Raw genomic sequence first — 144,179 nt, 5'->3', positions numbered from 1 at the left:
GATCTAGTCCTAGATAAGGGAGAGATTAGGCCTCAAAAAATCCTAGGAGAATGTGTAGATAGAACTAGAAGATAATAGGCCTACGAAGAGATATGGCCAAAAATGATGGCAAAGCATCACCTAAAGACCATATCAGAAGGAAATAGATGATGAAAACACATGATATACAAGTAATAAAGATAAAAAGAGACTGAAACCATATTAAGGAAGGCTAAAAGGTCTCAAACTAAAGTGCATTCATTTTAAGATGATACAATTGGTTCTTTCAAATCCTATCTTGATTAGTCAAGAGTGTAGTTTCTTATACCATGCTCTTAGTGCTTGTTTCAATCCATATAGTGCCTTGTGCAATTCACAAACCAAATCTTTACCTATTTCAACTTCAAATCCTTCAGGTTGTTCAATGTAAACTTCTCCTTAGATTACTCCATTTAGAAATGTTGACTTAACGTCCATTTGATAAGCTTTGAATCCTTTATACACTTCATAATCCAGTAATATCATGACTCCTAATCTTGCAATAGGTGCAAAAATTTCTCCATAATCAAGTCCGTCTTGTGCATACCCTTTGAAAACTAATCTTGCTTTAATCCTTATTACTTCACCATTTTTATTAAGTGTTTTTCCTAAAAACCCACTCAATACCTATAATGTTCTTATTCTTGGGTTAGGGTACCAATGACCATGTCCTTTTATTCTCAATCTGATCAATTTCTTCTTTGATTACCTAATTCCAATCTTCATTCTTTATTGCATCTTTAACTATTCCCGATTCCATTTTTGATAGAAAACATGGAGTGTCTTTGATTTTTAATTGACTTCTCAATTCTACTCCATCACTCTTGTCTCCAATTATATCTAACAAACTATGATTTATCCTTATGTTTCTTAATGTTGCATGTTCTATAATCTAGATTCATTATTTTCTTTCACTAATTTATCCTTGTTGAGCTAATATTAGTTGTTGTTCTATTATCGATTGTTGTATTGTTATTGGTTGTGCATTATCGATACTTGTGTATGGTTATTTTGCTTCTTTATTTTCAAGTTCAAAGTAAATCAATTTAGTAAAAATTTGTGATCTTCTTGTATTTCTTTCTTCATTCCAGTAAAAGGATTCATCAATCCTCACATTTGCCTTTTTTTCAAACATTTGTAGACCTTACTCTTAGTAGAGTATCTTAAGAATATTCCTTCATCACATTTACCATCAAACTTTCCTTTTCTATCATACTTCTTGATATAGAATTTTCTTCCAAAAATTCTATATAGTAATTAACATTAGGTATTCATCTGTACTAGATTTCATAAGGTATCTTGTTCATTCTTTTTTTGAGTTGTACTTGAGTAAGTGTATATACTATAGTGCTAAAAAATTCTCTCCAAAATTTATGTGCAACTCCCCTTTGACTTAATAGTGTCCTAGTGTAGTATACTATAGATCTATTTATCATTTCTACATTACGATTATGTTGGAAAGTTCTTGGTTTAGTTAAATCACTCTTGATTCCATGTTCTTCATAATATTCATTGAATTCATTTTAAGTAAATTCACCACCTCCATTTGATCGAAGACATTTCAGGGTTCTTTAAGTTTCAGTCTCAACTCTTGCTTTGTACATTTTGAATATATGAAAGGAATATGGTTTAACTCTTAGATAGCTCTATGGTCCAATGGGTCCACTTAAGTTTGTATGTACCATGTCTATAATATTTCATGTAGAGTATTCCTTGTTTTTAAAACTTGAACTAGTCATCTTTCCAAATTGATATTCTTTACATATTATATTATTTAGTTTATTTAATATAGGAATTCCTCTAACATTTTTTCCTACTAAATTTTACTAGAATATAAGAATTCACGTGACATAGTCTCTTCTGCCATAGTCATCTATCTTCAAACTTAGAAAGTAAGCAATGACCAGTAGTAGTGTTTAGCTTGAAGATTACCTTTGGTTTTTTCACTGCTAGAAATCAGTTTTTTATTCTTTACAGATATCTTGCATTTACTAGTTAGTAAATTCAATCTAAAAACTTTGTTATTCAACTAGATACACTTAAAAGTTATACTTCAATCCATCTTCCCAATACACACATTCACAAGTAATATCATTAGTTAAAGAAATTGTTCCTATCTTTGAATACACAGGGAGAACCATTTCAACAAATGACTAAACCTCCATCATAGGGCTCCATGGTTACAAGTTGTCCTTGTCTCTAGTCATATAGTTGTACAACCATTTATTATGATCTAGTCACTATTACCATTCACATTTGAAATCAATATTTTTTCTTTACCAATTTCTATATTGTCAGTAGAGGAGTCTTCTTTTACATAAAAATACACTATTTCTTCATCATTATCATCACCTCCAAAGTTGTATTCATTTTCCTCATCCACAACAATATAATAAAACTTCTTGTTCTTTTGAGAAAAGTCTTATACTTCTTATATTTATCTTCCTTTTCTCCAATGTATTCCTTGTTCAGTTTGTTTAGACATATGTGTGCAAAGTGACCAATCTCTCTATAATTCCAGTAAGTAATATAACTTTTCCATTTTTATATTCTTTTCCTCTGGGAAATCTTTTTAAAATTAAGACTTCAAGTTTCTCTAGTTCTTTTCTTCTCCTGCTAAACCTTCATAATCATTAGATTCACAAACAATAGTTTTTTCTTTCCTTAATGAGCCAACATTAGTTGTGCCTTGGAATGCAATTTCATTAGTAGGTTGACTATTATCATAGTTACTTAGTTCAAATGCAGTGAGTCTACTGATAAGTGAATCAATTGTAATATTACTCTAATCAATTATCCTTAGTTCTTAAATAGAATAAACTCTAGTAGCATACATGTTTGGAAGAGTTCTTTACTTACTACTTCACTTTCTTTGATTTTTTCACTAGTCCCTTTGATTTATTCAATGATATTCTCTATCGTTGTCTCATGCTGCACAATGGTTTCATGCCCATGTAATCTAATGGAATCATATTTCCCTTTTGATCCTTCAATTTTTGCATGTTAAACATGTTCATCTCCTCCATGGGATTCTACTAGCTTATCTCACATCCTCTTATCTAAAGGAAGGTCTTGGTGTCGACATACTTTGAGTTGTGTAGTGCACTTGAAAATTCTATCATCAAAAAGTTATGAATCATATATTATTTTTATTGTACTTCAGAGAGAGTGTTAGAGGGTTGTTTTTATTCATTAGTAAGATAATCCATTGCATTATCTACAATTCCTGATAAGTGCAATTTCATGCTTCTTACCCACATACCAAAATCATCCTCATACTTGTTAAACTCAAGTTTGTCCTTCCTATACTTCTTGAGATCTTTATCCTAAGTGGCTAAGCTTCCAAATCAAGGACCTAAGCTCTTATATCAATTATAGATATAGGAAGATAACCGAGAGGGGAGAGGAGGGGGGTGGTCAATCAATAATCACAAATTTAAACAATAAATCACAAATCAAACCTCTTTCATAGTTTACCAATAGTTATTTGAGTTTATTAATAACAACATTATTGGTTAACTAGTATTTAAGCATCCATTAAACACAATAAAAAATAACACAAATTAAAACCAATATAGGTGAAAACTATAGAGTGAGATTTGGACTCATTAATAGTTGTACTCTTCTAGAATGTGCTCTATTAGGAACTTTCCTAGTTAAGGGTTACAAAAATGTTGTTAGGTATACCCAATTAAGGGACTTTTCTAAGACCTATTAAAGTATTTACTCTATTAGGAGTAACCTAATTAGAGGATTTAGACAATTTACTTTAATAATGACAACCTATTAAAATTGTGTGCATAAAATGTGCCACACTTCTATAAACCAATATACTCAAGAATACCCATGAAAGAGAGAAGCTCAAGAGGTAGCTTATAGATCTCTATCTATGATGTGCAGAGGCTATGAGATGGTGGCTCTCAAATGAACAAAGCTATGCAACCTTTGCACAGTTCACCATAGAATGAGAGATTCAAAGATGAGAGCAAGAGTGCTAGCATCCAAGAATCACAGTGAATGCAATGCAAATGCAAGATCTAAACTAAACAAAATGCAAGAGTGTTCCAAGCCTTTTAAATCTCCAAAGTCACCAAGAAGATCTACAGCATAATGTTAGCGTGAAAATCTAAGATTGACATAATGAGGAGAGAGCCCTCCTTTTAAAGATAATGGATGGTAGGGATTAAGAGGAAAAAGAGGCACAATCAAGGGAGGAGAATGTATCTTGAGTGATCCATGTGTACAAAAAACTCCACCAATCACAATAAATAATTGACTTTTTAGAGGGAAAGAAATATGTGGAGGAGAATTAAAGTTATTTTAATTAAAAATAGAATATTCCTCTTACATAGAAAATTGTGCATTCATGTGTAGACAAAAGTGCCTTTTCCTCTGTTAAAGATTTGATTGAAAAGTTCATTATTGAAGAAGGGAGATTGTTGATAAAGAATGTTTTCAATTATTGTTTTGTCATTGATGTCAAACCTGCTATTTTTTGGCATGAAAATTGCTTATAAGATCCAAGTATTATCTCTTAGTTGATTGATGAAGATGATTTAATCAATAAGATGTAACAAAAGCACCTAAGGGAAAGGTTGAGTTATGGTTTTGTAATAAAGTACAAGGATTAGTTAAGACTATGGTAAAATGATGTATTGATGATACACTTGAAGATACAGAGGTTGGCTACACTTTGAAACTCTAGAAGAATATGTTGTAACAAAGCTGGCTACAAAGCTTGACTAAATTCATTAGTCAGTGCCAAGAAAACTAGTTCATGCCAAGCAGATTATCAGTAAGTGCCAAGAAAATGCAAAATCTAGTGTGTGCCGAGTGAAATAGAAGGTGCCAAGAAAGTTCAAGTGCTAAGCTAGACAAAATGTAATAGGTGTCAAGCATCAGTAAAACTTAGTTGATGCCGAGTGAATCCACATTAGATGCTAAGTAACATAATATGTGCCAAGCATCAAAAAGTTAATAGTGCTGAGCTACTGCATTATTTGAAAAGTCAAAGATTCGCTAGATCTAAGTTGATAAGTTTGTTACTTTGAATTTTGTGAACCAGATGGAAGATAAGGATGTTGAGTTGGTGGTACAAAATTTTAGGTAAACTATTTTTAGGCAAATATAGGTGGATTCCACAAGATGTTTCTAGAAGAAACAAGACTAGGGGAAGATACATTGTATCTTATCTAATCCATTCGAACCCAAAATAAAAGAGGGAATATTGGAGTAGGAAAGGTACTCCAAACTCTTATTTAAGGAGTTACAAGTCAAGAAGCAAGAGAGGTTAGTTGGAGAGAGTGTGTGGTGTCAAGGAGAAGACATTGAGAGGGAAGAATAGAGTACAAAGGCTCTACTTCGATAGGTGACCACAGTAGTGATTGCATTGGCACAACGAGCATAGAGACTCAAGGAGACAACGCTTGAAAGGAGGACAAGTTGTCAGAGTTGAAGAGACTAAAAGCTAGGCAAATTTGTGAACTAATTTGAGATCTAAAATCTGCATGTTACATTGTGAGTTATATGAGATCAAAAGTCCTTATTGTTACTCTCTAGGAATTGTATCAGTTAGGGAAAAATCCTATGGACTCAAGTTGGTTTAAAAACCATTTTGTAAATCCTTCAAAAGGGTGACATTCCAAGTGAATGTTCTAAAGTCCTTTAACCAGGCCCACTTCTAACAAGGTGGTTGAAATCTCTTAACCAAGTCACATTTAACAGTGTGTTTTTGTAGCCTTTAACATAGTAGGCCTTTCACTTCAAAAGAGTGAGAAAGGAGTAGCATGTTACTGGTGGTTTTTTCCAAATTGGGTTTCCACATAAATCACTATTTTATGTGTTGATCTTTCATGTCTTATTCCTGCATATTGATTTATTAGTAATTTGCTAAGAAATATGTTTAGCTTGAATGCATAGATAGTTTAATGGGCTCACTATACTTAGTGAAAATGTTTTATTAGGGCATTTGGACCTTGAATAACTAATTCACCCCCACTCTTAGTTATTCTAAAGAATTTTTAACAATTGGTATCAGAGCCATCTGCTGATTTGGTTTAAAGGTACTAGAAGCACAAAGATCAAGATGTCTAAGAGAGAAGTTCCCAAGCTCAATAGAGATAAATTCGCTACATGGAAAATCCTAATGAAGTTGCACCTTGGATCAATAGGTGATCATGCACAAACCTCAATCAAACTAGAACATGTTGATACAATAGGTGTCCCTACTATAGAAGATATGAAGAAACAGGAGCACAATTAGGCAATGCTGGAGATTGCCTCTGCTCTCAGCTATGCTGAATTTGATGACATCAAGGGATGTACCTCTACATTCAAGATGTGGGAAGCCTTGTTAGATATTTATGGAGGAGATTAGAATGTCCAAAGAGCAAAAAGAGAAAGCCTCAGAGAAAAGTTTGATGACATGAGAATGGAGGAAGGTGAGAACATTGCCCAATATGTCTCTAGAATGAAGGAAGTAGTAAGTGCAATAAGAAGTGTGACTAGCCATTTAGATGATGAAACTATTATTAGCAAAGTCTTAAGAACCTTACTCCCCATCTATGCTATAAGAGTATCATCTATCCAAGAGTTGAGATGCATATCAAGGAACAAACTAACTCTTGAAGGTATAGTGGGAAGACTTACTACATTTGATTTATCCAACTTTGATAACTACAAACCTGAGAATCTTGAATTTGCTTTCAAGGCCAAGTTGTTGTTGAAAGACACTAAAGAGGTGAAACCAAAGAAGAAGAAAAGAAAGATAAAATATGCATCTAGTGACAACAACATAGATGAAGAAGATGTGGAACAATTGGAAGCATTGTTGGCTAGAAGATTTCACAGAGGAAAAGGTAAATTCAAAGGTAAGCTACCTATCATTTGTTTTAATTGCAATGAAGTAAGACATATTGCTATAAGGTGCACATAGAAAAAGAACTATAGAAAAGGCAACAAGCACAAGAACATAAGAGAAGATGATAGTAGGGATTACAAAGACAAAGGAAAAAAGTGCTACATTGTTGAAGAAGAGAATTCTGATGAAAATGATGATGAGGTAATCTATGTAGCTATGAAGGATGAGTCAGATGAAGATGAGGCAACAACACTAGGAACTTGTGTAAACAAGAATGATAGATGGATCATAGACCATGGATGATCACATCACATGGCAGGAGACAAAAGTAAGTTTGTTACCTTAACTTAGTATGATAGAAATAGTATTACATTTGGAAATGATGCTCCATTTCTAATCAAAGGAAAAGGTTCCATGAAGATTACAGAGAAAATTTCATGTAATAATGCATATTATGTTGAAGGATTGAACTACAATCTACTAAGTGTGTCACAGTTAGGCAATGTAGGATGCAAAGTAGAATTTGGAAACAAAACTGCCAAAATCTATGACACTGATGGAAATTTGATAGGAAAAGGAGACCAAACTAGGAGTAATCTATTTTCCCTAGATATGGAGGATGTAACCTGTCTTATTGTAAGATTTGATGATGTGTGGCTCTGGCATAAAAGGCTATGACATGTCAACTTTGATAAATTTGATTAACATAAGAAAAATGAAGAAGGTCAGATGTTTGCCTAAACTGAAAAAGCCTAACAATACAATGTGCAAATAGTGTCAGCTAGGAAAGATGACCAAGTCAAGTTTTGAAAGAAAAACCTATACTTCTAAAGAAGTACTAGAGTTAGTCCATATTGATTTATGTGGCCCAATAGAAGTGCAAATCTACAAAGGAGATAGATACATAATATTGTTTGTTGATGACTACTATATGATGATGATTGCCATGTTCTTAAAGCAAAAATTTGATGCATTTCAAATGTTTAAGTGGTATTTGGAGAGGGTTGAGAAGGAAACAGGAAAGAGTTTGAAGTGCCTAAGATTAGACAGAGGAGGAGAGTTTACATCAAAAGAATTTGAGACATTTTGCAATGATAAAAGAATTAAGAGAGAAACATCAACACCTAGAACTCCCCCATATAATGGAATTGCAGTGAGAAGGAATAGATCAATGATGGACTAGACTAGAACATTAATGATGGAGAAGAATGTTTCTCTAAAGTACTAGAGAGAAGCTATAAGTACAATTGTCTACACCCTAAATTGAGTACAAATCAAGAAAGGTACAAATACAACACCTTTTGAATTATGGTATGTTCACTCACCCAATGTAAAACATTTCAAAGTGTTTGGTTTTAAGTGCTATATTCTTAGAGATTCTAGAAATGGCAAGTTTGATGCAAAGAGTGATGAAGATATATTCCTTGGATACTCCACTAGAAGTAAAGCATATAAGTGTTTGAATACTAACACTAGCAAAATTGTGGAGAGTGAAAATGTAAACTTTGATGAGCATACGAAAGTGCAAATTGATGAATCCAAGAACCCAGAAGAGTACAGATCCTTTGTATGCTAATATGAAAGAATGCCTACTGAAGAAGAATTTGCAAATCAAGTTAGGAATTAGAAACAAGTTTCAGTATCTACCGAGTCACAACTAATGGATGCTGAGTTGCATTCATAAGCTAAGTTGTAGAATGAAGATAGTGCACATTCTGATTCTAAAATTAGTACACATGAAAGAGATGATGAGCTACCTAAAAGAGAGGTGCATAGTGACTCTAAAGATGAAAGACCAAACATAGAAACAAAGAAAGAATCAAGGCTATCCAAGTATGTGAGAAGACATCACCCTATTGAAAAAATCATTGGTGATAAGGAAGCCAAACCAATGACAAGGAACATACTAAGAAATGAATCATGTTTGCTAAGCAAGATTAAACCCAAAATAGTGAAAGATGCACTACAAGATGATAATTGGTGTAAAGCTATGGAAGAGGAGATTGAGAAGATAGAGAAGAAAAAAACTTGGACCTTAGTTCCAAGACTAGTTGATAAGAATGTGATTGGTACCAAGTGGGTATTTAGTAACAAGCTAGATGGGAATGGTGAGATCACAAGAAATAAGGCCAGACTAGGCTACAAAGGTTATGCACAAGAAGAAGGACTAGACTATGGGGAAACATTTGCCCCTGTTGCAAGGATGGAAGAAGTAAGAACTCTACTTGCATATGCCACTTACAAAGGTTTTAAATTCTACCAAATGGATTTGAAGTCTACTTTTTGAATGATATACTGTAAGAGGAAGTCGATATAGAACAACTAGAGGGATTTGTTGATGACAACAACAAGGATATGGTTTGCAAACTGTATAAAGCACTCCATGGTTTGAAACAAGCACCTAGAGCTTGGTATGAGAGACTTCACAAATATCTTGTGAAGATAGGATTTGAGAGAACAAATGACAATAGTAACCTATATATCAAGATAGAAAAAGGTAAAGACATTTTGATATTTGAAATCTTTGTTGATGATATAATATTTTGAGGAAAAGATGCACTATGCAAAGATTTTGCTGATCAGATGAAACATGAGTTTGAGATGTCAATGTTTGGGGAAATCAAATTCTTTATTGGATTGCAAGTACATCAACTAGAACATGGCATATTCATGACTCAATCAAATATATCAAGGAGATACTCAAAACATTTGGTTTAGAAGATTCAAAACTAGTTAGTACACCAATGGTAATAGGACATAAGTTATCCAAGAATGATGAATCAACTAAAGTAAATCAAACAATGTATAGATCAATGATTGAAAAGTTACAATATGTTGTAAATAGTAGACTAGACATTGCATTATCTATTGGAATAGTGGCAAGATTTTTTTGCAAATCCAAAAGAAAAACATCTTATGGTAGTAAAAGGAATAATGAGGTACCTAAAAGGAACAAATGACTTTGGCTTATATTACAAGAGGCCTGAAAAGTTTGAGTTGAATACCTACATTGATGCAGAATGGGGAGCTAATATAGATGATATAAAAATCACCAGTGGAAGAGCACTCTTCTTAGGTGAAAGATTAGTCACTTGGACTAGCAAAAAACAAAGTTGTACCTCATAATCCACAACTGAAGTTGAGTATGATGCTGTTGCCATCAATTGCACCAATATTGTATAAATCAAGTACCTATTGAAAGGTATGAAGGAAGAGATGACTAAACCTGTGATACTCTATTGTGATAACACAATTGCCATCAACATATCAAAAAATCTTGTGATGCATGCTAAAACAAAGTACATTGCAATTAAGTATCACTATGTAAGAGAATTGGTGGAAGACAAATGAGTGAAGATGGAATATGTCAACTCAAAGGAACAAATTGCTGACATCTTCACAAAACCATTACCTAAAGATGCATTTGAGTATCTTAGAAGTAAGTTAGGGTAATACCCCTATCCAAAGCTATTTGAGTAACAGTAAGACTGCCCTGCATCAAATGAATTGATTGCTGAAATGATATAAATTGATGCAGAGGATACTTAATTTAGGTTTTTCTTGAAGTAATTAAAATATTAAAATTTCAAATAAGTCATAGACAAGGTGAAAGAGGGAAAAATTGGAATGCTAAGATGCTAAACTAATATGTCTTTGGCATTGTTTTCAAAGAGGGTGAAATAGTAGAAACTGATCAAATTTATAGGATCAAATGTGTAAAGGGAGAAATAGCATAAAGGAAGGAGAAAGGAAACAATAGCTAATAAAGAAACAACACAAACTGAAATCAATTAGGATGACATGATCAAAGAGGGAGTAGAACAAAAAAGAGAAGACAATGTATCAACAAAAGAGACATCCCTAATACTTTGAAAGAGGGAGTCATAAGAAATTCAAAGTTGCTAATAGAATGAATAATTTTGGATACAACATTTTCTTTTTGGCATTTGATTTACTATTTTAACCTAGTTACCATTTTGATAACTTGGTTGATCAATTTGGTTTGCCATAAATGCCAAAGAGGGAGATTGTTGAAGATCTGATTGAAAAGTTCATTATTGAAGAAGGGAGATTGTTGATAAAGAATGTTTTCAATCATTGTTTTGTCATTGATGTCAAACCTACTATTTTCTAGAATGACAATTGCTTATAAGATCCAAGTACTATCACTTAGTTGATTGATGAAGATGATTTAATCAATAAGATGTAACAAAAGCACCTAAGGGAAAGGTTGAGTTATGGATTTGTAATGAAGTACAAGGATTAGTTAAGACAATGGTAAAATGATTTATTGATAATACACTTGAAGATATAGAGGTTGGTTACACTTTGAAACTCTAGAAGAATAAGTTGTAACAAAGCTGTCTACAAAGCTTGACTAAATTTATTAGTGAGTGCCGAGCAAGCTAGTTCATGCCGAGTAGAATATTAGTAAGTGTCGAGAAAATGCAGAATCTAGTGTGTGCCTAATGAAACAAAAGGTGTCAAGCAAGTTCAAATATTGAGATAGACAAAATTTAATAGGTGTCGAGCAGCAGTAAAACTTAGTTGATGCCAAGTAAATCCACAGTAGATGCCGAGTAACACAATATGTGTTGAGCATCAGAAAGTCAATAGTGCTGAGCTATTGCATTATTTGAAAAGTCAAATATTTGCTAGATATGAGTTGATAAGTTTATTACCTTGAATTTTTTGAACCAGATGGAAGATAAGGATGTTGAGCTGGTGGTACAAAATTCTAGGTAAACCATTTTTAGGTGAATACAGGTGGATTCCACAAGATGTTTCTAAAAGAAACAAGACTAGGGGAAGATACATTGTATCTTATCTAATCTATTCAAACCAAAAATAAAAGTGAGAAGATTAGAGCAGGAAAGGTACTCCAAACTCCTATTTAAGGAGTTACAGGTCAAGAAGCAAGAGAGGTTAGTTGGAGAGAGTGTGTGGTGTCAAGCAGAAGGCATCGAGAGGTGAGAACAAAGTACATAGACTCTGCTTCAATAGGTGACTATAGTGGTGATTACATTGGCACAACGAGCATAGAGACTCAAGGAGACAAAGCTTGAAAGGAGGACAAGCTGTCAGTGCTGTAGAGACTGAAAGCTAGGAAAATTTGTGAACTAAATTGAGATATAAAATTGTGTAAGTTATATTAGATCAAAAGCCCTTATTGTTACTCTTTAGAAATTGTATAAATTAGGGAAAAATCCTATGGACTTAGGTTGGTTTAATATCCATTTTGTAAATTCTTTAATAGGGTGACATTCCAAGTGAATGTTCTAAAGTCCTTTAACTAGGCCCACTTCTAATAGGGTGGTTGAAATCCCTTAACTAGGTCACATTTAATAGTGTGTTTTTGTAGCCTTTAATAGGGCAGGCCTCTCACAGGGCATCACTTTAGAAGAGTGAGAAAGGAGTAGCATGTTACTGGTGGTTTTTCCCAAATTGGGTTTCCACATAAATCATTGTGTTGTGTGTTGATCTTTCATGTCTTATTCCTGCATGTTGATTTATTAGTAATTTGCTAAGAAATATGTTTAGCTTGAATGCATGGATAGTTTAATGGGCTCACTATACTTAGTGAAAAAGTTTTATTAGGACATTTGGACCTTGAATAACTGATTCACCCCCCCTCTTAGTTATTCTAAAGCATTTCTAACAACCTCTTATGTTTAAAATAGGAATAATGCTTTATGTGTGCACACTTATGATAGGTGGGAGGTGGGGATTTTGATTTAATTAAAAGTGAGAAAGTTCTTTTAATTAAATAGGAATATAGGATATTTTGGTTAAACCATAAGTTATAATTGTATAAATAGATTTTTTATGATTCAATCAAAGATAAGCAATGGATAAATTATGCAAAATTTCTAGAAAGGGTTTCATAGTCTAGATGACCATTTTAAATGATTATACTTGCTCCTATTTGACTAATGTGTGATTGATCTAGGAACACATTAAGTCAATGAATGAAGAAGCCAAGAAAATGGCAGAGAGATCTAACTCCGAAGAAAAAAGTATAGAGAGATAGCAGATCCTAAATGCATAATATGTTAGCAAAATTAATAAACACTAAGGGAGAGAGAATGAGTGAGTGAATGTGTGTGTGTGTGTGTGTGTGTGTGTGTGTGTGTGTGTGTGTGTGTGAGAGAGAGAGAGAGAGAGAGAGAGAGAGAGAGAGAGAGAGAGAGAGAGAGAGAGAGAGAGAGAGAGAGCATAAAAATTTGAGAGGAGTACTGATATGTTGAGAAAAGCAAGTAGATAGATCAAGATAAAATGGAAAGGTCAAGCATATGCTCCTGAGAAATAGATAGCCATTGAAGAAAAATAGTTCACAACAATGATAGAATATTCTTGTCCCCTTAGGATTGAAATAGAAATAAGATAGAGGAGATGTAGAAATGAGAAAAATATGGTCAAATTGAGATGAAGTAAGGTCCATGATGACAGATAAGTGATTAAGATCAAAGAGTGACCACCAGATAGTTAATATATGCCCCAATTTGACTAAGTTTTACCAAGAAAGATAAAGCATCAAATTAGGTCAAAGTGAGAATAAAGGTGAAATGAAATGAAATAGAAGAGAATAAATGATGAATATAAGGAGAATTGATGAATGCCCCAATAAGATTTAGGCTCAGAAAGTCAACCAACTACAGAGAAGAAGGACAGATTTTAAAATGTGATTTTGACCAGCAAGATGAACTTGAATTTTTATGTCAATCTTGAAAATGGATCTAGAACATTGAAATTAGGTAGGGGTTGCAATTTTTGTGAAAATCCAAAGAGCTCAAAAATTAGATCAAAAGGAGGTCAAAAGGGGTCCAAAAGGGTAGATACATGTGATGGTGAGATTAATCCTTCTGATGAAAGGAAAATAAAAGAAAGAAGACTATGAGTGAAAGATCAAAACAAACAAAGACATGATTGAAAAATGATGTAGGAGTATCTTGGGTCTTTAAGCAATCTTGCATCAACCAAAGATATTTCTTGTTTTCTTCTCCAATTTGTTGTTCAAAAGGTAGCCTTTGTTGCTATTGTTGTGGTGTTAGGCATGGTTAACATATTGGTAAGGACCTATCCTTGATCCTCCTCCTAAGAGAGAAATATTTGATCATCTGTATTTCTTGAGTTGTGAACCATTCTTTGTGGTCTCTATTTTGGCATGTTTCCTTCTAGCGAGTTGTGTTGTTTCTTTAGGCATGGTTTCTTATGTTAACATGACCTATTGCAAAGTTAGGAGCTAACTCCTTGGACATGTGCGCATCCACCTTCGAGTGTGAAATGCTTTATGTTACATTTAGAATTGGTTTTAAATGCTTGACTAGCTGACTTGTGGCTTAGTTGGCTATATAAGAAGCTTGGTCAGAGAGAGAACAGATAGAAGAGGATGAGATGATATATAGAGAAGCAAGATACGATACGAATTTGGGATTCTAACTTCATAAATTTATTATATATGGCCAAAACTTGGAAGGCCTCACAGTCGGCCATGTTGACATACTTCTTTTAATTATTACATTAGTGTGGCTTCCAATTGCCTAGTTTTATATGTATCTTGTTTCCATTATTTCATGTGATATTTATACTTCTTCGGTGTGTAACTCTAAGCAGGGCCTTTTGTATGTTTAATTTTGTGTGTTTCTTCTTTAATATACCCTGCCCTTGCATTTGGTGGTATTAGAGTGAGTTCTTTTTTGTGGATTGGATCATTGGGAACCTTATTGGATTGGTTGTAGGGTGGAAGATCTGAGATATGACCTATAACTTGCAGAAAGTAATGATCTTTTAGGAACTATTGTCAAGATGGTTCATGGTAGAGGAAATGTTGACAATGCTATAATGGATATGTTGAGGTAGATTATAACTAGACTTGAAGTTTTAGAGAAGACCTAGCAGAGAGAAGTACATCTTGAAGATGTTAGTGGTGAGAAAGAGGCATCACCTAACCCTAATCCTGAACCTAAAATTAAAAAAGATGAAGAAAGCCTTATGAGAATTTTATCTAGAGAAAATGCTAGACTTCTTGTTGAAGTTGCTTGCGATAATGGAAAACTTGAGAGTAATGTGGTATTGGATTGGATCTCTAAAATAGAAAAGTATTTTGAGTATGAAGGTACTCTTGATAATAAGAAGGTTAAGATAGTAGTTATGAAGTTGAAAGGTCATACATCTCTTTGGTAGGATCATTTGCAAGTTGATAAATAGAAGAGAGAGAAGGAAAAGATCAAGACATGGATGAAAATGGTTGGAAAGATGAAAAAGAAGTTTCTCCCTATAGACTACCAAGTTAGTTTTCTAAGGGAGATGCAAAATTTGAGGCAAAAAGACATGAGTGTGAATGAATTAATTGAGGAATTCTACAAATAAAATATCAGATTTGGATGTGAGGATGATGAAGTGGAAATGATGGCTAGATACCTAAATGGCCTAAGAATATCAATTCAAGATAAGATTGATTATGTTAAGATTGATAGGGTGGAGGAAGTATATCAATTTTCTTTAAAGGATGAAGAAATATTGAAAAAGAAACATGATCAAAGACAAAGAGGAAGAGGTGGTAGATAAGATTTCAGAGAGCAAAGGCAGAACATATGGAGAAGGTAGTAGATTTGACAAGATAGTGAAAGATAAAGGATGGAAGGATGAACCTCCTGGTAAAAGAGGTAATTACTCTAGAGGGATTTATATTGGTTACTCTAGGAATAAAAATAATAGAAAAAGGGAAGAAAGATCTTGGTTTAAGGGTACTTGTTACAAATGTGGAGAAGAAGGTCACAGGGCTTTTGAATGTAATAACTCTAGAAAGAAAGCTAGAAGTAATAACATAAATACTTTGGCTTGCAAATAAGTTGATGAAACATCTAATGAACCTGAGAAGGGTAAAAAATTGATGGTATGAATAGTATTATGGAATGAAGAAATTGATGAAGAATGTAATGCCTCACGAGGGGATCCAAAAGAATTAACCTAAAGTTCTACTAAGTTTGCCAAACATTTTTTTATTTTAAAGAAAGAATAACATACACATCAAACACATAGTAGTGGAAGCAATAACATACAATCAACTAAAAGCATACATAACAGGTTACATTCCTTAAGGATCCCATGACATTGAATCACATTTGAATTTAATTAAAACTAAGTCTAATAGCTACCACATCCACATGAAAGAATAATGAAAAGTCCAAAGTCCATAATATACATTTGTTCTATATTCCCCTTGGAAAATTAAATTCAGAATGCTCAATCATCCACTATACCTGTCACAAGGTATGGAAGGCTAAAAGAATATACATATGTAAAAATAGAAATGCATCACCCTCTTCAGATCCATGATACAAAGTACAGTAACAATAAATGAAACCATCCACCATACATGATACATCCATCCATCATAAAAGATATAAACATCCAACATGAAATACAACTATCCATCATAAAACACATCTAAGTGTGTGGTTCCTCCTAACGGTCAATAGCATCATTAGACTATTGTGGGCCCTAGCCATCCCTTGCGCATAACATTCCAAGTCACCAATAAGATTGTCGATACTGTAGCAATAGGGACGTCACTACTAAACATACTACAACATAAGCATAAGTAAATCTAACATGCTAATAATCAATATAAGGAAATGCATTAGAAATAAAATCATCTAAACATGATAAACAAGCATCCCAAGAAGCTCTAGCCACAGTGACTATGGACAAATCTCAATGGTAAGAGTGAAAAAAGCACTACCACCCGACCACGTGAAACCTAAATGGTCCATTCCCACTGCGCTGAGGAGATAGTATCAAGTCCTAAATAGGTATCAAATCACATAACACAAATAATTTCTAAGTCCAAAAAATCCTAAAAGTATACTAACTCAAAGGTTCTAACATAGATCAACATCTAACTCCTAAAGGAACACAAAGACACATAGGAAACCTACTATGTAAGTGGGCAAGTGTCATCACATGAATCATGTAGGAGTTACCTTGGCAGTTAGCTTAAGACTCCAAGGTCCCTAGTGATCCCTATGAGGCCACTAGTATCCTCTCATACTAACGAGGCATACTATGGAATGCAAGGTTGTAACCAAGAATTCTCTCTACTCCCATCCTATTTTGTAGTAGAACTCGAGGCATGAGAACATACAATTATCTTATTAGGCTCATTTTAATGCCCATTTAGTGTAATGTTTTCACTTATTAAAAAAACTTACAATGAGTTCCCCTGGCAACCACTTAGGGCCCCATCCCCGATTGCAAGCCACTTCCTAACACTACATATATATTACCTACCCTAGGCTCATAAATCACAAATCCATAACCATATAAAAATCACCTTAGCCCTATACAAGTGACTGATAAGCATCAAAAGATAATCCAAAATATTCACATTAGTTCTCCACGAGCAATTGGAAAGCACCAAAAGATAATCATAATAATCACAATAGTTCTCAATGAGTAAATGAAAGGCATCAAATGATAAATCAAAATATCCATTGGTTCTCAATGAACAACTAAATAGTATCCCAATAATACTAATAGAAGACTCCAAAATGGTTAAGTCAAAACATGTGACAACATGACATGATCAAGTACAAATCATCCAAAACATCTCATTCCTCTCAAAGCGACTAGAAAGCAAATCAAATATAACTGATCGATGACTCAAAAATGGTTAAGTGAAGTATCTCATAAACATACCCCTTAGCTTCACACAAGAAGACTGGAAAACAATAACAAATAGTAAATACAATCATATCATAGAGCATACCATCATATTACCATGGTTGGGTTGAAAGGATCGAGATCAAATTAGCATAGTATCATAATCACACAACCCTTGAGCCTCTGGTAACAACCTAAAATAGGTCAACAACTAATCAGCCCCAAAACTCAAAAACATAAACAATACATAGAAAACATCATAATCTCACAATTTTGTTTGTTTTGAAAACATATAGTTGAATTAAATGTAAGGTTCCAATTTCCAATTTAATGTATGTTTCAAGTAACTAAGTTTCAACTTACAGTAATGTTTCAGTCTTTGTTTCAATGTATATTGTAAGTAAAAGAGATTCTCAATTTTACCTTACGAGTTAGTCCCCTCAGTTATTCAAATCAAAAGTAGAAGTCACCCCATTATATTTAAGTTGATTTCCCTAAAATATTCCATAGAAAATCATTTATTTAAAATAATTTTTATTGATTTTCATTAAAAGCATTAAGAATTCAATAATTACTATAACTCCATTAACTAATTAATCTTAATTAAAATTATAATTAATTAAGTTAATTATATACTAGTCTTATTAACAAATCTACAATTTTTATTTAACCATTTTCATCATTAAGTAAATTTAATCAAACTAAATTTTAATTAAATTAATTAATGATATTCAACTAAATACTTATATATATATATATTGTTGGCATTACATTATCATTTCCATTAGTGAAAACACTTATCTACATCAGTAAAGCCACCGCGCATTCTAGTGTTAACCGAGCTTCGCAGTTTATACCGAGCATCTACAGTGTATACCAAGCATTTAGTGGTTATCTTGTAGGTTCATCACTTAGCAAGCATTCATGAAGCTACCAGGTGAATGAGTAATCCAGCAGTGTCTACTGAGTTTATAGTGTTCACTGAGCTTCATAGAGTTTATTGAGTGATGAGAGTATAGTGTTTATCGAGTAATGGAAGTATAGTGTTTACAGAGTGAAATCAAGGTAAACGAAGGATCCAATTTTTACTGAGTGACACTATATCTACCGAGTCTCCAATGGTTACCAAGTTCCAAGCTATGTTGTGTGGTTAGTATGGACTGAGCCTCTACTTCTACCGAGTTGATGACGTTGCCGAGTAATGCAGTGGATGCCGAGTATCAGAAGGTCACCAAGTCAGCTTGAAGAACTTGAGTTTTCTACTGTTTGGCCAACTCAATAATGTTTTGTTCACTTGTGTTTTAGCCGACCTTGCAATTTTAATTATTGGAATGGTATATATGTAATGTATTATATCACTTACAAAAGATGCATAAGAATATCAAGAGAAACATGTAATGTTTTGAGAAATGTAAATACGAATCAGCAGAAGAGTAGAGTATTTAGAAAGGTCTACAAGGAGTAGTAAAGATTCATCAGTCACAAGAGATGATCTATCTTTCAAGGATCTAATCAGTAATCAAATTGTAAGTAGATCCACTATTTCATCCTAACAGGTGAATCAGTTTTGTAAATCCTTTAACAGGGTAGACTTAATAGTCTTTTGTATAAATCTCCTAACAGAGTGCATACTTTAGTGTATGTTTTTAAATCCTCTAACAAGGTGGACCTAGTAGTCTTTTGTGCTCCTAATAGGGTAGATCACCAAAAGTGGTCAGTGTAAGCCTTAACAGGCCAACTTCATACTGCAGTAATGAAATTTTGTGGGTATCATCCCCACCCTAATTTTACTTTCTATTTGGAAGGTTTCTAGGTCACCAAATCACTATGTACATGTGTTATAAATATTTGTTCTCTCATATATGTAGTAGATTAGATGAATGAATGGTGAATAGTATATATGATTAAAGTGCTGAATTACTTTAAAGTTTTTGAAGTTTCTGATTCACCCCTCCCCTCTCAATAACCTATCATATCTTGAATATTTCCAATGATTGGTATCAGAGCAGTTTGGTTCTCAGGACAAAGCTTGACAACTTGAGAAAAGATCAAGGATAATGGAGATATTCAGACTTGACAAAGCTATTGAAAATGAAAAGCTAGATTTGGAAATGGCCATGACTCAACTCAAAGAAACTAAGGATCATCTTTCTCAATCCCTAAAGAAAAGGAAGGAACTTGCAAGAAAAACGAATGACTATCAGTATGTTGAAGAAAAGATTGAAGACCTTTTACCATCACGTAGCTCAAATGAAGCTAATGAGGCTATCAAGGAACTCTTAGCAAACAATGGCTCTCTATAGGAAGAGGTAAGAAATTTTAAAAGAGAACAAGAAATGTAATCAATCGGGCTATGTGAAGTTTTGGAATAGAGAAACAAGGCAAATGAAGACTTAGAGGCAAGAAATAATCAATCCCTTTAGCATGAAGATCTTGTAGATCAACTATCTAATGCAAATGAAGAAATTATGAATCTGAGATTTGAGAATGAAAGCCCGAGGAATGATTTAATCACTAAAAGACAAATCAATGAAAGCTTACAAAGTGACTTAAGATCTGAAAGACAAATCAATGAAAGTTTGGAAAATGACCTAAATGCTGAAAAACAAATCAATGAGAGAATGATGAAATCTCAAGTAGACATGACTCAATTAAATCAACAAAGTGAGCATAATCTTCATAGACAAAAAGGTAAACTTGGACTTGGTTATAAGGAAGAAGGTGAAACCTCCAAAAAAGGTGCCCAAAGGAATCAAAAACCTACTTGCAATCACTATGGTAAGTTAGGTCATACATCAAAAAAATGTTTAAGTAATGATAAAGCTAAATTCAATGGTAAATGCTACAATTGCAGTCAGAATGGTCATAAAGCTAATGGATGTAAGGAGAAACCAAAATTTGAAGCCAATTGTCACAAATGCAAGAAGCATGGTCACAAAGCATTCCAATGTAGGTCCAAATCATTCAATCCAGCTGAACAACTTGTTAAAGCGATATTTGGATGGGACTACACTACCTAGTGCAAATGTCATTATTATGGAGAATATGGACATATTGGTATAAACTGTACAAGACATCACCTAAGGAAGAAGGACACTACTGTAAGATGTTATACATGCACTAAACTCGGTCATATAGCTAAAAAATGCATGAACATAGGAAGAGTCAAAGATCAAAAGAAAACTAAAGCTAAAAACATTCGGAAGCAGATGAGGCAATAGTGGATTCCAAAATCTACTGAGCAAGATATTTCAAATGATGACAATGCCACTCAAGAAGTGGGTGACTCCACCACTTCCAATTAGATTTATAAAGGAGAATATTGTAACGCCCTGCTCGGGAACCCAAGAGAATTAAACCTAACATGTTACAATGTTTACTGAACTATTTTTTTATATTTTAAAGTTTAAACAACATCAAGATAACATTAATGCGGAAGCAATATGAACATACACATCAAATACACATATGCAAATATAGATACAGTTTCAATTCCTCGAGAGTTCCTTTACGTTGAGTCACATTTAATAATTTTAAATTAATTAGTTTAAGTTCCAAGTACAATGTCTCAAGATCATAAAGAAATAACAGATACATAATCGCATAAGCAAATGCATAAGTATAAACAATACAATGAAAGTAAATCCAATAAATAACATCCACTGCACATGTCACAGGGTATGTGAAAATAGATACTGTACAATAGAATACATGATAACATATATACATCATCTGAAAAGAAGTCTGTAAGATAAGAAATAAGAATGATAAAGGTACATCTTCTACAACGAATATCCAACAACTGGCAATGTGAAGGGGGAACTCAAATGGTAAGAAGACACTACCTCCCGACCGTGTGGTTATCTAGTCAGACTTCCACTCCCATCGTGCAGGGAAGATAATGAACGATCCACATACGGCTATCAAACATAAAACATTCCTAGGCAAGGTACCCCTAATAGCCAAAACTACCTCAAAGGTAACACATACTACTCAAGAAGATAAAATAAACCAGAAAGAAAGAACACTCAATCCAATACTGACATCACATAACCAAACATCATACACAAACCAAGTATAAACCAAATACCAAGATCACAAGATAAAGTCAACAAAAGATAATCCTCCTCAAGTCAAAAGCCACATGTCAAAAGTACAACATAATGAAACACCAATCATCATCAATGAAAGTAAGTAACCACAATAAACACATCCAACAATAGATACACCACCAGAGGTACACAAAATCTATAGAGGAGACTCAGGCTACATACTAGGGAGTGTCATCACATGGCTGCTTAAGTTACCCTAGACTGATCTCTTAAGAGACCCCAGACCCTCAAGCGTTGAGTTACCCTGGACTAGTTACTATGAACCCTGGACCCTCAACATCACACATATGGAAACTAGAAAGCTCTCTCAAGAAGACGAGGCACTCATCTCATTCCCATCCTTAGTCTATACAAGCACTAAAGGCATGGGTAGATCAAAAATCTCTAACTTATCTTTTTAGTGTGTTTCCCCCCATAAATTTTAATTACTAGATTATCACTTATTACATAACTTGCATTAGGTTACCCTGGTACTGACCACTTTGGGTCCCGGACCCCTATGCATGTCATGTCTCCAATTTTTGGTGACAGTTCGATTTAATTAATTTAATTAATCTGGTTGTCCAAAATAATGAATATTTTAAGGACGACTAATTAATTATTTTAATTAAATAAATAAATATTAAAAGATAACTTTATATTTAATAAAGTGACTTGGATTATAAAATATTTAATAAAGTCACTTGAGGGATAAGATCAAAAATGTTCTAGAAGTCTCTGGAGAGGATGGAGAGAAAAGAATAAATAGGCACCCCAGGGCTCCATTCGAAGCAGGCAGTTGTTTATCTCTCTTTCGATTTTAGATTGTGATTCAATCACGGGTGCATTGTGGAACCTAGGGTTTCTACAATTGTCACAACTAGCCATTGAGAATGATAACTCTCAATTGGTACGCAATTTTGAGGGTGTGAAATATCATCTGAATTATTGCAGATTGGAGATGACATTCAGTCATTTCATCAGGGCGGCTATTTGTGGCTTAGGGCCAAGTTTGGAAGATTGAGTTTTGAGGATCACTTTGAGTATTGAGATTCAAAGATATAATCTATTCACAAGGTTCATAGGATCAGTGGCAGTATTGGACAGAATAGGGAAAAAGGCAAGTTTCCTAGACAATCCTCCCAGCCAGCATTTTCGTATACATGGAAGAATATTTGAAGGTGATTAATAATCCATTTCAGTTGCAGAGCATGTAAGAGCTTTGACATCCGGCAGGGCGGCCTCCCTCATTATAACGCAATCAACATTAAGCCCAACGTGGTACCGCAAGTTTGAAGTTTGGTGGGTGATTGTATTATACCGGGCAGAGGTTAAAGGTGGAACTCGAGCTGGAGTAGAATCACTCTGCCCAAAGACCACCCACATTCATCATGGACTGCCAGAGGATAGCATAGCCAGCACTTCAAGTGACCCGTATTGGCAAATCCACACTGCTTCATCAGTCTGAGTGCTTGAAATTCTGTGGCGATATCAAATAAATCTGGGCGCGAATCAGGGCACGAGATACAACTTGGGCGCACCATCACAGATCGCGATTACCTACAGCATGTTACTGTTCTATCTTTGGTTCCAATCATAATAACACGGGATTACAGTGATAAGAGGTGCTACATCCGGTGGGTTCAACTTTCAACAGCGCGGGCTCCTTAGTAGTGATCGGTTCCAATCACACTTCAGGTTGAGAGACGGCACCACATTTTGTGATAGCTCTGAATCAATCCGATTATCAGACAAGGGAAATGCAAGTTTATGTTCGGAGACCAGTTTTCACAATTGAAGACTCAATATTGTTTCCCACATTGACAGGTCTGCAAATTTGCTGCTATTTCCATCTATTTCTGGATGCTAAATTCTTTGCACATTGGTGTGGGAATTTATCAGCAAATTAGTGATTGTTTAACCACTTCCCTGGACACTTAAAATACTGATCGGTTGGCATTGAGAATTGTTGTTGGGAATCTGTTAAATCTGGTGTTTGGCACGACTTAGGACTGCAAAATCTAGGCACTTGCATTCAGTGTGATTTGTGGCGTTAAATGACTCAGGTTCTGACTGTCAGGTGTGTGGCGTGCAAGGTAGTGACCATCACAGCTGGCAGAATTTTAGAGTGTAGGATTTCCTTGCACATTCCAGGGCATGCTTTCACATGGAAGCCTGGACGAGACCATCTTGGCTACTATTTGCTCACTGCAGTAACATTTTCATGTTCATGTTAATCCAAATGTCACTTTGTTCATATTGCAGCTGTGATTTGAATAAGAATTGCATACTATTCACATTTTGATAATGATATATTACATGAATTGTCCATTTAAGTTTTAGGATTCATTTCATCCTCGTATATTTATGTATTAAAAAATCATTAAGCCCAAAAATTGCAAACGATGATCATATCATTCAATATTTTAAGCTAAAGCCAAGTTAAGCTCATTATAGTGGTTGAGAATTTGCTTGCCAAGTGTTTGACGAAATGTCAAATAGCTGATTAGTGAAACAAATCGGTCTTTGCTTTGAACTATAACTGGTTGGGGTTATTTCAGTGGTATCAGAGCCTGTTTGCAAATTATTTGACGAATTGCCACAGTACAATATTGGGATTTAGTGACCTTTATAGCTAGGGTCATTTCAATGCAAGCCACTCCCAAGTCATGTACCTAGACAACCTCTCCTAAGCACATAAAAATACAACTGTGTCCCATACCACAACACCCATAAAGATCAAACTCGGTTCCTTAACAGGCAACCTGATAACAAATTGGTTCTCCAAACCCAAGTACACATAAAAGCTCCACAAATAAAACTCATAAATATAATCTCCAATATGAATGTCAAAACACATCATGACATCCAATCACATCAATAGTATAAAATAAATCTCACAAAACCTCTAGTGTACACCCTAGACTGGTCGACATCTAAACAACGCCAAAATCTCAAGCATAGGAAGTACAAGTAAAACTATACAGATACTCAGAGTAAGTTTCATGTTTGGCTTAATCGAACTCACATAGTTAAGTTGAACATAAGGTTTCATTTTCAGTTAAACACATGTTCGAGGTAATAAGTTTTCGCAATCATTCCTTTTTAACTAACCCATTTCTATATTTAAATGATTGTTCAATTACCTTATAACTAAGCTAAGGATAATCATTTATTTATTTATGTTATAAAAACAATCCTTAATGATTTTAAATAAACCAAATTCGACTTTATTAAAATCATTAAACCCTCATTAATATCTTCCATTAAATCAATAATCTATTTTTACAATTTTAACAAATAATGTCCATTATTAATTAACTTTAATTAAGCTAATATTAATTAAATTAATCAATAATTGTTCATTTAAATACTTATATTAAAATCTTCATTGATTATCAATTTATTAATATTTAACTAAAAACTAATAATAATTATGAAAACTACATTAAAATATATTAATAATAAAATTATTAAATATTAATAAAGATCATTTAATAAAACATTATTAAATCACATTTATTAAATGCATTTTAAAACACATTAAAATTTATACAAAAAAAAAAAATATAAAAATATATAAATTTCGGCGTGTTTAAAGGCCCGCCTGCCTAGTACCTGCGATAGTAGGTACCCTGCTACGCGCAGCAGCAGCAGTGGTACTGGTTGCCGCGGCAGACTCTGCCGGCAGCAGGTACGGAAGGGGGGGGGGTATGTCCCCACCCTATAAATTTTATATATTAATTTTTTTAAAAAATTTTTAAAATTATAAAATTTCAAACAAACATTTTTTCAGTAATATATAAATATATTAAAATATTTTAAACAATCCAAATACATTATAATAAATTAATATTATTTTTAAATATATTTGTTTTAAAAATAATAACAATTTATATATATAAAATAAAACCTCTTTCTTTATTCTCATTATTTAATTTTTTTATTTTTAAATACTATCTGCAAATATAGTATGGTAGAGAAGACACGACAAATCATTCGAATTTCTAATTTTAAATCTTCTTTTCCTTCAAACCTTACATGATTTAATTAATTTCCTCAATGATTCTTCTATATGAATAATGAGAGACTAATTTTAACCAATCAGATCTTGAAAACAATCGAGATGATAAACAAAATTTCAATCACCCAACAATCGCGAAGCAAACAGATATTTTCAATTAAAATTGCATTCATGAGATTTCAAAACCTACCTCATACTGATGCTAAAACTCTAACAGCTGGATGAAAATTTCTACTGCAAGCAAAATCCCTCAAGCTATGAACAATTCCTTCTTTTCCAAACCCTCTGAATTGCTCTCCAAACCTGTGTGTGTGTTCTCTGAAACCTGTGTCTAAAAAAACTCTCCCCTAAATAATGACCCCATCAAATTTGATAAGGAGTTCTCTTCCTACAATCGGGGCACTAATTGTGCGTTTACCCGAGAGGTCTCTTGATCAATCTTGTTAACTCTAAAATCAACCTTTATTTTCTTATCTTTCATATTTTCATGCATGTTAAATGGATTATTAAATCTCTTTATTTAATTTCCACTCAACTTCTATTTTAATCAATTTATAACTTATAAATCTCATGCGCACTTAATGCGATTAAATATCTTTATTAATTTTCACATGTTTAATCTTTTCAATTAATTTCTTTTATTTTCAACTCATGCATAAATCATGCGAACTATAATCTTTAGGATAATTAAATATCTTTTCACTTTTAATTTCATTTTTAGAAACTTAATTGATAAAAATATTTATTAACTTAAATAACAATAATATTTAACATTTATTTAAAAATGCACTCTAAATATATTATTATTAAATTAAATAAATATAATCACGTTCTAAATTTAAACTTTAACTTTTATTCCAATATTTAATTCTCTCTCATTTAATTAATTCATTCATGCACAATTAATTTCCTTTTTAAATTAAAATATTCTTTTATTATTCCTTCATACACTTTAAGTGAATTGTTAAATTACTTTATTTAACTTTCCACTTTACTTTACTTTAATAAATTTATAACTTTAATCTCATGCACACATTATTAAAATATCTTTATTCAAGTTCACATGTTTTTATATTTTAAATTAATTTCTATATTTTAAACTCATTCATGCGAACTTAAAACATATTCATAATTTAATATCTTTTTACTTTTTTATTTATTTTTGAACGTTTTAATTTGATAAATATTTATTAACTTTTGGTACGAAGGGGTAAACGCTTTGACCTGGAGCTATGAACCAGTGAGGCCACAAACGGGGGACCTCATCCCCATGAGATTTGAACCTTGATGGCAAGGATACCAACATAACAACTTAACCATCACAATAATATTTAGCATTTATTTAAAAATGAACTCTAAATATATTATTATTAAATTAAATAAATATTATCTCGTTCTAAATTTATTCTTAAAACTTTTATCTTCAATTCAATTCTTTATATTTAATTAATTTCTCAATTAATTAAATATAATTAAATATAATTAAATATTCAAAATATCATAATAATTTTCTATTAAATTAAATTATTAATTTAATCTATTAATTAGACTTAATTAATAGAAAATACATCAAAGACTCACAAAACAACATACGCATAAAATACTCACGGGTTTAAAAAGGGTAGACAGTCTGTTACGAGTCCTCCTTGTAGGACAAGTATTATAGGCTTATGGCTAGGATTGGACCTGATCATTATCTTCCCATTCTCACCATTTGAGTATTTGTAATAGGGCACGCTCATCCTGGCAATTCAGGGAAGTCGATGCTCGGTACCTACATCTTGCATAAAAGATGAGCATGTACATGTATATAATATATCTAAACTAAATAGACAATGGCGGGGAGTGGTTCATCGTGTAGATCTCGACTAGCAGGTGACTATGACTCCCTCCCTTAACCACATCAAACACGTCAGACAGAAAGATAAAATAAACACGCGCACCATACACATGCAAGTATGGGGTAAGTATCATCAAATGCGTACATATAATAATGCATCTCTATCAATACAACATAATCATCATTAAAGACATCATGTTAAAATTTTTACAAAAGAAACCACATTTACTAATTAGGAATCATAAAGACATCATTAACGACACATGCATGAAATCAACTAAGCAACAATAACTAATACATTTGTAATCAAAGTCATGAAATAATATCATAATATTACAAATCTAGTATCTCTAAAGCTAATCAAAGCATAAAATCAACCTAAAAGAATTTGACAATGATAACAGAAATGCGATCTAGGGGCAGGCACTACATCCACCCCCCCTAGAATTAGGCTTACTCCTGGAAGCCCATTACAAAGAAACATGAATCAACACAAAACTAAGGTCCACGATCGGGGAAATTGATCGCTCTATGACCATATTGTCCACAAAATTAGCAATCTCCACTAAAGCCTCCCTGAGCTCCAGGTGCACGCGACTGATCACAACTACTAACACTAGCATCCTCACTGAGAGCTCGAGGAACTCGATCCAACCTATTGCGCATACTACACATCCAGTTGCGATAGTTCCCTGACTATGAACCACCATTGTTACCATGGAAGAACTTTCTTCCCAGCTTCTCCTGATTACCTTTAGAGAAGTTAGGAGAATTTCTAGAACTTTCAGCCCCTTGAGACCGGTTATCCCTCAATGCTCCTGAATAAAGTGCCCCTCTAGCCTGAACACCTGGTAGGCCACCTTGGCCTGAAGTCACAGTCACCTCAACCAAAGTAGCTCGCAATATAGCATCCTTAAGGGTTTTAGGTTGGAAAACCTTAACACCCCCAATGATGTTAGCATTAAGTCCTCTAATGAAATTTTGGACCATCAATGGTGAGCTATCACTAACTCCTGCATAAGACATAAGCTTGAAGAACTTACGCTCATACTCCACCACGGTCTTGGTACCCTATCTCAAGTCATGAAACTCATCTGCCCTCTGAAGTTGCCACTGCTCTGATAGAAATCGCTCATGGAAGTGTTCAAGGAACAACTCCCATGTAACAGTCTGCATATTTATCCCAAGTTTCTTCTCCTTCCTATTCCACCAAATCGCTGCAAAGAGCTCTAAATGGGTGATGGCATATCTTGCTTTGACATTGGAGTCAAAGTCTTGCATGGAAAAAAATCTATCTAGAGCAATCAACCAATTCTCAACATCATATCCAATACCTTCTCAATTGAAAGGTTTGATCTTGACCCGTAATAGGTCCTTCATCTGGATGGACTAGCTAGACCGCCTTATGCTCTCTAGGTTCCTCCCTCTAGGACTCATGGACCTATCTCTATCTCCATGCTCTGAATGATGAGCTCTATCCTGCAAGGGTAGTCGTGTTAGGATCTCCTTGACCAAGTCTCTAGTAACCGGTCCTTTTGTCTCAGCATCTTGCTTAACACTAGCATCCTCTCTAGCCTCTTCCTGAATAGGGTCCCCTGAATGGACCAAGGAAGGAATACGGTGACTAACTCTCCCATGACTTCTATAATGACTTGTGCTACGACCCCTAGCAATGGATCTAGAACCAGAAGTCATCTCTCCTACAACACCCACACACAACAACGACATCTAAGAATCCATCATAACCATAGGGTCATAACTTACCGACATAAAGCAATGATCCGAAAAGTTTTATAAGTTTTCTAGTTCCATGTTCAGAATTTGTATCATTTCAAAGTTTGTTGTTCAACAGTTTGGTTTCAAGTTTGATGTCCATATAAGTTTGTCATTTAAATAAGTTGCAAGTTTACTAATTGCTCAAGTGATGGCGCACATAATGCCCAGATAATATTTATTTAATTTAATAATAATATATTTAGAGTTCATTTTTAAATAAATGCTAAATATTATTGTTATTTAAGTTAATAAATATTTATCTCGTTCTAAATTTATTCTTAAGACTTTTATCTTCAATTCAATTCTTTATATAATTATATTATGATATTTTGAATATTTAATTATATTTAATTATATTTAATTAATTGAGAAATTAATTAAATATAAAGAATTGAATTGAAGATAAAAGTTTTAAGAATAAATTTAGAACGAGATAATATTTATTTAATTTAATAATAATATATTTAGAGTTTATTTTTAAATAAATGCTAAATATTATTGTTATTTAAGTTAATAAATATTTATCTCGTTCTAAATTTATTCTTAAAACTTTTATCTTCAATTCAATTCTTTATATTTAATTAATTTCTCAATTAATTAAATATAATTAAATATAATTAAATATTCAAAATATCATAATAATTTTCTATTAAATTAAATTATTAATTTAATCTATTAATTAGACTTAATTAATAGAAAATACATCAAAGACTCACAAAACAACATATGCATAAAATACTCACGAGTATAAAAAGGGTAGACAGTCTGTTACAAGTCCTCCTTGCAGGACAAGTATTATAGGCTTATGGCTAGGATTGGACCTGATCATTATCTTCCCATTCTCACCATTTGAGTATTTGTAATAGGGCACGCTCATCCTGGCAATTCAGGGAAGTCGATGCTCGGTACCTGCATCTTGCATAAAAGACGAGCATGTACATGTATTTAATATATCTAAACTAAACAGACAATGGCGGGGAGTGGTTCATCGTGTAGATCCCGACTAGCAGGTGACTATGACTCCCTCCCTTAACCACATCAAACACGTCAGATAGAAAGATAAAATAAACATGCGCACTATACACATGCAAGTATGGGGTAAGTATCATCAAATGCGTACATATAATAATGCATCTCTATCAATACAACATAATCATCATTAAAGACATCATGTTAACATTTTTACAAAAGAAACCACATTTACTAATTAGGAATCATTAAGACATCATTAACGACACATGAATGAAATCAACTAAGCAACAATAACTGATACATTTGTAATCAAAGTCATCAAATAATATCATAATATTACAAATCTAGTATCTCTAAAGCTAATCAAAGCATAAAATCAACCTAAAAGAATTTGACAATGATAACAGAAATGCGATCTAGGGGCAGGCACTACAAATATGGAACTACATCTTCTAGTGATATCTCAAGTAGTTCCAAAATAAAAGAAAGCAAAATGATCAAATCAGTATTCCAGATACACAAGGATCAAAGAAAGTGTATCTTTTGCCAAGTTGCATCTACCGAGGAAAGTTGATTGAAGACCTTGCTGAGCTAGGTCGGGAGCAACACAAGTTTTATTCAATCATCGAGTTGCAAGCTTCTATCGAGCAAGTGAATGATAGCCTATCAAGCACTATATCATCTCATCTACCTTTGTACCAAGCATTTATGGAAAAAATTTTGTCAAAAGGGTAGAATTTGATTTCATTTTTCACCACGATTATAGAGCTAAGAAATTTCCAGCGATTCCAAGCAAATTCCAAAGCAATTTCAAGCAATTTTTTAAGCAGAGGATTTGTTCAAAATTTTCTTACACCTACTGAGAAGCAATGACATTCAGGAGTAGCAGCAACACCAAGGCAAAATGAGGTTCAAAAATGCTAGTTAAAGATGTGGAGTGGAAGGCGCCAAATTTCAAACTAGTTCCAACAATTGCAGAATCACTCGACCCCAATGGAGCTTAATCACAAACTCCAACAAAGGTACTTCTCATAAATGACATTCGTACTCATTTCAAATATTCTATTTAAGAGATTGGAAACCTAGAGATGGATAATGCCCTAGGAGAAATGAGCGTTGATGGTTCTTTGAAACTCGAGCATAAACATCTGGAGACCAAAGGATTAACCCACATTTCACATTTTCCAAGAAGTTTTCAAACTAAGTGGATTAGATACATACTCAGTCATGTTCACAATGGGCAACTATGGTTAGAGCAGCTAGTGTTAATCACCAAGAAGATGATTCATAAGATTACTGGTCTCCCCATACTCAACAAAGCAAAAACCATCAAAACCCTAGGTCGGGAGGAGTTGTAGAAGAAAACCCTAGCTAAGTGGGATGGGAGAGGTTTAAAGGTTAGCACTATTTCTAATGTTGAATTAAGGTTTGGCATTCATTTCATTTCCCATAAAATCTATAGCTCCAATCATCTAAACAATGTTCCCTATGAGGCTGTGGATTTGGCTTTCAAAATTGTGAAAAAGAACCTTGAATTTGACCTGTTAGAATTATTGTTGAAACAATGGAATAAAAAAATGGATAGCATAAGGACTTCAAAGAATAATCCCTACAAATTTGGTTCCTTATTGACTTGTTTATTTTTCTATGTTCAAAAATTCTTTCCTTCAAAAGGAACTATAGTGTGGAGAAAAGACATTCCTATTCTATATCAGATAAATGAGTTTGTAGCAGAAATGAGTGAAAACTTTGATAGCATCATGGATAATTATTTTGAAGATTTCAAGGAAAGGATGAATAATAGGTTTCAAATTCTACCAAAATTGGTTGAAGACTACAAAGATGATGTATGCTTTATGATTGATTGTGATAAAGTATACATTCAGGCAGTCAGGCCCCAGGTTGCATGGGTGAAACCTCTTCCTTATGAGGTTAATATAGATGAAGCCAGGGATATTATTGAAGCACTGGTGAATGAGCCAATAGAACCAAAGCAACCAATTTTTGGAACATATGATGAGGCAAAGGCCAGAATTGAGCTTGAAAAAAAGCTACCCCAGGCCATAAGGAAAGGAGAGAGGAAGATAGCAAAGTTAAAAACTAAAACCAACCCTCTTATGCTTACCAAAGGAAAAGGTGAAGATAAAGAAGAGGAGTAGGAACCAGAAGATAGAGAGGAAGAAATAGAGAAGGAGGTAGAGCTAGTTAGAAAGAAAGGAAAGGAAATCATTACCAAGCCACCCAAAGTCTCCATAGTTGTTTTCACTAGGCAAAAAAAAGGTAAGAACAAAGGTGAGGTAGTGTTTGAAAAACCCCAACTGACCTTCGAAGAAAGATTGAAAAAATTGGAAGAAGGAGCTGGAATCACAAATTTCAAGGCATTGAAATTTGAAACAAGGACAGATGCAGAGAAAATGTAAATTGAGAAACTGGTACTCAATAAAGTGGGAAAATGGAAATACTCCCCAGACTAGCTTGTCCCTCAAATCTCCAAAGAACTATTGGAGAGATTGCAACCTAGGTGGGAGTCAGCCACCCAAATGGCCAAAGATATATATGAGCAATCCTTAAAGAATCTTCTATCAAGTTTTACTGAACCAGACATCAAGGCAGCAATGAAGAACCATGAAGGTAAAATGATGATTAGATTTCACACATGTTTGATTTTAACTAAGGACATTGAGCATGTTGTAAGTGATCCAACAAACATGTGGAAAAACATCTATCATCTGCACAAGCCCAATAATGACCTTGTTGAAATCAAGGATGATGACAGTAGTGACAATGATGATTCTGATAGCACTCCATCCATCACAGTTATTCCAGGAGAGCTGCATGTACTAATGGAAGAAAAAGAGGAAGAAGACAAGAAGGAAGAAGCACATGAGGAAGAAATAGATGAAGAAGATCCAGTAAAAATTGCAAAAAAAGTTATTGCATCCCTTCCTCGCTCTCCACCAAAGAAAGTTACATCTACTTTGGAGATAGCTTCTGCAAGTGAGAATGTGAGCACAACAGTCACATCAATTTCTCAATCTTCACCAACCTCCTCCCAGCTCCAGGTATCTAAAATAGATGTTCCAAGCACTTCATCTACCGAGCTATCTGTCACTTCTTTAACCACTAAGTCATCCTCCTTTACTCTTTCATCATTAGTAAGTGTAACAGTAAGTTCTACAAATTTGTCTCCATCAATTCCAGTAAGCTCTATAGTTTTGTTTCCGTTAGCATCATCTGTATTCACTTCCACTCCAATCAGTTCAAATACTACTATGGGTACTCTACCCAGTGTGATTCCATTTTTGGGAAGTGTTTCAGTTTTTGATCTGGTTAGTACTTCTATTGGCATTCAATCCTTGAGTCCTATCCCAGTTCCTACTGCTAGCCCTTCTATCTCCACTATTGTGTCTATACCTAAGGTCAAACTAGTAATCATAGAAGTCAAACAAAAGCATCCATTATAAATTTTGATCACTGGAAAGGAAATTGCAGAAGACATTAACTTAGACACAGAGATAGTGATTCCAATGATTGACTATGACAATGCTACCATTGAAGAGATGAGGTTAGCCAGTCAACTCATAGAGATGAAAGCTACACATAAATAATTAAGATTAGAAAGGGACAAGGAATATAGAATAATTAAAAATGCCAAGAATATAATTACAGATGCTATAGGTGTTGAAGTAGATTCTACTCAACACATTTTGATTTAGTTAGATGAGGCAGTACAAAAATTTAATGAAGATTCTTCCGGACAAGAGAAACTTATTGAGAAAGCTGAAAAGAAATTTGATAATAAGGTGCTAGAGCATATTTCTCAAAAGATAGCAATCAAGCAAGTTGAATTGTGAACATTTTTGGAAAATTTTGAAAATTCTTTTAATAATGCAGCATCACTTTTTGCCAAACTTTATAAAGTTTTTGGTTTTACCAAAGAAATAAAGGATAAGTTAAATAAGATTGACATTGATATGCAATCAAGTGCTTCCAAGCTAAAGGTGGACTCCTCCTCAACAACCTCCCATCACACCAAAATTAGATATTTGGCAAATGTACAGGTAGAACTATTAAGAGAGGAAGCAAGGATCTAGTCTACAATCATAGACATCCAAAACATGATCTGTACTATCATGGACACAATGTAGAAACATATTACTCATTTCCAAATATTGGTCCAAGATCAGAACTTCTCAGTGGTTGATCACTTGATCCAATTATCAATAGAAATTCAAATTTCTCTCCCCAACTATCAAATCGTGCAATAGATTTGGGACAATATATTTTCCACCATCCTCAAGGTACATCAAGAATTTCTATCTCACTTTGGTGTAGTCATATAAAGTGTATATATGTAGTCCTTCATCATTATTGTCAAAAAGGGGGAGAGATTCAGGCATAATAAGTGAGGAGAGTTATCACTATGAGTCATAGGGGGAGTTAGCACTCAATAGAGTTAGCATGTGTACATAAGAATCTTTACATATACATTATAAGTCGTCAAGAAGATATATAGAAATGTATATGTAGCAGTTCTACAAAGATCAATTTTGAAAAACCAAAATTCATTGCATCAAGTTATGTACATATGTTTTGGCTTATAAGTGTTTTGTCACTAATGCCAAGGGGGAGATTGTTGGCATTAAGTTATCATTTCCATTAGTGACAACACTTATCTACATCAGTATAACCACCGAGCATTCTAGTGTTAATTGAGCTTCATAGTTTACATCGAGCATCTACAATGTATACCGAGCATTCAGTGGTTATCTTGTAGGTTCATCACTTATCGAGCATTCATGAAGCTATTGAGTGAATGAGAAATCCAGCAGTGTCTACCGAGTTTATAGTGTTCATCGAGCTTCACAACATTTACCAAGTGATGAGAGTACAGTGTTTACTAAGTAACAGAAGCATAGTGTTTATTGAGTGAAATCAAGGTAAACGAAGGATCCAATTTTTACTGAGTGACACAATATCTACCGAGTCTCCAATGGTTACTGAGTTCCAAGCTACATTGTATGGTTAGTATGGACTAAGCCTCTACTTCTACCGAGTGCATGACGATGCCGAGTAATGCAGTGGATGTCAAGTATCAGAGGGTCACCAAGTCAGATTGAAGAACTCGAGTTTTCTACTATTTGGCCGACTCAGTAATGTTTTGTTCACTTGTGTTTTAACTGACCTTGCAATTGTAATTATTGGAATGGTATTATATGTAATATATTATATCATTTGCAAAAGATGCATAAGAATATCAAGAGAAACATGTAATTTTTTGAGAAATGTAAATGCGAATCTACAGAAGAGCAGGGTATTCAGCAAGGTCTACAAGGAGCAATAAAGATTCATCAATCACAAGAGGTGATCTATCTTTCAAGGATCTAATCAGCAATCAAATTGTAAGTAGATCCACTATGTCATCCTAACAGATGAATCAGTTTTGTAAATCCTTTAATAGGGTAGATTGAATAGTCTTTTGTATAAATCTTCTAATAGAGTGCATACTTTAGTGTGTGTTTGTAAATACTCTAACAAGGTGGACCTAGCAGTCCTTTGTGCTCCTAACAGGGCAGATCACCAGAAGTGATCAATGTAAGCCTTAACAGGCCAACTTCATACTGCAATAATGAAGTTTTGTGGGTATCATCCCCACCCCAGTTTTAGTTTCTATTTGGAAGCTTTCTGGGTCACCAAATCACTGTGTACATGTGTTATAAATATTTGTTCTCTCATATATGCTAAAGATTAGATGAATGAATGGTGAATATTATATATGATTAAAGTGCTGAATTACTTTAAATTTTTTGAAGTTACTGATTCACCCCTCCCCTCTCAGTAACCTATCATATCTTGAATATTTCCAACAATATATATATATATATTAATTAACAAAATTAATAATAATAATATATAATTAACTTTACTAATATTTTACTAAATAATAATATCAAATTAAAATTCATTAATATTAAAACTTATTAATATTTAATGTATATTAATGAATATTGAATACATATTAAATAATATACATTAAATTTAATATTATATAGTAAATATGTTAATGCCTATAACATATAACATCAAACTTTAATAAAAAAATAAAAAATGAAAAATAAAAATAACTCGCCTGTGCTTAACTTTAACGTAGAGGTCGTGTGTTGATGGCTATTGTCACAGTTGGCCCTGCGATCGTAGTCACAGGTATGACTACGTACAATAGTCAACCGCCAGTGATAGGTAGGAGGGGGGTGGGGGAGGTAGTGGCCCCTGCCTCCCACTTTATTTTTTTAAAAAATATTTAAAAATAAAAATAAAAACAAGAACCCCCTCGATTTCAATATGTGCAATAATATATTTTTTTCAAAATTTATTTATATAAATTATGTTATAAACATACCCCTCCAGCATTATCAAGAGTTAATAATATATATATATATATATATGATAAATGATTGCAATTTTAGTCTGTTAGGAAAAATAAGTTGAACCATTCAAATTTTCAATCTAGGATTTTCATTTCCAAAATCAAGCCCTTTCCAAATTTAAATTTCTCAATTCCATTTTAATTCAAATCCGAATCGTAATTTAATTCTAATTTACTTCAATTTGTGAATGAGGTTTTCAAAACAATTTTTCAATTTGGATTTACAGATGAAATCATATAACAAATGATTCAGAACGAAGGGTGACAATATTTATGCAACAAGATTTTAGAACACAATTTCTTACAAGCACGAAGTAGACAGAGCATATCGAATTACATAATTCATCTAGTGGTCAAAACACAAGACCCTACCTAAGCCTGATGCTAATGCGCAACCACCCAAAAATTGTGAGAGAATTCACTTCTATCCAAAATCTTCTCTCTAAAAAATTTCCCCAAAAATTCACTTTCAAAATTCGCGTCCAAATTCCTCTCTCAAAAATGAACCATTCCATTGTGATAAAGAGTTGTCTCCTTAAATTGGGGCACTAATTGTGCGTTCACCTAGGAGAACTCCTTGCTCACAACCCTTAACTCAATATTAACTTTTATTAATCTTTCTTTATCTTGTCTTTACCCTTTTCATGCACATTAAATGAATTATTAAATAACTTTATTAAATTTCCACTTGACTTCTTTTTAATTAATTAATTAAGTTTTAAACTCATGCGCACATCATGCAACTAAAATATCTTTATTAATTTCACTTATTTTATCTTTTAATTAATTTCTTATATTTTAGTCTCATGCATGCATCATGCGAACATAAACTTTTTAATAATTTAATATCTTTTCACTTTTTAAATTTATTTTAGAAACTTAATTGATAAAATATTAATTAACTTAATTAACAATAATATTTAGCATTTATTTAAAAATGAACTCTAAATATATTATTATTAAATTAAATAAATATTACCATGTTTTAAAATTAAACTTATAACTTTTATCTTCAAATTCAATTCTTTTTATTTAATTAATTTATCAATTAATTAAATATTAAAATGTCATAATAATTAAATTAAACCATTAATTTAATCATTTAATTAGACTTAATTACTAGAAAATCCACCAAAGACTCATAAAACAACATACGAAAACCCATCATAGAAAAACACATACAAAATCAAACTAAAGGGTTATAATCACGAATTAACATCATCTGACACATTTGGAGGGTACTCAACTTAGATACTTATCCTAATTTTCAATTAGGACAAATGGCTTAAAGGTTTAGGATTTGGACTCAAGAGTTTATCTCCCCTCTCTTACCATTGAGATAATGCAATAGGGTATGCTCATCTAGGCAATTTAGGGAAGTTGATACCCCGTAGTTGCAACTTGCATAAAATCCATGCATATACAAACACAATATTCTAACCTAAATAGGCAATGGTAGGAAGTGGTGCATCTTGTAGATCTTGACTAGTAGGTGACTACAACTCCCTTCCTTAACCACATCAGAAATGCCATACATAAAGAAAACAAACACACACACACACACACACACACACACACACACACACACACACACACACCACACACATGCTGTATGGGGTAAGTATCTATAAGAAAACACATGATAAATAAATCATCTAATTAATTATCATCAATTGAAAATAGTGTAATAATCATCACACATACATGAAATGTAGAGTACCAGGTAATAAAATTGACTGAATCTAAAGCAATATCTAATAATCTTAAAACAATGCCACTAATCATAAGCATAAAACTAGCCTAATAGAGTTCAACAATGATAATAGAAATGTGAACTAGGGGTAGGCACTACAAAGAACCTATTATGAGAAGAAATTTATTCAAGACCAGATGTAAGATAGATGGAAAATGTTGCAAGGTAATTATTGATAATGGAAGTTTTGATAACTTGGCATTTGAAGAGCTAGTTAAAAAATTGAAATCGTAGAGGTTGAGATACCCTAAGCCTTACCATGTTGCTTGAATCTATAAGGAGCATAAAAATTACTTGTAAGTGAACAATGCCTCATCAAATTTAAAATTGGAAATTATCATGATGAAGTCTTGTGTGATATTATGCGTATGGATTGTTATCAAATTATTTTGGGAAGACTTTGGCAATATGATAGACAAGCTTTTCATGATGACAGATTGAATAAATATACTATTTGGGTGAATGGGGTGAAGCAAATATTGCTACCTTTGGTAGAAAAGTTGAGTGAAAGTGGCTGTACTACAATTTGAGTATGTTTAGTTGAGGGTAATAAGTTTGCAAGAGAGATGAAAAAATAGAATGTTTGTTATGCTTTGATTCCAAGAAAGAATGATAAATAAGATGAATTAGAACATGCACCTGAGATTGAACCTTTGCTGATAGAATTTCATGACATCATTTTTAATAATGTACCCAATGGTTTGCCTCTTATGAGAAGTATAAGTCATTGTATGAATTTGATACCTAGAGCTAGTTTTCCTAATAAAGAACCACATAGGTTAACACTTGATGAGAAGATCGAGCCAAATAGACAAGTGTAGGAATTGTTGGAGAGATGACTGATTCAAGAAAGTTTAATGCATGTGCTGTACCTACAATATTGACACCTATGAAAAATGGAGAATGGAAAATGTGCACTGATTCTAGAGCCATAAATAAGATAACAGTGAAATGCAAATTTCCTTTGCCTAGGATGGATGACATAATGGATAGTTTGAGTGGAGAAAAATATTTCACAAAGATTGATTTGAAAAGTGGATATCACCATATTGGAATTAGAGAAGGAGATGGATGGAAGACTAGTTTTAAGACTAATATAGGTTTTTATGAATGGTCGGCTATGCCCTCTGGTGTAACTAACACACCTCATACTTTCATGAGGTTGATGAATGAAGTTTTGAGAATTTTCTTGGGTAAGTTTGTGATTGTATACCTTGATGATATTTTCATATTCAGTAAAAGTAAGAAAGAGCACCTTGAACATATTAGACAAGTCTTGTAGAGATTGAATGAGGAAAATTTGTTCATTAACTTGGAGAAATGTCCATTTATGAAAGAGGAGATTGTATACCTTGGTTTTGTAATTTTAGTTGATGGTTTGAAGATGGACCCTAAAAAGGTGATAGTAGTTCTTGCTTGGCCTACTTGAGAATATTGGAGAGGTAAGATCATTTCATGGATTGACAATTTTTTATATGAAGTTTATCAGAAATTTTAGTTATTTTTGTAATGATATCACTAAGACTATGAGAGGGGACAAAAGGGATATCAAATGGACACATGGAGCACAAAAGAGTTTTGAAACATTGAAGCAAAAGATTTCAGAATTTCCTACACTTGCTTTGCTTAATTTTAGTAAAGTTTTAAAAGTTGAATGTGATTTTAGTGGAAGTGCAATTGGAGCTATTTTGAGTCAAGAAGGAAGATCTATAGCTTTGTTTAGTGAGAAATTGAATGATTCTAAGAGAAAATATTCAGTTTATGATCACAAATTCTATGCTATTGTTCAATCTTTGAAGAAATAGAGACATTATTTGCTTCTTAAGGATTTTTTATTGTACACTGACCATAAAGCTTTTCAATATTGTGAAGTCAGAATAAATTGAATCAAAGACATATAAAGTGGGTTTAGTTCTTATAGAATTTTTTCTTTTCATTGAAGCATAAGAGTGGGCAGTTAAAAAAAGTTTTTGATGCATTGAGCCAAAGAAGAAATTTGCTGATAGAGATGAAAGTTGAAGTGCTTGGCTTTGATGACTTGAAGTGTTTGTATGAGACTGATCTAGATTTCATAGAGCCTTGGAAAGTTTGTACAGAACATATAGTAAATTGATAAGTGGAATGATTATTTCATTCAAGAGGATATGTTGTTTAAAGAAATTTAGTTATGTATACCTAGAGGATCTATGAGAGAGAACATAATAAAAGAGAAACATAGTGGTGGACTTGCTGGACATTTTCAAATAAGACTGTTAAACTAATTTTTGTGAGATACTTTTGGACAAAAATTTATAGGGATGTGCAACAAAGGGTTAGAGGTTGTAGAATTTGTCAAGTAGACAAAGGAACTAGTCAGAATGTGGGATTGTATTCACATTTACCTATACTAGATAGACCTTGGGAAGATATGAGGATGAATTTTGTTCTTGGATTGCCTAGAACTCAGAGAGATGATGATTCTATTTTTATAGTAGTTGACATATTCTCAATGATGACACATTTGATACCTTGTAAGAAGGCTTCTGATGCATTGAATGTAGCTAAGTTATTTTTCAAGAAAGTAGTAAGGTTACATGGTCTTTCTAAGACTATTTTTTCACATAGAGACACTAACTTTACTTATTCTTTGTAGAGAATGCTCTAGAAAAAGATGAATACAGAGTTGAATTTTAGTTCTACATTTCACCCTAAGACAAATGGACAAATTGAAGTAGTGAAAAAAAGTTTGGGTAACTTACTAAGATGTTTATTTGGAACTAATTGGGATTTAATCTTGGCACAAGTAGAGTTTGCATACAATAATTCTATGAATAGAAGTATGAAGAGGACACCTTTTGAGATTGTTACTAAATTTCATCCTAATGGAACAATGAGTTGAGAGATTTTCCCACTAAGACAAGAGGGAGTGTTGAAGCTAGGGACTTTGCAATTTTCATAAAGACTTTACATGAGGAAGTTACAATAAATCTAGATGATAGTATTTAGAAGTATAAATAGAGAGATGATAAAAGGAAGAGACACAAATATTTGGAAGTTGATGGTGTAGTTATGATTCATTAGAAAAAAGAATAAATTTCCAGTTGATACCTATAGTAAGCTAAAAATGAAGAAGTTTGGACCTTTTAAAATTTTGATGAAGTTTGACAATGGAAATTCCTAGGAAGTGGAATTACTAGAAGATATGGATATATCACCTATATTTAACATTATAGATATATTTGAGTATTATGAATCAGATGATGAGAATGATAGTAACTTGGATTATCCTAGAAAGAAAAAGGAAAGCATTGAAAATATTCTGAATTGAAGAGTAAGCAAGAGTACTAGAGGAAAGGATTGTCTAGAATACCTAGTTCAGTGGAAAGACAAACTTGTTGAAGATAGTTCATAGATTACACAAGATGAGTTGGATATTTATGATTCAAGTTAGAATACAAGAAGTGCCTAATGTGGACATCAATTCTTTATTAACCATAAGTGTTTAATGTAGGAGCCTCTTGGGTCTTTGAGAAATCTTGCATTAATCAAAAATATTTCTTATTTTATGTTCCTATCTATTGTTTGAGAGGTAGTCATTGCTACTATAGGTGTCATATTATACATGGTTAACATGTTGATGTGGACCTATCCTTGATCCTCCCCCTAAAAGCATAAGCTTTGATTGTTTTTATTTTTCAAGTTGTGAACCATTCAAGTTGCGATCTCTATTTTGGTATGTTTCCTTCTAGCGATGTGTGTTGTTTTTTTTGGTGTGATTTCTTATGTTAACATGACATGTTTCAAAGTTAGGAGCCAAATCCTTGGACACATGTGGATCTACCTTCAATTGTACAATGCTTTCTATTTCATTTAGCATTGTTTTTAGTTTTATTTTTCCTAGGTTGGGCCTATAATGTGATTAAATACTTGACTATCTAACTTGTGGCTTAGCTGGCTATATAAGAAGCTTTGTCAGAGATGGAAGAGTTAGAAGAGGATGATATGATAAATGGAGAAGAAGGGCAGGATATGAATTTGGAATCCTAAATTCATAAATTCATTGTATATGGCTGAACCCTAGAAGGCCTTACAATCAGGCATGTTGATAGACTTGTTTTAATTATTATATTAGCATGTCTTCCAATTGCCTAGCTTTATATGGATCTTGTTTCCATTGTTGCATGTGATATTTATATTACTTCCTTGTGTAACTCTGAGTAGGGCTTGTTGTATGCTTAAGTTTCATGTGTTTTTTCTTGAATATACCATACCTGTATGCTGGCAAGAAGAACAAAGAAGATGAATGTAGTTAGTTGACATGTCTATGAAAGATAAATAATCCTCTCTCAACATTCAAATGCAAAGGCAAGCTAAAATGAACCCTAAAATGGAAGTTATTATGAAAAAGGTACAATTACAATGGTTACATAGATAGGTCCTAGTTTTTATAATAGAGCCATATTAGGGACACTAGAAGATCATAGAATCATCACTAGTATAAATATGAGGATATGAATATATTGATCTATATCAGATAGAAATTTGGGAACCCAACCTACGCATCAAAGACATAAAGGTCAAGATAACTAGTGTAGTTCGATCCCTAGGTTTGATATAGCAAGATTATGCTTGCATCAAGACATAAAATGTTGAGATGGCCATAAGTATACACTTGCAAAAAAATAGACAAGGATGATACATTGTAGATCCTAAGTGTCAAGTGGGACAATCAAGATTCTCAAGATACCTAAGATTAACAAGGTATAGCCATAGGTAAAAAGAAAAAGAAAAAGTTCGCTATGCCCCCAGTCTTATAGTCCATGACATCCTTAATAGACTATTAGGGATAGAAAAATCATCAAATAAATCATCATATTTATCATAAAAAGTAAATTAGCCAACTAGTGTCAACCAATTTTAGTTTAAGTGCATCTATGGAAGTCACATGATTTTCTCTTTAGGACTCAAGTTTGCTAATGATAAGTATCATGACATCCTAGACTATAGCTAAAGTATCTAATAAGTTTTGAGAAACACTTGATGTCAAGGGGAAGTGCTGAAAAACACTATTAAACAAGGTACCAAAGAAACACCAATGCAACAAGGAGGCCCATGATAAGCTATGTAGTTTGTTCTCCCTAGACCTAGACACAAGATTCAATTCCAAGATAGGAAAGGAAAAATCAACTTGAGATGAATGGTATATGAGTGCAAAGTGAGATAAAATAAACATAAGTGCAAGGGTATCAATTAGCCCATGTTCAAGGTTTTCACCACTTGGAAAGATTTACTAGCTCTCAAGAAAGATCACATTGTTTTGTCCCAATGTCTAGTAAGGTGTAGGGCATTATAGGTTAGCAATATGACAAGTAAGAAAAGAAGGATAGGTTAGGAGTATGAAGCAAGTGAAAGTGATCCTCAAGGAATAGTTCCTCGAGAGTTCCAAAGATAGGGAAAGATAGCCATATGTAGTAGTTTGTGGACAAGTAAAGAAAGCCAAGAAAGGTGATAGCATGTAGGGTAAGAAGTTCAAGCCAATAAGCAGGATAACATATAAGATAAGTTGTGGAAGGAAATGAGTGATATAAAATATAGGATAAGAAGTTGAAGCTAATAAGAATGATAGAATATAGGATTTAAGTAGTGAAAGCCAATAAGAGAGATAACATATAAGATAATCAGTGGAAGCCAATAAGTGAGATAGTAAGAAAGTGTGTAGTCTAAAAGAGTAGGCATGCCAAGAGACTTCTACGAACCATTTTTTTCTTTATGTGATCAAGAGAAAGGGGTGAATTGGATAGGATGGTGATAGGATAGATAAATAAGAATGCAGAGTCAATATGTAGGCTATGATCAAATGAGAAAGAACAAAAGAGAAGCTGATGGATAAGATAGCCAATGCACAAGAATAGCTCAACATTGTCAAGATCAAAGAAAGAAGAGGGAATAGATGGATGATGGAAGAGTCACACATGACACTTATTTTCAAAGTTTTCATCATGGTACCTATCCAAGGTCCAACAAGAAGTGGTTTTTTCCATAGGATGAATTTATTTCTCTTTACTTTTTCTACCAAGGCACATGTTACTAGGTTTTCATGAAGGCACATTTTTTTCTCTCTTTTTTGTTTTTTGTTTTTTGATTTTTTTTTGAAAGAGTCCAAGTTTCTTCAAGTTAGATAATACTCCTATTGGAAGGATAATCCATGATAATCCAAGATCATGGAAAGGTATGCTCAAATATGTTGATAGGGCGATGGAAGGAAGGTGATATAGAAAATAAGGGTATATGGAAAACAATGTTTTAGGATTTGGATGAGATGAATGGGATGGAAGGAAAAAAGGTGATAGGATAGTTTGTGGAAGGATAGTAGATAGGATATTGAAGGGATTGTGCAAGGGTAGAATAAAAAGTGGGCAAGATCAACTTTGACACACCTTGAAGGGTGATGGAATGATGGTAGAATCATGGAAGAAATATCTTGAGGATTAGATGTATGAGGTGGTAGAGTAATCTTGGAGGAAGATGGAGTGGAAGGCTTCAAAATAGGTTTTGGAAGATGTTTGGAATAAGATGCAACAAAAGCATTTGGAAGCTTGAATGTCAACTTTGATTTATTTTCAAGTTTCAAGTCTTTCAAAAAAGACTTGAGAATCCATATAGCTTTATATTTTTATTTTCCGTAGGAATTTTTAGAGCACACCTCTTCAATAATGGATTTCAAAACCCATATTTTATTTTATTTCCCTTTTTGAATAGTGGGCCTTTGTGATCTCTTGAATATTTTTCCTTTCTTAGAATTTACATGTCAGTTAGATGAGACATAGTGATCTTCATTTGTAAATAGATTCTTGTGTTTGTTTTTAAGTTGGTATCCAAATTTCTTCCAAAAGATTTGAGATTTGTGGATGAATAAGGCTGATATGAATGGTTTAGATGAAAAGGTAAAATGTGAAAGGCTCAATGATGAGTATATTTTTTGATCTCGAGGTATAATATGAGAGCTAGGTGATGAGCTAGGAGTAGAGGTAAGAGACAAAGGAAAATAGGGTCCCAATATGTAAGGAAGGTTTGAAGGCTTTAGGTTTGATGGATAACGACCAAGGATGGACTTAGAAGATGCAAATGGATAATGAGTAGGAGTATCAACATCTTTAGTGTGAGTAACATGGCCATGGTCATCAATAAAATCATGAGAAATTTTTTTTATAGGATCATTTGAATCTTGAATATAGTTTTGAAGTGGCTATGAAGAAGTAGAACAAGAAGGTATACTTTTATCTTGACAAGTTTTTTTGGATACCATAGGGATAAAACTTTTCCAATGATTTTCAGTAAGCTCAAGGGAAATAGTGGATGTGGTATCTTCATCATACTTAGGAGGTGGATAAGACATAGGATATGGAAATGTAACATCTTGAAGGAGATGAAAGGGTTATTGATCTTGATCTTTCTTGACATTTATATATTTAGATGTTTAAGAGTCCTCTTAAAATGGAGCCACTTCTAAAGACAAGGGAGAACAAAGAGAGAATAGAGTATTGCTCGGAGTAGGCATACTAGCACATGAAGGTTATGGATATTTAGTATTAGTAGCATGGAAAAGATTTTTAGCCAAGTATAGATCAGCTTGAGTTTCTTTTAGAGGTAGCCCTTGAGGGTAAACATAGTCAATGTAGAAAGCATTAGGTTCTTTTTTTGATTCCAGAGGTTTGTTGAAAAAATTTAAATATTTAGGAAGTTTACGCATGTTGGAAGAAGTGAAGGTGTCAAGAAGACCATCATCGGATATAGCTTCATCAATATAATATTTCTCAAGAGAATTATCCTTATCACATGAGTCATTAGAGTTTTCAATTCCAACTACCTTATCATCGATAAGATCTTGGACTTTATGCTTTAACTCTATGCAATCTTTGGTTTTATAACCTTTTTTTCTATGATAATTGCAAAAGTGATAATCTCTCCACCATGGAGATTTTATTTTAGGTTCATAAGTTCTAGAGTTTTCTAGTAATGTGATGAACTCATTATCAAGAAGTTTTCTCAATATGACATCATAATAATCTTCCAAGGGAGTAAAAGTTATCTCAAGACTATGTCTAGGATCTTCTTGTTATTCATCAAGTGCATAGGATGCATCAATATCCTCATCAAGGATAGGTTTATTATGAAAACTTGGCACATTCTCAAAGGACGTATCACTTTCTTTCTCTCTAAGGAGGTCCTTAGATCTAATAAATGAAGTTAATTGATATCTTGGAGAGACAAAGTAAGTAGAATTAGTAGAAGAGGAAGAATATGATCTTGAAGAGGACGACTCATGTGCATATTAAGAGATTAAGGTAATTGCATGTGATGATTCCATTCATTCATCTAACCTTTTCTCAAATTTAGACTTCATTTCCATCATGTGCCTAATGAAATAAAGGTTAGAAAGATTGTATGTTTCTTCAAGTTATTTATATTGAGTGTATAGATCTTGAAACTCTTTAGTGGTATAGAAGAACTCATGGTCATCTAGACTTGGTTGAGGTTTGGTAGCACAAGGTTGAAGCCCATAGTGGTGGATAGAAAATAAAACATGAAGGATACTAGATGAAGCTAATAAGGTGACACAAGATAACTTTATGTCTAAAATAGAGAGGTAGAGCATTCACTTGTCAAAGAGAGGTAGCAATAAACAAGTGACTTGTTAGGAAAAGTGTCCAAGAAGCTTACAACACTAGTGACTCAAGTTAAGAGCTAGGAAAGAACCACAAATAGAAAAGTAGATAAAGATAGAGAGATGAATAGTGAACAAATTTCCAAATCAAAGAGTGTAGTCAATAGATCAAGGTAACCTTTCAGCAAAAGAGGATCCTAGCAAGTGGACATAGACCAAGAAGGTGGAAATATCCAAGAGTTTTCAAACAAAGAGTCATTTTAAGAAAGTTAAAACACAAGAGATTTAGAAAGAAAAGTTAAATGATGGATCTCCTTCTAATAAGAAATACAAGAAAAATGTTTAGACTTGACATTTTGACTTGGCTGAAAAAGTGTGATGTTCAAAAGTAAGTTTTTTCCAAGAAAGATAGTGACACATGGATTAGTCTTCAAGAAATCAAGCAAGGGACAAAGAAACCTTGCATGATACAAGATTATGTGAGGTCTCAAAAGGAAATCCCTAGAACTACCATACATGTATGTTCAAATTATTTCAACCAATCTAGCACAAATAAATACACATCAAGCACATTCTACCTAAATGAAATGACTCATTACTCAATACCTTGGCCTACAACTTGATGCTTTCTTGCCTCACACAAAGTGGTTGCCCAAAAAAATATTGGCTTTTTCATAGATGGGTTACCCACATATAAAGGTACACATATGGTGAGTCAAATCTTGGAGTGATTCAGGTAGTCCACTAGGATCGATCCTTGCACCAAGATATTGAGTGGAAAAATAGGGCAGCCTCTAATCTTAAGGTCTCTAGTAAGTGTTCTATTCACAAAACCCCCCTTTCTCCTAATATGGGACACCTTATTACATGAGAAGTAATAGACCTTGTAGCCACAAGAGTACCTTAAGAATTCTCATGTAGTTTTTTCCTCATGGTCACAATCCCACAAGTACTTCCACTAGATGAAGACAAGTGTTATGACCCACAAGAATTTGAATTTTGTTAAGGGACTTGTGATTATAGTGGGTAAGATTAGCTTGGTTTTTATTATTCCCACTTTGGATCATTCCTATTTTTATCTTTTCACCAATAGCAAACCCTTTAAAGCTAAGATCTCATTAGTGAGATTAAAAAAATGGGTCCACACCAAGGAGGTCAAGATTTATGATTCACCTTAGTAGATGAAGAGCATACTTTTTTATTCCTTGGTGCTTCCCCCAAACATGCCATGAAGATTAATTAAAACCATTAAAAGTGGAGTATCCCACTCACTTTTGAGATCCAATGAAGGATCAAGATGTAACAACCCACTTAGGAACCCAAGAGAAATAAACCTAATGAGTTACAATGTTTACTAAACTATTTATTTTTTAAAGTTTAAACAATACAAGATAACAATGTGGAAAATACATTTTCCATTCCTAAAGGGTTCATTCACATTGTGTTATACTAAGAAATTATATATTAATTAGTTTAAGTGTCAAGTACAATGTCTCATGATCATAAAGAAATAACAAATACATAATCTCATAAGAAAATGCATAAGTATAACTAATACAATGAAATTACATCCAATAGTTAACACCCACTACACGTGTTACAAGGTATGTGAGAATAACTACAATACATCATAATACATGATACCATATATACACATCAATTGCATAAAAGTCTCTATGATAAGAATGATAAAGGTATAATTGCATCTTCATATGTACAATAGTTAGAAATGTGAGGGGAACCCAAATAGTAAGAGGGCACTACCTCCTAATAGCTTGGTTGCCTAGTCAGGCTTCCACTCCCAGAATGTAGGTAAGATAATGAATGATCCACATATGACTAATCAATCATGAAAAATTCCTAGGAAAGGAATCCTACTAGCCAACACTACCTCGAAGGTAACACAAACTACTCAAGAAGAAAAGATAATCCAAATAGAATGAACATCAATCCAATAACAAAAATGTAATCAAATCAATCATATGTATACCAAGTATAGATCTAAACCAAAAATCACAATATAAATTCCAAAGATATCCACCTCAGGAAAAAAGACACTATCAAAAGTACAATCACTATCAATCAACAATCACCATCAATGAAAGTAAACAACAACATTAAATACATCCAACAATGAGTACACTACCAAAGGTACAAACAAAATCTACATAGGAGAGTAAGGATACATACTAGTGAGTGTCATCAATAGTCAAACTACTTGATTTACCCTTGACCGATCTCTCAATAGACCTTATACCATCAAGCATTGAGTAACCATGGACTAGTTACTTTGAACCCCACATCCTCAATGTGACACATGTAGAACTAGAATACCCTCTCAAGAAGATGATATAAATTAGTCATATTGTCATTCCATTGCCATCCTTAGTTTATATAAGCACTCAAGGCATGGGCAAGGGAACATCTCTAACTTATCTTTGTAGTGTGTTTCCCAAAATATTAATTACTAGATTATCACTTATTACATAACTTATAATAGGTTACCCTAGCATTGACCTCTTTGGGTCCTAGACCTCTACTACAAGCCACTCCCAATGAAATGTACCTAGATAACCTTTCCTAATAACATACAACATAGTTGAGTCCCATACCGAAACACCCATAAAGATAAAACTTGGTTCTTTAACAAGAAACCCAAAAATAGTTGGTTCTCCCAACACAAGTAAACATAAATGCACCACATATAAAAAATCCCAATTTCAACTTTCAAATTTAAAAAAGAAACTCATCATAATATCTAGAATAAAGAAACATCATAAATAAATCATGAAGGTAAATCTCTGGTGTACATGCTAGTTGGCCAACTAAACAATTTATAGGAAAAAATTCACCATGAAAGTATTGGCAATATGACCAATCAGTCAAATAAGGTAAGATATATTGTTGTCTTTTATGGTAACATATGTTTTGTAGTTTAGCTATGATTATTTGTGAAGAAAAATGGTTTAAGTATTGGACAATGTTACAACAACATAACATGATTTGTTGATAGAGGAATATTCCCTTGGAATGTTCTCTTGCACAGTTAACCCTAGATGCATGACATCATCCTGATGATGCGTACTAGTGCAAATGTCTGTACAAGCAACCTAGTTCAAGTTATGGAGGAAATACTGATGTAGTTATCTCGTAGTGCCGAATAAAGCATGTCAAAAAATTGACTTATACAACTCTAAGGATGATATGTGAACCGACTTAGGAAGAATTTATTAATATGTTTGATATAAGTAAAGAACTTCAATTTTGAAGTTAAAGTGTGAATGTGATGAGATACTATGTGATGCAAAGTAATGTTATGTGATGAAAATTGATATATGTGTAGTTACCCCTTGTATGAAGAATTGACTATCAAAGGAATTGTGAAGTACAAGTGATCTAGTATTGTATGTATATCTATTCTCTTGAAGAACTCAATTGTATAGTTACATGTTAGGGCGATGGGCTCTTCTTGCACACATTTGTATATGATCTAAGTTGAAGTAGTTCCTAATAGGGTTGAGGCTTCTAACAAGGCCTAGTCTCCTAATACGGACTCAAGACACTATACATTCTTCATAGACTCCTAACAGGGTCAATATCCTTAACCAGATTCTTTATATAGTGAATCATCTTGTGGGTTTCATCCCCACTAGGGTTTCCTTAGTTAACAAATATGGTGTTATGAGCTCTCTTTATGTATGGTTGTTTTTACTATTCAACATTATTGGTTTATTTTCTTATGCATGTTGCAAAGTAATTAATAATATTCAGTTGTGGGCAAAAAGATTGAAAATACAGATTCAACCAACACCCCCCCCCCTCAATCTTATCTATTTTCAACAATTGGTATTAGAGCTTACTTATTCAAAAGAGGCTTAACAACTTGAATAAGATCCCTATGGATATGGAGCAATTGAATAAGAATCTTGAAGAAGCTCTTGAACAAATTGATCTCCTTACTGATATAAAGATGCAAGGGCTTATATTGGTGAACTAAAGGACAAGATAGATAACCTGAAGCAAAAAGGACCTAGTGAGAAAACCAGTGATGGTGATATTGAAGATCTAAAGAAAGAAAATGAGATCTTGAAACATGAGTTAAAAATAGTTGAACTCAAGCTAAGTCTTAAGAAAAATGGAGAAAAGAATGACTCTGAAATAAAAGCTAAAAATGCAGATTTAATATCCCAGTTAAGAAAAGTAACATTTGAACTGGAATCTATCAAGTTAGAGCATGCGGAATTAGAGAAATGCGAGAGGTGAATTAGTGCAAACCAAACAACAACTTGAGAAATTATATACTGGCAGTGAAAAGATTGAAGAACAAATATCTGTACAAAGACCTAGTTATGATAAGATTGGACTTGGATTCTTCCTTGGACAATCTGCCAAGAAATCTATTGAGAGAAAAGAACTTGATACTCTTGAAGTAAAAAAGGATCTAAACATAAGAAAAATAGATGATACATCTAAAAACAAGGAGAATGTTACTCACTCTAAGAAATCCAAATAATTTGATCAAGAAGAGGATATTAGAAGAAAAGAATCTCATGCCAGGTGTAATGAACTTAGACACACTAGAGATGATTGCAAAGGTAATTCTTTTAAAGCTATTTAAAATCTTTATTGTCATAATTGTCATGGATATGGATATCATGCAGTAGATTGTAAGAAACCTAAATTTGATGATGATAATGCAAATAGTAGAATGTTTAGGAACACTAACCATCCAAACAACAAAAGAAGATCTCACAACAATGAGAGTCAAGAAAGAAGATAAATTGTTTGTTATAGATGCAACAATCTTGGACACATTGCAAGAATTGTAGAATACCTGACAACTAGAATAATGAACAAAGAAGGAATGTGCATGTATGTCAGTTATGTAATAACTTTGGACACACAACAAAATTTTGCAAAATAGATAGAAGAAACCTAAACAAGAATCAGAATTATAGAAGGAACATTAAAAGAAATCATGATAGTCTGAAAGATGAAATAAAGGAACTAACAAAAGAATTTAAGGAAATATTTATAAAAGAAAAAGAAATTGGAAGTTCTCATACAGTTTAGGAAGAAGCACATCCTAATGTACCTGATAAGATAGTAAAGTCACTTATTGTCTATGACCCATCTTACCTACATTAAGCATTCTCAGTAAAATAGAGTTTCCGTTAATAATAATTGATGTTAGAAAGAATATCATAGGTTTCATAGTTAACCGCATATACTAGACATTAAAAGGAGTCTACTGTAAAGTGCCCATTACTTAATATGATTAGTATGAAAATATGTAAGAAGAATAACCTCTCTACTATACAGAGACAATATATTAAACTCTTGGCAGATATGCATTTAATGCAAAGTATAGATTGTGAAAGATTTAAAGGATGTAAATTGATTTACGAACATCATTTTCTAGTGCGAAACCATAAGTGCAAGATTGGAGAGATATTTGAAGTGTTGAATAAGTTTGGAGATACGTGAAATCATTGAAAACCCTAAAATGTGAAATTAAAGTATTTTCCAAACTTGTTGAGTATATTTTCAAAAATGGCAAGTCAAGAAGTGGTTAATATAATAAATAGACCTAGATATAACTTTAAGAACCACCCATTTGTTTGTCTTTTTGATGACCCCATTGGAGCATTTTTGCAAGTACCAAAAAATGTTCTTCATGTCAAGGACATAAGAGGTTATATTCATTATAAAATTGAAAGCATAGGAGATACAAAGATTCATAAGGAATTAGAGAAAATTTGCAACAATGATTTGTCACTAAAACTAGAACATGCATACCTAGAACAACTTAACATAGTTAAGCACATGTTCTATATAGACTTTGATAATCATGAATGGACAAGAATAATTATGAGCAAAGCTCATGATGGCCTTCTATGGTTGGGAGGTTATATTATATGCATAAAAAATGACCTAATTCACAAGGTCATATGTTTAAGCAATTAAGGATGCAATCCCATCAACATAAAGAATGTGTGCAAATTAGTTGTAACCAATCTCAACGCAAGTTTTGATGGCAGAAACATGAAGATCAATAGCATTCAAGATGATGGAGTGAGATTTATTAGTAAAATTTTGGGGTATAAGTTCAACCATGGATCTAGGATAGATTTAGTCCCTATCAGATTTCTTCATGTAGCTTATATGGAAGTAAAGGGTGAAGAGGTTAATCTATGTGACATTATCTGAACACAGTTCTTGGATAACATCTCAAAAATCAAAAAGTCTAGGAGCAAAGTCTTTAGGTTTGCATCCCTACTGACACATATATTCTTTCACTCAACAAAGAAGTTTCCTGGTGTTTCAAATTGGGATGGAAGTGAGTGCGTAATGAAGACTATCACTCATGCATATAGAACTAAAGCAAAAATAGTTAGAGATAATGATATTGACAAAATGATGAAATCTTTCCAAGCTAAAATAAAGAAAAGTTATAGCATACCTCCTATGTTGGTAGAGAAATATAAGGATAAGCTATGTTTCATGGTAGAAATAAATTTCACATGTATGTAGGTAGTATTTCCTCGAGTAAAGTTCATTGAACCTATGGGTTACGAAATGAGTAAGGAATTGATTGAAGGATATGCATAGATAATCCTACACTCTAAAGTTGATTCTGAATGTCTTAGATGGGGAACATATACTGAGAAGATGAGAGAAGTCAAAACAAGTTGGATAATCACAAACTCCAAGAAGAAGGTAGAAAAAGTGACTGATTCTATCTTAAAGGAATCGTGAATGTCAAGAAAGGAATTTGAAGTGGTGAAAGGGATAGCATTGGAAATGAAGGTCAGTGGTCAATATGAACTATTGACCCCTACACCTATTGCAATAGCCTGACCTATTGAAGAGGTCATAGTTGTACAGATAAGTGCACAAACACCTATAGTACCATATGCAATAGTTGCACAATAGCAACCTCTAAGGAATCCAAAGAAAACTAAGGAAGTGCCAACATCAAGGAAGTCTACAAGGCTTGAGAAGGCCAAAACCCCTCCTAAGAAGAGAGTCAAGAAAACTACATGTGGACTGAGCAAGAGGAGAAAAACCTTGAAAATTAGTTCTTCTGAATCTAAAGAAGAGACTGGTGATAGACTAGTAGAGCTAGTAGATCAAGAAGTGAAGACTTCAATAGGAAGAAAAGCATGGAAATCAAACGTAGAAAATCTTAACATACAAATTATTAATGAGAATAATTTTGTGCAATTGAATAAGTACTATGACTTGTATTATAATATGGATAGAAGATAACTAGAGAATGTTGTAGTTAGAAATATGATCCTAAAAGATAAAATGTTTGATTGCATAGGAGGTCAAATATCTGAAGACTTGTACAATAGAATTTTTTTTTAAAAAGTAGAGTAATTGAGGAAGATAAGAAAAAAGGATAAATATGGTGAAAAATTTATGTATTGTAAGTAATGAGGAAGAAATAACAGAAATTTTGAAAGGAATAGCACCATTATTAAGGAATAAGAAGAAATCCATTCTCCTCATGGGAGGAAATTATGAAGAAGTGAATGTGGAAACTCAAAAGGCAATAGTCACATACATGTCTACTATGCTAAAGAAGAATGAGTAGACAAAGGAGACAAGTCCTACTGGAGTAACAGTTAGTCTACCTCATAGTTCTGAGACAACCAAGTGATTCACCACATATTACCATTAGCAGTGAATATATGCAAGTAGATAAAACCAATTTGATAGTGGATACAACCGAGGACCCATTTAAAGATTTTGGTTCCAACATTGTTGGCAATATTGTTGATTACAATAGCTCATCTGATGACGAAAAAGAAAAGGAGCTTAAGGAAGAAGATGCACCTTCTATAAAGAAATTTGAATCTAACACTAAAACAACTACCATAAGTGCACCTACAACTACATAAGCAATATTATCATCTTCACCACCTACACAAGTAGCAGTGGTCACACTAGCAGCAGCCACATAGTTAGATAAAGAAGATGAGGCACAAAATCTCATATCTTCTTTAAGTAAATTTCTTGAAAAGAAGAAATTAGTCAAGTCTATTGAGAATACTTTAACCTAAATTTTGGACAGATTGGAGAAGACAGTAAGTTCTATTGATACACCTACAAACATTCAACAGAGAGTAGCAATTTTGTGCAAAACCTTTGATAATGAGTTTACTACTCTTACCAATGTTACTACAATTCAAGTATAGATTGAGCATGATGGTAAAATTCTTAACAATATGTGTACAAACATAATAAATGATATAGAAAAATTAAATATATGCATTAAGGCATTAAGGCAGATTATGGAGGAAGGGGACAGATATGTGCTAAGTGCAACATGGCATACCTTCACCTTCACAGTTTTGGTGACAAAATAAAAGAGAAGGTAACTGAGCTTCAGATGCTCACTGATAACTTTTTAAAACAAAATTAGAAGTTAGAAACCATTGAGCATACAATGAAAGCACCTCATAGTAGAATTCATGATATACAAGCAAAAAAGGAAAATGTTTTGAAAACATTTACTCTTTAAGGGACCATTTATCCCCACAGATTACATTATTGCAAAATTAGTTGGAGGAATGCTTGGCAACCAAGTCCTCATATGAAAAGTTTGTGGCTACAAATTTCAATGCAACAGAGTTAGCCGCATATGCTCTATGTGCGCTAATCAATGTGTCTAATGCACTAAAAGATAGTTGGAAGAAATACCTTGTGCAGTTGAAGACTAACTTCAATGATCGTTTCTCCAAGTTTTGATGCATCTTTTAGATTTTGACAGGATTTTCCTTTTGTCAACACCTTTTTCATTGATGTCAAAGGGGGAGAAATAAGGAAAATTATAATTGCAATTGCAAATGTAAGTTATATAGTTGTATCTTGAAGTATAGTAGTAAGATTTTCTTTAAGAAAACATTGTAATTAGAGTTATAAGGGATATAATCTTTCTCAAAACATGAATACAATATTTTTACTATGCTATGGTTATTTACTTTGATTGGTATGACAACATGTTTGAGACTTAGCCAATTTTCCCAAAATGTTGCCATCAATGTCAAAGGGGGAGATTGTTGGTAATATGACCAATTAGTTAAATAAGGTAAGATATGTGGTTTTCATTTATGGCAACATATGTTTTGTAGTTTAGTTATGATTATTTGTGAAGGAAAATTTCCTAAGTATTGGACAATGTTATAGTAGCATAACAAGATTCTTTGATAGAAAAATATTCCATTGGAATATTCTCTTGCATTAACCCTAGATGCATGACATCATCTTGATGATGCATACCAATGCACATGTCTGTACAAGCAACCTAGTTCAAGTTGTGGAGGAAATACTGATGCGGTTATCTCACAGTGCAAAATAGAGCATGTCAACAAATTGGCTTATACGACTTGCAGAATTATTTTGATTACTAAATCTTGATGAGCTAACTCTAAGGATGATATGTGAGCCAAATTAGGAAGAATTTATTAATATCTTTGATATAAGTAAAGAACTTCAATTGTGAAGTTAAAATGTGAATGTGACAAGATGCTATGTGATGCAAGATATGATGCAAATTGATATATGCACAGTTACCCCTTGTATGAAGAACTGACTATCAAAGGAATTGTGAAGTATAGCAAGTGATCTAGTATTGTATGTATATCTATTCTCTTGAAGAACTCAATTGTATAGTTGCATGTTAGGGTAGTGGGCTCTTCTTGCATACATTTTTATATGATCTACCAACTCCTAACAGGGTTGTAGCAACTCCTAATAGGGTAGAGGCTTCTAATAAGGCCTAGTCTCCTAACAAGGACTCGAGACATTATACATTCTTCATAGAGTCCTAATAGGGTCAATATCCTTAACCAGATTGTTTATATAGTGAATCATCTTGTGGGTTTCATCCCTACTGGGGTTTTCCCTTGACCAGGGTTTCCCTAGTTAACAAATATGGTGTTATGAGCTCTCTTTATGTATGGTTGTTTTTATTGTTCAACATTGTTGATTTATTTTCTTATGCATATGGCAAAGTAATTAATAATATTCAATTGTGGGCAAAAGGATTGAAAATACTAATTCACACCCCACCTCTCAGTATTATCTATTTCTAATAGAAAGGACATAATATTACAAGTAAATACTAGAAGAAAGAAAAAATAATCAAGTCACATAGTTAAAATCATTTGCTTTGAGAAGTCTAGTTCAGCCAATAGAATGTCTTTTAAGCATCGGGTTATATATGGTCTCAAGCTTACATAATGTCTCTACAAACTTAAATATATAAATACAATCATAGTCACAATCACATGCAAGGTTAAATGTCAAAAGCCCAAAGAGAGCATCATGTTTTAAATGGATGTATAAAATACCAAACTTCATTAGGAAGATAATGACATTTAAATCTTATTATGTTTCTAAGAAAGGAGTATACATTTAGAAAATCATCATTAAACCTAATATAAACAAATTTCTATCTTTAACAAATTCTAATTTAAAATAATTAAAGTATAATCCGAACACCACATAATTACTAAATTGTAGGAGTTGATGAAATCCAACTCTGTAGTCGCCAAGATCACCTACATGCAAATAGCTTGCTGAAGAGAAACCGAAGGAGCAAGAGCTTGAAGCAAACAATGCAAGAGAAAATATTTCACAATAGGAAAAATGAAATTGCTATGTGAATGGATGAATTTACAATGAGAGAGAGAGAGACCGCTTATAAAGGCCTCAAGGAAGCTTGTAGAACAAGCTGTAAGGAGGTAGAGGATAAGGTTGACAACCAAGCATCTACAAAAAAGTGGAACATGCTAGAAGGGAACAAACTCTTGTGTTGTCAACAAGTCATCACTGCATGCATTAAATACTAAATATTAAATAAATGCATTAGTCTAAGTAAGCTTAAGTAAATAGAATAAATAATAAATAAATAATCAATTATTTACTCTAACACCCCCCCTTAAGACAACTTAAGTAAATGAATTTCATTTACCATGTAGGAGTTAATGAAATCCAACTTCGCAGTCACCAAGATCACCTACATGCAAATAGCTTGCTAAAGAGAAACCGAAGGAGCAAGAGCTTGAAGAAAAAAATGCAAGAGAAAATATTTCACAATAGGAAAAATGGAATTTCTATGTGAATGGATGAATTTACAATGAGAGAGAGAGACCGCTTATAAAGGCCTCAAGGAAGCTTGTAGAACAAGCTGGAAGGAGGTAGAAGATAAGGTTGACAACCAAGTATCCACAAAAAAGTGGAACATGCTAGAAGGGAACAAACTCCTGTGTTGTCAACAACTCATCACTACATGCATTAAATACTAAATATTAAATAAATGCATTAGCCTAAGTAAGCATAAGTAAATAGAATAATTAATTATTTACTCTAACATAAATAATATCATATATATATATATATCACAAAATAATTAAAATAATTTAATAAAAATTTAAAATATTTTAATTAATTCTTATAAAAATTAAAGTAATTAATAATAATATAACATTTAATTTAATTAAATTGAAAAAATAATATTAATTTTTTTTTTTTTTTACAACTAATTAAGAGGTGCAACCCTTGTGGCCACGCTACCAAGGTGCAGTCACACTACCAAAGGAAGTCATACATTGCCTTGGTAGTGACAACCTCTCCAAGGACAATCACACACTACCTTGGCAGTGTACCTATCCTTTGGATAGTGCTACCTTGGAAACCATGGGGGTGGGGGATGGGGTCCCTACCTACCCCTAAATTTTTATTTAATTTTTTTATATTTAATATTTTTGAATATATATATATATATATATATATATATATATATATATATATATATATGAATACTTGTAGTTATAGGTCTAGACAATGAATTTTTATAGTAGGGTAATTAACTTTTTTTAAAAATAAATATGAAGATATTTAAATCAAATTGAAAATTCAATCTAATTAAAATTCTAATCAAACCCTACCCTCAAAATTCATTTTCTCTTTAACATTTTCTTTTGTAGAAACAATTGAAAATTCTAATTCCATTCATACAAATCTAGGAAAAATAGTGAAAATGACAAACATGATTCAAACACCTAATATAACATGGAGCAAATAGATACATTCCAACGAAGTATTCAATCTCATATTTTCAAACCCTACCTCACGCTTATGCTAATGGTCTAGCAGGCAGGTGAAATTCCTCTTGCAACCAAATCCTTTGATCCACCAAAATTCCCTTCTTTTCCAAACCCTAGAGTTGCTCTCTAAAACCTTTGTGTGTAATACTGACCCAAAAGCCTATAATATAGAATTATAATTCTCTTTTAGGGTTTTTGTCTCCACAAACCCTAAAATTGTAATTATTTTATTCAATTATTCATTTTATACACAATTAATCCATTTTTAAATTTAAATATTCATTTATTATTATTTATTTATTTGTCAACTTTATTATTTAAAGTAAATTAATTAAATGACATTTATTTATTATTTAATTAATAAAGATAACTTAAGGGCATTATGTAAATGCCACAAAATTATTTTAAATCTTTATTAATCAAATAATAATTCCACACAATATTTAATATATAATTTATAAATCATCTTAATGTAGTTTTCTACATTAGGGCTTTTAATTTAACTAAAACTCCATTTAATCCTAATAATGCAAAATCGTCCTATTTTAATATTTTTCTATTTTTTTAAATTAAATAATATTTAATAAATCAATATCATGACTGATACAAGAATCATAAATAACTAGTCTATCAAGCAAATCACCAAGTGAAATCTCAAGAAATGTATTAGGAAAATCAACAAAAGCAAGAATCAAACCATATACACACAAGACTCATAGGTTTTAAAAAGGGTGGATAGTTTGTTATGAGTCCTCCTTGTAGGACAAGTATTTAGGCTATGTCTAAGATTGGACTTGGTCATTATGTTCCCATTCTCATCATTTGAGTATTATAATATGGCACACTCATCCTATCAATTTAGGGAAGTTGGTGCCTGATACCTGTATCTTGCATAAAAATGAGCATGTATACATACATACATATATCTAAACTAAATAGGTAATGATAGGGAGTGGTACATCATGTAGATCCAACTAGTAGGTGACTATAACTCCTTCCTTTAACCACATAAAATGTGTTAAACAAGAGATAAAATAGACATGTGCACCATACACATGTAAGTATCATAATAAATCACAAGTTAAAACATCAAAGGCTCAGATATAATAATGCATCATAATGAATATAAAATAATCCACATTATCTGACATCATTATGAAAGACATCACATTTATTAACTACAAATCATTTCAAACATCATTAATGCACAACCAATCATAAACATTAATAACATGTGAAATTTGTTGAAAATAGATTGATATAAGTATGAGAATGTGTTTCAATCATTATTTTGTCACTTATGTCAAACCTGCTACTTGTTGGTAAGACAACTATCTAGTTAATTTGAGTACTTTCATTTGTTTGATTGATGAGGAGGTTTTGATCAAATGAGATAACAATAGCACCTAGAGAAAAGATTGAGTTATGGTATGAAAAAAGAGTACAAAGATTAGTTAAGATAGTGATAATATAGTGCATTGATTATCTACTTAAGGTTGCAAAGGTTGGTTACATTCATTAAGTCTAAAAGAAAAAGTAAGAAGAATTGAGTTTGCCAAGCTTGACAGAGTGGACAATAGGTGCCAAGAAAAGTTAGTGCAAGCTGAGTAGAAAATTAGTTGGAGCCAAGAAAAGTCAAAGTTCAATGTATGCCAAGTGATACAGTGTAAGATGAGTAAAGTTTAGTTGATGCTGAGCATTAGTAAACTTTAGTGTTTGTTGAATTATCTAGTGGATGGTGAATGGAAGAACAATATGGAAGCCGAGTGACATCATATTGATGCTAAGTGCTAGTATTCATGTTAAATTGTGGATTTGATGAATCTGAGATGACTATTTTATTTTCTTCAATTTTTTGAAGAATGTGGAAGATAACTATAATGACTTGGTGGCATAGAATTCATGGTAAATCATTTTGAGGTGAATTCAAAGAGGATTAAAGAAGAAGTTTCTAGAAGGGGCTAAAATGAAAAGATGGTTATATTCATTGAATCCTACCTAATGCTACCTAACCATAAAATGGATGATAGAGGATGAACAACAAAATATCTTCATTTTATATTTATAGAAATGGATGGTCATAAGAAAAGGTTGTCATGTGTGAGAATGTAAGGAAGACAAGAGTCTAGGTATTGCTTCATTTAGAGACCAAACATAAGAGACTACTATTGGCAAGAAAAGTAAGAAGGCTTAAGGGTGTGGATACTTGAAGGGTGAACAAGCTATCAGAGATGAAGTGTGTGAAAGCCAAGCAGGATGGAGGACTGAAATAGTGATCTGTAATCTACAAAGTGAGTTGTAAGTTGTTATAAGATCAAACCTTACTATTACTTTCTAATCATTGTACCAGTCTAGGGTAAATCCTTTGGATTAAGGTTGACTTGACAGTCATTTATAAATCCTTTAACCAGGTGACAATCTAAGTGAATAATCTAAAGTCCTCTAACAAGGCTCACTCCTAACAAGGTGATTGAAATCCTCTAACTATGTCACATTTAATAGTGTGCATTATAACCTTTAACAAGGTTGGCCTTTCACAGGGCATCAGTTTAGAAGAGTAAGAATGAGTAGCTTGTTACTACTGGTTTTTTACAAATTGAATTTCCACATAAAATCATTGTGTCAAATGTGTTATTAAATATGTTATCTTTCAGGTTTACATTTCTGCAAAGTTGATTTGATAGTAATCTACAAAGGTTAAGCGATTGTATGATCTAAAGGATGCATGCATGAATATGTTTTATGGATATGGGTTCACTAAGCTATGAAATTTTTTATTTTTACATATGGACCTTGGATAACTAATTCACCCCCACCTTAGTTATACTAAAGAATTCCAATAATTGGTATCATAGCCATCTACTTAAGAGGACTAGTTTGAAGGTACTATAAGAGAAAGATCAAGATGTCAAAAAGAGTGGTACCCAAGCTTAATATGGATAACTTTCTTGCATGGAAAAGATGAAGCTACACCTAGGAGGTCTTGAAGATCATGCACAATCTACCATCGCTAATGAGCACATTGATCCTATTGGATCCCTAATTGCTGAAGATCTGAAAAAGAAGAAAGCACATAATCAGGTAATGTTGTAGATTTCTTCTTCCCTAAGCTATGTTGAGTTTGATGACATCATGGGTTGTGATAGTGCAAAGAAAATGTGGGATTCTCTTCACACCTTCTATGGAGGTGATGTAAATGTTTTGAGAGCCAAATTTAAAAATCTTAAAGGTAAGTTTGATGATATGTGAAAGCAAGAAGGTGAGAACATTTCTCAATATTGCTCTAGGATAAAAGATGTTGTTAATGCTATAAGAGGATCTATTGGTAAGATAGATGATGAGACTAGTATAAGAAATTTTTTGAGAACACTATCTCCCATCTATGCTATTAGATTTTTTGCAATACAAGGATTGAGATGTATATTAGGTTCTAATTGGACTCTTGAAGGTCTGGTAGGTAGGCTCACTTCTTTTGAGCCATCCAATTTTGACAACTTCAAATCTAAAAATTTTGAATCTTCTTTGAAAGCTAAGCTATCATTGGGGGAACCTAATGAGAAGAAGAAGAAAAAGGTAAAATATGTTTCTAGCGACAGTCATACATATGAGGAGGATGTAGAACAACTTGAAACACTACTAGCAAGGAGATTTCACAGAGATAAAGGCATATTCAAAGATAAGTTACCTATCATTTGTTTTAATTGCAATGAGGTTAGTCATATAGTTGTTAGATGTCTAGAGAAGAAGAACTATAGAGGTGGAGACAAGTACAAAAGTAGGAGAGATGAAGACAACAAAGATTACAAAGACAAAGGTGAAAAGTCTTGCTACATTGTAGAAGAAAAAACCAAAGATGGATCTAATGATCATGATGATGAAGTGGTGTATGTTGAAATGAAGGATGATTCTGATGAGGATGAGACAAATACACTAGTGTCTTATGTGAACAAGAATGATAGATGGATCATTGATAGTCACATCACATGATTGGAGACAAAAGTAAGTTTATTACCCTAAATTGTTATGATGGAAATAGTGTAATGTTTGGTAATGATGGACCCTATCTGATAAAAGGAAAAGGTTCTATCAAACTCATAGAAAATAATTTATGTGACAATGTTTATTATGTTGAAGGACTTAACTATAATTTATTGAGTGTGTCACAACTAAATAGTTCAGGTTGCAAGGTTGAGTTTGAGAATAATATTTCTAATATATATGATACTAATGGAAAACTAATGAGAAAAGGTGATCAAACTAGAGGGAATTTATTCTACCTTGATATGGATGATGCTACTTGTCTAGTTGTAGAATTTGATGATGTGTGGTTATGGCACAAAAGGTTATGTCATGTTAATTTTGATAACTTGATTAGTATTAGTAACATGAGAAGAGTTAGAGGTTTGCCTAAGTTGAACCTATCAATATAATTTGCAAACAATGTTAGTTAGGAAAAATGAAAAATCCTAGTTTTAATAGTAAGACTCACACCTCTAAAGGAATTTTGGATATTGTTCATATTGACTTGTGTGGACCAATTGATGTGCAAAGCTACAAAGTTGATAAGTACATTATAATATTTGTTGATTATTATTCTAGGATGATGACAGTTATGTTTCTTAAATAGAAATAGATTTCTTTTAATATGTTTAAGTGATACCTATCAAGATTTGAGATGGAAACATTTAAAGGTCTGAACTGTTTGAGATTTGACAGAGGAGGAGAATTTATATAAAATGAGTTTGAGATGTTTTGTACTAATAGAGGAATCAAAAGATAGACATGAACCCCTAGGACCCCTCCACAAAATGGAATTGCTAAAAGGAGGAATAGATCTGTAATAGACTATGCTAAGACACTCATGATGGAGAAGAATGTTTCTTTGAAATAATGAAGAGAGGCTGTAAGTATAGCTGTCTATACCTTGAACCATGTGCAAGTTAAGAAAGGTACTTGCTCAACACCTTTTAAACTATGGTATGGATACTCACCCAATCTGAAATATTTTAAGGTATTTCGAAGCAAGTATTATGTTCTCAAAGATTTTAGGAATGGTTGTTGAAATATTCAAAAATGGAAAGAATACTTATGAGGGGGGGGGGGGGGGGGGTGAATCAGAAGTATCACACTTTAACCAATAAAATTTTTAACTGAAAGTAAATTGCGTGCATGTAAACACATCAAATAAACATGAAACTAATACATGTATCAACAAAACATAACACTGGAATTTTGTAACCCAGAAACCCTCCAAAAATAAGAAGGTAAAACTAGGGTGGGGATGATACCCACAAAATCACTACAGCAATATTGTTCAACCACTTTTGATGGTCTGCCCTATTAAAGGCTTGCCCTATTAGAGGCTTTACACTATGTCAATAGTGACCTAGTTAAAGGATTTTCAAACACTTAACATGAAGTGTCACCCTGTTAAAGGATTTAATCACCTTTTGATAAGAATCTACAAATAGATGTTAAGCCAACCTATCTACATAGGATTTCCTTTCTAATACAATGGTAAGAGAGTATTAGGTATTATAAACCTAATAGTTTGTAATCCTTGATTGCTGAATGCAGGCACTTGTTCTGGCTCTCTCTTTGATTTTGATCCTCTGAGATCTAATTTTTGTTCATCTCCTTTGCTTTGTTCTGATCAATTGAATATCAAATTCTTGCTCTTGCCCTCTATGTCTCCTTTCACTGAATTCCACTATGTTTTCCGCTTAACACTGTTCTCTCCCTCATCCTTGTTACAACAATACTTTCATCTTCCTTAAAAAGGCTTTGAAGACTTAGGGTTAGGTATGGATCTACGATCCACATTGAATCTCAATTTCTCACTCAATACTTCCCTTTTGCTGATTGGTTGCATGCCTTTCCAATTTTCCAATTGGCTGCATGCAGATTGCATAGGAAATGTAAAAAGATTCATTCTTATCTCTAGATCTTTCGAGATTTACCTTGTGTCAGCTACAAAAATGGTTTACATCATAGTTTGTGCAATTAAAAAATATTCTACTGATATTCTAAGTTACTCAGCTCATGAAGCATTATTGATGCTCAACACATGTTGTTTCCTGGATAGCTTGACACCTAAACAAAACTGTATCACTCGGCACTTGATCATTCTGGATCACTCGGCACTTGATCATTCTGGATCACTCAGCACTTGATATCACTCGACTCCTACTCTTTGTTCGGCATGTATAGTGAAAAATGGTTAAGTGTATTGACACTCATCTGTCAAAATTATTCTTTAAACCAACAATCTCCCCCTTTGACATGAGTGGAAAAAACACTTAACGAAAATCTTGTGATCTTGACATTATTTCATGCATCCTCTTATTTGCTCAAAATTTTTAAGAACAAATAACAATATACCTTATGACTCCCTATGAGTTGATTATGCTTTGTACACTCAGTGACTTCTGTCTTGTTTCTACATTCTGACCAATATGTTATATCAATTTTTTTCAAAATTCTCCCCCTTTCATCATACTTACCATTTCATTTTGTATCTCCTACTTCATTCTGTATCTCCTTCTCAGTTTATATCTCCCCCATACTTAATCTCTACTTAACTCCCCCATACTTAATCTTCCCTTTTTGACACTTATGTCAAGGGTTCGATAGGGAAATGCCATACTTGGCCAAAAATGTACTATTTACTTCAAGGAATACCTTTAGAACTGCATCCCAATTTGCTAGTGCAATATCCAATGACTTATACTGGATGGCAATCTCTACTGCTAGGTGTACAAGTCCATCAGATGTAGAAAGATTGGGGTCTTTCTTGAGGACTATCTCTGCATACATCTGCTCCTTATGAAGTACTTCCAAATGAGGAGTGATTGAGGATTGAATTTGCATCAATTTGGCTTTGGTGGTTGCCTCCTCTACTGTTAAGACAACTAACTCTTTTTGTGTGTGAAGCGATTGGGAAAAATGCTTCTCACTCTGAGCTAGATTTGTAGGGAGTTGCATGGTAGAAATCTTTAGATTTCTCTCCAAGCTCAGTATTCTCTGGCTAGTGTCCTGTGTGAATGTGGAAAAATCACACAACTTGTTGTACAGGGAAAATATGTTTCCAAGGATAGTTTTGACTATTTCAATTTTCTTAGCCAACTCCACTTGTGATAGTGCTATATCACCGAATATTTTCTTATTTACCTTGCCTTGGAACTTTCTTTCTGACCATTCCAGTAATTTGGCATCTGTATCCTGGTCTTCACTAGTCACCTGGTCAACTATATCAGATAGTTACTCTATGATTGGCCTTGACTCATCTAGAGACTTTAAGCTGAAAGCTTCTATGAATATGTCTTTGATTTCATTCAAGGTATGCTTGTGCTTGTGTTCTCTTCTTAGTGCTTCTTGTCTCCTTCTATCCAATGCATTCTAAATTTTATTGATCTCCTCTTTAGTGAGAGTGTTGGATTCATAATGTGGAATCTTTATTTCTTCATCAAGCTCAGGAACTCCATAGTGAAGTTTCTTGACTGCCCTTGATGAGCTCGAGTCTAGTGTCCTGATTTGTAATGGTAACCTATCAGTGCTCGACTGCTGAAGAGTCTATGTTGGAGTACTAGATTTGGGTAATGCAACCAATATTTTTATTGTAGACTCCTCCTTCTTACTTGTCTCATATTTTTCTTCAGCTTGTTTATCCTTTTGGTGATCAATAGGTGGGGTTGAACTTACTGCTGTTCAGATGTTTCTTTGACTTCCCCTACTACTGCACTCAGCATTTGAAGTGTATCAGTGACTACACTTAGTAGAGGTGGTGGAGGAAGGAATAGAATACTAGTAGGTTGTATGGTCAAAGGTGGTTCTTGTGTTTTCACCTTGACTGCCTTTGTTTTAGCTACTGAATTCTCCAATTCATCAACACTGACCAATATAGGACTTGAACACAATTTCACTACTAGTGTTGATTGGTCAAGGATTTTTGCTAAATCCTCTACAGTTAATGGATTGATGTTTGGACCAAAAGTGTCTACAACATCCTTGATTTTGACAATCTCTGTAGGTTTGATGATGGTATGAGGAGGACTAGGAGGTTATAGTTGTGTGTCTTGCACACTTTGATCTTGTTGCTCAGCTGTATCTTTCTCTTCCTCTTTCTCCTCTGTATGTGCCTCTTCATCTTCCTTTTCTTCTTCAACCTTCTTCTCCACTTGTTCCTTTTCTTTTTCTTTAATTCCTAATGCCTTCATCTCTTTTTTTTTGGCACTTGCTTCTACCTTATATTATTCATTGTAGACATCTTCTGTTTTCTTGTAAACTATCTTCCACAATCTTGTGGACTTTGTAACTACATCCTCAATTTTGTTCTGCAAAATGCTAAAAGCTCTATGTTTGGGAGTGAATCTATTGTTATGCCTCTTAACTGCATTTTTTATTTGATCCTTAGTCAAATCAGGCAACAACCTAGCTAATTTTGATTCCCTTATCTCCCTTTCCATTTGCAAACAAAAATGCCATTTATCCTCTACAATTTTGTACAATTCCTTAGGCATTGATTCATCTAACTCTAAAGGTGGGTGCTTATAATTAGCCATCATAGCATACACTGATTCCTGTAATTTATTTTTTTCCTCCTTGGTGAGCTTAGAAAAAATTAGTTTCTTTAAACCTTTCAAATCATCATTCTTAATCTTTGAGCATAATTTATCAATAGCAGTCTGAGGTTTGTGACTTACCGCTTGAAATTGGCTGTTGTCCTCTAACTCAGTCTTCTCTTCATCTGTTTGAGGCTGGGAAACAAATTTTTTTTTCTTCTTTGGCTTGGGAGCAGTCTTCTTTGAAGCTTTCTTCTTCTCTTTTGCCTCCTCTTGGGCTTTTTGTGCTGCAACCCTTGTAGTAGGTCTCTTTGGTGCAGGAGCAGCTACTTTCTTTGCCTTGGGTTGAGGAGTAGGAGGAGTTATGGCCTTTCTTTTTGTGACCTTGGTTCTAACTTGTGCTTCCTCAGCTTCTTCCTCCTCAACATTTCCTCTTTATCTTCTCCTAACCCTTGAGTCAGACCTTGAGGTTCATCTCCCTCATCTTCAATGTCTTCTTCCTCTTCTGCTGTTCCTTCTCCTTCAACACCAAATTTTCTCTTGATTTTCCTTACCAATTTTTCTTTCTTCTATATTGCTGAGGTAGTCTTCAAATCTGTTACCACCCTTGATTTTACAACATCATAAGTTCCAAAGGCTTTTGCATTCTTGTCAACTTCCTCTGCAAGGAGAGTTGTTATTGCTACAGAGGCTTGATCAATATCGAGTTCATAACCTAGTGGCCTAAGCCATCTTACTCTAGGTATGATTGCCTGTATATAAGTATAATCAATATCTTCAAGAAAGCAAATGTCTTTTGAATATTTCTCAGTCAATGAGACTAGAATCCTCATTCTTTATTTCATGGACTGTTTGAAGTCCTCAAAGTAGCTAGTCATTTGGGCATCAAAATTATCACCCATCTATTCAATATATCCATTGACATGTTCAACAATTGTTTTATCTAGATTCCATTTCACCTTACCCACAGAAGGGAATTCTTTCATCAGACAGAAAAACATGCACACCAAAACTGATCCAAATTTGCAGTGAGCTCCCTTTCTCTTCCTTATAGCTCCCAGATTCTCATTAATCTATTGAAACATGAGCTCTGCTAGATCATAGGTATGATCCTTTTTAACCAATTTGTATACAACATCAACTGCTATACAAGACACACTGTTTAACCTACTTGACTGATATAATTTGTGTGAAATGATTCTCATAGCAAAATATAGTAGGGGTTCTGTGATTGTATCAATAGTCATTCCCCTATTGTTCCATTTAGCACCCATGTTTCTCTCTATTACTTCCTTTTTGTCACTACACAGGGTCTTTGGCCGATCCAGGGTTGGAATACCAGTAACCCTATGAATAGTTTTCTTGGTAAATTTCATTGGCCCTGTTTCTAACCAAAAGGCTCCATCATGTATTCTGCTCAAAACTATGCGTACCCATTCAACTTTGAAAACAATTGGAAACTCTACGATTTTGGTCAATCCCTTTCTCTCGATTATTGAGAACTCATCTTTTAGTATTTTTTTCTCACATAGCTTGTCATATGCATTATAAATTTCTAGATCTCCTCTAGCTCCAATTTTGTAGTTATAACATCTATGAACATCTTGGACCATGACAACTTTATTAGAAATAACGGATAATGCACCTGCGGGATCATTCTTGTATGCAACTTCTGGAATGGGCTTGAACTCTGGTTGCTTGACTTCATTACTAACCAACTGTATTTCATGACTCTCTTTGCCCTTATAGGTTCCAGAACCAGATACCATTGTTTTCCAGACTAGGGTTTATAGTTTAAACAAGTTTATAAACACTGCATAGCTCGGCACACAAGTAAAATACCTTAAATCAATGAAACTCATGTTGAATCGCTATGGAAATCCTTGCAAATGGCTTCTAAGTTGCCCTTGATCTTTTGCACTCTTCTCATCTTTGCTTCATGTTTGAGTGGTGAGAAATGATCAAAAATTGACCTATGTACCCTTCAAAATAGAGCAATTAATGCTTAGTGTGCTGACAACTATCTACTCGGCACCCATTGTGTTTTACTTCGCTTGGCTCCCATTGATATTTCACAACTCAGCATGAACTATCAACTCGGTCACTGTTAGCAACTCAGCACCTGAAGACAACTTCGGTAGATTTTGCAAGACTCTCAATTTTGACTTAGCGTCTTTGCTTATGCTGATTTCTTCTTTGTAGTTCTTCTATGTCTTGGAACTGATGTATGATATAACTTAGTATATCAGTCCCACACACCCATTTATGCTTAATTAGATGAAGTGTGATCACTTGACCCATTAGGTGAAGTGATCTCTGCACTTGATGTGCTGCACTCATCTTTCTTCTTCCATGTCTTATTCATCTCACTTCTGATGTGTTCAACATCTATCTTTTCCTTTCCATTGTTGAACTCTGAACTTGGTGCCTTTGACCTAGTTGGGCAATTCCTGCTGATATGACCAGTTTTCAAGCAACTAAAACATGTGGTTTGACTCAACCATCTTTTATAGTTTCCCCTGAAATGTGTTCTTATGCAATTCTAGGGTATGTGTCCATATTCTGGACAATAGTGACAACTGTACCTGGTGTTGTAATCCCAATGATAATGACTTTTATTCTCTTTTGTTTTTGCTGGCTAATTTGATGTCCACATAGGCTTTGATCTGCATTCAAATGCCCTATGTCCATATTTCTTGCAATTATGACAATGTCCATCAAATCTTTGTGTCCTTGTGACATTGGATCTACAATCTTGTGTCATATGTCCTTGCATTTTGCATTTGTGATAGTAACTCTTGCTTTTATGTGTGTTTGGCTGATTGATTCTCCTACTCCTACAAATATCAGCAGTATGCCCCTTCTTATTACAGTAATGACAAGTGGGTTTTGAATCCTTACCTTTGTCACTTCTTTGTTCAACACTCTTTGATGATTCTCCAACTTCAGTGTTGTTGTATCCAAGTCCTGATGTATCATATGTTGATCTTGGGGATTTTAGCAATTGCTCAAAATACTTGATGGCTTCATTAAGTTTGTTGAAGCTCTCTAAAATTTCCTTTTCTCTTCTCAAGTCATTCTACAATTGTTCATTTTGCATCTTCAGTGTAGAGATCTCAATGTCTTTCACATTGAGTTCATGATGAAGGTTCATCATTTGGGCAAGTTTATCCATCTGAATGTTTGAGATCCTTGTTAATTCAGTACTCTTTTCTTCTGGTCTATTTGCAAGATTTCTTTTGTCATCTTTCATCATGACTTTGTCCTCAACTGCTCTTTTCTTTTGTTTAGTGATTTCACATAACATTATGGCCTGTGATTCATGTTCCATCTTGAGAGATCTTATCTCATCTACTTGAACTTTTTTTTCTCCATCAGTTCTGCGATTGCTGCATCAAACTCTTTAGTGTCTCTATTGGAAAATATATTTGTGGTATCAATCTCCTTGTAGTTTATCTCATTTTCAGCTATGGCTATGTCCTTTCTTCTTTTCAAGGATTTTCTCAGTTCCTCCCTTGCTTCCTCTACTTTGTGTAGAGCCAGTTGCACATCAATCACTTGATTGTCAATAATTTTCTGAAGTTTGAATACTTCCATCTTTAGATCTTTTTTTTCAAGTTGTTAGACTTCTTCTTGTGAGAACCTTGATTTCTCTGATACCAATTATTGGAATATTCAAATATGGAAAGAATACTTATGAGAGGGGGGGGGGGGGGGGGGGGGGGGGGTGGTGAATCAGAAGTATCACACTTTAACCAATAAAACTTTTAACTGAAAGTAAATTGCATGCATGTAAACACATCAAATAAACATGAAACTAATACATGCATCAACAACACATAACACTAGAATTTTGTAACCCATAAACCCTCCAGAAATAAGAAGGTAAAACTGGGGTGGGGATGATACCCACAAAATCACTGCAGCAATATTGTTCAACCACTTCTGATGGTCTGCCCTGTTAAAGGCCTACCCTGTTAGAGGCTTTACACTGTGTCAATAGTGACCTAGTTAAAGGATTTTCAAACACTTAACATGAAGTGTCACCCTATTAAAGGATTTAATCACCTTTTGATAAGGATCTACAAATAGCTGTTAAGCCAACCTATCTACATAGGATTTCCTTTCTAATACAATGGTAAGAGAGTATTAGGTATTATAAACCTGATAGTTTGCAATCCTTGATGTCTGAATGCAAGCACTTGTTCTGGCTCTCTCTTTGATTTTGATCCTTTGAGATCTGATTTTTTTTTGTCTCCTTTGCTTTGTTCTGATCAATTGAATATTGAATTCTTGCTCTTGCCCTCTATGTCTCCTTTCACTAAATTCCACTATGTTTTCCCCTTAACATTGTTCTCTCCCTCATCCTTGTTATAGTGAGACTTTCGTCTTCCTTAAAAAGACTTCAAAGACTTAGGGTTAGGTATGGATCTACGATTCACATTGAATCTCAATTCTCACTCAATACTTCCCTTTTGCTGATTGGTTGCATGCCTTTCCAATTTTCCAATTGGCTGCATGCAGATTGCATAGGAAATATAAAAAGATTCATTCTTATCTCTAGATCTTTTGAGATTTACCTTGTGTCGGCTACAAAAATGGTTTACATCATATTTTGTGCAATTACAAACTCTTATGTTGATATTCTGAGTTACTCAGCTCATGAAGCATTACTGATGCTCGACACATGCTGTTTCCTAGATAGCTCGACACCTAAACAAAACTGTATCACTTGGCACCTGATATTACTCGGCACTTTATATCACTCAGAACTTGATCATTCTAGATCACTCGACACTTGATATCACTCAGTACATGATCATTCTGGATCACTTGGCACTTGATATCACTCGACACTTGATATCACTCGGCTCCTACTCTTTGCTCGACATGTATAGTGAAAAATGGTTAAGTGTATTGACACTCAACTCTCAAAATTATTCTTTAAACCAACAATGGTAAATTAGATGAAAAAAGTGAAGAAGGTATATTCCTTAGCTATTCCACAAGAAGTAAAGCTTAATAAGTATTTAAATACTAACACTAACAAAGTTGAGGAAAGTGCAAATGTGAAATTTGATGAATATACAAAAGTACATGAGACTGAACCTATGAAGGAACCAAAGGAATAAAAATCATTTGTATAATTTTATGAAGCTATGCATACTGATGAAGATTCTACAAATCAAATTGCAAATCAATATCAAGTTTCAGTGGTTGCCAAGTCACAAAGAATGAATGTTGAGTCGCATTCAGGAACTAAGCTACAATTGGGTGTTGAGTTATAGAATGAAGTTGAGGCACATTCTAATTCTAATATTAGTGTACATGAAAGAGATGTTGAATTACCTGATAGAGAAGTACATAGTGATTTAGAAGTTGATAAACCAAATGAGGAAGATAGAGTAGAACCAAGATTGTCAAAGTATGTCAAAAGACATCACCCTACTACACAAATTGTTGGAGATAAAGATGCAAGATAAATGACAAGGAAAAAGTTGAGAAATGATACATGTTTTCTCAGCATGCATGAAGCTAAAATAATGAAAGATGCCTTAGAAGATGTGGATTGAAGTAAAGCCATGAAAGAAGAGATTAAACATACTGAAAAGAATAAGACATGGACTCTAGTTCCTAGACTAGAAAATAAAAATGTGATTGACACTAAGTGGATGTATAAAAACAAGTTAGATGAAAATGGTGAAGTCACAAGGAATAAGGCAAGATTAGTTTGTAAGGGGTATGCAAAAGAAGGAATAGACCATGGAGAAACATTCACTCTTGTTGCAAGTTTGGAAGGAGTAAGACCTCTGCTTGCTTACTTAACATACATAAGTTTCAAATTTTATCAAATGGATGTTAAGTCTGCATTTCTAAATGACATATTGGAAGAAAACATCTATAGAGAATAGCTAGAAGGATTTGTTGATGCTAACAAATAAAACATCGCATGTAGACTACACAAATATGGTTTGAAGAAAGCACCAAGAGCATGGTATGAAAAACTTCACAATTATCTTGTGAAAATTGGATTTGAGAGAATTGATGATAATAGAAATCTATACTTGAAGGTAGAAAGAGACAAAGGTATTTTACTATTTGAAATTTTTGTAAATGATATCATATTTGGAGGTCAAGATAATTTATGTAAACATTTTGAAAATGAAATGGAGAAAGAATTTGAGATGTCTATGTTTGGAGAGATCAAGTTCTTTGTGAGTTTGCAAGTACATCAAATAAAATATGGTATATACATCACTCAATCGAAATATGTGTAATAATTTTTCTTAGGGCAAAATTCATCAAAGACCAAGGAAATCAAACACAAGCACAATAGTATACCAAAGAGAGTATTATCAGAATGACAATATATTCATTCAATATTGATTGAAAGTACACTACAAGTGCCTGTATATAAAGGCCTCTAGAATTCTTTTAGAATGCATAGAAGTTAGCAACATGATAAATCATATAACCAGGCAAATGTCCAATAGATATGGGTTATCCTCCATTAAGCATGGGAGTAAGTGCAATGATGAGAGGATAAGCCCACAAAGGTGTAGCATGAAAATTAATATTGTAGACACCATATGCTAAATTAGGAGTGCAAATAACTCTATTGTCTACATGACAACTTAGTTAGAGATGCAAACTCTAGTGTTGTAGACACCATGTGCTGAATTAGAGTTGCTTATTCTAGTGTTGTCAATATGAGAACTCATGAGAGTATGCAAACTCCTAAGTGTCTCACCTAAATAAATAATAAAATAATACAATATAATAAAATAATACATTAACCTTAATAAACTTAAGTAAAGTGTAAATAGTAAATACTTATTTACACCAACACCTCGCTTAAGTGCAACTTAGAGAAATGCACTTAAGCTTACAAAAACTAAGATGAAATGCAAGATGGGTCCCGACTATTAGGCCATGTTAGGTTCCCATGTACATAATGAAATAAATCTCTCATAAAGTGGAGAAAGAGGGAAAACCTCATGGGAAAAACCCTCCCCCAAAAAGAGAGATGAAAAAACTAAATGCATGGATGAATGGAGTAATCAGGACCCCCCCATCACAACATACATCAAGTATATACTATAGAGAAATGTGAAAAGAACACTTTCCTAATAGAGGAAAAGGTCTCCCCCATAAGAGAGAAGAAGAAGAGAGACAAGGTAGTCTCCCCCACCAAATGAAGAGTGCCAATCAGTGATAGCTGCTTTGATGTAGAAGCTGATCTAGGACTGCTGAATAATGTTCCTCCCTTTGGAAGAAACAATACCATAAGTACCAATGAGATGCTTCCGTTGTGTGTGGAAAGAATCCTGATGATCACTAATGTCTTTGAAACTTGTTTAACTATCCCTATCAAGGATGAATGTAGAACCTATCCCAAAGAACATACTATCTTCTCAATCGATAAAGAGACCTCTTGCAATTGCTGTACATAAGTATCCACAATCACATCAACTTGTGACTATTGATCATGCAGAGAATGGACATGAGGGTCAGAGTGAGCCTTCACAACAATTGAAGAAGGATCTACTCCATTAAAGAGAATATGTATATCATCAACAATGTCCCCTAAATCTGCTATGTATGACGCCACAAACAAACTTAAAATATCTGCTATGTAGTCATCCTTTGATGTTGGAGCTAGAAGACTAGGTGTACCCTACTTTGTTGGACCTATCACTATGGAAATATATGCATGTGGACTATAGTGATGACGTGACCTCTCACTGCATCACTTGATAGAACCCCATATATCTAAATCTATTGAAGTTGTAATACCCCGCCAAGGGATCAAAAGAATTAACCTAAAGTTTCATTAAGTTTGGTAGCATTTTTTTTAATTTTAAAATCATGAAAGTAAAACCATTCATAACATAGTAGTGAAAGCAATAACAATATCCAACTGAAAGTAGACATGAACATACATACATAACTGGTTACATTCTTTAAGGATCCCTTAATGTTGAATCACATCTAAATTAACTATTAATGAATCCATCTAATACTACATCCACATCATATAATAATAAAAAAGTCCAACGTTCTTAAATTACATTTTTGATTGCTCAATAGTCCACTATACATGCCACAGGGTATGAAAGGCTTAAAAGAATATACATATGTGGAATAAAGTACATCATCCTATTCTAATCCATGATGCAATAAAGTAAATGAAACCACATGTCATACATGATACATCCTCATAAAAGATATAAACATCCATCATAAAGGTTAACCATTTATCACAAACATAATTAAGTGCACGGTTCCTCCCAATCGTAAATAGCATCATTAGACCATCATGGGCCCTAGAAATCCCTCCGTGCATAGCATTCCAAATCACCAAAGAGATCATCGGTATTAACATAGTGGGAATGTCACTCCTAAATCATACTACCTCATATGCAGAAAATAAATCTATCATGCAAAGTAAAGCATAAGATAACATCATCTAACATATGCAAATCATCAATGTAAGGATACGTGTTCACCATCATAAAGAATGCATCAGCCACAGTGTCTCAAATGGATCTCAAATGATAAGAGTGGAAAAGCACTACCACCTAACCGCGTGGAACCTAAATGGTCCACTCCCACCGTGCTAAGGAGATAATCTCAAGTCCCAAATAGGTTATCAAATCACATAGTACAAATACTCTCTAAGTCCAAGAATCTTAAAAGTATACTAACTCAAAGGTTCCAATCACAAACCCAACATCTAATTCCCAGAGGCACACAAAGACATGTAGGAAACTTACTATGCAAGCGGGAACGTGTCATCGTATAGATCATGCTAGAGTTACCTTGGTAGTCTCTCAATAGACCTCGGCCCCCTAGTGATCCCTATGCAGCCACTAGTATCCTATCGTGCTGACGATGAATACTACGAAATGCAAGGTCGCAACCAAGCATTCTCTCTACTCCCATCCTAGTTTGTACTAGCACTCGAGGCATGGGCGAGAACAAAAAAATTATATTTTTTAGGTTCATTAAGTTAGTATTAGGTGTGAATGTTTTCACTTATTAAGACAACTTACAATGAGTTACCGTGGTAGCCTCTTAGGGCCCCGACCCCCATTGCAAGCCACTTCTCAACACTACAAGTAGATAACCTACCCTAAGCTCATGGAATCATAAAATCACAAATCTATAATCACATAAAATCACCCCAATCTTGAACAAGCGACTGGAAAAATACCAAAAGATAATCCACAATAAGAGCATCAAATCTCCATGAGCAAATGAAAAGCATCCATAGATAATCATGACCACAATAGTTCTCTATTGGCAATTGAAGGTATCACTGATGATCACAATAATCATTGGTTCTCAAAAAGTAACCAAAAAATATCTCAAAGTAATACTGACTGAAGACTCCAAAATGGTTGAGCCAAAACATGTCACAACATGACATCAGATAATAATTCAGTCCCACCAAAGTAATTGGAAAGTAATCCAATACAACTGATTGATAACTCATAAAAAGGTTACATATATCATAGCTTACACAAGAAGACTGAAGACAATATCAATCAGCATGCCATCACATAACCATGGTTGAGTCTATAAAGATCAGAATCAAAAGACATCATCATGACATCACAATCATAACCCCCAAGCCTCTGGTAGACGTCCTATAACTAATCAACAAACTAGTCAACCCAAACCCAAAATAAGAAGCATAAAGAAAACAAAATGCAAGCACATGTTTTGGTTTGCTAAAATTTCATAGTTGAATTAAGTGTGAAGGTCTCAGTTTTTGTTTTCAAATTTAGATATCAAGTGGGAAAATTTATACATTTTACCTAATCCATGTATTTATTTGATAGACAAAAGTATTCTCCCCAAAACCAATTAAATCAATATTTTAAGATGTTTCTAAGAGTATATAATATATACAATATTTGAAAAAGACCCCCATCATGTTCCAATAGGTCTATAGTTTATCCTCTTAATAATCTTTCCCTAAATTTAACACAATTGAGAACTAATTGAATTAAATTCATTATAATACATTTAATTATTATTAGTTATTAGATATATGTTTTTAAAACATAATGTTTAATAATAATTATTAATTAATTTTAAAAAAACTATTATTAAAATCTATATATATATATAATAATAACATATATGTTTCAATAAAACATAATGTTAATCATATATCAATAAAATCTAATAATAAATACCAAATATTATATCTTAAAACAAAATTATACTAATCCCCCTCACATTCAATATATGTACCGTCGACTGCAATGTTCGCAATCCGTACATATTATAATAACTTGTTAATTTTTAAAACTGCGCAAATTATATATTTTAAGGAAAGAACATAGGTCGTTATATTTTTTTTAAACAAAGTTTTTTTAGAGTGATCTTTAATCATTGTCGGCCCCTTTAAAAGGGACTGTACAACCCCATGCCTGATGTCAGAGGCCTGTGACGGCAGTCGGAGGTCTGCGACGACAGTCGCAGTACCTGCAACTGCAAGCATGGTGACGATAGAGTTGTAAGGCGTACAAGGGATGGAAAATTTAGAATATCCGCCCCCCCATGTTTATAATTTTTTTTTTTATAAAACATTTTTTGAAAAATATTGCGATTTGTGTTTTATTATAATGTTTTCCACTGCGATTAATTTTAAATATATATATTTCTTTATTGCATTTTACACACACACACACACACACACACACACACACACACATATATATATGTATATGTATATACTTATATGTATATATATACATACATATACATATATATATATACATATATATATATATATACATATATATACATATATATACATGCATATATATATACATACATATATATATACATACATACACACACACATATATATATATATATATATATATATATATGTATGTATATATATACATACATATACATACATACATACATATATGCAAGTTTTACATATTTAAAAAGAGAACATATATATAACTTGTAAACAAAAAGGAATTTTTCCTTTAAAATAATTGTTCTCTATATTTACCCATTAATCCATCTAATAGGTTTGTCCGTACGCATTTGAAAACCCTAACCCCATAGTTTCCTCAAATCTATGCATATAAAAAAAGAATTTAACTACCCATGACAAAAATGCATACAACCAAGATATGAAAATCCTCAAAAAGCATTCAGAAGACACAAAGAAGACAAGAAGTGCAAGAAGCGAAATATCATAAGCTAAAATCACAAGTGTCTACCTGGACACTGATGCTAAATCTCTCTCTCTCTCTCTCTCTCTCTCTCTCTCTCTCTCTCTCTCTATGTATGTATGTATGTATGTATATATGTATGTATGTATGCAGGTTTTACATATTTAAAAAGAGAACATATATAACTTTTAAACAAAAAGGAATTTTTCCTTTAAAATAATTGTTCTCTATATTTACCCATTAATCCATCTAATAGGTTTGTCTGTACGCATCTAAAAACCCTAACCCCATAGTTTCCTCAGATCTACGCATATAAAAAAAGAATTTAACTACCCATGACAAAAATGCATACAACCAAGATATGAAAATCCTCAAAAAGCATTCAGAAGACACAAAGAAGACAAGAAGTGCAAGAAGTGAAATATCATAAGCTAAAATCACAAGTGTCTACCTAGACACTGATGCTAAATCACTTCTCCTCAGAACCGTAGAGCAAGCTCCTTGTCCAATGTTCCCTGGGTCCTCCAAAAATACTCCCTAAGCTTCTAAGAGTGCCTGAATATAAAGAATTCTTAGGAAGCACCTAAAATGTCTCTAGAAACAACTAGAAGGTGTTGAAAACTAAGCATGAGTCTTTTCCAACCTTCTAGATGAGTCATAAGGTTGTAGACACCATGTGCTTAATTTGTGCGCTAACTCCTATGTTGTTGACATATGTGCAATCAAGAGGTGCGTTTACTCCTAGGCAAGCTTATAACTTTTATTATAATTCTTTTATTACTTTTATTATTATTTATTTATTACTTTATTATTATTATTATTATTAATTTTAATTTCTTTTATTTAATTCTTTTCTCAATTAATTCCCCATTTAATTAATTAAAATCAAAATATCAAATGATCATGATATCATATTAATTTTTTCCAAATAATTAAATCTTTTTAATTTAAGACTTAATTAATAGAAAATTCACCATAGACCTCCAAGATAAAATATGAAAACCAATCATAGAACAATCCATACAAAATCAGTCTAAAGGGTTAAAAATCACAAATTATGTCATCCAACACATTCAGAAGGTAAAATATCTTAGATACTTGTCTAGGACAAAAGGTTTAAGGGTTTAGGATTTGGACTTGAGAATTTATCTCCCTTCTCTTACCATTGAGATAGTGCGGTAGGGTACACTCATCCTGGCAATTTAGGGAAGTCGATACCTGGTACCTGCAACCTAAATAAAATCCATGCATGTACATACTATATATATATATATATGCTAAGCTAAATAAGCAATGGCAGGAAGTGGTGCATCGTGTAGGTCCCGACTAGTAGGTGACTACGACTCCCTTCCTTAACCACATCAGAAACACCATACATAAGAACAAACATGCACACCATACACATGCAAGTATGGGGTAAGTATCCATAAAAAAATACATGTGATAATAAACTATCTAACTAATCATCATCAATAACTAAAAGTAATGTAACAATCATCATGCATCAATGAAATGTAGAGTCTAAGTAATCTCATCATATATCAACTAAATCCATACCACTAGTGTCACTATTAGTTTCCATAATGTATGATGTGTGGAGAGGAGTAGAGGATAAGCTGGGCAAACTTTTCTCAAAATGTACATCCTTCTTCACAAAAATTTCATGTGTCTTAGGATCCATAAGTCTATATGCCTTAGCATCATCTTTATATCTAATAAAAGTACAAGGCCTAGGTGGTGATGCCTTGCATCCCCTGGAAGATATGTTTGCCCAAGCTGGACAACCAAAGACTTTGAAGTGACTCACAACTAGTTTTCTACCACACAAAATCTCAAATGGAGTCTTCTTGTCTAGGGCATTATGATGAGACCAGTTAAGTATGTGATTGGTACTGCTGATTGCTTTGATTTCAAGTGATGGATCAAAGACTTTTCTTGTATAATGCAACTTTCCATTGACTTAAGAGTTCATATCCTTAGTGTTGCAATATCTATCTTGTGGAGACTAAATGTTGGTGGACTTCGAAGATCAATTCCCTCAAGTTTGCAAAAGTCTTTAAGTCTTTTGTTCACATATCTGCTTTCATTATCCATTTGATGAACTTTGATGGCTTTCCTTGATTTCTATTCAACATGACTCTTGAAGGCTTGAAGCTTATCAACCACTTCATTCTTGTGATGAAGAATATAGACCCATGTGAAGTGTGAAAAGTCATCAATGAAAGTAAGGATGTAGTGGCCTTGGCTGACTAATGTCACTACAAAAGGACATACTAGTACCATGTGAGCCAACTGAAGAACAACTAGTGCTCTTGAAGACTTTTCTTTAGTAGACTTCTCCTCTAGATGCATATCCAGTAAACCTATTAAACAATCACCTTGGGAAAAGTTGATTTTAGGTAGACGTTTGATCATTTTGTTTGAGCAAAGTTGTTGAAGATAGCGGAAGGCAAGATGACCAAAATGTTGATGCCATAATTGGATGTGTGAATTGGATTGATTCAACAAGGTTTGTGAAGGAGACTTGGGCACAAAATGGGAGAAATAATACAACCTTGTGTCATGATTAACTTTCCCCACTACAACCACTGAATCATCTTTTAGACTATGCACCTTTACTGAGTCAAAAAGGAAGTCAATTTTATGACCATCTCCAAGGTGAGTGATTTGATAAATTCAGAGGAGATTAGAACTTAGGTTTGGAACATAGAGAACATCTTTGAATCTCCATTTTCCATCTCCATGTTTCCTTTCCCTTCAACTTTCATTTTTGTATCATCTCCCACAAAGATGTGTGGTACCTTAGACTACTTCAATGAAGAAAAATCTCCTTTTGAAGAACCCATATGAAATAAGGCACTCGAGTCAAGAATCCATTCTTTTGAAGAACTTGAATTTACCACGAGTGCTTGCCCTTTTCCCTTTGAATTTGAAGAAGATCCTTTCTCCTTGTAAGCATTAGGTAGTGAAACATTATGTTTCTTCATGATAGTCATCAACTCATAAATCTTTTTATGATAACACTCATGTTCTTCATGACCCAATTTCTTGCAATAAGCACACTTTTTCTTGTCCTTATTATTTTCTCCCTTCTTATTTGAATTTGAGGAAGACTTTCCTTTTTGATTTGATTGTGGTGTTTTCTTTTCTACATCCTCTAATTTGTTATTTTTCCATTTTTTATTCTTTCCCTTTCCTTTATTTGAAGATTGACTAGCTGAATTTTGAGAACCCTCATTATTAAGCTTAAATGCCTTAGGCTTTGGTGAATTTAGAATCTCCATTGATTTCAACTTCTTTTCTTCTTTATACAATAGTTCAACATAATGATAAAAAGATACTTTCTAATAGGCAGACCCTAATGTAGTCTTTGAGGTGTTATAAGTAGAAAGAAATATGAAGTAGTTAGATGGCAGCTTATTATGAATGAGATAGATTAATCTATCACCTTTAATAGGACTCCACAATCATCTAGTTTTTTTCTTTATTTATTCACCTTTATGATAAAATCCTATATGGAATCAAATGCCTTAGGATCTAAGGAGACAAGCTCATCTTTAGTTTTGAATACATCTTCCTCAAACATCTACCATATAGGTTTTGAAGGGTATCCCAAGCTTCCTTGGATGTACGAGACTTTTGAATCTAATATATGATATTGTCTTCAACCCCCAAAAAAAATCACCTAGGGCTTTCCTATCCATTGTTTGACAATCAATGATTTCACTGGCAGATACTTGATCACCTATTGGTTTAGGAAGGGTACCATCTACATATTGATAAAATCTTTTATGCATTAAATGGCACTACATTTTAATGGATCATGTAGCATAGTTAGGTGGAGTTAATTTTGGAAACTTAAAATTTTTCATGATATAGGAAATAAAAGAAAACTATAGAAAAAGAGGAACACAACACCAAGAACACCCCCCCTTTTGACTCAATCAAAACCCCCCCCACCCCCCCAAAAAAGATGCTTTTGGCACTTTATATGTAGTGCAATTACAATGGCCACTTGCCAATTTTGGCCTTAGTGGACTTTTGATTTTTCTTTTAACAACCTCCTTATGGAGTTCAAAACTAGAACATTACAATGTATCTTAGATATACAATAAATCTGAAGATATATCAAAGCATTACAATATAGAAAATGACCTAATTCTAAAAGTGACACTTTTGTCCACACAACCCTATAATCTAATTATAGATCTAGAAAGTAGACAAAAAATAACACACTTTCAAAAAAAATGGAAGCTATTTTTGTGTCCAAATGAGCCCGTACGGAGCACTTGAAGTTGCAAAATGTAGGATTGGATAGGTACAGTCACCAAAAGACAAAATTTCTGACAAATCCATGCACCAAAACTAGAAAAGAGTTGCACTACTAAACAAAGGAAATTCTACCCAAAATAAAAAAAAATGCACCTAATTTGGAGTCCAGATGATTGAGATATGGCCTTTGGACTACAAAATAAAAAGTCAATCTAGAAAGGGGTTGAATCAGCAAAATATGGGGTTAAATTTGATGGTCATACAACTATCATAGTAGTTCTATTTTTCCTCTAGATGATGGTCAAACAATCATCAAATTTAAGCTCATGAACTGTTACCTAGGCGATGTGATGATGTCAACATACATATGGAACTGAATAGAATTTTAGGGATGGTACAAACAAAAAAGAGATGTCCTATTAAGCTGGCATATGGATGTACAACTAGTTGACTGGGTGCTGCATGGTGTACAAATGGATGTAGAGTGGACAACTAATGTGGGCACTAATTAAGAAAAATCATGGTGACACATATCGTGGCTGAGATGGACCTTGCGCTGCATGGGCAACTATGATATGGCCACATGTCACTGGAAGCAAGCTTCGCTAGACATAAAGTAGCGATAACTAAATGAATTCAATAGTGGTCAAAATTTTTTCTGTGGTTTCCAGAACATGTTTTTAATCCCACATTCATGTGGCTAACATTTAGAATTTTTTTAAAAAAACTCAACCTGTGGTAATAAAATAAAACAGTGAGGCTACCAATTGTGGTAAGGTTCTTGTCGAATCTTCGAGTTGCTCAACTGATGGAAGTGTGCTCGCTACCTGAAATTGTAGGATATCCCACTAGATTTAGATTGATGTCACTAATTAAAAAAAATATTCCTCACAAATTGTAGGGCTAGGGTATCACTACCTAGTTCTGCAAAATAAATTCTCTACAAGCCCAACTGGGCGAAAAAAATTCAAAAATACCCACAAAATAAAAAAAGTAGAGAATAAATATAAATTCAAATCTAAAAATAAATGCACAGATTGAATAAACGACCATACCCAAATTGCAAATCAGGGCCTTTTGGTGCTGGTTTGCAAAATTTTTTGCCTCATGATCGACTTTATCCAACATAGGCAAATTTATTGCCAATTTTTACTGAATCGACATTTTGGATGCAATAGCAAGGTCTGATTTGGCTCTAAATGCTCCCAATTTCTATAGATTCTTTGGATTCAAGTTGAGGTGCTAAAGCATGAATGGTCTCAAATGGCTATGTGAAGAGAATGTCCCCAAGCTCTGATACCATGTAAGAATTTTTCTTAGGAAAAAATTCACCAAAGACCAAGGAACTCAAACAGAAGCACAATAGTAGACCAAAGAGAGTATGATCAGAATGACGATATATTCATTCAATATAAATTGAAAGTACACTAGGAGAGTCTATATATAAAGGCCACTAGAATGCATAGAAGTCAACAACATGATAAGTCATACAACCAGTCACATGTCCACCAGATATGGGTTATCCTCCATTAATCACAGGAGTAAGTGCGATAATGAGAGGATAAGCCTACAAAGGTGTAGCACACAAATTAATGTTGTAGACACCATGTGCTAAATTAGGATTACTAATAACTACGTTGTCTACATGACAAATTAGTTAATGATACAAACTCTAGTGTTGTAGACATCATGTGCTAAATTAGAGTTGCTTACTCTGGTGTTGTCAACATGAGAACTCATGAGAGTACGCAAACTCCTAAGTGTCTCACCTAAATAATTAATAAAATAATGCAATATAATAAAATAATGCATTAACCTAAGTAAACTTAAGTAAAGTGTAAATAGTAAACATTTATTTACACCAACAATATGTAAAGGAGACAATGAATTTTTTTGGATAGAAAGATTCCAAGCTATTGAACACACCTATGGTGAATGGACACAAATTGTTCGAGAATGATGATTCAATTGAGGTGAATCAAACATTTTATAGGTTTGTGAGTAGAAAACTACAATATTTAGTACATATTGCATTATCTTTTGGGATAGTTACAAGATTCTTCGCTAATCCTAGGGAGAATCATTTGATGGTTATTAAGAGAATAATGAGATATCTGAAAGGTATAAAAGACTATGGTCTATACTACAAGAAAAATGAGAAGTTTGAGTTGAGAGCTTACACCGATGCTAATTGGATTGGAAATATTGATGACAGAAAGAGCATTGATGGAGAAGCATGTTTCCTAGGAAGAAAGTTGGTTACATGGACTAGTATGAATCAAAACTACATATATCAATCTACTATTGAAGCTAAATATGTTGTTTTTGTAGTAAATTATACAAACACCGTATAGATCAAACAACTACTCAAAGGTATGAAGGAGGAAATCATTGAACCAATGATACTTTCTTGTGATAATACAAGTGCTATAAATATATCAAAGAACCTTATGATGCATACAAAGACTAACCACATTGCAATCAAGTATCATTACTTTAAAGAGTTAGTTCAAGACAAAGAGGTGAAGATGGAATATGTGAATACAAAAGAGAAAATAGCTAATATCTTCACAAAAACAATACCTAATGATGCTCATGAATATCTAAGAGGTAAACTAGGGGTGATACCCCAATCCAAGGCTATTTAAGAAGCATGAGAAGTGCACTGCATCAACTGAGATGATTGACATATGTTATGCATTGATGTAGTGGATATTACTTTAGGAGCTACCTAAAGTAATCAAACAGATAGAATTGCAAATCAGACACAAGCTAGGTGATAGTGGGAGAAACTAAAAATGTTCATATTTGCATATTAAGATGAAGTCTTTGGCATTATTGTCAAAGAGGGAGACAGAAGATATAGAAAGAGAGAGAGAGAGAGAGAGCCATATTGAAAAAGAGAAATATAGAAAGGAAGAAACATGAAATATCTACTTAGAGGGAGATAGTGTACCTGATAATTAGTATAGAGTAAGAAATGATTACATGTATCTAGTAAGAGGGAGATAGTGTTGAGGGAGATATAAGAAGTGATCAAGAGGGACAGTCATAAGGATGAGTTGATTGTCTGTTGATCAGAACAAAATTTTACAATCTATAAAAAAGACAAAACCTGCTAATAGAGGGGGAGATTTCATTACAAGGAATTATTTTATTTTTGGTATTATTGTTGGTTATACTAGTTTGCCATCAATGCCAAAGAGGGAGATTTTTGAAAATAGATTGATGCAAGTATGAGAATGCCTTATAATCATTTTTTTGTCACTTATGTCAAACCTGCTACTTGTTGGTAAGACAAATGCCTAGTTTATTTGAATACTATCATTTGTTTGATATATGGGGAGGTTTTGATCAATTAATCTACAATGATGATATAGTGCATTGATTATCTACTTAAGGTTGCAAAGGTTGGATACACTGATTAAGTCTAGAAGAAAAAGTAAGAAGAATTGATTCTGCCAAGCTTGACCAAATGGAAAGTCGTTATCGAGAAAAGTTAGTGAAAGCCAAGCAAAAAATTAGTTGGAGCTGAGAAAAGTTAAAGTTTAGTGTATGCCAAGTGATATAGTGTATGGTAAGTAAAGTTTAGTTGATGCCGATCACTAGTAAACTTTAGTGTTTGCCGAGTTATCTAGTGGATGATGAGTGGAAGAAAAGTATAGAAGCCAAGTGAAAACATATTGATGTTGAGTGCCAGAATTCATATTAAATCATAGATTTGATGAATCTGAGCTGACTATTTTATTTTCTTAAATTTTGTGAAGCATGTGGAAGATAACTATGATGAGTTAGTGGCACAAAATTCTTGGTAAATCATTTTTAGGAAAATTCAAAGAGGATTGAAGAAGTTTCTAGAAGGGAATAAACTGAAAAGATGAGTAGATTCATTGAATTCTACCTAATCCTAAAATGGATGATAGAGGATAAATGAAAAAAGATCTTAATTTTCTATTTGTAGAAATGGTTAGTTAGAAGCAAAAGTTGTCATGTGTGAGAACCTTAGGAAGACAAGGAGTCTAGGGTATTGCTTCATTCATAGACTAAATAGAAGAGACTATGATTGGCAAGAAAGAAAGAAGGCTTAAGGGTATGGATGCTTGAAGGGTGAACAAACTATTAGAGATGAAGTGTGTGAAAGAGAAGTAGAATAGAGGATTGAAAAAATGATCTGTAATATGCAAAATGAGTTATAAGTTGTTATCAGATCAAGCCTTATTGTTACTTTCTAATCATTGTACTAGTCTAGGGTAAATCCTTTGGATTAAGGTTGACCTAAGAATTATTTGTAAATCATTTAACTGGGTGAAATTCTAAGCGAATGATCTAAAGTCCTCTAACAAGGTAATTGAAATCCTCTAACCAGGTCACATTTAACAGTGTGTATTGTAACCTTTAACATAGTTGGCCTTTCACAAGCATCACTTTAGAAGAGTGAGGAGAATGAGTAGCATGTTATTGGTGGCTTTTTTCAAATTGGGTTTCCACATAAAATCATTGTGTCAAATGTGTTATTGAATCTATTATGTTTCATGTTTACATTTTTGCAAAGTTGATTTGATAGTAACCTACAAATGTGTTATTGAATCTATTATGTTTCATGTTTACATTTCTACAAAGTTGATTGGATATTTTCCTTCTATTTACTTGGGGCTTCATCTTGATCCAAAGGTTCCTAATTCCTTTTGGGAAGATCTCATTATGAAGTTTAATAAGAAGTTGGCAGGCTGGAAAGGAAATCTTTTGAGTCAAGTAGGTAAAAATACTCTTCTTAAAGCATGTCTTCAAAGTATTCCTACTTATGCTTTGAGTCTTTTTATAATCCTAGTCAAATTTGCAGATACTATTGATACAATTTAGAGGAATTTCTTATGGATTGGCATGGAGAAAAAGAAGAGAATGGCTTTTATTGCATGGGATCAAATTTGTAAACCTATCAGAGAGAGAGGATTGGGGATCAGGTCTATAAGAGGTATGAATAGGGCTCTTCTAGAAAAACAAGGTTGGAGAACTTATAATGATGATAAGGAATGGAGCACTATATGGAAGCATAACTACCTTTTTAATGCTAATTCTATAGCTGATTTCCTTTCAACTCCATATGTTCTTTCTCCATCTACTATATGTGGAGCTATTTAGGGAAAAAAGAACATTCTTGGTAAGGGTTGTTCCTAGAAAATTGGAAATGGGCAAAAAGGTGAGTTTTTGGGAAGATGTTTGGTTGCTGGATCATCCTCTAATTGATGACCTTCAAGACACCATTCAAGTAGACAGATGTAAGAAAATGTTTGGTATTTTAGTGGGACATTATTGGCATTAAAATACTTGGGTGAACTTGATTGATGTTGACCAATGTTTCATTAATATACAATTAAGTCTGAATGCCTTTTCTCTTTATCCTAACCATGAGGTGAGATGATATGGAATGCTGATCCTAGTGGTTAGTTTAAAGTCTCTTCTTTGTTTAATTCAAAAGAGAAAGGTATCCAACCTCTATGGTCTCAATCTTGGATAAAGGGTCTTATTCCTAACATAAATATCTTCTATTGGATTTTGATTCAAAATAAAATCCTTACTCAGGATAATCTGCAAAAAAGAGGTATTAATGTAGTGAACAGATGCATTCTTTGTAAAGATGGATTTGAAGACAGAAACCACTTGTTCTTGAATTGCTCCTATAGTCAACAAGTGTGGAATACTGTTCTCACCTACTAGAACATAACTTGGGTGGATCAAAGTAATGTTGAACTTTGTTTTAAAAGTTGGAGGTGCCCTTCAAAGGATTTTGATGTGGATTTTCTTTGGAAAATAACTCTTCCCCGTCTCTGGTGGGGGCATCTAGAAAGAAAGAAACAACATAATTTTTATAGATAAAGATTTGCCAGGATGGGTGCTTAGACATAATATTGTTAGAGCCATTAAGGAAGATTTCAAGTCTCAGAGGAAAAGAAATCTTACTTTCCATATTGATAATCCGATGCAATCACAAGGATCTCATTTAAAGAAAGATAACCCAAGATTGAATACAAGATGGATGGCCCCTCCTATTGGTTGGATCAAAGGAAACTTTGATGGTGCTACTAAGGGTAATCTGGGAAGAGAAAGGTGTGGAGGAGTCTTAAGAGATCATACAGGTAATATAATTGATATTATTGCTATCCCTATAGGTAATGCTAATAGTCACATAACAGAAGCTACTGTTGCTTTATATACTATAAGGTTAGTTGCTGAAACTGGTTATCTTCACCTCTGGTTAGAAGGTGATTCATTAAACATTATAAATATGCTCAATAATAAAAACTCAATCACTTGGTTGATTGAGGCAAGTGTGATGGAAATTAAAAATTTATTAAATAAATTTGAGAAAGTGATTATATCTCACACTTACCATGAAGGCAATGGGGTGGCTGATTGGGTTGCCAACTATGCAGTTCAAATGGGTCACAAGATGATGTAGAACATTGATCTCAGCAAAAATGTGGATCTCAAAGCCCTCATTAATTATGATGCTACTCATGCAATGGTGGGAAAGATATGCCAAGATTAGAAAATTAATGATTTTTGGAAATGGGCATACAGGTGTCAAAATTCCTTCGCGAGGAAGTAAGTTTATGTGATTGCAATCTTGACATTGCACATATCTAGAGTAAAGAGGGTTTTATTTATTTTAATGAACATTCTCTGCATGCTTAATTCATTTGCTTTCTAACTTCTACTAAAATTTTTCTAGTTTAGCATTTTGAATTTTTTGAAAATGGGAGGAGAGCCATGAAAATAAGAACCCCCAAATTGCAAATCTTGGAAGGAAAAAGAGGATGTTTGGAAGATTCTGCAAAAGGGGAAGGTGACTAATTTCCTAGAGAAGCTTCATGGGTTTAAACCCCATATTACCATGGCGTTCTTCAAAAATTGGGCAGAGGATAAGGTCACTCTGCATGGTGTAACTATGCAATTGATCAGGAATTTCATAACAGAGATTATGGGGCTACCCATGGAAGGCATTAAGTTCAGAAAACAAACAAGTATCTCTATTGCCACCTTCAAGAAATTTCCCAAATAGAAGCTAAGGAGAAAAACCTAGAGAAAAATGGAGATTTCTACGAATTGGACCAGACAAAGACCAAATGGAAAGATGTGATGTCTTGTACTCGTGAGTATTTTATCGTGGATGCTAGAAATAAAAGATTGCATAAGTTTCATTTTGTCTTCCTCAATCATTTTAGGTATAAAGATAGACTCTCTTTTTTGTTTTATTTGAGATTCTCTCTTCTTCAAAGTTTACAAGCCCATAGAAAAAAAGAGTTGCATCCCATTCTGCATGAAGGGTTGATTCTTCTCATAGATGGTCATTGTAAAAATATGGCCATTGTCTCTTCTCCTTTAGTAGATAAAAAGAAGGGCTCTACCATTTAAACCTACTCTAGGAAGAGTAAGGGGGATGAAAGTGTTAAGGGGAAGAAGAGGAGTTTGAAACATGAAACCCAGGATACCCCTTAGTACAATGTGGAAGAGGCCACTAAATCAGAGAACTCAAAAAATAGGAGGAAAAAAACCAAGAGGAAGAAGAAAATATGAATGAGGATGATTTTAGCTCCAATCTGGAAGGCTACCCAGATAGTAAGGAAAACAACAAGAAAGAGGATGAAGAGGAGAATAATAAGGAAAATACTAAAATGGGTAATGTTGGAGAAGGGGGAAACCAGAGTGACCACTCAAAAGAACTAAGGGATGACAAAGAGGAGACAAAGCAAGATAAGGAGGACAATTTGAGGAAGGAGGATTAGACTAATAAGGAGATGTCTCTGGCCATAGCTAATATTGAGAAGGATATAAATGGCTCACCACATAGAGATTCCATGCTCTCCTTTGTGCACATTGAAAAATTAAAATCTGATACCGTACTACAAGCTTACTCATGGATATATAAGGAGTTAATGAGTCTCAAAAAGAAAGTGTAAGATTTGCAACAAAATTAGGATATGGACTGAGGTAAGCTCAATCAGGTGGAAATCTAGGTGGGGAACATACTAGTCAAACTTAAAGACTATGAAAAAAACCTATGACTGCCACTAATACATTAGGGGTCAATTTGTGATGTCAATTTGTGATAATGGGCAAATGTAATGTGTTTTTGGCTTCTTTTTTTTCTTCAATTATAGCTCGACAACATCACAGTTACGATGATAACAGGATATAAGAAAAAAAAAAGTAGATCCATAAAAAATTCCTCTTAGACCAAAGTGATCACTTCACTGTCCTCAATAGAGCACTCTTGGGTGGAGTCTTGGGGATTCTCGGCCAGGTATGAAAAATGTTTACAAAGCTTCTTTACCCCTCCTCTAGTTTTATGTCATTAGCTTCAATTGACTATTTTTTTCCTCTCCATTTGGTAAGAACATAAACATTATAGAGTTATATCCCTGTAGTTTCCCTTTTGCAGGCTAATGTTTATTTGTGTAAGTAGAATGTGTTTCTTGCACTTTTTTGCTCTCTCTAAGGTTAATCAGAACATCAACTGGCCCAATCATTTCTAAGGATGGGGAATGTCTAGGTCTAGACAATGAGCAACGCTTTTGTATGATTTGTAGACCTTTCTAAGGATGGATATGGTCTAGGTTTGGATGTTTACTAATGCTTCCTATTTTTTAATTTTCAAGGTCAATTTGGGAAGAAAACATTGCTCATTTGCATTGACACAAAAATGATTTATCTTGGACTATATTATAGGAGGGTGTGTCAGATATCGATCTATCTTTATATGTAACAACTCATTTTCCTTGCCACTTGAGATCAATTCAATTGTAGGGTTGGTCATGAATCTGCATGCAGAGGAACTTTCTTTCATGATTCCTATCACATCCACCTAGCAGGTTAGGTGTCTGTACATTGATTTCGTAGCTACAAAGGTGGGGCTTGCTACTGTCTTATTCTCCACTACCAGACGTAATGTTGGATGGATGGATGATTTAGGGCAAGTATGAGGTGAGGCCATTTTCAAACTCCTATTCACATTCTGACCTGAGTTGGCTTTGGTTTTGCTAGTGAAGGGGAGCAATGGAGCTGCTAAAGAAGTAGACAAAGTGGAAAGCCTCCCAGGCCAACCGCTCATAGGTTTTGCTCAGTATGCTAGTTATGTGAGCATTAATGAAAGAAAGGCCTTGTTTCACTATTTCTTCAAAGCCGTGAGGGATCCGTCAGAAAGGCCTCTTGTTCTTTGGTTGAATGGAGGTATATTCAATCTTATTAATTAATGTCTTTCATTTGCATTCATTTGAACATCTTCAATTTATGTATTTTCTAAAAATTGGGGTTCTAATACTAAGAATTAATTTGGGGCTTTTGTAACCCTTGTAGGGCCTGACTACTCATCCGTTGGCTATGGCACGACATTGGAATTAGGGCCATTTAAAGTGCAAAATAATTTACCTTCCCTGCATTTAAACCCATATTCATGGAACAAAGGTTATTATCATTTCTCAATCCATTTTAATTTTTAGTGAACAGATTATTTCTATTTTTGTGATTGTTTCTATTCAAGGACTTATAAAAGATGGTGTTTTTAAGTAAGGGTAAGAAATACAACTATAATAAGAAGCTTTGATGAAATGGAAATGCTAAAGAATTAGATCTAGGAATTATGGTTTATTTAAAAGAAAAGGGTAAAAAATATATTATTGACCAATTTTGACTTGAAATTTGAAGAAAATGGTCAAACCAATCAAGCCATAGCCCCAATAAAGACTCTCACTAGATCTTTTAAAATCCTAGAGTACTCCAAAGATATGGCATTTCAATCCCCAATATTGCATAGCCCCATCTCGTAAGAGACTCATTTAGCTAGATAGTTGGCCACATTGTTCCATTCCTCCATTCCCTTGAGCCAGACCAAAAAGCTACACATCTCAAATTTTGATTAATCACCACAGCCAATTGCCAATTCATTCCCTCCACTTCCGTCTAATTTAGATGAAAGTTGGATTCTTTATTTTTTAATTTTTTAAATCAATTTATATATGGAGGATTCAGAAATTTAAATATTGAAATTTATCAAAATAGTTAGATCAACATTCAACTAAATATAGTTAAATCAAAGTAGTGACCTATATTTTCCTTAAAGTTATAGCAGTTTAATTTGATAAAGTAGTAAAGATAAAAATTTAATGGTTATATTTGCCAATGAAATAAGTTTAAAATAATTTTAATGATTTCAAAATTAAAAATCTCATATATAAATATTTGCAAAATTAGAACTTTAAAATAAAAATACTTGGTTGAAATAAAGAAAAAAGTTGAAGTGATTACAATAGTATAAGAGTCTTTCATGAAATAAAAATTCTAACTAATCAGATCCAAGAATTAAGTTTTATTTAAACTTTCCAATTCACCTTGCCTTTATTTAAATTTCTAACTTGCCAATTCACCTTGCCTTTGTTCAGCTTCCCTCTCCTTGGGAACACTCCTAATTCACCCTTCATCCAACCAACTCTTGATTTCTATATTCAAGGATTCCCTTTATCCTTATAATGCCTCAATAACCTTAAAACAACATAACTAAGGAGTTCCAACCCCTACCAAGCATCAGTTCTATCTCAATCTTCAAAACTGCCTTCAATAGGCCTGCCCAATTAGCCCTGTCCTGCAAGTAATCTATACTTTACTCTCAAACTTCCCAAACAACCTAGTAACCTCTTCACCTTTTCAAATACCCTTTACTAATTTCTTGAAACCCTATCAATCTCAATCCTTCAACCCTTAGCTGGTGTACGTTTCTATGGTTGACCCTACATGCTTCTAGGCTTAATTAGCCCTCCATTACAAAGCAACCCTATCAAGGGTATATACTCTGACCCTATAACTTTCAACAATCCTTAGTTATGAATCAAAACAAAGGATTTTGTCATCCTTTGGGCCATGGAACCCTTGGTTACAACCCAACACACCATTCTTCTCCAATTCAAGCTTTTAACTAGGGCTTTCTCACAAATAACCCTACACTCAGGTTTGGGATGAAAACTTTGATCCTACATCTTGTACTTAACATATCTTGACATGTTCAAAAGGAAAAGCATATCCTTATTCAGCTCAAACACTCACTGCTATACCCATGGCCCATGTTCCATGCACCCTTCAACCTGTCAACTTGCAAATTTAATCAGCTACCTTGCTTATTCTTCAAAATCCTACATTATTAGAACCAATTACACATTGTACATGGGTTGGATCCATCCCACAACCATAGTAACCATTGAAAGTGGATGGAACCACCCAATTACATGTTTTTTTCAATACAAAATAGTGCACTATTTCAGGACAATCACCTTAAAGAAAGAAAAAGCTGTTAAGAAATGACTGCAAAGGGTTCTAAGAAAATTCTTAGATGTTCCTAAATACTTAAAAAACATTAGAATATAAGAAACATAAGAAAGAACCTTATTTGATACCAAACTAAATCTTAAAAAACCAGAAAAATTGTCACTATGACAGTGAATATCAGAATTCCTTTATTTATTTCTTTTGTTGATACATTCGCTACTCCCTCGACTACTACTCTTGTGTCTTATAAAGACCTTACTTTTCTAGACTTTTCCCCATCTAATTGACTCATAAAACTGAACCAAAGACCCCTTGGTCACCAACTGTCCCTCATAACTGTCACATGACAGTAACAAACACTTTTTTAACAACACTCATTATTTGTTTTGTTATCCTTCATGACAATGACTTATAAAACCTTATTTTTCATTCCTAGGGACTTCTAAAAGACTTTTAAAACAACCTTCACACCCCTATAATCTCAACTAACCCATTCAAGCCTTATTTGGCTTATGTTGCCAACATTGGCAATTTGCAAGATATTGCACTTTTAGTGCATTTTACACTAGTTAGAGCCTTATTACATTATACATACAATATTATTCATTTCCATCAACCTATAACTCTTCCTGGGACACTCTAGGAATTCAAATGACTTCACAATGACCCCTTACATCACATTGCCTGTTCTTGGCAATACATTACAATTTGATAACTTTATGAAATTCCTTACATTTTGATGGCTTCAATAGCCATAATCCATCATCAAATGACTTAACATGTCTTCATTAGGCATTGATTTCCCTTGGTACCTTCATGGTCTCCTTCATGACTCCTAGTGTACCCTATAGGTTCATTGGTCCCTTGGGTGTCCTTGCACCATTGTACCACTTCACTAGATGTGCTTCCTACATCAGCCTTGTTTTTATCTTACACAATTACATCTCAAGCAGTAGTTGTTAATGTCTGTTGTGAATCATTATCTAGTTGAGAATTAGTGATGTTAACTCCTCGAGCCTGCTGAGAACTTTGTTCTGGCATTGGTGCATCAGAAATATTAACTACAGATGCCTGCTGAGAATTTTGATCCAAGTTTGTGGATGTTTGATTTAAATTTTCTATCATTTCTTCAGAGGGCAAGACAAATTCCAGCTATCCCTATCTAACTATTTCATTTCTTCAATTTTCCCTATGGATGACCATTTCATTTCTTCAATATGCCCTATGGATGTCCCTATCTAACTATATATCTTTTAATTGCATATAATAACTAATTTATGTGCTTTTTCATGACTATGTTTGACTCATATAATTGTGATCTCTCTAGCACTATGATGTCGTTTAATATGTCTTGCTAAAGCTTGTAAATTTTGTTCTTTTTTCCATGTCATGTAATATGTCTTGCCTTGTAGCTTATATGTTTTGAAATTGCTGTTAGGCCTTGTAGCTTGTATAATTTGATTGCTGGAGAGCTTCTACAGCTAAGCAAGAAGGCTATTGCACGAGTTATAGCCACATGCTCGGGTATGCAAATTATATATTTTTAAATTTAATGTATATTTTAACTGGAGTTTTAGCTTATATGTTTTGAAATTTCTTTTAGTGGCTTAATGTTGTAAGGTCTCTTGAAATAAGACCTTCAAGCAGTTGGTCAAAGTTTTACAAATAATCTTATCCACAAATTTTCCTAGAGCAATTTATTGAATGTTATAAAAAGTGATTGGGTTAAATGTCTTAGGAATAAAGTCAAAGAAAGTATTTTTAAAATATTAAAGTATTTAGCTAGGTCTAAGAAGATTTGTGTACTTTTGACAGTATTGCTTAGTTTGTGAAAGTTGTAGACCGAAGTTTTCATAGCCTAATTTTTGCTTCCTACGAAGAACGATCATGTTAGATAATATAAGTGAAGAACAAAATAGGGAGACAATCACTAGATTGTGGTCTAACTTATAAAGAAAAGGTGATGGAAAATGTTATTGTCCTTGAAAAATTTGTAAGGGCTTAAACCATAGAAGATTGCTAATCAAAATAGTTAAGAGACATTGTAGGGAGAATGCTCACATTGAAGGGGGACATGACTATCATCCACTAGTAAGTTGTTCATTATATCATTTTAACAGTTTATATACATATGAAATCACTTGATGATAAGTTGATGATCATGGTTTATTTATGTTAATCAATTTTATATAGTTTGATCTCCCTAGGGAAGTACATGATATGAACCACAACAATCCAAATAATATGGTTTTTGAAGTGGAGGAACATGGAGGTGCGAATATCCAAGGTGAAGATAATGATCCCATGGAAGATGATGATCATGCACTAGAAAACACACTTGAAGATGATGGTATAAATACATTGATCCATGACACATTTAGTCCAAGCATATCTGATCATGATGATGATGATAGCCTCAATGTACCTCTACTTGAGAAGGCATACGAGTCCCTATACAAAGAATCCCAAACAACTTTTCTCTCTACAGTATTGTTGTTGTTGAACTTGAAGGTTATGAATGGTTTATCCAACATAACAATGTCACATATGTTACGGTATGTCATATATGTCTTTATAGTTAATAGAGGGTGAATAATGTACCACTAATACTATTTCTATTAACAACTTATATTTTTTGCTATAGATTGATAGGCGAGTTTCTGTTACCACCATCAAATATTCTACCTCGCTCATATCAAGAATTATCTACTGTTATGAAAGATATTGGAATGGAGTATGAAGCAATACATGCTTGTCCCAATGATCATATTATATATTATAAAGAACATGAATTTACAGCACAATGCCCCATATATCATATGAGTAGATGTTGAACAGATTGACTAACAAAAAAGGTGCCTTAAAAGGTTCATTGTTACATCCCCATTATTCCACGAATGTGACAATTTTTTAGGTGTAGTAGCTTGGCTCAATTTATGGATTATCATGCATGCAATAGAAGTCAAGATGGCATTATTCAAATCCTTATGGATGGTTTGGCATTTATGCACATAGAGGAAAAGTGGCAACACTTCAAAGAAGAACCTCGTAATCTCAGGCTTTCATTGACAGCGGACAGTGTCAATCCATTTGGAGAGATGAGATCTATTTAATTGGTGTGGCCTATTTTTGTTATCAACAATAAAATTCTTTTGTGGATGTCAATAAAGAGGGAGCACATTATGTTGGCAATGGTTGTTCCAGGTATCTTATCATTTGATAGTTATTAATTTACATGTACTTACAAATCTTGCAGTTAAACGGTCACAATAATTATGTAATGTTACTGTTCATTCAAGTAGGTAAATATCAAGTAAAAGATATGAATGTATATATTGAGCCTCTTATCGATGAGTTGGTGGAGTTATGGAATGGTGTCACTATGTATGATGTGTCTAGACTAATTGGACAAAGACAATTTCAATTCCATGCAATACTTGCATGGACAATACATGATTCCCCAAGGCTAACACATTTTTGTGGTATGTTATAGTGAATTCAAGTTGCGCACGATAATTCTAATTATAAAAATCAACATATTTAATAATCCAATTATATCATGATCTTGTAGGTCTTCAAAAAAAGGAAAAATTTGCATGTCTAGTTTGTGGTCCAAAGATGAAATCTTGTAATTCAAAAAGTTTAGGAAATCAGGTGTTTGATGAGTGTAGAGACTTCCTCCATAAGAATCATAAGTATCGAAGTATGGAAAAATATCTTGTCAATGGGAATGAAGAGACTACATCAAAGCCACGAAGAATGAAACTTTTCCTATGGAAGTTGGAATATAATATAATTAATCGTCGAGGTAATGCCATTCCACCTAATGATTATGTTTGTAATTTATATATTTCTATTCTGATTTTTGTTTACTAATTGTGTAATTGATGATTGTGAAGGTTGTCAAGGTAGTACTGACAACCTTCCAAAGGGACTATATCCTAGACAATTTAGTAGGTTTCCCTACTACGAGCACTTACAAATTGTGCATTTGTTTGATACTATGCATATTGGAAAGAATATAATAGACATTGTGGAAAATACTGGATGGAAGGCATGACAAAGAAAAAATTGTCAAAATTTGTAATGACATTCATGAATCCAATCATGCATTGAAGAATCTCATTCACTCAAATAGCAACAAAGATCAGATTAATATAAGTGCCCTTCCTTGGTTATTAACGGAGTAGCAAAGTGATGCCATAAAAGAAGTCATACAAAAAATTTGATTTCCCATAGGATTTGCTACGAACATAAACAATCTCATATTAAAAAAAAGTGAATTTGGGCCAGGGCTCAAAACACATGATTGGCATACTTTCGTCAAGGTAAGTTATGTTCTTCTGTATTTATAATATATTCATAAACTACATGTACTGTTCATTATGTTATGTTAGAAAACAATGAAACGATTGGTTTATAATTACTGCAGTACGTGCTTCCTCTATCTCTCCCAGAGCACTTCAACAATAACATCAAACAAGTGATATACGATCTTGGAAAATACATGAGGTAAGCAATAATATCTGTTCAATTTGTTGTATATATTTATTATATTCATGATTTTTTTTTCTTGCTATGTAATCTATTATATATTATTTTGTAAAGTCTCGTATCTATATAATTTTTGTGACTTGAATCTCTTAATGTAGGTGGTTGTCATATGAAGAAATCCATAAAGAAGATATAAACTATTAGAAGAGAAGAATTCCTCATTTACTGTGTGAAATGTAAAAGTGTCTACCTCCAACTTTTTTCAATGCATAGGAACACTACCTCATACACATAGTTGAGGAGATTGAATTGTGTGGACCTGTACACACTAGGTCAATGTGGATGGTTGAGAGGCACTTGAAATATTTGAAGGCTTTGGTTCGAAAAAGAGCACATCTTGAGGGTTCTATGGTAGAGGGATATATGGTATACTAGACTATGGTGTACATTACTGAATATCTTCCTAAGTTTGCATCAAATATCCATGTAGATCGCATTTGGGATCTCAAGTCTTTAAAAAAACTAGAAGGGGAGTACTTGATAGGGAAAGGTACATTGAGGAAAGTGAGAGGTAATAAATTATAAGATGTTAATGTAATAAATTATTTCTTAATCTTCAAAATAAATCAGTTGTAAGTTGTCTATTTTTTTCTGTACAGGTGTTCGAGAGTGGGATGCACTACATTTGTATATTGCAAACAATCTTGATTGGATGACAGTATGGATTGAATGATGTCAACATTTTGGTCACACATTAACATGGGAAGGTGTATTTTCATTGGTTAAAGAAGCTCATCGTAATGGAGATTCAAATGTTACGCAAAGGGAAATAGATTTAGCACATGGTTCAAGAGATTTCTAGGTATGTACAAATTTATTAATCACCCATATGTTTATCATCTCATGATACAATAATTTTGACATGTTTCACATATTATTGTAGGTCAAACACCACAAGGCTATGTTCTGTAATGGTCAAATTTTTTGTGTCAAAGTGTTGGATGACACAAAGAAAACTTGTGATTCAAGAATAACTGCAGTCTTTCAAGCGACTAATATTTAATCTAGAAATGACTTACATCCTCGAGAGTCTAAAAATTAGTACTATGGAATTTTGGATGATACACTTGAGTGTGACTTAAGTTCCTTCAAATTAGCACTCTTCATTGTCAAATGGTATAGGCTATGACTTAATCCAAATGATCCTAATAGAACTGTTATTGAACATGATAATGGATTTACAATGGTTAATACAAGGTCATTTGAGCCAGTTGGGGATGAGCACTATGTTCTTCCAAGCCAATGTGAGCAGGTATTTTACTCAGAGGTTCCACATAAACTGGGTTGGTCATTTGTTGTTAGACATGAACCGAGAGGAAGGCCAATAAAGTATAATATAATGGAAAAAGAAGATACCGAAGAAGTAGAAGATGATGTAGATGGTGATCACGATCGATAGTTATTAGATGATGTTCCTGACAAAAATTTTCATGAAGAAGAAGAAGATGATGATGATGATGATGTTGCTACTAATGATGATGATGAAGATGATGTTGATGTTGATGATGATGATGTTGATGATGATGATGACAACAATAATGATGACAATGACGATGATGACGATGATGGCGAGGATGATGATGATGACAAGGACAATGATGATGAGGATGATGATGATGATGATGATGATGACGACAAGGATAATGATGATGAAATTTAGAGGTATGCCATCAATCCTTAATCTATTTAATATTCATTTCTTGATAGAAATATATTTGTCTTTTATGGTTACATAGTTTATTCATTATCTATTTAAAAGCTACAAGTTTCAACTACAAATAGAATACCGCTAATCTAAATTAATTAAATAAAACTATTTAAAACAGATATAGATGCATGAATGTATTGAGCCTTATTTTCTTTTAGGTCAAAAGCATTTGTAAGTGTTTAGTTTAGAAAATGGAATTCATTAAATATCTATAAAAGGGAGTTGTACCTAGAACAAAATTCATAGGGAAAACATAATATAAGTGCTTACCCAATTTTTTGGTTAATAATTCTACCTCTATAGGTGATGTAGAGACCCTAGGTGGACTTGCAATCATTCATAACAAGAGGGACTTCCATAGTGTTCTCACAACACCAACCAAGCATCTTCATAAGATCCCTCTCCTTGATCCAAGCCAACTCCATAACCTATCAGAGTGCACACCAAATCCTTATGCCACCTTAGGTTCTACATCTTTGGAATAATCCCATGAGTGTCCCTCAATCCATCTAATGGATTCATCCAAGCAATCTAATCAACAAACTATCAAATGCTCATAATGCCTCAATAGGCACCAAACATGACTTCACCTTAACTAGGTGTTTCCTTGACCTCCACACACATCAAAAAACTTCAAATAGAATGTCCCCAAGGTGACTAAGCCCTCAACTCATCAGCTGATACAAAAACCTAGTTTTAGCCCTTCACTAGGCCTAGTTCCCTAGTAGGCTTATAATGTGAGTCCGATTTAAGTGTTATATTGTGTACCTTTTAATGTTTTTAATTTTTATGTGATGCTTATGATGGATGTGATTATGATTATGATGTGATTATGCTCATGATAATTGAATTACATTTGCAGGAAACTAAACCCCTTTCAGGAGCATCCCGCACAGTCTCATGGATCGACAAGTATAAGTCAATACTCCTTATAGATAATCTATTCAATACACTTATCAATAGTAAGATTGATGTCTTTTAGATCTCTCCCATTTGCAGGTACCAGCAAATAGGTATTTGTCAGAAGTGTCTTCCTCGAGTGAGGGAAATATAGGAATAGAAGAGGAAAGTGAGACATGCAGTTTATCTAGAATAGGGAGATTAACTCGAGGTCAAAGGACTAGAAGGAAATTCAATAAATAGATGAAATTTTTCCTTGCTCAAGCGGGGTCATGTTCTTATGATGATGAGATGGAAGGTGACATTGAGGTGCCCTTGAGGTACCAACATCTACAGAAACATTGGGTACCTGTTCATTATATTATTATTTTTATATTCCAAATGAATCATTTTTATTGCACGGTCAAATCTTAGTGTCAAGATATAGCTTGCATTATATTGTTAAGACATATCTTTGGAAGAGGCTACTTTCCCAAGATCATGACAAAGCAAAGTCAATCATTATGCTACAAGCATTGGACATGGCACATTACAATAATAATAGGCTTTATGATTATGTAATGTCTCATTTGGAAATATGACTTTTTCTTATAGCTAAATAAGGGGCAGCTGAAGCCAAGAGTTTTATATTGAAGTATGATAGAAACATCTTTTGAAGTGAAAGTTTCTAAAAGTAGTTCAAGCTAAAAAAAAGGATACAAGTTCAAAAAATGAGTCTAAATTTTGAGCTGACTTCGCTAGCCTAAAATTTGATCTTGATAAAATAGTAGAGAAACATTAGAAGCTACATGACCACTTTTGCAAAAAAAGAAATTGTAAGGAATTCAAAGTTCCTTTTTCCTCTTTGTCCTTTTGTGGGTTCAATTCTTGAGAGTCATCTTCGCTAAACCATCCGCTAAACTATTTCCATTTCTGTAGATGTGGTAGATGTGACCTACTCTAATTTGTTAATAAAAGATAACACAACTTCCAATAGAGAATGCAATCTCCAATTTGGGTTAGCCTTTGATCTTACTACATTTATCACAATCAATGAGTCCCCTTCAATTTCTAATTTTTTCTAACTTCAATTCTAGGCACAGGGATAATCCTTTTAGCAAGGCTTTGACTTCCACCATATTATTGATAGCCTCAGCTAGGGGTAGTGCTAACCTTGCTACAGTCTCTCCATTGCTAGAGTGAATGATACATCCAACACTCGATGGGTTGCAATTTCCTCTTGGGCTCCATCAAAGTTTAACATGTGCAACCATTGGCTAGCTAGGCCCATTTACAATTCTCTCTTTTCCTCGAGCTAACTTTCCCTCCTTTACCTATAACCTAAGGGATAATGAGTTTGAACTAATTTAACCATCCCATCCAATATGAAATTTCGGGGAAGATTATTGAATTGAGATTTATGAATTCATTGTTTCTAACTCTCTACTATTGTTGCTTCTATTTTGTTTAACAATGAAATAATGCCCATGCCTTTGTTTTGGAAGATTCTCCTATTCTTTTCCTTCCACAATTCCTAGATAAGGATTGAGGGTGATATAATCCACAAGTTTCCACATAAACTCTCTTGGTTTATTAATGTTTATGATTGAAAAAGGGACAACATATCATTTGGTAATGCATAGAGCCACCCTAATTTTGCACACAACCACTGCCAATCTTGTGATGAAAAAATGGGTGAGTAGTAGATGATTGGCATACTCCTCATTCATTTGGCAGAGGGGGCATATTGATGGCCCTTGGAATCCAAACCTTTTAAACTTGTCTATAATCAAGATCTTCCCTTGTAACACCACCAAAGAAAAGACTCTCACTTTTGATAGGGACACTTTTCTCTAGCATAACTAAATTGGCATTTGAGATTCAGTTTGATTTTGTTGATTGGAGATTACCTTGTATGCTTCCTTCCCACCGTATTTTCTTGATTTAGCACCATTCCAAATGTTTTCATCACTACTTGGTTTAAGAATGAAAAACCTATCTTTGAAGATTTTATTTAGGTTTTCTATGTCTTCCCGATGCAATCTTAGGCTTTCCAATTGTTTCCATTTCAACATACTCTTAGGGTTAGGCTATGGATTGTAATGTTGTCCTTGGCAAATATTCCCCATCTTTCAAGGCATTTTTTTCATCCTTTTTAATTCAATAGTTGTCTAACAATGGGTATCCTCCCCATGAATCATCCCAAAATAAAGCTTTACTTCCCTCCATTATGTTCCATGTGATGTGGTCTAGTATTATTTTGCTAGAGTTAGATATAAAGATCCATATTTAGGATCCTTTGGGAAATTTCATAATTCTTAAGGCTTCCTCCCTATTTAGGTTTGCAAGGCATATCTCTCTTAAGATTCTAACTCATTTGAAATGTGGTTCATGATGAATTTTCCAAAAATAATCTGCCCCTAAAGCTTGGTTTTGATATAGTTGATTTTTGATACTAGTTCCCCCATATCCCACTAGTTAACAAATTCTATTCCAAGCCATAAATACAAATTTCTTATTGGTATTTGTTCCTTGTAAAAAATAATTTCCTCATTTTCTTTACAATATCCATATAATTACCGGTTAGTAGCAAGATGCATGATATCAAGTATAGCAGGATTGTTGTTAGTTTAAATTTCTAGGGACCACATTGCATTTTACCAATCTGATTTAGTATTCAGAATAAATTGATTATTCGATTATGTATGTAGAACAATTTAAATTTAACTTTTTCCTTTGTATTTGAAAACACTGACTTAGTTTTACAAAGCTACAATTAATATTTTACTTCCTTTATGTGTTTTGTAGCCTACTTCGTGAACCACTATTATAGGGAAGGGCATTGTCATCTACAAATACCCTTCTGATCAAACTATTGCATTGAGAAACTTCTCAATCATATTGTCATTCTTATCAACTGTGTTTGGGGTTGTAGCTGTATTTTATCCCTACAAAGGGAAAGATGTTCTTGTGTATGTTCTCCAGAGAACCACTTCTCTGGTGCTATTTTTCACTATTGCTGTGTAAGTAATCGCAAACATATGTCTTGATAGCTTTTTAATTTAACCGTGTTAGCATTTTTTATCATCAATGTTTGGAATCTTAAAAAGAAAATAGAAAAATGATAGGTGCATTTTCAATGTACTAGTCAACACATTTTTAATATTCTCTCTCTACAGTGTATAGTCAGTTTCTTTTCCTTGTTTAGGTGTTCGAGGATGTAAATGTTGAATGGAAGAGAAAATTCAAGGATTGGATAACATTGTTATAATTTAATGTGAGATGAGCTAGTGGAGTTTAATCAACTAGCTATTTGAAAAAACTTACTACTTTAACCTTTTCAATTTCGGATATAAATAAAAGGGTGTCTAGATAACTAAATGTGTTTTCCCGTGCTAATATCATGTATCTTTATACCAGGGCTGTCTCTTTTCTCGCAAAAGCCTTGATGATGTGGGCTACAATCATAGAGAGTCTGCATAGAACATGAAATGTACATCATGATCTCACAACAAAATGCCTAACTACAAAGACTGGCTTATATGGTGGAGCTACCTTCCTAGCTTTAGATGCTTCTTTATTTTGGCTTATATGCCAAATGTTTGCCCTTAATGGAAGGGTAGATTATGAAGAAGATGAGGAGGACATCAAAGATTAGTATGGGCAGGTATTGACAACTGAATATAACTAAGGAAATTTTATTTTTTTGTTTTACTTTGTATCCATCACAATTGTGACATCAACCACAAGCATTGCGATGAGGTTGCTGTAGCGATGATGCCAACTACCATCGTAATTGCCACCTGGGTGTTCATCACAATTGCGACATCAACCACAAGTATTGTGATAGGGTTTCTATAGTGACAATGCCAACTATCATCAAAATTGTTAGGGTATCTGTCACAATTGTGACATCAGCCACAAGCATTGTGACAGGGTTGTTGTAGCTGCATCACTAACTATCATCGCAATCGCCCGAGTTTTCATCGCAATTGCAACGCCATCCACAAGAATTGTGATGGGGTTGATGTCACAATAACGTGGTTGCATAGTGACAGATAGGTGTCATAATTGTGATGGTATAGGATATATGTCATAATTTGTGACTAAAAAACAATGACGTCTATTACTATCATAGTGGCAACACATTGCTGTTGTAATTGCGACACATAGCCATCGCAAATTGATGACAAATATATTAGTATGCTTATCAAGGAAAATAGTTACAAAATGGAATAGGTTACATCTAGTATCTGTGCAGCTACTACAAGTCTTGGAAAGTGGACCACTGAAGAAATTATGTCACTAGGGGATTTGAGTAAGAGAACTAGGTAGAGTTCTAGGAAGAGAGTCACGAAGGTTGCTAGTGGTTCAACTGTTGATTCCATTCAGGATGTTATGGAGATTGGTAAAGAAGTGGTCAACATGATCAAAGAGCTGCAATAGCAACTTTTCCTAGTCTTTGGTCTCTAATTTTTGTTCTAGTCCCGATCTTAGTTACTGGTCCTAGTTTATGGTTACTATTTATGGTTGTTATATCTAGTTTTTTATCTATTGTTTAAACTAGGTTCCAGGTCCTTGTAAAACCTGGGTTCAACTTTTGGATATTTTTTGTGGTTTTAGCTCCCTGTAAAACCTAATTTTGATACTGTTTAAATAGTAGGTTTCAAGTCCTTGTAAAACCTAGATGTGCTTCATGTTATATCTTTTCTATTTTTGTTAAAGGGTTTTGGGGCCCCTTGAAAACTTATTTTTACCATAATCTAAATCCTACAAAGTTTAAGTGATTGTATGATCTAGTGGATGCATGCATGAATATGTTTTGTGGATATGGGTTCGCTAAGCTATGAAATTTTTTATTTGTACATCTAAACATTAGATAAATAATTCACCCCCCCTCAATTATTCTAAAGAATTCCAACAAAATGAAGTGAACTAAGAAGTTGTTGTTGATATATCTCTAATCCAAGTCATGCAATAATATCATATAACTATAAATCTATTATCTCTAAAACTAACCAATGCATGAAATCATCCTAAAAGAAGTTGGCAATCAGAACAAAAAAGCATACTACAAGTGGGCATTACACATGATTTTTGATTCAGCTATAAGGTGAAGAGCATACTCTCCTACCAATAATGAACCCTATTCACAAGTTTTATGTTCCTATGAAATGAAATGACTAATCTTATGCCGCACTTGAAAATGAAATAAAATACTAGAAAGACTAGGTTTGTTTGTTTGCTTTGGGTAGCCTCGCAAACACGTTAGTAGACCTTTTATCTTTGACACACATTCTTTCATTTTTTTTTGGCAAGCAAGTGTGCAACCCCTAAAAAAAACAAGGTTAGGACATCAAAACTAAGTAAGGCCTTCAACAAAAAGTTGTTAGTTGCCTAAAAAATTTAAGTTGTCTTCAAATCAAATGTATGCTAAAAAAAGTACAAACTAATCACAAATGCTCTCTTTTTTACTTTTTTCTTTTGACTTTGTTTGACACCTCTTGCTCTTTCATCCTGATGATGGATCACATAGTGTGATTCAAAATGTCGATGGCAAAAAATCTCCACACAATCTAATCCAGAAATTGATTTACATAAGATCTAATTTGTTTACTGTTATTTTGGTTCCAAAAACATAAATAAAAATAGGAGATGCCTAATAAAAACCAAAGAGATTTCCAAAAATGTAAAAAAATTAGCAATATCTCTTAATTTGCACCCCAGGGTCCTATTTTAGCAAAATAGACTAGATTTTTCAAATTGATTTGTTGAGTCCTAATATGACTTCCAAATTCAAAACACAAACAACAAACCCCATATAGAATTAAAATACATTTCCTAAAATGTAAAGTTTTATGAAAAAATCACTAATTTGTGACCAAAACTACGTTTTAATGAGTGTGTGTGTGTGTGTGTGTGTGTGTGTGTATAAAATTAGTGTAACTCAACTCAAAACAATAAAAAAATTGGACTAAGACATCTTGGATGCATCCGCAACCTATAAAAATAATTTTAGATCTAAACTCAAAGTGGTTAGGAAGATATGAAAAATTATTTCAAAAAATAAGGTTTTGGTCTTGAAATCAATCTCAACAAGGGTTAGCCTTATAATCAAAGTTAAAACCTTGCAAAACCACTTGATTAGATCAAATAAGTTGTTGTAAAGAACTAGAAATGATAAATGCAACTCGAATAAGAGAAAATCAAGCTACTAAGCACAAACAAATGTAAGAAAGTGGAGTTAGAAACATGGTTCAAGCCCTACGATGGGTACCAAAAATGTGTGCATAAAATGTGTCACACTTTTATAAACCATTATGCTCAATAATACTCATGAAATATATAATTTTAAGAGATGGCTTATAACTCTCTATCTATGACATGCAAAGGCTATGAGATGGTGACTCTCAAATGAACAAAGCTATGCAACCCTTGCAAGGAGCACCATAGAATGAAGGATTCAAAGATGAGAGAGAGTGATATAATCCAAGAATCACAATGAATACAATGTGAATGCAAGATCTAAACTAAATGAAATGCAAGAGCTAATAAAAAGTATTAAGCTAAAGCATAAAGGAAACTAAATGTATTCCATAATGCAAGTAGAATGAGAGCTAAGGTAAAATGTCATAATGTAGGGATGTAAAAGAAAATATGAAATGAAAATACAAGAGTGCTCCAAGTCTTTCAAAGCTCCAAAGTCACCAAGAAAACTTGTAGCATAATGTTAGCATGAGAGTCTAAGATTGACATAATTAGGAGCAAGCCCTCCTTCTAAAGATAAATGGGTGGAAGGGATTAAGAGGAAAATGAGGCATAATCAAGGGAGGAGAATACATCTTGAGTTATCCATGTGCACAAGCAACTCCACCAATCACAATCAACAATTGAATTTTGAGAAGGAAAGAAATTTCTAGAAGAGAATTAAAGTTATTTTAAAAATGGAAGATTCCTCTCACATAGAAAATCGTGCATTCATTTGTAGACAAAAATGACTTTTTCTCTTATTTTAAAAATAGGAATATTGTTGTATGTGTGCACACTTAGTATAAGTGGGAAGTCAAAATTTTTATTTAATTAAAAAGGAGCAAGTTCTTTTAATTAAATAGGAACTTAGGATATAGTGGTCAAACCATAGGTTATAATTGAATAAACAAATTTTTGACGATTCAATCAAAGATAAGCAATGGGTAAATTATGAAAAAATTGTAGAAGGGGGCCCATAGTCTAGATGACCATTTTTGGATAATTACCACTTCAATAAAAAGCTTATTAAAATAAATTCACCATAAACCTCAAGAATTCAGAGGTCATCCAATTAGGGATTTTACCATCACACTTCCTAAAGAGTAACAACTAACAACAATTTATAGTTTTCACTAACTTTACTAAATCATATCAATTATATCTACTATCTTCACTAACTTCTTGAACAATCCTCCCTATCCTTCTTTCCTTGAGTTCAACATCATCACCATTCTCCTTGAATTACACTTAAATCTTAGTTTCTCCTTTCAAATTAACATATGTCCTTTGCTAACTCCTTTCTTTCCTATAAGCCTCCACTATTTCCGATAAGCATCATTTATTTTGATAAGATCCTACTCCCAGTTCACTAATTTAGGTCCTAATCTTTTTGACAAGTGTTTCCTATTACAATTTTTTCTTAGCAAAAGAATTTCCATTACTTTTTTACTTAATCTTGGATTTCTCTCTACTAGTATCCTTATTGACATATACCTAGTAAAAAATCAAACCATTTAGCTATCTATCACTGTTCATTCTAATTGTTACTTGAGAAGATCCTTATCAACATAACTATGTGCCCTTCTCAACACCTCTATAATTCCTTGTCTATAGATATGGTAATAAGTAAAAATAATATACTGAATAGTGTGACATCTAATGCCTACCCCTAGTTGACTTTTCTTTTGTATTGTCAGATTCTTTTAGGCCAATTTTCTAATTATGTTTTACAATTATTGATACTTGGTTACCAGATTTGATTATACATCACTTCATACTTAGTTGATTTATGTGATGAGTTATTTAGTTATTTCAATTATTTCAAGATTACTTTGATGATGATATATGTATGTTCATATAGTGATTGTAGTTATTTCATGATGTTAGATAGATGAATTAGTTATATGCAGTTTCTATGGTTACTTACCCTATACTCGCATGTGTATGGTGTACGTGTCTATTTTACTTTATGATTGATGTTCTTGATGTGGTTGAGGAAGGGAGTCATAGTCACCTGCTAGTTGAGATCTACATGATGCACCACTTCCTATCATTGCTTGTTTACTTTAGAATATATGTTTATGTACATGCATGGATTTTATGCATCAGGTATTGACTTTCCTAAATTGCTAGGATGAGTGTACCCTATCACAATATCTTAATGGTAAGAGAGGGGAGATAACTCTTCAGTCTTTATCCTAACCTTAAAACCATTTGTCCTAAAAAGTAGGGCAAGAATCTGAGTTGTTTACCCTCTAAATTCATCAAGTGATGTAAATTCATGATTATAACCATTGAGTTTGATCTAGTTTTATGTACTTTATTATGGGTTTTTTTTTTCAGTCTTATGGGTTTGTGATTATTTTCTATAATTAAATCAAATTAAAAGAATAATAGATGATTTAATTTAATGGAGAATTTATTAAAAAAAAAATGATATTTAATTATATTTAATTAATTGAGAAATTAAATAAATAAAAGAATTAAATTTAAAGATTTAGTTAAAATACTAATTTTCGGTGTAATAATATTAATTTAATTTAATAATAATATATTTAAGAATTCATTTTTAAATAAATACTAAATATTATTATTACTCAAGTTAACCAATATTTTTATCAAAAAATGTCTAAAGAATTAATTAAAGAGAGAAAGAAAATTATTTAGTAAAGATATTTTAATTGAATGACAAAAAGGTTGTGCATGAGTATTAAAATATAATTAAATAATAAAGGTAAAGGGCTTTTCACGTAATTGCACAACCAAAGCCCTAAATTAGGGGACAAGTCTTTATTAACTATTTAGAGTTCATTTCTCAAGAATTGGGTTTTGGAAGAGCAATTTCCAGGAGGAAGTTTTTCAGAAAAAGAGAAGAATACTTGTGTGCTCCGTGCATTTTTTGTATTAGCATTAGATTCAGGTAGAATCTTGTGGATTATTTGCATATTAGTTTTTCATTCTTCAAATTCTTGTCTTCTCCGTGTCTATTGTGTTTTTATTTTTTAGAATTTCTCTGGGTTGAAACCCTTGTTTAAGAAAATTTGATTTCTGCTATTGAATTCTATATTTTAAATTGAAACCCTTGTATGTGAACTATCATTCTTCAATTGAGAGAAATTTGTATTCAAGTTAGAGATTAGAAACCCTCATTGGATTTAAATTAGATGAATCATAATAGATTTGTTAAAATTGGGATGTGAGTTTGAAGATGAAAAAAAAAGTTTTTTTAATATAAATTTTGACTGTTGTTCTGAATTTCTATTCCAAGTTTATATTAAAAAAATTATGAAAAAAATATGATAATAAAAATTACCACAGTAAAATATTTACTGTGATAATTTTTATTACATACATAATTTATTTAAAATCGTAAATTGTGTTTTGGAAGGGGAGTTTCATATTTTATATTTCTATTAAATAAAATATATATTAAAAAAGGAAGTAAAAATAATAATAAAATGGGGAAGTGGACCATTACCCCCACTCCCCCTTACCTTCTTTTCCTTACCCCCTGCACGGTTGTGATAGTGGTTGCCAATAGCCTTAGCCTATCGCATGATAGACTTTGCTATCACAACAGTATGTACTATTGTAGGTAGTACTCTGCTACTATGTTAGCAAAGCTACCGTGATAGCAAAACAACCCATGGGCTTTAAAAGTAAAATATGTAAGTTTTGTGTTTTAATAGTTTTAAATTTAGTTATTATTATTATTAATATTTCTAATTAATATTATATTTTCTAATTTTTTTTTAATATATTAAATGTTAATAAGTTTGAATATATGAAATATTAATAACTTTGAAAATATTAAATGATATTAATAATATAATATTAGTAATGATTATTCTTTTTATCAATAGATTAATTATTAAAGATTTAGTTAAAGTCTAATTTTTGGTGTAATCATATTAATTTAATTTAATAATAATATATTTAAGAGTTCATTTTTAAATAAATATTAAATATTATTATTACTCAAGGTAACCAATATTTTTATCAAAAAATGTCTGAAGAATTAATTAAAGAGAGAAAGAAAATTATTTAGTAAAGATATTTTAATTGAATGACAAAAGGGTTGTGCATGAGTATTAAAATATAATTAAATAATAAAGGTAAAGGGCTTTTCATGTAATTGCACAACCAAAGCCCTAAATTAGGGGACAACTCTTTATTAACAATTTAGAGTTCATTTCTCGAGAATTGGGTTTTGGAAGAGCAATTTCCAAGAGGAAGTTTTTCAGAAAAAGAGAAGAATACTTGTGTGCTCCGTGCATTTTTTGTATTAGCATTAGATTCAGGTAGAATCTTGTGGATTATTTGCATAGTAGTTTTTCATTCTTCAAATTCTTGTCTTCTTCGTGTCTATTGTGTTTTTATTTTTTAGAATTTCTCTGGGTTGAAACCCTTGCTTGAGAAAATTTGATTTTCACTATTGAATTCTATGATTTAAATTGAAACCCTTGTATGTGAACTATCATTCTTCAATTGAGAGAAATTTGTATTCAAGTTGGAGATTAGAAACCCTCATTGGATTTAAATTAGATGAATCGTAATAGATTTGTTAAAATTGGGGTGTGAGTTTTAAGATGAAAAAAAAAGTTTTTTTATAAATTTTGATTGTTGGTCTAAATTTCTATTCCAAGTTTATATTAAAAAAATTATGAAAAAAATATGATAATAAAAATTACCACATTAAAATATTTACTGTGATAATTTTTATTACATACATAATTTATTTAAAATCGTAAATTGTGTTTTGGAAGGGGATTTTCATATTTTATATTTCTATTAAATAAAATGTATATTAAAAAAGGAAGTAAAAATAATAATAAAATCGGGAAGTGGACCATTACCCCCACTCCCCCTTACCTTCTTTTCCTTACCCCCTACATGGTTGCAATAGTGGTTGCCAACAGCCTTAGCCTACCGCATGATAGACTTTGCTATCACAACAGTATGTACTATTGTAGGTAGTACTCTACTACTATGTTAGCAGAGCTACCATGATAGCAAAACAACCCATGGGCTTTAAAAGTAAAATATGTAAGTTTTGTGTTTTAATAGTTTTAAATTTAGTTATTATTATTAATATTTCTAATTAATATTATATTTTCTAAATATTTTTTTTAATAAATTAAATGTTAATAAGTTTGAATATATGAAATATTAATAACTTTGAAAATATTAAATGTTTTTAATAATATAATATTAGTAATGATTATTCTATTTATCAATAGATTAATAATTATTTATTAATTATTTAATATTAATTATTTTTTAATTAAATAATTATTATCATTAATAAATTAATGATCATTGCTTTATTTTTTATTATATATAATTAAGTTTTTAATTAATTTATTATTAAAATGTATTTGATTTGTATATTATGAATTGTTAATTGGTAAACTTGGGTGTTGGTTGACAGTTCAAGGTCATATTTTATTGACTTTTAATAATTTTTTTGAATCTTATCATATTTGTGAACTTGGGAAAACTCAAATAGAAAGAAAACTAGAGAAATGGAAACTGAAAGCCTGGTTGAGATCGAAAACATTATGAACTATAATATTTGGGAATTAATATGAAAGCTTGAAAACCTATAGTGAAAATTAAACTTGTGTATTTTCCAAAACCTAATGAATTATAAAAGTGACTTTTGTATGTACTCTTTATGACGTTTGGTTTACTATTATGGGTTTCAAGGTTGACTTAGCTTTAACCAAATTAGGATGTTTACCAGAGGCTTGGGGGTTTTGTTATGTGATGTTTTGATCATGATCTTGTTTATCCGACCATGGTAATGTGTCATGTGTGTGCTATGACAAGTTTGATCAGATATTTTGATGTGCTTTCTAGTTCTTGTGTAGAACTAAGGTGGATGATGTGTCTTTCCTGATATAACCTCTGAGTCTTCGATCAATTATCCTTGATTGCTTCTCAGTTGCTTGTATAGGACTGAAGTGATTAAATGATTAGTTTTTGGTGATGTCATATTATGACATGGATTTGGTTTATGCACATACTTAATTTTTGATTAGTCATGTTTAGGATGATCGTATTGGTGAAATATGTGATTTTGATGAGTTATATTTTAGTGCTTTCCAGTTGGTTGTTTAATAATTGATGTGTGATTTATGGTCATTTGAGATCTTTTTTTTTACTAAAATTAGGGTAGGTTATATGTATGTCATGTTGGCAAATGACTTGTAATTGGAGGTCAAGGCTCTAAAGAGGCTAGTGGGTAACCCATTGTAGGTTATTCTAATAAGTGATAACATTTCATTAAATTGGTTTAAAATAAATTAACAAGGGTCATTATTTTTCCTTGTCCATGCGTTCAGTACTAGTACAAGCTAGGATGGGAGTAGAGAGGATGCTTGGTTGCAACCTTACTTCATTAGTATGCCTTGTCTGTATGAAAGGATATTGGTGCCACATAGAGACACTAGGGGGCTGGAGTATTAAAAGGCTTCCTAGGTAACCTTAGAGTTGGCTCATGTGATGACACATTCCCACTGACATAGTAGATTTCTTATGTGTCTTTGTTGTCTATAGGATTAGTTGATACTTGTGTCTTGGTACCCTTTAGATAGTTTGCTTTTAGTTGTTTCCTTGACCTAGATGTTAGTTATGATCTATGAGTTTGATATCTATATGGGATTGAGTCTATCTCCTCAGTGCAGTGAGAGTGGACCCTTTTCTTTTAAGTCTTATGGGTCTGTGATTATTTTCTATAATTAAATCAAATTAAAAGAATGATTAATGATGTAATTTAATGGAGGATTTATAAGAAAAATGATATTTAATTATATTTAATTAATAGAGAAATTAAGAAAATAAAATAATTAAATTTAAAGATTTAGTTAAAGTCTAATTTTGGGCATAATAATATTTATTTAATTTAATAGTAATATATTTAGGACTTCATTTTTAAATAAATGCTAAATATTATTATTGCTTAAGTTAATAAATATTTTCATCAAAAAAGGTCTCAAGAATTAATTAAAGAGAGAAAGAAAATTATTTAATAAAGATTTTTAATTAAATGGAAAAAAGGTTGTGCATAAGTATTAAAATATAATTAAATAATAAAGGTAAAGGGCTTTTCGTGTGATTACACAATCAAAGCCATAAATTAGGGAAAAACTTTTTATTAGTATTTTAGAGTTCATTTATTGAGAACTAGGTTTTTGAGGAGCAATTTCTAGGAGCAAGTTTTTCAGAAAAAGAGGGGAATACTTTTGTACTCCATGTGTTTGTTGTATTAGCATCAGATTTAGGTAGAATCTTGTGGATTATTTGCACAATAGTTTTCCATTATTCGAATTATCGTCTACTCCATGTTTCTTGTGTTTTTGTTTTTTATAATTTCTCTAGGTTGAAACAATTGTTTGAGATCCACTATTGAATTCTATGATTTAAATTGAAACCCTTATATGTGAACTATCATTCTTTGATTGTGAGAAATTTGTATTTGAGTTAGAAATTAGAAACCCTTGTTGGATTTAAATTAGATGAATTGTAATAGATTTGTTAAAATTGAGATTTGAGTTTTAAAATGAAAAAAACAAGTTTTTTAAAAATAAATTTTGACTGTTGGTCCAAATTTCTTTACTAGGTTTATATTGAAAAATGTATTAAAAAAATTATGATAATAAAAATTACCACAGTATAATATTTATTGTGATAATTTCTATTACATACAATATTTATTTAAAATCATGGATTATGTTTTGGAAGAGAGGTTTCATGTTTTATGTTTCTATTAAATTAAACCTATATAAAAAAGGAAGTAAAAAAAACTAAAAATGGGGAAGTGGGCCTTTACCCCCACTCCCCCCTTATCTTCTTTTCCTTACCCTCCCACAGGGTGGCGATAGTGGCCACCAATGGCCTTAGCTTGTCATATGGTAGACTATGTTGCCATAGTAGTAGGTATTGTCGTAGGCAATACTCTGCTGTTGTATCACCAAAACTGTCACAACAACAGAACAACCCATGGGCTTTAAAAGTAAAATAAGTAAGTTTTGTTTTTTAATAGTTTTAAATTTAGTTTTTAGTTTTTTGTTATTAATATTAATTTATTGAATGTTTTGTTTAATATATTAATTTTAATAAGTTTTAATAAATTACATATTAATAACTTTGAAAATATTAAATTTATTATTGATTATTATTTTTATTAATAGGTTAATAATTATTTATTAATAATTTAATATTGATTATTTTTAAATACATAATTATTATCATTAATAAATTAATGATCATTGATTTATTTTTAATTATATTTAATTAACTTTTTAATTAATTTATTATTAAAATGTATTTGATCTATATATTGTGAATTGTTAATTGGTAAACTTGGGTGTTGGTTGACAGTTCAAGGTCATATTTTATTGACTTTTAATAATATTTTTGAATCTTATCATATTTGTGAACTTGGGAAAACTCAAATAGAAAGAAAACTAGAGAAATGGAAATTGAGAGCCTGATTGAGATAAAAAACATTATGAACTATAATATTTGAAAATGAATATGAAAGCTTGAAAACCTATAGTGAAAATTAAACTTGTGTGTTTTCCAAAACTTAATGAATTATAAAAGTGACTTTTGTATGTACTCTTTATGATGTTTGGTTTATTGTTATGGGTTTCAGGATTGACTTAGCTTTGACCAAATCAGGAATTTTACCAAAGGCTTGGGGGTTTTGTTATGTGATGTCATGATAATATTTTGATCATGATCTTTTATACCTAACCATGGTAATGTGTCATGTGTGTGTTATGATGAGTTTGATCAATATTTTGATGTGCTTTCCAGTTCTTGTGTAGAACTGAGGTGGATGATGTGTGTTTCCTGATATAACCTTGGAGTCTTTGATCAACTATCCTTGATTGCTTCCTAGTTGCTTGTATAAGACTGGGGTGATTAAATGATTTTTTTTTGGTGATGTCATGTTATGACATGGATTTGGTTTATGTGTACTTGATTTTGGATCAGTTCTATTTAGGATGATCATATTGGTGAAATCTATGATTTTGATCAGTGATATTTTAGTGCTTTCCAGTTGGTTGTTTAAGAATTGATGTGTGACTTATGGTCATTTGAGATCTTTTCTTTTACTGAGCTTAGGGTATGTTATCTGTATATCATGTTGGGAAGTGGCTTGCAATGGAGGTCAACACCCTAAAGAGGCTAGCGGGTAACCCATTGTATGTTATTTTAATAAGTGATAAAATTTCATTAAATGGGTTTTAAATGAATTAACAAGAGTCGTTGATTTTCCTCATGCATTCCTTGAGTGCTAGTACAAGCTAGGATAGGAGTAGAGAGGATGCTTGATTGCAACCTTGCTTCTTTATTATGCCTTGTCTATATGAAAGGATACTGGTGCCACATAGAGACACTCAGGGGCTGGAGTATTAAAAGATTTCCTGGATAACTTTAGAGTTGGCTCATATGATGACACTTTCCCACTTACATAGTAGATTTCCTATGTGTCTTTGTTGCCTCTGGGATTAGTTGATATTTGTGTCTTGGTACCCTTTGAGATAGTTTTCTTTTAGGAGTTTCCTTGACCTAGATGTTGGTTATGATCTATGAGTTTTGTATCTGTATGGGACTTGAGTCTATTTCCTCAGTGCAGTGGGAGTGGACCCTTTTTGGGTTGCCACAAGGTCAAGTGGTAATTTTTTTTACTTTTACCATTGAAATCCATCATTTTGATGTTGTGACTAGAGTTCATTGTTCTACATTTCCTTTCATTCTATTCTTGTGTACTATGATGGATGGTTATACCTATTGTATTGTATTTTATTTCATGGATCTTAAAGAGATGATGTAATCTATTTTATGATGTGTATTCTTTCAGCCTTTCATACCCTGTGACTTGTATAATGGATGATTGTGCATTTCGATTATTGCCAACTGGCATTCAAGATAATTAGATATTATTTAAATGGACTTTTACTTGTATTTGTTCTTTAATGTATTTTGGTTTTAGTATTAGTTAAACTTAAATGTGATACAACATCATGGGACACTTAAGAATTGTAATCTATTTTATGGTATGTGTTTATGTGTATGTTATTGCTTCCACTATTTTATATCCTATTGTTGTTAAGTTATTATCTTTCATTAAAAAATGTTTCGCAAACTTAGTGAAACTTTGGATTAATTTCTTTTGGGTTCACTGGCAAGGCATTACATGACATCGACAAAAAATGTATAATTGATATTGTGTTTATTAACCATGCTCTAACCATTATCAACTTGCATTGTTCAACAATTTAATCAACTAAATTAGTTATGCAAACACCAATCAATTGTTGAGTGTGAAAGGGAACTAGTGTTTCAATAAGGCATCTCATAAATATTATGGAGTGAAATTATGAGAAGTGTAGTTTATACATTGAATCGGGTACATGTAAAGAAATGAATAAATAAGACTTATTATGAGCTATGACATGGTCACTCACCTAATGTGAATTATTTCAAAGTATTTCGAAGATGATGTTACATTTAAAGAGATTATATAGAAAAGTTTGATCCTAGGAGTGATAAAGGGAATAATCTTATGGTATTCTACAAAAAGAAAGGCCTCCAAGTTTATAAACAAGAGAACCAACAAGATAGTATAAAGTGAAAATGTGAGAGTTGACAAATTCTCTAAGAAGAATGATGAATCCAATAACAAGGAACCAAAATATTATAAAGGGATTGTATATATACAATCAATAGAGAAATTATTTTAATGTCAGGAAAGAAAGTCAATGAGGAGGAACTAGTATAAATGAAAGAAGATGCTCCTAGACCTAAACTAGTGTTACTATGGTATGTGAAATTGGAGGAATTTGTTGATCAAATTATTGGTGATAGTAGTGTAGGTTTTTAATAAGAAATAAGGAAATAGAGACATGTATTCTTTCTAAACTTGAACCTAAATCTATGAAAGAAGCATTAAAGGATGATGACTATGTGAAGGATACAAAAGAAGACTTAGAGTTAGTTCAAAGAAAAATATGGACACTAGATCCTAGATTTGTGGATAAGGACATGATTGGTACTAAGTGGATTATGAGGAATAAAATGAATGAGATAGGTGAAGTGGTGCATGTTTGGAGGGGAAGTAAAGCAATGGATTTAACAATACCAATTAGATGAGATAAATTGATTAACTAACCACTTTCACACTAAGTGATTCAATACAAGAGAAAGAGGGGCTTCTAAACACAACTCTCAATATAAGTCAATCTAGATTAGAAAAACTAAAAATGATAAAGGGATGACAATGATAAATTAAAATTACATGAAGGAAGTATGAAATAAATTCCTCTTTCATCTAATGTAAGGTTGAAAAAAGATGTGTAACTGTAAATGTAAGATTGATCTATTTGTTTGATGAGAAGAGTAAGATATATCTAGGTGCTAAATATGTGTAATCAAATCAATTAAGATATTAAAATAGGTCAAGACCAAAATATAAAATGAATGATAAAGTACTCACCTTGAACTACGTAGGGGAATATGTGTTTTTGCTCCAAAACTCACAAATATGGGCTTGTGACAGAACTTCTTACTGTAGATTAATGATCATAATAGAAAACCAAGAAAATTTTGTGTAGATGCTTTATGAAGGTCATCATATTCCTAGGACATAATAGAAAATTCAACCCAACTTCTTTTGAAATGTTTCAACAAATTATTTTCAGATTTATGATCGTGATTCAAGTATCTTTCTCTTGCACAATATAAAACTTGTTTTTTTTTTGGGTCAATGAGGGCTTTGAGAAATCAACCTTGAAATTGAAATGTAAATATGTAAAGGAAGCTAATAAAATTTTTAATTATTCACCTTTATTTTAGAAACCCTTGTCAATAAGGATTTGCAATTCTCATATGTTGTACATATATTGAGTTCGCAATGAAAAATGCAAAAAATCTCCACAAATCCAATGGATCTACAAAAATCACATCAATGGAGCCACGTATGTAAATGTGAATTAATGAATAATATGATGAATTACTTGATCTCCTCCCTTGATAACCAAGAAATGTCAGATCTTGAAGAGGAAATGCTCACAAAGAATCCTTTAATCTTGAATGTTTGAAATGCCTTAGGAAATCTACTATCTTTAGAGTCCTTGTGTGTGTGTAATGATTCCTTATAATATCATGTGATGTGAAAATGAGGTACCTAGGCTTCCTTTTATAGTAGTCTTTGGGCTCAAAAACAAAGAAAGCCAATGGTCTCACTTGACTATTAAAAATTAACTCCCCAAGATAAAACTAGCCTTGAGACTCAATATATCTAGGGAACACACTGACCTGGGTCAACCTAGTCTAGAATTGGAAAAAATAGGTCAAGCTATTCCTTCCAATCCAACCTAATCCTTAAAGTTGACCTATTCCTAGGTCATCTCAATAAAGAGACATTTGAGAGGCCCTAGAAACTTCAACAAAAGAATGAAAAAATAGGAAACTAAGTGGGAGAAAGATTTGATTGAGAAAAATTTCATCCATGGTTTATGAGGTCAATAAAGGATGGGTTATAAAAGGTCTTAAGAAATGGATGCTTCTATTTTAATATGGTATTGTGAAAAACTAGACTAGAATTATATGTAAAGCATATGCACAAGAGGAAGGTTTGGACTATGGAAAAATTATTTTCTAGTGGCTAGACTTAAAGGGATGAGGATTCTACTTGCATATGTTGCATACAATAAATTCAATGTATAATGTTCTAGAGGAAGAAGTGTTTATTGGGAAACCTTAATTCTTTTCTTCATTACAAGGAAATTAGATAGTGTACAAGATACATAAACATTTGTAGGGATTGAAACAAGCACCAAGGGAATGGTATGAGAAAATGTAGTCATAGCTAATCAAGATTAATTTTATCAAAAAAGTAACAATAACAATGTATATCTAAAAATAGAGAAGGATGACAAATAACCGATTTCTTAAATCTTTGTGGATTACATCATTTTTATAGAAATGATGAGCTGATAGTAGCATTTGTAGAGAAGATGAAGGAGTTTGAGATGTCAATTATTTAACAGATCAAATTCTTCATTAGATTATAAGTATTATAATTTAGAAATAGAATCTACATTATCCAAGTATGTAAGAGAGATATTAAAGACATTTAGGTTAGGAGATTCAAATCAGTTGGTAACCTTGTGGTGACTGGTTACAAATTTTAAAAGGAGGATGAATCTAAGGATGTGGATGAAACTCTGCACAAATCCATGATTGGGAAGTTAAAATATGTTGTGCATAGTATACTAGACATAACAAAGATAGTTATATCAGTTACTAATTTCTTTGTTAATCCTAAAGAGTCACACATGATGGAAATAAAAATTATATTTAGGTATTTAAAAGGGATTGAAGATTATGGTATATGATATGCTCAAAAGGGTGATTTCTCTTTGATTTTTTTTTACTTATTAAGATTGGACAAGAAATGTGGATAACAAGAAGAACACACATGGTAGTGTATTCTATCATGATGATAAACTTGTGTCTTGGAAAATTAAAATATATATCGTATATCTCAATCCATAAATGAAGATGAATATGTTGATATTGTTATCGACTATACAAAAGTTGTGCATATCAAATAGAGTACTAAAGGAATTCAAGAAAAGGTAACTAAATTGGTGGTTATCTATTGTGATAACACAAGTTCTATCAACATATCCACGAACCCGGTAATGCACTCCTAGGTAAAACATGTCACCATCAAGTATCATTTCCTAGAAAAAAGAAGTGTAGTTGACATATGTGTTAAGGAACATATAGAAGATATTTTGTTAAAACCATTACATAAGGATACATTTGAGTATATAAGAAGTAGGTTATGGGTCATTCACCTACCTAAAATGAACTGAAAGAGATGTTGTTGTATCAATCCATTGTATGCATTGAATATCTTATATATGGATTTATTTTTTAGGGATACTCCTTAGGGGGAGAAAATAGTGCAGTGAATAAGTTTAGGGAAGTGAAGATTCATAGAATTTCATATACATGACTCTTCAGACTATTTTGCAAATTTGGAATTATTATCAAAGAGGGAGAGAATATGAAGGGAGAAAGTCGAGGAGAGAAAGTGAAGAACACATAATCAAAATGAGTATTGGAATAATAAAATAAAATATAATAAGATAGAGGATAAATGAAAATGGGGAGAAACCATACAGATGCCAGAAATGTAGATTAAGAGAAAAGACAATCTAAGTATTTTAATTGATTGATAAGATAAGATAGTGTTTTTTTTTGTGTGTTTCCATCAATTCCAAATATGGATATTGTTGGAATAACTAATATTGTGATGATAGGTGATGTTTGGTGTTTTTGTGATACAAATTTGATTCCATAATGAACAATTATTGTGTTGTCATTGATGTGAAGTATTAACCCAATCTTCCTATTATGTTGTTAAGTATGATGAGAGAGGTGTTGTAGTGAGTCTCAATTGTAGAAATCCTTGTGAGAGAGTTGAGTTTTTCTCTAAATGTCAAATATCTAATTGCTACTATTGAATTAATGGTACGAGAAAGTCATGATTAGATGAAGGTTGAAAATGTGACTTCTAGAATAGTTAGTGACAAATAATAGGCAATTTGATTGATTTGTTAAATCTATGACTAGTTACATGGTTCAATCATCTAAGAGAAGGCAGCCAATAGTATTGATATGTTATGGTTTTGAATACAACATATTTGGATGAATGATGGGAAAGTATTGCACTTACAAGAGTGGTTTCAGGATAAAGAGTTTATGATCTTGAGATAAAACTAGTAGATCTTAAATTGGTGACTTGTTTGGGTGTGGTGGTGAATTCGTCATAATTTTTAATGGTGATGATCTAGAATTTTAGTGATGGATGAAAGTGTCTCTCAAAGAATCTAGATGAAGGTTTATTTTAATCAAAATGTATTTGACTGTACTTCATGAATTCAAATATTAAATTAATTATTGGGTGATATGGTATAGAAAAATTATTTTGTGCATTGAGATATGTGTGTAGACCCATGGTATGTGAATGCAATGCTTGAAAAATCATATCTAAACATGTTTGGAATAGATTAAATTGGTAGAAGGATCAAAGGCTTGATGAACAATGTGTATTTGGTGAAGTTGGAAGAATTGTGCGTTGATCATGAATAAGCCATGAATGTGAAGGTGTGATCAAGCTTGGGTGTAGCCAAGTATGAAGTGAGGTGAATGTTTGCATTATAATGGATTTAATCAGGTTAGGAGTTGTTGTTTTCTAGATCTTTTTGCCTATTGTCCCCTAATAGGTCCAATACTCAAAATCCCTTAACTGGATGGATCCTAATAGAACCTTTATTATAAATCCTTTAATAGGGTGGCACTTTAGCTAGTGTCTTAGGTCCTCTAATAAGGATACTCCTAATAGGGTAAATATCCTAACAAGGATAGAGATAAATCCCTTAACCAGGTGGAACCTAATAGTGTCTTTATAAACTCTTAATAGGTTTAGCTCCTCACATGACATACTTCAGAAGAGTGCACAATTTTGTGGGTGCTGATTCCTACCATGGTTTTCACCCAAATTAGGTTTCCATGAGACTAAATATTCATGTCAAGTACTTCGTTATCTTTTGGATATGCCTATGTGTTTAGAGTTTTTATTTTTTACTATTATTTTAATCTTGTGATAAGTTTTAAAGGTTGAAAAGTTTCTTAATTGGTAGATTACTAATTCACCCCTAGGATTGTATAGTGCAATAACCTCTATATGGTGAACATTTAATACTAGTTATTATTTAATCAAATAAATTCAATTTTAGGAAGAAGCATATAATTTTAATGCATTTAGTGATCAACATGCTCAAACCCTAATTCCATGCTACCCTCCTATACTTATCCTAAGGAGAGCATGGATTTACTTGTTGTAGGGTGCTTGACACCGGTATATCCTCTAGTTTTACTTTGCATCTCCCCACATACCACCAACTATCAACTCCTAGGAGTATAGTAAAAGAACAAGGAAGTTGGTTAAAATGTCTTAATCTTTTTGCACTTACAAATTATAGAATTCATAAAATATAAGTCTTCTTAGTCTTCCTTTCTATGAACATACATTTAGTTATGTGTATGTCTTTATTGACAATAAATATATATCCCTTATATATATAACCATATATAGCATGTTCTACAATATATGTATGTGCCCCTTGTAATGACCCTTTTTTGGGGTCATTATAATAGTCTTTTATAACATTCATAATGGTTATCATTTGATAATTTAAATATTATCCTTTTTAATATTAAATCAAGCATTGTAAGCAATCATATAGGTTTAAGTCTAGTTCTTATAATAACCGTATCCAAAAATAATATGCTATATCAAAATCATTTAAATATTAATAATCATTGATATCTTACTTAATGTTCATTCTACAATATTTTAATTTAGTTTCCATGTAAGTATAATATTTGTGATTATAGTTGAAAGACTCTTTTACATTCCTTTTTCATATTTCAGAACTATGCCTTACCAAGTTAGCAGATTATGTGAGGATTCGTTCTCCACATCACTCCTATTTTAAAATCTATGGTAGGGAACTCGTATCCTGAGACTTTCATAGGCTTGCACACAATGCAAGGCCATACACAGTTCTTTTGTAATCATCAATGGATAATAGGTGTGATCTTTTATTCAAAGGTGAGCATTATGCATCAATACCTCTATTCAAATGGTATACATAGTTGTATTGTAATATTTGTATTCATCAAATCCCATATGGTCAAGTTTACTCTACTTTTCATTCAATTATATTTGTGCATGTATTAAGTGTTCCTTTTATTATTATTAATTCATTCCTTCATTCATTCACCAATGTTATATTTATTTATCTTGTTAGTCCCTACCTATTTATAGGCAGGAAACTAATGTTTTCATTGTACCTCCTTTTAACTAGTTAATACCACAAGAAAAATTTAAACTTTAAGGTTTGTAAAGTTGTATTTTTAAATTCAAATTTTTAGACCTAATTTCTTTTATTCTATTGGTTGAAAACATTTTTGCTAGGGATTATTTTATTTTTTGATAGAGAAAAATAAGAAAAAATTAGTACAAAGATAACAATGAATTAAATGCCTTATTAGAGAGTACATGAAAATTTAATAGATTTTAAAAAGTAACATCCTTCCGCACACAGTAGAGACTTCCATATAAAGACATTGATTCAATGTTGGCCTCTGATCCATGTTGTAGCCTCTTTTATCATTTTTCTATTTTAAACATCCATTACTAGATGTATTGCAGCCCATCGAGATTGGATATATATATTTTTAAATCATTCTAATTTACTTGGTTTCAAAACATGTTTTCCTTAGCTCATCCTTTTAACTTGATCTCACAATTTTATATTATATACCTTTTTATGTGGACTTTCCCACTTTGAAGTACAAATGCTATATCATGATTCGTAGCTCAAATAGAGAGCAATGATCTTTCATTTTTATAGAACACTATTATTTTTATATATTAAAGATTATAGTTTTAATTAAAATATATCTAATATTGGTAATGATTTTACAAGTTACTATAATTCAAAATCTAATATTGAATTATGAAAGTAAATTATAATGATATAAGTAAAATAAAATAATTTTTATACTAGAATGATGAATGATTTCACATTGATTTTGTTCTTCAATTTTGTATTTTATTTGTGATAAATTCTATAAATTAATATCTTCATTACATTCATAAATATATAATTTATTTTATATATGTTTTCTTTTAGCTCTTATAATTGATTTGTTTAATTATTTTATTTATTTATTCTTCAAAAATATGTAAGAAATCAACAAATAAAAAGTAAGCATCTTTTGATAATATTTATATATTCAAATTATTTTATTTTTTATTATTGGTTGCTCCTTAAATTCTCCCTACATAAGAAACAATGATCAAATGTGTGAGGATATAAAAAGAATACAAATGAATACCTTTAAACTCAAAGAATAACACCAAATTTTTTTACTAGGCTCTCATTCCTTTACAAAATATATTCATTAATACTATAATCCTTCTTGATGATATTGTTAAAGTCATAGATCTAGATCCATTCTAGCCATCTCTTGCTTCTTCATAGTTAAGCCTTTTTCCTCAACACGACAATTATAGATTGAGATTATCTTTCATATATTGAGTCATTTTTTAGATACTAAATCCCATCATACATGATCAAATAAAATATAATCATCAAAATTTTACATATCATATTGTATATTTTGATATCTATCTCTTGTATAAAACCTCATTTTATGAACATAGTTTATGATTTGAAACCATTTATTAAATGATCATATTTATTCAATTGATACTTCCTTTACTTATTGCATAAGGCAAGGACTCAAGCTCTCCTAGAGCCCTTGTTTTATTGCCAACTCTGGCCAATAGATTTTTGTCGAGATTTGAACTACTTTCAATGCACACCCCCAATTCCAACTTTACTTATTTTCATATACATTTTGGATTGGCCTAGTGGTGGAGAACTTGTACTCTCAAAAGAGAGGTCACAAGTTCCAATCCCATTGAGGGTAGGGTATGCACACCTTATTTGTAGCGACATGCACCTATCAAAAAAGAGTATGAGGTAGTCCCATATCACTGTCACCATATGTAAATTGTCGTGGACTATAAAACCCCTTTTCCTTCCCTATATGGCAATGTGTTATTTTTAATTCCTTCTTGTTTAGCTATTCGCTCATGTCATTGGTTGGATGAGATTCTTTTTGGCTTTCCTTCTTATAGCTATTGAATTCATGTTGATTCTTGTTGAAACTATCTTATTTCCTTGCCTTTTAAAAAAAAAAATCTCTCGTAGCTGTCATTTACATCATATATTGTGAAAGATACTATTTTTATGTGCAAGGTATGCAATCATCTCACGTTCCTTCCTTCCCTTTGAATTCTACACCCATCATCTTTTCCATATCCTCCCTTGGTGATCCACATGCGACGATTGATGTAAGGAAGGTGATTCAAATAATTGACCAATATTTTCACAAGATTATCCTTAGGGATAATAATGGGAATGTCTGATTTTATATATATTGCTCATACCTTATATAATCAAACTGTGCTACAAAGACATTCCCAAAGGGTATTCATTTGTGTGTATATAATTTTCTATAAATTAAAACTTTTAATTCCAATGTGTTCTTCCTACTACAAGGGTTCAAATCATCCTTCGATGGTTGTTGCTCCATCCTCCAAAATAACATATAGTAGATGAGAGTTTGTCTCAATATTTTGTTATGTAATCTTGTCTGAGTTGTTGATGTCACCTTCAAGCAATGGAATATTTGACATTTGATATAGTTTGAAAAAATTATTGTGGCATAATTTTTACTTCGAGAATAACATCGACCTTGATTGTACCCAAAAAATTGAATACTCATAGCAAGAACAAAATGAAAAATATTTTTCTTGGAAGACTATATATAATGGTCCAACATGAGTATCATTTTCTTCAATTATATATATCAAGATTTAATAATTCTTATCAATCCACACATTACAGTAATAAAGTATTAAAATCATGCATGTATTTTTAACTCCAAACAGTTATTAGAAGATGACATGCTCGTGTAGTCTTTGCTAGATCACTCTTGTTCATTCAAAAAAATTTTCTTTCATATAAAATCTTGTCAATAAGTCTCTTAAAATTTGTATCTGATAAGTTCTGATAAAAATTTCCCATTAACAATTTTTAATAACCACACATGTTGGCACAATACACTTCTCTGATACCATTGTAATGTTCCATACCTAAACATTTCACAAATTCCTTTAAATTTCTCCACTGTACTTAAGTGTACTTATTCCCTATCTTTGTGTGCCCCCTAAATTGGTATTTAATATTCATTCTTATTGAATGCCCCACCAAAAGATCCATAAGAATTAACCTAAATTTTTACTGAGTTTTCCAAACAATTTTATTTTTTTAATCATGAAAGATAAACCATTCATATCAAACACATAGTAGCGAAAGCAATAACATACACACAACTAAAAGCATACATAACAGTTACATTCTTTAAGGATCCCAAGAAATTGAGTCATATTTAACCTAATTAATACTGAGTCTAGCAACTACCACATCCACATTAAAGAATAATTTAAAAAGTCCAATGTCCATAATATACATTTTTTTCTGAATGCCTCTTGGTAATTAAATTTGGAATACTCAATCATCCATTGTGCATATCACATGGTATGAAAAGCTTAAAAGATTAAACATATGTAAAAATAAAGATACATCATCCTCATTGAATCCATGATACAAGGTACAATAACGTAAATGAAACTATTAACATACATGATACATCCATCCATTAATAAAGATATAACAACCATCGTAAAAGATATCCATACATCATAAAACACAACTAATCTAAGTGTGCAGTTTCTCCTAACCGTCAATAGCATCATTAGACCATCGTGGGTCCTAGCCATCCCTCCGTGTGTAACATCCCAAGTCACTAAAGAGATCATTGGTATTATCATAGTAGGGATGTCACTGCTAAAACATACTACAACATATGTTGAAGGAAACCTAACATGCTACAACATATGCATAAAAAATCCTAACAGACAAGAATAAAGCATAAGATGATCCTACAAAGTAGATAATATCATCTATCACATGCTAATAATCAATATAAAGAAACATGTCAGTAAATACATCCATCATAATGATCCAAGAATATAAAGAAGGTAAATACCAACCAAGAATGCTCCAGCCACAGTGTCTCAGACAGATCTCAAATGGTAAGAGTGAAAAAACACTACCACCTGACCACATGGAACCTTAATGGTCCACTCCCACCACACTGAGGAGATAGTCTCAAGTCCCAAATAGGATATCAAATCACATAACACAAGATAAAAAATCACATAACATAAGTACTCTCTAAGTCCAGGAATCCTAAAAGTATGCTAACTCAAAGGTTTCAACACACAGATCAACATCTAGACCCAAAGGCACAACAAAGACATGTAGGAAACCTACTATGTAAGTGAGAAAGTATCATCACATGAATCATGCTAGAGTTACCTTGGTAGTCTCTCAATAGACCCTAACCCCCTAGTGATCTCTATGCAGCCACTAGTATCCTCTCATACTGACGAGGCATACTATAGAATGCAAGGTCACAATCAAGCGTTCTCTCTACTCCCATCCTAGTCTATACTAGCACTCAAGGAATGGACGAGAACATACAATTATCTTATTAGGTTCATTTTAATCCCCATTTAGTGTAAATGTTTTCACTTATTAAATAAGTTACAATGAGTTACCTTGGCAGCCACTTAGGGCCCCGACTCTCATTGCAAGCCACTTCCCAACTCTACAAGTAGATAACCTACCATAGGCTCATAAAATCACAAATCAAAAGATCACCTTGGTCCTATACAAGCGACTAGAAAGCATCAAATATAATCAAAATAATCACATTAGTTCTCTATGAGCAACTTAAAAGCATCCAATGATAATCATACTATCCATCAGTTCTCAATGAGCAACTGGAAAGTATCTCAGAGTAATACTGATCGAAGACTCTAAAATGGTCAAGTCAAAACATGTCACAACATGACATCATCAAGATCAAAACAAACACTTCAGTCCTATCAAGGAAAATAGAAAGTAAACCAAGTATAACTGATCGATGACTAAAAAATGGTTAAGTCAAGTATCTCAAATACATACACCTTGGCTTCACACAAGAAGACTAGAAAGTAATAACAATCAGTAAATACAAACATCTCATAGACCATACCATCACATTACCATGGTTGGGTTTTAAAAAAAATTGAGATCAAATAACATCAGCAAGACATGACATCTCATAACCCTCAAGCCTCTGGTAGACATCCTATGACTGGTCAACAATCTAGTCAGCCCCAAAACACAAACATCATAGAGGAACAAGATACAAACACATGTTTTAGTTTTCTTTTGAAATCACATGGTTAAGCCAAACACGAGGTTTCATATTTTGTTTCAAGTATATTTCAAGTGTATAAGATTCATCGTTTAATCTCCAAGTCAACCCATTTATCTCTTCAAATTAAACATAGAATTATCCCTCCATTATTTGAAATGATTGTCTAAAACAGTCAAAAGATAATTATTTACTTATTTAAATCATTAGACTAATTCCTATTGACTTTTAATCATTGCATTATTTTACTAAAATCAATGTTACTAAATAATTAAATAAAACTCCATTGATTCCACGAAGTCTCCCATTATTCAAACCATTAGAATAAGACTTATCAATTTTCAATTAAATAATTTACAATTTCCTTAAAAAACTTCAAGGAAAAACATTTATTTAAATTAATCTTCATTGATTTTAAGTAAAATCAATCTCATTAATAATTCAATTATTAATATCTCTTTTCTTTTAATTTTCCCTCATTTAAAAATCCATTTACTTAAATTGACTAATAATTAATTACACTTCTTCTACTATTAACTAATCTTAATTAAATTAAATTTAATTAGATTAGTTAATAAATCATATAAAACTAATGCATAATAATAAGATTCTACTTTTATTTGAACCCAAACCTAAATCAATTTCCAAATCTTGATTCTACTAAGGGAAGATTGCAATAATATTTTTAATTTCCATAACTAGATGAAACAATATGCATGCCCAAATTACAAAATTGAAGATTCATTCATAGAGAATTATTTAGACACACATAATAGACATGATGAAGACAAGAAGAGAAAGAGTGTAATAAAATATGCAAAATAATCACAAGTGCCTACTTAGGCACTAATGCTAATTCGCTATGTCTCAGAAAATTGTAGAGAAGCTCCTCCTCTTAGAACCTTCTCCTTTCTGATAATTCCTTCATTTTCCAACATTCGCAATTCATCCAAGGACCAAAACCCCCCCAAGTGACTAGGAGTGCTTGTAGAAGCATATGAGGATGTCCATACACACTAGGAGAGCTTGTATATAAAGGCCTCTAAGATGCATCTAGAATGTGTCTAGAAAGAACTAAGAGATAAGCACGACAACTAAGCACATATCTTCCATGATAAGAAGATAAACATGATGAGGTGTCTAGAATGTTGTAGACACCATGTGCTCAAATAATGTGCTAACTCCCAAGTGTAGACAACATGTGCATAATTAGAGTGCAAACTCCTATCTTGTCAACATGACAACTCACAAGAGTTCGCATACTCCTATGTGAATAAATATTAAAATAATGTACATTACTTAATTAATTAAATTTATTTATTTAATGTTCACTTGGCTCCTTTTAAAATTAATTTATTAATTTTAAATCTTAATACACTCACTTTATTAAATCCACTTGTTTTATCTTAATATATTCTAATCACATGCACACGTCATGTGATCTAGAATCTTTTAATAATTTTAATATCTTTTCCACTTTTAAATTTATTTTTGAAACTTAATTGATAAAATATTTATTAACTTAAATAATAATATGATTTAGCATTTATTTAAAAATGTACTCTAAATATATTAGTATTAAATTAAATAAATATTATCACATTCCAAATCTAAACTTATAACTTTTATCTTCAAATTTAATTCTTTTTATTTAATTAATTTCTTAATTAATAAAATAAAATAAAATATTAAAATATCATTTTAATTTTTATTTAATTAAATCATTAATTAAATCTTTTAACTAGACTCAATTAATAGAAAAATACACCAAAGACTCATAAAATAAAATACAAAAACCCATCATAGCAAAACCCATACAAAATCAGACCAAGGGTTAATATCACGAATTATGTCATCTGACACATTCGGAGGTTACTCAACTTAGATACTTGTCCTAATTTTCAATTATGACAAATGGCTTAAAGGTTTAGGATTTGGACTTGATAATTTATCTCCCCTCTTACCATTAAGATAATATGATAGGGTACACTCATCTTGGAAATTCAGGAAAGTCGATACCACATACTTGCAACCTACATAAAATCCATGCATGTACAAGCATAATATATACTAAGCTAAATAGGCAATGGTAGGAAGTGGTGCATCATGTAGATCCCAACTAACAGGTGACTATGACTCCCTTCCTTAACCACATCAAAAATGCCATACAGAAAGAAAACAAACACACAAACCATACACATGCAAGTATGGGGTAAGTATCCATAAGAAAACACATATGATAATAAATCATCTAACTATTCATCATCAATATTTGAAAACATTGAATAATCATCATGCAAACATGAAATATAAAGTATCAAGTAATCTCATCATATATCAACTGAATCTGAAACAATATTTGATAATCTCAAAATAATGTCACTAATAATCATCAACATAAAACTGTCCTAAAAGAGTTTGGCCACAATAGCAAAATGCAAACTAGGGTAGGCACTACACTTAGACCTTGTAATATGAAAAGCTGTGTCCTTTCATTAATATTACTAATATTTTTATAATTGATATTATTTTTTATATTGCAATATTATATTGATATTAGATTATGTTATATTATATTCAAGTTATATTGTATCTTGTTATAATGTAGTTAATTATTAGTTATTATGTTATAAAATATTTATAGATTATTATTTATGTTTACTATTATATTTATTAATTAACAATTATAAGAAGGTATTTAAATAGAAAATATATTTAAATTGGACACACTAATTTGGGCTCATGACAACTCACCCATAGCACTAGGAGGAGAATGTGAGGAAACTAGGTGATTCTTTATTTGTTGTCAAATATATAGCCATCTATGAAGTACTTTAAAAAGGTTCCCACCACAAAGGGAAGGTGGTGAAAACTTCACAGAGAGAGAATCGACACCATCACCTAGAACAAAGTGTTGAAAATTATAATGTTAAACCTTTATAGCCATAGGCTTGAAGAAAATAAGAGTAACACAAATTGGATAAGGGTTCACACTACTAGAGGGGATTATATAAGAAACAAGAGGTGGAGAAAAATCCACTAGGGTAAAGGAATCTATAATAGAAAAATCATCACATTAGTAATACATATCATCAAACTAAAGAGAGTCATCGAAGGAAGAGTCAAAGGATAGGACAATCAAATGATCATCATTTGCATCCTTATACTATGTGGAAAACCTTTATGACACAAAAAATAACAATATGTTGCAAGATGAACAATACAAAATAACTACCTATATCTAAAGGGGAGGCTCTCAAATTCTAGAAATAGGCATATAAATTATCCCCAACCATGAGATTCACATCCCTAAAAGAGATGTGGATATTTCAATGTCAACTAGAATATGGGAAAATGTAGATAAAGCCATTGAATTCATATCCTCATCCACCTTTAAGAAATAACTAATAGAGTTTCTTATGACCTCAAAGTGAGAAATCTCCCAAAAATGAAGAAGATGATTTGGAAGAGAAACCCACATTGAATAGATGTTGGGTAGTTTAGTAAGAGGGATAAAAGGTATAGTCAAGAAAGAGTGATTTACCAAGAACACCCAAAATTTTTTTAATATCAAATCATGTTCTTCATTTGAAGTAAAAGAAATAATAAAGAAACCCCCTTGCACAAGAGAAGAGCTCTCAGTTGCCAAAGGTTGATGATCTCTAAGAATTCAACACCCAACAATGTAGATTTGGAAGGGAGGGCCAAAAAACCAAAAAATATACAAACCAACCCTCAATATTGGTAGAATCCAAAATTTACACCACATCTATGAAAAAAAACACCATTGGGGAGATATTAGTGCAAGTAATGGGACTATCATTTCCCTCTATATAAAAAAAATTGACATCTTGAGCATAGTTTTTTCTACTAGTTGTACAAATGGGGGTGGGGGGTAGGAGCCCCAACCTTCACAATGGAGACCCTACCTCCACCAAGACCTAGAATACTATCCAAACTCCCCATAAGAAGAATTATCGTAGATGACCCAATCAATAGAAGGCCAACATTCAACACAAAGGGCATAAATCCCCCAAACTAGAGGCAGTTGAAATAATCATAAATGACATGATGAAAGGCCTATGTGATTTAAAAAATTATGTTGACCAAGAAATGACATTAATGAGAAACTCTTGCTCTTTTATTTATCTAAATGGTTGTGTCATCCGTGTTTTCTTTCTTGTCATTTAATGACTACTTTCCTTGGATGCTTTGTATAAATAGGTATAAGTGTGATAATAGGAATTATATGCTAATTGAAACATAAAAATATCTCCTCAATATAAAAATAGTTTCCTTTTATGATTTATAAGAATGGATGATTTTTTTCGTTTTGTATATTTTCTCCATTATCCTATTATAAGTTTATAGATGAGGCAAAATGTAATTACATGAATTATATAGTTTATATCACATTATTATTTTATTTTATTTTTTATTTTTATCTTTTTTTTCTTAATTTTTTTTAATCCCCTTGCCCCATGTCTTTAGCCTTAGTCTTTTCTATTTATCTATGATCCTTTTTATCCTTTTTCTTATGACAGTTTTCTTTCTTGTTCTTATGACCTTTTTGTGATCCCATTTTCCAATTGTATTTGATTTTGTCCCCATTTTACATGGCATCACCCCCTCTTTCATTTTCCATTATTTTTCTTCCCTTTAATTTTTTAATTCCTTTAAATGTTAGTCATATCTTATCTTCCATCTTTATCCCCCTTTGTATTCATCTTTAGATATGTCATAATGAGCATATATTAAATACTTACATCCACTAAGCGATAGATCATTTATCAATATTTGTTACACAAGTGGTCAACCTTATTCCTTTTCTTCCTTATTAGCAATTTGAAATTCAATGATCATTAATTTTTCTTGAGTTATTTCCTACTATTTTTGTATCCTCGAATTCCCTTTGAAGATCTTCTCAACCAAGCCTTATTTTTTTTCATTTTAACATTAGAATTTAAGTTAGAATTTGAGTTTCTCACACTATTTAGGTAGTATCTATACACTCGAAAGTGTCCCACTCTAAACCCTTCTATCCAAACGATTCCATGAGTTTGGAATGCTTGGATGCCAGCTTAGAGCTCCCTATCCATGGAGTGCAAGAGAGTGTATTTCAAGTTCAAGGGCTCTCAGATGAGCCTTAGAGATACTCTTTTTGCTAGTAAACCATGCAATGGGAGGTTCCAAAGACAAGATGCAAGAATGCAAATGTCCCAAGGAGTTCCTCAAGAATGCAATGCAAATGAAAATTAAACTAGGATGATAATGCAAAATGCAGCTATGCTAAAACATGTATGAGAGTGTTACAATACCATTATTAAGCTATGTGAGATTAAGCTACATGTAAAAATGAAAGCTAAGCTAAGATGCTATGGTATGAGAGAATGTAGACAAGAAATAGAAGTTCTCCACAAAGCTCCAAAGAAACCTGTTAGAAAACCTGCAGCATAACAATATTCAAAATGAGGATGATGGATGGGCAAAGCTCTCTCCCTTTTAAAGATTTATGGACGGTGGAGATCAAGATGAAGATGGTGGATGATCAATGGTGGAATTCAAAAATAGGAGTGATCCATGTGCACACACAAATCAACCAATAGATTATAAGTTGACTTGTCATATAAGACAAAAGTCACAAAGCCTTTTCTTTTAATTGCAAAATAGAAAAAGGACTTTATGTGTGCACTTTAAGTGGGTTAGAAGAAAGGGGTCTTTTATTTAATTAAAAGGGGACATGTTCTTTTAATAAAATAATGAACTTAGGATAGCATAGTCAAACTATAGGTTATAATCAAATAAATTTATTATTAGCAATTTGGTCTAGGTAAATGATTAAATTAATTTAGCCAAAATGCTGAGAAGGGGGCTAATAGTCTAGATGACCATTTTTAGGTGATTACATTTGCCCCTCTTTGACTAATGTGTGATCGATCTGTGAACACATTATGTCAAAGAAAATAGAAAGCCAAGTAGGCGGTGATAGATATAGATATCTAATTTTGAAGAACAAAATGTAGAAAAAGATAGCAAGTCCTAAATGTACAGCCTGATAGTGGTAGTACTAAACACTAGGAAGAGAACAATGTTAGAATTCAAGAAGAATGTTAACACCTAGAAAAGCGGATAGAGTGAGAGCAAGTGAGAAGATCAAACAAATGCTCCTAAGTAGTGATAGAGTATTTCTGCCCCCTCGGGATCGAAATTGAAATGAGTTAAGGGAATGTAAAAAACTAGCTAGACATGAAAAAATTAGAATATAGCAATGTCCAAGATGACAAATAGATGATTAGAACCCAAGAATGACTATATAAAAAATTTGATTAAATGCCCCAGTTTGACTAGAGTTGACCTTGAAGGATATAGCATAAAAATAAGGTCAAAATGAGTAGAAAGGTGATTTTAGACATGAAATAGCAAATTTAAGTAGATATGAAGTATGGAAATGATGAAGACATGAAGAAATGAAGATGCCCCAGTGATGATTCAGAGATTAGACCTCAATAGATCAGCTAACTGCTCAGAAGAAAGTAGATTTTTAAAAGACAATTTTGACCATCAAGATGAACTCGAATTTGGATTTTGATCCCGAAAATGAATCTAGGACGTCAAAATTATTTAAGAGGTCAAAAATTTATATAATGTGATGAAAAGATAGAAAAGAGATGAAGCGAAAGATTAAGAAGGTGAAAAGACATGAACAAGAAGAAAGTAAAGAAATATATGAAAGGAGTTAGCTGATATGTCCACAAAAAGATGAAGAAAGAGAGCTCTCCCCATATGCAAGAATGCAAGACTAAGCTAGAAAATGAACCTAAAATGCAAGCTAATATGCAAAGTGGTTTACCAGCAAGAAGCGCATAACATTTAGACTCTTAATTTCATCATTGAGCATTTATTAGGGACATCATGAGATCATACAACCATCACTAGTATAACTATGAGGATATGAATATGATTGATATTAGATAGGTATGTGGAAATCCAATCTAAGCATCAGAGACATGTAAGTCAAGATAACTACACGATTAGATTCCCTAAGTTTAATTTAGCAAGATTACACCTGTATCAAGGCATAAGCGCCAGGATAAACCCTGAGTGCGGTCTTGCAAAACAATCAAGGATGATACATTTATAAGTCAAAGTGTTGAATAGGACAAGAATGAATGCTTACAGCACTATAGACAAACAAAAGTATACCCACATGCAAAAATCAAGAAAATATGTCCCATGCCCCCAGTCTTCTAGTCAATGACATCCTTGAAAGACTATTAGGGAGGGAACACCTGGCAAAGAAATCATCATAGACAGCACACAAAGTAGATAAAGATCAGCATAGCTCAGTCGTTTAGGTGTTAAAGTGCGTGTGTGTAAGTCACTTGGCCATTTCTTCCAGGCTTGATTCTGATAGTGAGAAATATCACGACATCGGAGACCGTAGGTAAACTATCTATAAAGTGTTGAAAAACACTTGATGTCAAAGTGGGGGAAGTGTTGAGAAACACTATTTTGTGAGTTGTCAAAGAAACCCTAATGCACAAGAATACCTCAATAGGCTAAGTAGCTATGCCCCCAAGATGAGGACAAGAAACAATTCCAAGCCAGGAAATGTGTAGCGAAGTGGATGATTGAGACTGATAGACATAGGTGCGAGGGTTTCAAGTAGTGCCTGTTTCCAGGTTTTCACCACTTTGACAAATTTTTTTTTTTTTTTTTGGTGATACATCAAAGTGAGGTTTTCACTAAGATGATCATTTTTTCAGGACATTTTCTGATTTTTAAGATTTTTTCAGGCTCATAGATATATACAAGATAGCTGAGCAGCAAGCCTCTAAGTATAGAACTTCTTCAAGTGTAGGATGTTGATAGGTTTTGCAAGTTCTTCACCCTCTGAAGTACACAACTGGTAAGCACCAGACCCAAATGATGTTGTGATAATGTAAGGACCTAACCAGTTAGGTTCAAATTTCCCTTTCTATTCTCGATTTTGCTAATTTTTGGGATTCTCTCTAAGCACGAGTTCACCAACTTGGAACTCACGGGGGTGAACCTTTTTGTTATATTGTGTAGACACACACTTCTGATAAGCTCTCATGTGATCAAAAGAAGCCTTGCGCTGTTCATCCAGAGTCTCTAATTCCTGTACTGTCATAGCTCTATGGTCTTCATCGGTTATTAACCCATGTAAGGAGACGCGCAAAGAAGGTATTTCGACTTCTAATGGGAGAACAGCCTCAGAGCCATAGACTAGAGAAAAGGGTGTAGCCCCTGTAGGAGTATGAATAGAGGTTCTATAGGCCCAAAGTGCCGGATTTATTTGCAAGTGCCAATCTTTCCCAGACTTGTGAACTGTGCGGTGTAGGATTTTCAGCAGCGTTTTATTAGAGGCCTCAGCTTGGCCATTCCCTTGGGGATAGTAAATGGAAGACCAGTGTTGCTTAATTTGAAACTTTTTGCACAGCTGTTTTAAGTCTTTATTTTTGAACTGTCCTCCATTATCTGTAACAATAGAGGATGGGATACCATATTGACAAATGATGTGATTCAGTATAAACAGGGCAACATGTTTGCCTGTAGCAGCAGATAATGGTACAGCTTCAACCCATTTAGTGAAATACTCCGTTGCTGTGATGATAAATTTATGACTGCTGGATGAGCTTGGATGGATCTTTCCTACCAAGTCAAAGGCCCATTGCTGAAATGGCCAATATGTCACAGAAGGGATTAACTCTCGCCTAGGAGCATGTATCAAGTTACCATGGAGCTGACATTTCTGACAGGACTTTGCATAGCGCACAGCATCAGCTTGCATGGTGGGCTAGTAATAACCCGTCCTAAGAAGTTTTTGGGCAAGTGCAAGGCCATTAGAATGTGCCCCACAAATGCCATCGTGGACTTCGACAAGTGCCTTCTCAGACTCTTCTAGTTCTAAACACCTAAGCAACGTTCCGTCTAGACCCCTCCTATACAAGTCACCAGAGACCAAAGTGTAGTGTGAGGCATTACGAAGGAGTTGGCATTTTTGGTTGCATGTGAGGGTTTCGGGAATAACCTAATCACATAGGTAGGAGAAAATAGCCACATAGCGGGAGGAATCGTGACCTAAAACAGTGTAGATCACCTGGTTATCTGAAGAATCATAGGCTGGATGACACAATTCTTCCACCAGGAACTCAAATCGTGATTCATGTTCTTGTAATTGGAGGATAGATGCTAAGGTGGCCATAGCATCAGCAGCCTTGTTTTCTGCTCTAGGAATTTGTTAGAATGTTACAAAGGTAAAATAGTTCCTTAGAGCATCTATCAACTTTTTATAAGGGATCAATTTATCATCCTTTGTTTGATATTCATTATTCACTTGGTTCACAACCAGTTGAGAATCCCCATAGATGTGTAGCTCAGTTATTCGCCATTCAAGGGCCATTTTGATCCCATTTGTTAATGCTTCATACTCTGCAATATTGTTTGTACATGGGAACAATAATTTGTAGGATTTTGGGATCGTATAACCATGAGGGGAAACAAACAACACCCCTGCTCCTGCTCCATTCTGTGTATGGGATCCATCAAAAAACATTTTCCATGTTCTATCAGTAATGTTCATGATTGAGGCATCTAGAAACTCAATTTGTAGAGGTGCTACATCTTCAAGTGGGAAGTCAGCCAACTGGTCAGCTATGGCCTGTCCTTTGATTGCCTTATGTTCAACATACTGAATGTCAAATTCGGAAAGAATCATCATCCATTTAGCAAGGTGACCAGTAAGTGCAGCTTTACTTAATAAATATTTCAAAGGGTCTATCTTGGCAGTCAAGTGAACTGTGTAGGCCAACATATAATGCTGAAGTTTTTGGGAGGCAAAAACTACAGCAAGGCATGCCTTCTCTATACTTGTATAATTTAGTTCATAAGCCACCAAAGTTCGACTAATATAGTATATGGCTCTTTCTTTACCTGTCTCATCACTTTGGGCTAAGAGTGCTCCTAGAGAAGAATCTGTAGCTGAAATGTACAGAATCAAAGGTTTTCCCAGAATGGGTGGCATCAAAACTGGCAGTTTTTCCAAGTAGCCTTTGATTTGGTCTAAGCTTTGTTGACAGTCACTATTCCAAATATGGGTAGATCCTTTATGCAGATTTTTATTGAAAGGTTGAGCCTTATCAGCTAATTGAGAGATAAATCTTCTTATGGATTGTAGCCGTCCTTGCAGACCTCTAAGCTGACTGATAGTCTTTGGTGGAGGCATATCCATGATAGCTTGGACCTTTTCAGGGTCAACCTCAATGCCTTTTGCTGAGATGATATAACCTAGCAATTTTCCAGAAGTGACACCAAAGGCACATTTTTTTGGATTCAACCTAAGTTGGAATTGTTCCATACGGTCCAATATCAAACTAAGGTCTTTGAGATGTGTGTCTCATTTCTTTGATTTCACCAATGTGTCATCAACATAGTCTTCCATATTTTTATGCATCATATCATGAAAGATGGTTGTCATTTCTCTTTGATATGTAGCGCCAGCATTTTTGAGCCCAAAAGGCATGACATTCCAGCAAAAGGTACCCCATGCACATGTAAAGGCTGTCTTTTCTTGGTCTGCTAGAGCTATCTTTATTTGGTTGTACCCAGAAAATCCATCCATGAGCGAGTACATCTCATAACCCGCAGTCATGTCCACTATCATATCGATGTTTGGTAGTGGAAAGTCATCCTTGGGGCACGCTTTATTGAGGCTCTAAAATCAGTACAGACTCGTATGGATTTCTCATGCTTGGAGACAGGTACAATGTTGGAAATCCACTCAGCATAATCAATGGCCCTAATGAAGTTTGCATTCAATAGTTTTTCTAACTCTGTCTTGACCAGTAGAGCTACATGTGGATGCATTTTTCTTAACTTCTGTTTGATAGGCTTGACATCTGGTGAGATTGATAAGTGATGTATGATGAGATCTGTATCAAGCCCTGGCATGTCAGAGTATGTCCATGCGAAGTTGACCTTCTTGTCTTGAAAGAACTAAGCAAACTGTGTCTTTTCTTTGTTTGACAAAGATTGAGCTACATGGATAATCTGAGGACATTCTTTTGTTCCCAAGTTGATAGGCTGTGTAGGTTCGACTAGAACCAAAGATCTATCCTGGAAATAGCTTGGCAGACTACCAAGTACCTCATCCGCAGGTGCCTCAGAGAGGTTTTCACCATTAGATACGTCTTTATTTTTACTTTTTTGAGGGTCAGACACCGCCACAATGTGGTTTTCGCCGTCTGATCGCTTATTTTTTCTTTTAATTTTTTGACTGAGGTACTTGATATCTGATTCCGTCATGTTAACCACGGGTTCGCTGGTGGAAGAAATGACAGGTTCAATTGCGTTTAGATAACAAGTGATCTCATAGTCATTTTGGAAAGACCGTATTTCAGGTTTTTGATTTTGGATAGACCAATCTATGAGTTCTGGGTAAATTAGCGAGAGTGAGGGAGAAGTTTCAATGTGATTGATATGGAAGGAGTCATCTTTGGTGACCTGTGAAGTTGAGCCTATAGAAAATGTCACAAAAGAGTCCAGCTCAGGAATAGTCCTAGAGGAACTAGCGTGATCCATTGAGACATGTTGTGAGTCAAACTCATCTGACCTCATACTAGACCATTCGACTACATTGGGTTGGGTTGCATAGGTATGAATGACATCCACCCCTAGCTCACAAGATGCATCAGAGAGGCTTTCCCATTCATACTCATGAGAATCTTACTTTGACCCCTATTTATGAGATGAGCAATATTCTGCCTAATTCGTCCTCTATTTATGTCCTCAAAAGTAGACCCTTCTTGTTCCTGTTGTTGAGAGGTAGAAGCTTCTTCATTATTAGCAATAACTATGTCTTCTCCCCAAAGGAGGGAAGTGAGAGGAACAAAGTCTTCGTCTTGTGTAGTAGTAGCAATTACGGGAGAGTCATCATCCTTCAATTCACTAGACATGAGTAATATTTGACTACAGTTTGGTGTATTATTGTCTAGCCCAAAGCCTAGACCAGTGGTGTCTTGAGCATCATGACCTTGAGTGTGACTTAAAGGTTCAACTAGAGCATTCTTACAACCAGTTAAGGACCCGTGGCCCTAGTAGCCCATTTTTGTCAAAAATTTATAGCCTTTTCCATATTTTTTGGGAGAAATAGGGGTAGTCATTGTAACCTCCTCGTCTTCCTCTTCTCTATAGATCCAGTCCCTAATGGCTTGTTCTTCCTTCTCTGCTTCCAGTGGTATGGAAGATTGCACAAAAGTGCCAAAAAGTGTCATAGCAGAAGCAGAAGACTTCTTTGCAATAGTTGGTTTCCCATAAGACCGAGGGGAAATTGGTAAGGCAGCAATAGAGTCCAAAGTGTACTCGCCCATACCAAGGCTCATCATTTTCAGTTTTTGTTCACATTCTGTGAAAGATGCTGCTAGCTCATGAGAAGAGTGATTGTGCGGGACTAGCGTTTCGGTAGCAGATAATGTGTTGATAGACATGGAGTTGTCACCAGGGACAACCACTTCAATACCATTAAAAGGGAACTTGATGCATTGATGGTATGTAGAGGGTACTGCTTGCATATCATGAATCCATGGTCGTCCCAACAACAAGTTGTATGTCTAAGACTTGGAAAATGACATTCTTCTCAACTGGACCAACTCTGATTGGAAGTACAATTAGACCTTTAGAAGGCCTTTCAATCTCATCATAGGCCTTTATAGTGATCTTGCGCTTAAGATCGATGGCAAATTCAGACATGCCCAATTGTTGGATTACATTGAACGAAATGATATTTAACCCTGCACCATTGTGTATCAAGACTTGACAAACATGGGTACGAAAGATTGGAACTTTGACATGAAGAGCAAGGTTATGGGGATGACTAAGAGCTCGGTCATCTTCTTCAGAAAAGGTGAGATAGTGGGGCGAGGAGATGTGGTTTACCATAGCTTGGAATTGTTCCGCATCAATATCTGTGGGAACATTGGCAAAACGTAAAGCTTTCTCAAGGATATCCCTGTGCAAAGGAGATAACTCTAGTAACTCAAAAATGGAGATTTGTGCTTGTCTGAATTGTAGTTGGCTAACAAGATCATAGTTGGAGATCTTGGAAGTAATTGGTTGCTTAGATGATGAAGCATTTTTAGGATCATTAGCAACTTTTAGGACAACCTTAGATTGCCCCCTAGTGACAACGTTAAGTGGTTCACCCTGAGAAGATGAAGACTTAGCCACTCGGAGTACCACCTTGGGTCTAGTATCAGTATGATCTTGAGGAGTGGATCGTGTCCTTAAGACCACTCTTGGTCATTCATCTTTAGCGTCATAATTTGGCCAGTTGTCATTGTCGGAGCTTGCCATACATATGTATTCAACAGGCTCAAGCATGCTTATAACATTATCAGTGTTAGCGTAAGCATAACTAATTTTGGCGTCATGATTCTTTTTGGTAGCTACCCTTGAGGTCTCACCCTTTTCGTATTCAGGTAATGGTTTTTGGAAAGCCTTATGATCAGTATTCTTAATAAGGCCATCTGTAACAACTTTTCCAGCTTCGATGAGGTCTTGAATTACATCTTTGAGTTTGAAGAAATTCTCTGTGTTATGTCCTTTACTTTGGTGATAGCTACAAGTATGATCTTCTCTCCACCATGGAGGTCTAACAGGTGGATCGTAAGGACGTGAGTTGTCTGGTAAGGTAACCAATTTGTTTGCAATTAAGGTTTTTAAAACCACTTCATAAGGTTTGACCATAGGTGTGTAAACATGTCACTTCTTCGCAAATTTAGAGCCTTTGTCAAAGGGTTGTGGTTTTGAACCTTCTTGTTGCTTTGCTACATAGATGGCATTGGAAAGGTTAAACACAGGCTCCTTAGTCTTAGGAGTGTCCACTACTCCGTCATTGAAAACATACTTGTTTTGTTCCAAGGTTTGACTTTGTCTTTACTATTCCCATTGTTAATTCTATCCTTGTTTATGGTAATATCACCTTTTTTGATAACAACATCCTCAATGCGATATGCACTTTCTACCATGGCATTGAAGGATGTGAATAACTGTTTTCTTAGATCAAAGTATAATTTGGGTACAAGCATGTTGACAAACATGTCAATTTTTTCGCCTCGGGAACTTGCCGAGGATACCGAGAGTATAAAGATCTCCATCGTTGAAGGTATATTACGAAAGACTCTCCTAGTCTTTGTTTGATGTTGCATAAGTCTAGCACT

The sequence above is a fragment of the Cupressus sempervirens genome, chromosome 4 (assembly GCF_028749045.1).
Source record: "Cupressus sempervirens isolate cs-2001-9-10 chromosome 4, ASM2874904v1, whole genome shotgun sequence".
NCBI lineage: Eukaryota > Viridiplantae > Streptophyta > Pinopsida > Cupressales > Cupressaceae > Cupressus > Cupressus sempervirens.
This window is presented reverse-complemented; position numbering follows the sequence as displayed.